At 47.2% G+C, this 122327-nt stretch overlaps 10 protein-coding genes across 25 annotated transcripts; 5 read left to right on the forward strand and 5 right to left on the reverse strand.

Annotated features, from left to right (window-relative positions):
* Positions 1–14883: 14883 nt before the first annotated feature.
* CENATAC (centrosomal AT-AC splicing factor) lies at positions 14884–28171 on the forward strand. 3 transcript variants are annotated; one of them, XM_066246275.1, is made up of 11 exons: positions 14884–15027; positions 15145–15329; positions 16051–16149; positions 22228–22294; positions 22368–22430; positions 22751–22812; positions 22960–23062; positions 23936–23966; positions 27262–27351; positions 27749–27881; positions 28038–28171. In XM_066246275.1, the coding sequence occupies exons 1-11, from the start codon at positions 14908–14910 to the stop codon at positions 28111–28113; spliced, it is 1029 nt and encodes a 342-aa protein (XP_066102372.1). In that variant the 5' UTR covers positions 14884–14907; the 3' UTR covers positions 28114–28171. The 3 variants fall into 3 exon arrangements, with proteins under 3 accessions (XP_066102372.1, XP_066102381.1, XP_066102391.1); XM_066246284.1 differs by having other exon boundaries at positions 15166–15329; XM_066246294.1 differs by lacking the exon at positions 16051–16149.
* Positions 18687–31554, reverse strand: RPS25 (ribosomal protein S25). Of its 2 annotated transcripts, XM_066246320.1 has the most exons (5): positions 31204–31554; positions 30900–30995; positions 29532–29715; positions 28303–28401; positions 28169–28217 (listed from the first exon to the last, which is right to left on the reverse strand). In XM_066246320.1, the coding sequence occupies exons 1-4, from the start codon at positions 31204–31206 to the stop codon at positions 28307–28309; spliced, it is 378 nt and encodes a 125-aa protein (XP_066102417.1). In that variant the 5' UTR covers positions 31207–31554; the 3' UTR covers positions 28169–28217; positions 28303–28306. The 2 variants fall into 2 exon arrangements, with proteins under 2 accessions (XP_066102428.1, XP_066102417.1); XM_066246331.1 differs by lacking the exons at positions 28169–28217; positions 28303–28401 and adding an exon at positions 18687–18947.
* Positions 31555–31637: 83 nt separating this feature from the next.
* TRAPPC4 (trafficking protein particle complex subunit 4) lies at positions 31638–35523 on the forward strand. The gene is made up of 5 exons (XM_066246308.1): positions 31638–31876; positions 32032–32206; positions 34062–34165; positions 34811–34937; positions 35186–35523. The coding sequence occupies exons 1-5, from the start codon at positions 31702–31704 to the stop codon at positions 35262–35264; spliced, it is 660 nt and encodes a 219-aa protein (XP_066102405.1). The 5' UTR covers positions 31638–31701; the 3' UTR covers positions 35265–35523.
* On the reverse strand, positions 35476–42627 carry SLC37A4 (solute carrier family 37 member 4). 5 transcript variants are annotated; one of them, XM_066246264.1, is made up of 10 exons: positions 42580–42627; positions 41015–41356; positions 39907–40139; positions 39349–39592; positions 38682–38840; positions 38350–38435; positions 37746–37859; positions 37464–37529; positions 36984–37122; positions 35476–35606 (listed from the first exon to the last, which is right to left on the reverse strand). In XM_066246264.1, the coding sequence occupies exons 2-10, from the start codon at positions 41160–41162 to the stop codon at positions 35536–35538; spliced, it is 1260 nt and encodes a 419-aa protein (XP_066102361.1). In that variant the 5' UTR covers positions 41163–41356; positions 42580–42627; the 3' UTR covers positions 35476–35535. The 5 variants fall into 5 exon arrangements, with proteins under 5 accessions (XP_066102361.1, XP_066102346.1, XP_066102349.1 ...); XM_066246249.1 differs by lacking the exon at positions 35476–35606 and adding an exon at positions 36182–36864; XM_066246252.1 differs by lacking the exons at positions 35476–35606; positions 42580–42627 and adding exons at positions 36182–36864; positions 42285–42438.
* Positions 42628–48520: 5893 nt separating this feature from the next.
* On the reverse strand, positions 48521–65970 carry HYOU1 (hypoxia up-regulated 1). 6 transcript variants are annotated; one of them, XM_066246386.1, is made up of 27 exons: positions 65904–65921; positions 65563–65638; positions 64906–64997; positions 64497–64590; positions 64243–64321; positions 63932–64086; positions 63779–63855; positions 62963–63144; positions 61960–62075; positions 58689–58881; positions 58342–58476; positions 58100–58182; positions 57858–57990; positions 57498–57685; positions 57229–57367; positions 55716–55776; positions 55449–55528; positions 54903–55088; positions 52599–52771; positions 52385–52472; positions 52157–52279; positions 51646–51779; positions 51428–51512; positions 50549–50789; positions 50410–50457; positions 50105–50155; positions 48521–49978 (listed from the first exon to the last, which is right to left on the reverse strand). In XM_066246386.1, exons 3-27 carry the CDS (start codon positions 64988–64990, stop codon positions 49917–49919), a joined length of 2991 nt encoding a protein of 996 aa, XP_066102483.1. In that variant the 5' UTR covers positions 64991–64997; positions 65563–65638; positions 65904–65921; the 3' UTR covers positions 48521–49916. The 6 variants fall into 6 exon arrangements, with proteins under 6 accessions (XP_066102483.1, XP_066102451.1, XP_066102473.1 ...); XM_066246354.1 differs by lacking the exon at positions 65904–65921 and adding an exon at positions 65767–65894; XM_066246376.1 differs by lacking the exon at positions 65904–65921 and adding an exon at positions 65758–65894.
* Positions 65971–66061: 91 nt separating this feature from the next.
* On the forward strand, positions 66062–73310 carry LOC136315127 (protein FAM200C-like). The gene is made up of 2 exons (XM_066246411.1): positions 66062–66341; positions 70522–73310. Exon 2 carries the CDS (start codon positions 70679–70681, stop codon positions 72503–72505), a length of 1827 nt encoding a protein of 608 aa, XP_066102508.1. The 5' UTR covers positions 66062–66341; positions 70522–70678; the 3' UTR covers positions 72506–73310.
* Positions 73311–77554: 4244 nt separating this feature from the next.
* On the forward strand, positions 77555–91388 carry VPS11 (VPS11 core subunit of CORVET and HOPS complexes). 2 transcript variants are annotated; one of them, XM_066246425.1, is made up of 16 exons: positions 77555–77782; positions 78676–78824; positions 78919–79054; positions 80165–80328; positions 80918–81165; positions 82406–82607; positions 83007–83158; positions 86111–86297; positions 87934–88080; positions 88201–88389; positions 88493–88654; positions 88890–89029; positions 89117–89319; positions 89624–89795; positions 90512–90734; positions 90868–91388. In XM_066246425.1, the coding sequence occupies exons 1-16, from the start codon at positions 77596–77598 to the stop codon at positions 91030–91032; spliced, it is 2826 nt and encodes a 941-aa protein (XP_066102522.1). In that variant the 5' UTR covers positions 77555–77595; the 3' UTR covers positions 91033–91388. The 2 variants fall into 2 exon arrangements, with proteins under 2 accessions (XP_066102522.1, XP_066102532.1); XM_066246435.1 differs by having other exon boundaries at positions 82406–82540; positions 82994–83158.
* A 2564-nt stretch (positions 91389–93952) lies between these two features.
* On the forward strand, positions 93953–101966 carry HMBS (hydroxymethylbilane synthase). Of its 2 annotated transcripts, none has more exons than XM_066246449.1 (14): positions 93953–94123; positions 96985–97038; positions 97398–97470; positions 97849–97898; positions 97985–98040; positions 98418–98495; positions 98733–98810; positions 98934–99009; positions 100265–100378; positions 100571–100609; positions 100834–100953; positions 101195–101248; positions 101391–101477; positions 101565–101966. In XM_066246449.1, the coding sequence occupies exons 1-14, from the start codon at positions 94091–94093 to the stop codon at positions 101736–101738; spliced, it is 1086 nt and encodes a 361-aa protein (XP_066102546.1). In that variant the 5' UTR covers positions 93953–94090; the 3' UTR covers positions 101739–101966. The 2 variants fall into 2 exon arrangements, with proteins under 2 accessions (XP_066102546.1, XP_066102555.1); XM_066246458.1 differs by lacking the exon at positions 93953–94123 and adding an exon at positions 96698–96808.
* Positions 101967–102276: 310 nt separating this feature from the next.
* H2AX (H2A.X variant histone) lies at positions 102277–103567 on the reverse strand. The gene has a single exon (XM_066253640.1). It carries the CDS (start codon positions 103473–103475, stop codon positions 103044–103046), a length of 432 nt encoding a protein of 143 aa, XP_066109737.1. The 5' UTR covers positions 103476–103567; the 3' UTR covers positions 102277–103043.
* A 1493-nt stretch (positions 103568–105060) lies between these two features.
* Positions 105061–110188, reverse strand: DPAGT1 (dolichyl-phosphate N-acetylglucosaminephosphotransferase 1). 2 transcript variants are annotated; one of them, XM_066246470.1, is made up of 9 exons: positions 109830–110188; positions 109388–109508; positions 108999–109212; positions 108595–108741; positions 107082–107166; positions 106527–106715; positions 105967–106054; positions 105644–105799; positions 105061–105565 (listed from the first exon to the last, which is right to left on the reverse strand). In XM_066246470.1, the coding sequence occupies exons 1-9, from the start codon at positions 109988–109990 to the stop codon at positions 105500–105502; spliced, it is 1227 nt and encodes a 408-aa protein (XP_066102567.1). In that variant the 5' UTR covers positions 109991–110188; the 3' UTR covers positions 105061–105499. The 2 variants fall into 2 exon arrangements, with proteins under 2 accessions (XP_066102567.1, XP_066102576.1); XM_066246479.1 differs by lacking the exon at positions 109388–109508 and having other exon boundaries at positions 109830–110009.
* Positions 110189–122327: the final 12139 nt, after the last annotated feature.

Here is a 122327-nt window from a genome sequence, read left to right on the forward strand (position 1 = left end):
GACTGGCTATCTGTTCTGAGCTGGCTGCTTGCCACTGCTCCTGCGCCTCTGTTCCAGAAGATCCTGACTCAGGCAGGCACTTCTTTTTGAGCTTGAGTGTCTTGATCAGAAAAATTAGTTAATGATGCCTCTTCCTCGTACCTGAGTGGAAAACAAATAGGACAGAGCAGAGTGCTTCATACTGAACCTGATTCATAGTGAAAGCTAAATAAATGGTACCTATTTCACTGTACATTAGGACATCTAGTTAGGAATGTCCTGTTTCAGCATGCTGGAGGGCTACTATGAGCACTTGAACTACTTTTAGCACTTGATAGTTCTTAGTGGTAGCCTGTACCTTACTGTGGCTAGCAACATTTTTTTTCATTGATTTTAGAGAGAGGAAGGGAGAGAAAGAAACGTTGATTTGTTTCACTTATTATGCATTCATTGGTTGATTCTTGTACATGCCCTGACTAGGAATTGAACCTGCAACCTTGGCATATGGAGATGATGCTCTAACCAACTGAGCTACCTGGCCAAGGCTAGCAACATGTTTTTCATCTGTAACTCCCAGCTCTGCTCCCTCTCACCAGATAAACTATCCTCCTGTACTGCATCCTCTTCAGCACAAGTTTTCTTAACATTTCTAAATTTTCCTTTGTTTGCAAAGGGGGATAATAAAAATATACAGATTTGCCTGACCAAGCAGTGGCACAGTGGATAGAGTGTCGGACTGGGATGCAGAGGACAGGACCCAGGTTCGAGACCCCAAGGGTCTTGAGTGCGGGCTCATCTGGTTTGAGCAAAAACCCACCAGCTTGAACCCAAGGTCGCTGGCTCCAGCAAGAGGTTACTCAGTCTGCTGAAGGCCCGCGGTCAAGGCACATATGAGAAAGCAATCAATGAACAACTAAGGTGTTGCAACACGCAATGAAAAACTAATGATTGATGCTCCTCATCTCTCTCCATCCCTGCCTATCCCTCTGACTCACTCTCTGTCTCTGTAAAAAATAAATAAAAATATAAAAAAAATGAAAATAAAAAAATGCAGATTTGATTTGAGATCCAAATAGGACAAGCAAAAGTACATAGTCCTGTGTCTGGTATACTGTATTTTTTTTTTGGTCTGGTGTACTGTATTAACATTAACTTACAACTTAGTTTTAAGGCTTACAACTGGACTACACATTATTCTATGTACATTTGCAGATCTAATCAACATAGCCACTTTAAGGAGTGAATACAGTGTTTCTCCTCATCTCTTTTCATGTGATGGTCATTATATTTGAGGAGTAGCCTTCATTTTCTGTCAGTTATTCACCACTTAATCTTTTGCAGTCTGTCTGACTATTAAATCTGACTGCTACCTCCCTGGTCTCTGAAACATGGTATTCCTGAAAAGCACAACCCATGCACTACAGACCAAAATCTCTACCTTTGAAGAAAGGACCCTGGCCTGACCAGGCGGTGGCTTAGTGGATAAAGTGTTGGCCTGGGATGCTGAGGACCCAGGTTCAAAACCCCGAGGTTGCTGGCTTGAGCATGGGATCATAGACATGACCCCATGGTCTCTGGCTTGAGCCCAAGGTCCCTGGCTTGAACAAGGGGTCATTTGCTCTGCTGTAGTCCTGGTCAAGGCACATATGAGAAAGCAATCAATGAACAACTAAGGAGCTGCAACGAAGAATTGATGTTCTCATCTCTCTCCCTTCCTGCCTATCTGTACCTCTCTCTATCTCTGTCTTTCTTGCTAAAAAAAAAAGGGAGAAAATGGACCCTGTTTGTTTGCTCAATTTGCACATTTTGGTAACAATAGACAGTCCCACCCTTGTCAGTTCCCCACACTACCACCTCTGCATTACAGCTTGTGCATTCATTAGCAGACAGGTACCAGAAATGTAGTGTGAAGCTAGTGGCTCTCACCATAGGGCGCTATGGTTACTGAAAGGATTTGGAGGTATTGTGAGCATTGGAAGTTAGACCCAGGAGTCCTCACTGCAGGAGGCAGTTTCTCACCCTGAAGAACTAACCCTCGTACCCAGGCCATTTATAATGACCCAAGCTAAGAACTTAACCAAGTTTTACAACTAAGCAGAAAGTATTTGTTGCATCATTTTAATATACACTGAATTTTCCAGGGATGCAGCTATTATGCAAAATGAAGAATGTACTCTTTGGTTTGGAATTTTACCAAGAGCTGAGTGCCATTTTGGAAAAATCACTTCACTGATAGCAAAGTCACCAATACCACAGGCCTGTATTGTTCTGTATTTGTATCTGTTGTACTCAAGGATTCTACATATCTAAACAAATATTTACTTATTATTTCAAGGTTTGCAATATAAAGAAGTTTCAACAGACATTTGACTATCATTTCTTAAATCTAAACCATTCACTATAACTATGTGCCAGTTTTCAACTAGCTCATGTGTTCAAATATAGTATATCCATTGAAATATCTTATTTAAGATTCTCTCCTTTTATTTTTATGTTATATTACAGTTAGAGCATTATATTGGTCTTTTAAAAATTAATTGTAGGGGCCCTGGCTGGTTGGCTCAGTGGTAGAGCATCAGCCTGGCGTGCAAGGGGTCCCGGGTTCAATTCCCGACCAGGGCACACAGGAGAAGTGCCCATCTGCTTCTCCACCCCTCCTCCTCTCCTTCCTCTCTGTCTCTCTCTTCCCCTCCCGCAGCGAGGCTCCATTGGAGCAAAGATGGCCTCGGCGCTGGGGATGGCTCCATGGCCTCTGCCCCAGGCGCTAGAGTGGCTCTGGTCGCAACAGAGGGTCGCCCCCTGGTGGGCGTGCCGGGTGGATCCCGGTTGGGCGCATGCGGGAGTCTGTCTGACTGTCTCTCCCCGTTTCCAGCTTTGGAAAAATACAAAAAAAAAAAAAAAATTAATTGTAGGGCCTGACCAGGCAGTGGTGCAGTGGATAGAGCGTCGAACTGGGATGTGGAGGACCCAGGTTCGAGACCTGAGGTCGCCAGCTGGAGTGCAGGCTCATCTGGTTTGAATAAAGCTCACCAGCTTGGACCCAAGGTCCCTGGCTTGAGCAAGGTTTACTTGGTCTGCTGTAGTCCCAAGGCACATATGAGAAAGCAATCAATGAACAACTAAAAAAGTGCCACAACTTGCTTGACCAGGTGGTGGCACAGTGGATAGAGTGTCGGACTGGGATGCAGAGGACCCAGGTTCAAGACCCCAAGGTCGCCAGCTTGAGCGCGGGCTCATCTGGTTTGAGCAAAAGATCACCAGCTTGAGCCCAAGGTCACTGGCTCCAGCAAGGGGTTACTCGGTCTGCTGAAGGCCCGTGGTCAAGGCACGTATGAGAAAGCAATCAATGAACAACTAAGGTATTGCAACGCGCAATGAAAAACGAATGATTGATGCTTCTCATCTTTGTTCCTGTTTGTCTGTCCTTGTCTATCCCTCTCTCTGATTCTGTCTCTGTAAAAAATAAATTAAAAAAAAAAAAAGTGCCACAATGAAAAATTGATGATTGATGCTTCTCATCTCTCTCTATTCCTGTCTGTCTGTCCCTATCTATCCCTCTCTCTGACTCTGTCTCTGTAATAAATAAATAAATAAATAAATAAATGAAATAAATAAGAATTAAAATTAATTGTAGGAAGGTTATTTTATTAGTCAGTTTCATTTCAAGGTAGTAAAGATAGTTTTACAAAATATTTGCTCATTTCCTAGGGTGTTAAAGCTAATGGAAGGGAGAAGCATAAAACCAAGCAATGTTTAACATATAGTTCCTGTCTCAGAGGCCCTTACCCACAGTGACACTGGCAATCAGTGAGAACAATACAATGTAATAAGTCACACTTGCCTGACCGGTGGTGGCACAGTGGATAGAGTTCCCACACCAGGAGTCACACACGAGCTGCCTGGGTGTAAACCAGGACTCCTCTAACTGCTAGACCATCTGATATACAATTTTTAATTTTTTTTTATTTATTCATTTTGCAGAGGAGAGGGAGAGATGGAGAGAGAGAGAGGAGAGACAGAGAGAGAGAAGGGGGGTAGGAGCTGGAAGCATCAACTCCCATGTGTGCCTTGACCAGGCAAGCCCAGGGTTTTGAACCGGCGACCTCAGCATTTCCAGGTCGACGCTTTATCCACTGCACCACCACAGGTCAGTGATATACAATTTTTAAATGAAACTACCTGTTAGCCTGTTTTGTGGCTTGATGCTGTTAGCTGCATCCTTCATTAGCTCTTTCCTTACTCAAATTTCCATCTTAAGGTGCCCAGAGGTTTTTTTTTATTTTTTTATTTATTTATTCATTTTAGAGAGGAGAGGGAGAGACAGAGAGAGAGAGAGAGAAGAGAGACAGAGAAGGGGGGAGGAGCTGGAAGCATCAACTCCCATATGTGCCTTGACCAGGCAAGCCCAGGGTTTCGAACCGGCAACCTCAGCATTTCCAGGTCGATGCTTTATCCACTGCACCACCACAGGTCAGGCTTTTTAAAAATTTTTATTTTTATTTATTTTTTAAAAATTTTATTTATTGATTTTACAGAGAGAGGAGGGGAGAGAACAAGAAGTATCAAGTCATAGTTGCTTCACTGTAGTTGTTTATTGATTGCTTGTTGTATGTACCTTGACTGGGCAAGCCCAGGATTTCGAACCAGCGACCTCAGCATTCCAAGTCAATGCTTTTTTTTTTTTTTTTTGTATTTTTCTGAAGCTGGAAACGGGGAGAGACAGTCAGACTCCCACATGCGCCCCACCGGGATTCACCCGGCACGCCCATCAGGGGCGATGCTCTGCCCCTCCAGGGCTTCGCTCTGCCGCGACCAGAGCCACTCTAGTGCCTGGGGCAGAGGCCAAGGAGCCATCCCCAGCGCCCGGGCCATCTTTGCTCCAATGGAGCCTTGGCTGCGGGAGGGGAAGAGAGAGACAGAGAGGAAGGAGGGGGGGTGGAGAAGCAAATGGGTGCTTCTCCTATGTGCCCTGGCCGGGAATCGAACCCGGGTCCCCGGCATGCCAGGCCGATGCTCTACCGCTGAGCCAACTGGCCAGGGCCTCAAGTTAATGCTTTATCCACCGCACCACCATAGGTCAGGCAAGGTGCCCAGAGTTTTGAAGATTTTAACTTACTATAATTTTTTTTTTTAATTTTAATTTTTTTTATTTATTCATTTTAGAAAGGAGGGGGGGGAGAGAGAGAGAGAGAAGAGAGAGAAGAGGGGGAGGAGCAGGAAGCATCAACTCCCATATGTGCCTTGAGCAGGCAAGCCCAGGGCTTCGAACCGGCGACCTCAGCATTTCCAGGTCGACACTTTATCCACTGCGCCACCACAGGTCAGGCCTAACTTACTATAATTTAACAAACATACCAGGGGACCCCTTTATGCTATTTCTAGGGATTCAGATATAAGAAAGGCAGTCCCAACACTTGAAGAGCTTTTCAACTATTGAGTTTTCAACTGACAACTCAATGAAAAATGATGGCAGGATGAGCAAAGGACATTGGAATTGAGAAATTAATTCTGCTGGGACAACTCTAAAAGTCTTCACAGAAAGAATGACATTTCATTCAATAATTAATTGATATGAGAGCTTATGAATGGATTGAGAGCTTACCATGAGCCAGGCAGTCACCAGCCTCATGGAAATTCCATCCTAGTTCACATTTCAGAACATTTTTTTAGCGAGAGCGTGATACAGGAAGGGAGAGAGATGAGAAGCATCAACTTGTTGTGGCACTTCAGTTGTTCATCGATTGCTTCTCATATGTGCCTTGACTGATGGGGGTGGGGAGCTCATGTCAATGATTCCAGGCTCAAGCGTGCGACCCCCTGCTCAAGCTGGCAAGCCTGTGCTCAAAGAGGTTACCTTGGGGTTTTGATCCTGGGACCTCAGCATTCTAGGTCGATGCTCTATACACTGTGCCACCAACAGTCAGGCTAGATGCTCCTCAACTTATAATAAAGAGTTGAAAATGTAAGTCGCTCTGCCAGGATGGCTCAGTTGGTTAGAGCATCGTCCAGAAGCATAGAGGTTGCTGGTTCAATCCCTGGCCAGGGCACATAAAGGTACAGATCAAAGTTTCTGTCTCTGTCTCTCTTGCTCTATTTTTATTTTATTTATTTATTTATTTTCCATTTTCCCGTAGCTGGAAACGGGGAGGCAGTCAGACAGACTCCCACATGCACCGGGATCCACCCAGCATGCCCACCAGGGGGTGGTGCTCTGCCCCTCTGGGGCGTCGCTCTGTTGCATCCAGAGCCATTCTAGCGCCTGAGGCAGAGGCCAAGGAGCCATCCCCAGCGCCCAGGCCATCTTTGCTCCAATGGAGCCTTGGCTGCGGGAGGGGAAGAGAGAGACAGAGATGAAGGAGAGGGGGAGGGGTGGAGAAGCAGATGGGCGCTTCTCCTGTGTGCCCTGGCTGGGAATTGAACCCAAGATGTCTCTCTTGCTCTAAAATCAATAAAATAAACATTAAAAAAAGAAGAAAACAGAGTACAATAAGTTGAAAATGCATTTAATTCTACCCTATAGATAGAGTATCAGTTGTTTACCCTCATGATTACATGGCTGTCTGGGAGCGTGGCTCCCCGCTGCCACCCAGGATCAGGAGAGAGGACTGTAGCAAATATTGCTTGCCCTGTAAAAGATTAACATTCAAAATTTGAAGTACACTACTATTGAATGCATGTCGCTTTCACACCATCATAAAATTATAAGTCAAATTTGTTAAATCGGGGACCATCTGTATTAACTAGAGGGGAAGATGGGGGGAGGGGGAAGGAGGAGTGGAGAGCAGGAGAGTAGACTGAAAAGGAACTTGGAAATCATTGTAAAAGATTTTCAAAGTCATACTGGGAAGTTTAGATTTTTTTTTCCTGAAGGCAACATTAATCAGGATAGTCATTTTACAGGTTTTCTTAAGACCAAAGGCTGAAGGATAAATGGAACTGAAATAGACCAAGCACTTGAAAACCAGTTAGAAAATTTTTACATTAATCCAAGCAAAAAACGAAGGGAATTAGAATAAAGTATGTTCTATGAGTGTAAAAAATGAAAAACTTTAAACATCACAGAAATCCTATATAACGTGTGCAAGGTAGATATGGGAACTTAGTAAAAAAAAGCATCAAAGATAACTCACCCCAAAACTCTAGGCTTTCTCTTGGTGGTATTCACTAGGAGGATGAAAACTAGGGATGTTCTGAGGAAGGTATTGAATTCTGTTTTACGCAAGTTCAGTTCAGATGGCAGCTGAATGAATGGTTGGTGTTAGAGAATGTTAGGGAAACAGTTTCAAAAGCAAAATTGCAGATGGCAATAAAGTTAGTATAAGTTGAAGCAGGTAGCATAGGCTACTCTAAGCAGCATTGGAACATATGTGGGAGACTGATGGCTGGTTTGATCAATGGTTATGATTTGACAGAATAAGAGATCTTGGAAAGTCCAGTGAAGTAATAAGTTGCTGCAAGAGTCTGATAGAAATAGTTCTAGTATTCAATGTGTAAAGCAAAGCCAAGAGGACCTAAGACCTAGGCCAGGGATTCTTTTTTTTTCATCTTATTTTACTTTTTTTACTTAATCTAGAGAGAGAGGGAGGGTGAGAGAGACAGAAACACCCATGTGTTTCTATATGTGCCCTAACTGGGGATTGAACCCACAACTGTTGCATACAGGGTCGATGCTCTCATCATCTGGCCAGGGCTAGACCAGTGATTTTTTTTTCTTCTTTAAGTGAGAAGAGGGAAGGTAGAGAGACAGACTCCTGCATGCACCCTACCCAACAACCCTCATCTGGGGCCAATGCTGGAATCAACTAAGCTATCCTCAGCTCCTGAGGCTGACATTTGAACCTATCAAGCCACTGGCTGTGAGAGACGGAGAGAGAGAAGAGAAGCAGATGGTCACTTCTCACATGTGCCCTGATCGGGGACTGAACCCAGGATATCCACACACTGTGTCAACACTCTATCCACTTAACCAGCTGACCAGGGCCTAGCCCAGTGATTCCTAGACTTGATTGAGCATCAGAATCGCATAAAGGGCTCATTAAGCCACAGATGAACCTGACCTGTGGTAGCGTAGTGGATAAAACATTGACCTGGAGTGCTGAGGTCGCCGGTTCAATACCCTGGGCTTGCCCAGTCAAGGCACATATGGAAGTTGATGCTTCCTACTCCTCCTTCCTTCTCTCTCTCTTCTCTCTCTAGAAATGAATAAATAAAATTTAAAAAAAGACATGTCTGGGGACATTTAAAAAAAAAAGCCACAGATGAGTAGGCCCCACACCAGAGTTTCTGATTCAGAAGTTCTAGGGTGGGACCCAAGATTTTTTTTTTTTTTTTTTTTTTTTTTGTGGCAGTGACAGTCAGAGAGAGGGACAGATAGGGACAGATAGACCGGAAGGAAGATGAGAAACATCAATTCTTAGTTGCGGCTCCTTAGTTGTTCATTGATTGCTTTCTCATATGTGCCTTGATGGGGGGGGGGGCGGGGGGGGGGGCTACAGCAGACCCAGTAACCCCTTGCTTGAGCCAGCAACCTTGGGCTCAACCTGGTGAGCCTTGCTCAAACCAGATGAGCCTGCACTGAAGCTGGTGACCTCAAGGTCTCGAACTTGGGTCCTCCACATCCCAGTACAACACTCTATCCACTGCGCCACTGCCTGGTCAGGCTCTTTTTCCTTTTTTTTTTTTTTTTTTTTTGTATTTTTCTGAAGCTGGAAACGGGGAGAGACAGTCAGACAGACTCCCGCATGCGCCGGACCGGGATCCACCCGGCACGCCCACCAGGGGGCGACGCTCTGCCCACCAGGGGGCGATGCTCTGCCCCTCCGGGGCGTCGCTCTGCCACGACCAGAGCCACTCTAGCGCCTGGGGCAGAGGCCAAGGAGCCATCCCCAGTGCCCGGGCCATCTTTGCTCCAATGGAGCCTTGGCTGTGGGAGGGGAAGAGAGAGACAGAGAGGAAGGAGGGGGTGGGGGAGGGAGAAGCAAATGGGCGCTTCTCCTATGTGCCCTGTTTGGGAATCGAACCCAGGTCCCCCGCACGCCAGGCCGACGCTCTACCGCTGAGCCAACCGGCCAGGGCCTCTTTTTTCCTTTTTTAAAAACGATTTTATTTATTGATTTTAGAAAGAAGAGAGAGAGAAAGGTGGAGCAGTAGGGAAAGGAACAGGAAGCATCAACTCGTAGTTGCTTCTCATATGTGCCTTGATCACACAAACCCAGGGCTTTGAACGTGTAACCTCAGCACTCCAGCTCAATGCTCTATCCAATGTGCCATCACAGGTCAGGCAAGAATTTGCATTTCTAACATGCTCCCAGATGCTGATGTTGCTGATTTGGAAGAATATCTTGAAAACCACTGACCTAGAGCAAAGCATCTGGTAGTTGGTAGATGCTAAACAATTCTCTGAGTAAATGGATAAAATAGTCATTTTTAGAAATGAAGATCTTCCTGTAGTTGAAAGATGAAAGGTAAGGTTACATGAGAAGATAGAAGATGATACTCAGTGTAGAACTTCAGAGTTTGGATTCAGAGAAGAAACAATTTTTTGAACAAGGTCTAGGATTCACCCTGCCAGGGGAATGATGGGAGGTCAAGGAATTGAATGTCACAAGGGTCATCAAAATGGATCAGATCTGCCTGACCAAGCGGTGGTGCAGTGGATGGAGCATCGGACTGGGATGTGGAAGGATCCAGGTTCGAGACCCCAAGGTTGCCAGCTTGAGCACAGGCTCATCTGGCTTAAGCAAAAAGCTCACTGGCTTGGACCCAAGGTCGCTGGCTACAGCAAGGGGTTACTCGGTCTGCTGAAGGCCCACGGTCAAGGCACATATGAGAAAGCAATCAATGAACAACTAAGAAGTCGCAATGAAAAACTAATGATTGATGCTTCTCATCTCTCTCCGTTCCTGTCTGTCTGTCCCTGTCTATCTTTGCCTCTGTAAAAAAAAAAAGAAAAAAAAAAGGATAAGATTTGGCAGAGGCTTGCATATAAAGAGAGGTTTCTTTTTTTTTTAATTTTTATTTATTTATTTATTCATTTTTTTAGAGAGGAGAGAGAGGGAGAGAGAGAGAGAGAGAGAAGGGGGAGGAGCTGGAAGTATCAACTCCCATATGTGCCTTGACCAGGCAAGCCCAGGGTTTCGAACCGGCGACCTCAGCATTTCCAGGTCGACGCTTTATCCACTGCGCCACCACAGGTCAGGCTAAAGAGAGGTTTCAACAAGAATTCAAGATCTGAAGGGAAGTCTGGCTACTTTCTGGGCCTGAATTATGTAAAGTTGACTGTGTATATACCTGCAGATATTGTTGCCAATCCAGGTTAATGGCGCCAGTACTGCTAACAAATCTAAAGGAAGTCTGTGACAGCCTGCTCTGTCTGGTCATCTTTTTTTTTTTCTTTATTATTTACTCATTTAAGAGAGGAGAGAGAGAGAAGGGAGGGGGGAGCAAAAAGCATCAACTCCCATATGTGCCTTGACCAGACAAGAGCAGGGCTTTGAACCGGCGACCTCAGCGTTCCAGGTCGATGCTTTATCCACTGTGCCACCACAGGTCAGGCCTGTCTGGTCATCTTTTTTTTTTTTTTTTTTTACAGGGACAGAGAGAGAGTCAGAGCAAGGGATAGACAGGGACAAACAGACAGGAACGGAGAGAGATGAGAAGCATCAATCATCAGTTTTTCGTTGCAACACCTTAATTGTTCATTGATTGCTTTCTCATATGTGCCTTGACTGGGGGCCTTCAGCAGACCGAGTAACTCCTTGCTGGAGCCATCGACCTTGAGTCCAAGCTGGTGAGCTTTGCTCAAACCAGATGAGCCCGCGCTCAAGCTGGCAACCTCGGGGTCTCGAACCTGGGTCCTTCCGCATCCCAGTCCAACGCTCTATCCACTGCACCACCGCCTGGTCAGGCCTGGTCATCTTTTAAGTAAGCTCTGGTCTAGGCTTCTGTAGATAAGATAACCAATCGTCCTCCTTTAGGGAGGACAGTCCTTCTTTTGTAAGTTCTGTCCTCCCTTGAAAAGTGTCCTACTTGTCCTCCTTTTTGATATTGGAAGACTAATCTATAAATGTCCATATTCTGTCAATGCACAGTCGATCCATTGCGTGTAATGTGACGTATTTGTATTTGACATGACAATTCGTCAAGGATCAGTACAGTGCCACAAGACGCGATTATGAGACGCATGCGCTCCCTACTCCCCACGGGAGACCTTGAGAGCGCGCGATATACCGAGTATGCAAATGGCTTTGTGTACTTCTTACTGAAACATGACATGGCACATACAACATTGTAGACTCATGATTATTTCTTTCTCAGTGAATATTTAATCATAGACAGGTAAGCACAATTCACATTTTATTAATTTATTATCTATTTAATAATTTTCAAATATTTATAATTTTATTTACAAGTATTTTCCTGAAATTTGAGTTTTTTGTTTTGTTTTGTTTTTTTACAGAGACAGGGAGTGAGTCAGAGAGAGCGATAGACAGGGACAGATAGACAGGAATGGAGAGAGATGAGAAGCATCAATCATTAGTTTTCCATTGCACGTTGCGACACCTTAGTTGTTCATTGATTGCTTTCTCATATGTGCCTTGACCGTGGGCCTTCAGCAGACCAAGTAACCCCTTCCTGGAGCCAGTGACCTTGGTTGGGTTCAAGCCGGTGGTCTTTTGCTCAAACCAGATGAGCCTGCACTCAAGCTCGCGACCTCGGGGTCTTGAACCTGGGTTCTCTGCATCCCAGTCCGACGCTCTATCCACTGCGCCACTGCCTGGTCAGGCTGAAATTTGAGTTTTAAATTGGAAATCTAACCTCAAACCATAACTATTAATGATGCATTTTGGTTAAATACATAGTTGCATAAAACAGACGTTTTTAATTAGAAAATGATAAAACCTGACCAGGCAATGGCGCAGTGGATAGAGCGTCGGACTGGGATGTGGAGGACCCAGGTTCGAGACCCTGAGGTTGCAAGCTTGAGTGAGGGCTTATCTGGTTTGAGCAAAAGCTCACCAGCTTGGATCCAAGGTTGCTGGCTCCAGTGAGGGGTTACTCGGTTTGTTGAAGGCCTGTGGTCAAGGCACATATGAGAAAGCAATCAATGAACAACTAAGGTGTCGCAATGCGCAATGAAAAACTAATGATTGATGCTTCTCATCTCTCTCCGTTCCTGTCTGTCTGTCCCTGTCTATCCCTCTCTCTGACTCTCTCTCTGTCTCTGTAAAAAAAAAAAAAAAGTGGTAGAGCATCGGCCTGGCGTGCTGGAGTCCCGGGTTTGATTCTCGGCCAGGGCACACAGGAGAGGTGCCCATTTGCTCCTCCACCCCTCCCCCTCTCCTTCCTCTCTGTCTCTCTCTTCCCCTCCTGCAGCCAAGGCTCCATTGGAGCAGGGTTGGCCCGGGCGCTGAGGATGGCTCCAGCCTCTGCTTCAGGCGCTAGAATGGCCCTGGTTGCAGCAGAGCAACGCCCCAGATAGGCAGAGCATCGCCCCCTGGTGGGCATGCCAGGTGGATCCCGGTCGGGTGCATGTGGGAGTCTGTCTGACTGCCTCCCCGTTTCCAACTTCAGGAAAAAAAAAAAGAAGAAGAAATACCAGACATCAAAATAGACAACAATTATCTCTTTGAAGAAATTAGAAGACTGAATGTATATTTAAATACTGAAAAATTAATGTAATGGGAAAATGAACACGTCAAAATTGATAAAACATGGGTGAAAATGTTCAGCCATTTCAAAGATGAATACATTCCATGTGAAAGTTTATTTATTCTTGTTCAATTTACATAGTGCTGCCCTGGAACTAATGCAGCAGTTGATTTTTTTCAATTGCTAATGATTTTTGGACAAGTGAGAAATCGAGATTAAATGTTGATACTCTAGCTGCAGCACTTGCTGTAAAATTCAATATGAAGGATATTTCTTGTTCAGATATTTCCAATATATTATTACAAGATGATACAGACAAAAAATATTCATTCAGTGGAAAAATACTCATTTAAATAATATTATCTAAAAATATATATATATATATATTATCTAGCCTGATCAGGCGGTGGCATAGTGGATAGAGCGTTAGACTGGGATTCAGAGGACCCAGGTTCAAGACCCCGAGGTCGCTAGCTTGAGTACAGGCTCATCTGGTTTGAGCAAAAAGCCCACCAAGCCTGACCAGGTGGTGGTGCAGTGGATAGAGCATCTGACTGGGATGCGGAGGACCCAAGTTCGAGACCCTGAGGTCGCCAGCTTGAGTGCGGGCTCATCTGGTTTGAGCAAAAAGCCCACCAGCTTGAACCCAAGGTCACTGGCTCCAGCAAGGGGTTACTCGGTCTGCTGAAGGCCCGCGGTCAAGGCACATATGAGAAAGCAATCAATGAACAACTAAGGTGTTGCAACGCGCAATGAAAAACTAATGATTGATGCTTCTCACCTCTCTCCGTTCCTGTCTGTCTGTCTCTGTCTATCCCTCTCTCTGACTCATTCTGTCTTTGTAAAAAGTAAATAAATAAATAAAATTTAAATAATATTATCTAAATGAGTACTTTTTTCTTATAATTATTATTAAAAATTAATAGGCATGTAAGCATAATTACAATATAAAATATTACAAATGTTTTTATTATGCATTTATCATATAATGTATTATTGTTGCAATGAATAAAATATTTATTTATGATATTGTTTTCCATTTATTTTTGTCCTCCTTTTCATTGTAAAAAGGTTGGTCACTTTACTGGAGAGGAACTCTAGGGTGGAGATTACAACCTGAGGATTTCAGCCCTGTAAAGAAACAATTCACCTTAGGCCAGCCCTACGGTTTGGGAGCAGGACAGACAGGATGACTGCTAATTCTAAGAAAGGTCACTTCCAAAGTATTAATAAAAATTCCAGTAGATTAGTACTTGTACAGATTAAAGATGTCTGCTATCCCTCAGCAATGGTTTTGTACCCTTTATAGTTTCCCCTTTACAGCTTTATAGTAGCAACGTTCACAACACCCCTCTGGGGTAGGACTGTGATGGTCTTAGATTATGGCCACCCTCTGTCCGCTGGTACTGAAGAGCACTAGGTGCTACCTCCACTGTGCAACCATCTACAAAGTTACTTCCCCGCCCATGCCTCAGTCTTCGCAGTTGTAAAATGCCGATAATAGCCTGACCAGGCGGTGGCGCAGTGGATAGAGCGTTGGACTGGGATGTGGAGGACCCAGGTTCGAGACCCCGAGGTCGCCAGCTTGAGCACGGGCTTACCTGGTTTGAGAAAAAAGCTCACCAGCTTGGACCCAAGGTCGCTGGCTCCAGCAAGGGGTTACTTGGTCTGCTGAAGGCCCGTGGTCAAGGCACATATGAGAACGCAATCAATGAACAACTAAGGTGTTGCAACGCGCAGTGAAAAACTAATGATTGATGCTTCTCATCTCTCTCTGTTCCTGTCTGTCTGTCCCTGTCTATCCCTCTCTCTGACTCTCTCTGTCTCTGTTAAAAAAAAAAAAAAAAAAGCCGATACCCCGTAGGGTTATTGTGAGGATTAAGTGAGGTTAGGTTGTTCATGTAAAGATCTGGACACACAGTGAGCACCCTATAAATTACTAGTTGTGATTTGTTATTTTGTCCATCACAGGTCCTTGTCAATGCTTCAATGTACGTGTGGTGTATGGTCCTGCAGTTTCACCTAACGGTTGCGTGCGCTCTTTCCGCGGAGCTGCACAACCGCTGACTACGTTTTCTGGTTAGACAGCATATTGCTGACGCTCTGCGTTTGAACGTAGAAGGGAGGGGAGCGGTGAAGGCCCCGCGCAGCCGCAGATGGGTTTGTAGTGACGTCTTCCCGTCACCGAGTGCAGCGACATGCCGCCGGGCTCGCCCCGCCCCCTAGAGGTGAAGGGTCAACGGATTGCGTAGAGGTTCCACTGCACGCCTAGGAGCCATGGCTCCGGCGCACTTCTGCCCTCTGTGCCGCCAGACCTTCTTCTGTGGTCGCGGACATGTATACAGTCGCAAGCACAAGAGGCAGCTGAAGGCGGCTTTGGATCGGCTCTTGCCACAGGTGTGAACGTAAGGGTGGAGAGGGCCGAGCCGGCCTCGGGGCGGGGAGGCAGTGCATTGAGAATCCGAGAGGGCGGCATTTGAGGTCTCGCTCGGGTTCTCACCTGGCCTCTTTCAGATTATACCATCTCCCCGGCAGGTGGAGGCCGCCCGCAAAGGCATCCGCGCAGCTCAGGTGGTGCGGTACGTGCCCGAGCACGAGCGGTGCTGCTGGTGCCTGTGCTGCAGCTGTGAGGTGCGGAAACACATAAGTCACGGAAACCTGACAGTGCTTCACGGGGGGCTGCTGGAGCATCTGGCCAGGTGAGATCCTGGCTAGGGGGATCTCATCGAGCACGTTCGCATTTATGCGTTGGAGGGGGTATTTAGGGTGAGGGAAGGAAAGGTTTTGCAATTTGATTAGGGTAGACGGATTGTCACCGTATAGGTGTTGCCTACCTTAAGGATAGAGAGCTTTTGGCTGTCATGGTCCCAGTGATGTTGGTCCTACTGGGAACCCATCAGGGCAACTAGCTCAAGGTTATTTCCCATCACCTTCTCTTAGATTCGCATTTAAAGTTTTTTTATTTTTGGTTTATTTTAGAGAGAAAAAGAGGAAGAGAGAGAGAAACATTGATTTATTGTTCCACTTATTTATGCATTTATTGGTTGATTCTTGTATGTGCCCTGATTGGGGATCAAACCCACATCCTTGGCATATCAGAATGATGCTCTAACCAACTGAACTACCTAGTCCAGGCTAGATTCTCACATTTTTTATTGGAAGAGGGAGACTAGAAATCTGGACAAGACTAGTAACAGTATTTCTTTCTCGGCCTTGCCCAGAAGAAATGTAGATGTCAGTTTGCATTACTTATCTAGCCTGACCCGTGGTGGCGCAGTGGATAAAACATCGACTTGTAAAAAAAAAACCCAAAAAACAAAAACAAAAAAACATCGACTTGTAACAAATTATCTAATGCCTAGATGTCTGAGTAATATTTTATAATCTATCATTGAGATTACTTATACTTTCCATTCTCAGCCCAGAGCACAAGAAAGCGACAAACCGATTCTGGTGGGAGAATAAGGCTGAGGTTCAGATGAAAGAGAAATTTCTCATCTCTCCTCAAGATTATGCACAGTAAGTTGTTTCTGAAAGATGAAGTAGCAGAGTGTGAATTCTCTTGATCTGTGTCAAGTACAGGAGCTTCTTCTATTAATTGGAGAGACTTCATAATTATCTATTGTCTCTTCATGGCACTCGTTATTCTATGCCGCAGACCAACAGCACAGCTAGTAATTGCCCAGGTCCTGAGTGAGAATGACGTGGAATGAAGAAATAAAGTCAGAGAAAGAAGTATGGGATCGAGAGGTCTCTGTAAACTGATGGCAAGCCAGAACAAAGCAAAACCCCCAGTTTGCTTTATTATATAGTGCAGAGCCATTATGCAAATAAGGAAGTCTTGATATCCGGAGCGTTCAGGGTGGTATGGCCTTAGATGCTTAAGAGGAAGTCTTTTTTTTCTGAAGTTGGAAATGGGGAGACAGATTCCCGCATGCTCCCAACGGGATCCACCTGGCATGCCCTTCAGGGGGCGATGCTCCGCCCATCTGGGGCGTTGCTCTGTTGTAACCAGAGCCACTCTAGTGCCTGGGCCAATTTTGCTCCGGTGGAGCCTTGGCCTGTGGGAGGGGAAGAGAGAGACATAGAGGAAGGAGAGGGGGAGGGGTGGAGAAGCAGATGGGCGCTTCTCCTGTGTGCCCTGGCCAGGAATCGAACCCCGGACTCCTGCACGCCAGGCCGACGCTCTACCACTGAGCCAAACGGCCAGGGCCAAGGAAGTCTTAATACAAAGTCACATATATGAGGCATAAACAGGAGTCCTCTTAAGGCATAAACAGGAATCCCCCCACCATGCATAACTAAAATCAACAGTTGAACAAACAAAAGGTGAGAGGAAGGGCCTGTAAATTGCCTCTGGCTACCTAAATAATCAGAGGTTGTGGGGAAGAGCTTAGCCTTTAGCAGTTTTTTTTGTTTGTTTGTTTTTTTTACAGAGAGAGGGATAGACAGGGACAGACAGACAGACATGGAGAGAGATGAGAAGCATCAATCATTAGTTTTTCATTGCGCGTTGCAACACCTTAGTTGTTCATTGATTACTTTCTCATATGTGCCTTGACCACGGGCGGGCCTTCAGCAGACCGAGTAACCCCTTGCTGGAGCCAGAGACCTTGAGTTCAAGCTGGTGGGCTTTTTTTGCTCAAACCAGATGAGCCCGCGCTCAAGCTGGCGACCTCGGAGTCTCGAACCTGGGTCCTCTGCATCCCAGTCCGACGCTTTATCCACTGCGCCACTGCCTGGTCAGGCTAGCCTTTAGCAGTTTAAGCTAGCAAGTGAGGTGGGGGGGATGGGCAGCAAGGACCCTGTCAGTTTACTGCCAGTCCCCCACACCTCTGTCCCCCAGAAATCTAAATTGCAAGGACCCTATCAGCTTGCAGTCTCCCACAAGTCTAGGCACTAATTGGACTCAAAAGAAGTATGACAGTCTTTGTTATTTATTTTAATTTATTTTCTTTTTTATTTTTTTACAGAGACAGAGAGAGAGTCAGAGTGAGGGATAGACAGGAACGGAGAGATGAGAAGCATCAATCATTAGTTTTTCGTTGCGCATTGCAACACCTTAGTTGTTCATTGATTGCTTTCTCATATGTGCCTTGACCATAGGCCTTCAGCAGACCGAGTAACCCCTTGCTTGAGCCAGTGACCTTGGGTCCAAGCTGGTGAATTTTTTTGCTCAAACCAGATGAGCCCACACTCAAGCTGGCGACCTCGGGGTCTCAAACCTGGGTCTTCCACATCCCAGTCCGACGCTCTATCCACTGCGCCACCGCCTGGTCAGGCAGTATGCTGGTCTTTGAAAGGTTTATAACCTAGTTGGGGATGGGATTTACAATGCATTTAGCAAATAGAAAACAATATATAGTAAAATTTGACTATAATCAACTATTTAAATATATGGCACAGTGAATACTAAGCCCCTTTAAGAATAGAGGTTGTTTATAGTGTATAAAAAACTGGTGCTCACCCAATACCCACACTTAATACAGTAGTTTTAGACAGTATTTTAACTGGCCTCTGGAGGACCCTTAGAAACAGGTGTAGCATGCTGGTCAGCACAGAGGGGGTTGAGCCCTGGCTGCCTCAAGAAGAGGACACAGGCAGCCTCATAACACCACTTTTATTGGTACCATATTGAGATTATGGGATGTGCAACCCAAGGGGATCTCAGGGCCAAAGTTACAGAGAAACTCTTGGTGTCTATGGTATTATTCCTTCCTACTCAATGTGGAAAATAAGGAGGGAATAATAAAAATGCCTAAATTCACTATCTTGCCTTCAAACCTGTGGTTCAAATAGGGAGGAGATGGGAATTTGAGGACAATAAGTGCTCACTTCTCATACTCTAACCCAGTTACATATGGTTTTTGGTAGGTGAATATATAGTTGAGCAGAAACGTTTACAATTGAGAATTCTGAGGATAGACTCTTGCAACTTTTTATTTAAATATAGTTTTGATTTTTAACCTTAGAATTTCAAGCACACACACAAGACCAGACAAGGCCAACCAAGCCTGACTGACTGGTAATAATTACATGAGCCACTTTTAGGTTTCAACAGTTTATTAATTATATGAACAGAAAGAGTAAGCCCTGCTGCCAGCTTCCCAGCCCCTTGTCCCACATGCCAAAAAGGACCACACTAAAACAAAAAGGGCTGGGTCACCTCAGGATGAACTGTGAGGAGTTTCTGGGGAGCCAGGTATAGACGGTAGCTACATGGTTTTAAAGTCTGCAGCTCCACTCTGAGGGGCAGGGCAGAAAGCTCTCTTCATCAGAACTGGGGAGTTGATGAGGAACTGTCCCATGACAGCCACCTAAGGAAGAAAGGAAAGGAAGTGAGAGATGGCCTTATAGCAGCTCCTTTCAAGCCTCCTGTCCTTTTGTGTTCTGGGAAGATCACACAAGCATTCACCCAAGACTGATTAGCTGTAGTTCAAGGTTTTGCCAGTATGGATATATGCAAGGTCGCCAGGGCACCATCAGAGAGCCATTCACCCACATGCATGTTTTAGATATTAAAATCTGGGCCTGACCTGTGGTGGCTCAGTGGATAAAGCGTCGACCTGGAATGCTGAGGTCGCCGGTTCAAAACCCTGGGCTTGCCTGGTCAAGGCACATATGGGAGTTGATGCTTCCTGTTCCTCCCTCCCCCTTCTCTCTCTCTCTCTCTCTTTCTCTCTCTCTCTCTCATCCTTTCTTCTCTCTAAAAATTAATAAAAGTTGGCCTGACCTGTGGTGGCGCAGTGGATAAAGCGTCGACCTGGAAATGCTGAGGTCGCCGGTTCGAAACCCTGGGCTTGCCTGGTCAAGGCACATATGGGAGTTGATGCTTCCAGCTCCTCCCCCCTATCTCTCTCTCCTCTCTGTCTCTCTCTGTCTCTCTCTCTCTCCTCTCTAAAATGAATAAATAAATAAAGAACAAATAGTTGTATTATACAATGTAACAAATAGATCATACAATTAATATTCTTAAAAAAAAAAAATTAATAAAAGTAAATATTAAAATCTGATTAGAAAACATCCAGAAATTGACAGTAAAGACAAATTTCCATAATTATAAATCAAATTGATAACAATTACAAACAAAAGAATTCAAGTAACTTATTAATTTCTTGTGTTGACATGGTTTCAAGTGTCCCACTCAATATAACACCCTGTACTCACTGCATCCTGCTCCCTCATGCCCCATGCAGTCTCTTTCCACCACCACAAGTAACTTTTTTTTTTTTGACAGAGACACAGAGTCAGAGAGAGGGACAGATAGAGAAAGACAGACAGGAAGGGAGAGATGAGAAGCATCAATTCTTTGTTGCAGCACCTTAGTTGTTCACTGATTGCTTTCTCATATGTGCCTTGACTAGGGGGCTACAGCAGAGCAAGTGACCCCTTGCTCAAGCCAGCAACCTTTGGGCTGCCTGGTCAGGCATGAAATTTTTTTTTTAGATTTTATTCATTTTAGAGAGGAGAGAGAGAGAGGAGAGAGAGAGAGAGAGAGAGAGAGAGAGAGAGAGAGAGAGAAAGGGGGGAGGAGCAGGAAGCATCAACTCCCATATGTGCCTTGACCAGGGAAACCAGGGTTTTGAACTGGTGACCTCAGAATTCCAGGTTGACACTTTAGCCACTGCGCCATCACAGGTCAGGCTGAATTTTTGATTTAATAAAATCCCAGAAACTTTTGGGCTCAAGCCAGCAACCATGGGTCCTGTCTGTAATCCCATGGTCAAGCTAAAGACCCCACACTCAAGCTAGCAACCTCGGGGTATGCCAGGCCAATGCTCTATCCACTGCTCACTGCCTGGTCAGGTGAGAAATATTTTTTTAATGCATTAAATTTTTTTTTTACTTACTGGTTTTTTTATACAGAGAAAAAAACCCATAAATTTGTTATTCCACCCATTCATCCATTGGGTAATTTGTGTGTGTGTGTGTGTGTGTGTGTGTGTGTGTGTGGCAGAGAGTCAGAGAGAGGGACAGACAGACAGGAAGGGAGAGAGATGAGAAACATCAATTCTTCATTGTGGTTCCTTAGTTGTTCATCGATTGATTTCTCATATGTGCCTTGACCAGGGGGCTACAGCAGACCGAGTAACCCCTTGCTCAAGCCAGCGACCTTGGGCTCAAGCTGGTGAGCCTTGCTCAAACCCAATGAGCCCGCGCTCAAGCTGGAGACCTTGGGGTCTCGAATCTTGGTCTTCCCCGTCCCAGTCTGACACTCTATCCACTGCACCACCGCCTGATCAGGCCATTGGGTAATCTTTTTTTTTTTTTTGTATTTTTCTGAAGCTGGAAACGGAGAGAGACAGTCAGACAGACTCCCGCATGCGCCCGACAGGGATCCACCCGGCATGCCCACCAGGGGGCGACGCTCTGCCCACCAGGGGGCGATACTCTGCCCCTCCAGGGTGTAGCTCTGTTGCGACCAGAGCCACTCTAACGCCTGGGGCAGAGGCCAAGGAGCCATCCCCAGCACCTGGACCATCTTTGCTCCAATAGAGCCTCGCTGCAGGAGGGGAAGAGAGAGACAGAGAGGAAGGAGAAGGGGAGGCATGGAGAAGCAGATGGGCGCTTCTGTGTGCCCTGGCCAGGAATCAAACCCAAGACTTCTGCACGCCAGGCCGACGCTCTACCACTGAGCCAACCGGCCAGTAAATAAAGTCTTTTTTTTTTTTAAAGACTTTATTCAAGAAGTGGGGAGGAGCAGGAAGCATCAATTCCCATATGTGCCTTGACCTGGCAAGCCCAGGATTTCGAACCGGCAACCTCAGTGTTCCAGGTCAACGCTTTATCCACTGTGCCACACTGGTCAGGCTATTAGGTAATTCTTGTATGTGCCCTAACCAGGGATCAAAACTCAAAACCCTAGCACATCTGGATGATACTCAGTAGTTTTTAACCACTAGTCTGCCAGAAATTTTGTGCCAGTCAGCAAGTTAACCAGCCTGATGTTATGTGAACGTTTTAGACTCGGTGGTTATAGACTCTATAATCTTCATATACTGTATCAGGATGGTTACCTCTTTCATGGACCAGCACCGGTCCATGGACACAGTTGAAAACCACTGCTCTAACCATGAGCTACACGGCTATTGGAAAATTGATTTCAGGTTCAGAGCAATGCAAGTACACTGCTCATAAAAATTATGGGATATTTTACCGCTATTTATTTTGAAATACCCCTAATTTTTGTGAGCAGTATACGTGGTTAGCTCATGGAGTGGACTCCAGAGGACAAAGGAGTTAGTTTGAAGGGGTTATCTCTAGCTGCATATGGGATAATTTGAATATTTTAAAAAGTAATTGATTTTCTTAAACATGGTAATGGTTTCATAGACTGTTCTCAGGTGATGCATGCTGAAATACTTAAAGTTAGGTCTCATGATGTTTAAAACCCATTTTTGTTTTGGCAAAAAGAAGTATGTGTATAAAAGAGAATTGAGAGCCAGTATGGCAAAATGTTAACAGTGTCTGGATGGGAGGTACACAGGTATTCATGATACTATTTCTTTCTGAGTTTGAAAAAACTTATCTACTGAGGATCTTTTCACAACTGACAGGGCCTGGGGTTCTGGGCTGACTTGCTCTTTTTCTTTTTAGATTCAAGAAATCCATGGTGAAAGGTTTGGATTCTTATGAAGAAAAAGAGGATGAGGTGATCAAAGAGGTAAGTTAAGGAAAGGCCTCTGCAGGACCCAGCCTTGATGGTCTTGTATCTTCTAAGCAGCTTCTCTCCACAGATGGCAGCTCGGATTCGTGAGGTGGAGCATAGCCGGCAGGAGGTGGTTCGGTCTGTTTTAGAGGTTGGTTTCCCTCGGAGAAGCCAGAGCAGTATCCAAATCCACTGATCCCTAATTGTCCCAGGTGCAGCATTTTACCTACCACATCTAAGAAAAGTCTTGGACAGTATCGTTTGCCTACCCCACTTGAATTCCCTTACCTGTCCCACCAGGGGGCAGGCCTTGCCAGTGGAGATGTGGGCAGGGTTAGGAGGCAGGGGAGAATTTGCAAGATGGGCAGTACCCTCCATATGCAAATTTGTTTCCTTCTGGAGGCTGAGATTGTGGCCTAGGCAGACTCTTAAGCATCCTAGACACATTTATTTTTCCTGAATCAAACTCAGCCTCAGGCACTGCCAGACCCAGAAGAGGGCTCTTCAGTACCTGGAAGCTGGAAAGAGAACAGGTAAGACTGTAAGGTAATCTCTCATTGAGAGTTTGACCTGTTAGAGCCGTGTAACTTTTTGGCTGGGATATGGGAACAAATCTTATCTTGGCTATCCTCATGACTCAAGGACCTCATCTGCCAGCCTTGCTCCTGTTTCTTTTTCAGCCAAGTAGCCTCCACCTCACAGCAGCCCTCATACTTGGACCTGCCAGCAGCTGCAGAGCCTAACTGGATAGTGACAGGACCTCTGACATTCATTGGCTATCAGGTACAATGGTGAAGCCAGCCAGGAAAGAGCCGTGCCCCTTCAGCTCCCAGAATACCTCTCCCGAGTTTCCTACCCATTCTTGTCTTTTCCCTCTTCTTGCACTGTTCCATGGTGTAGTATTTTCAGACATCTTTCCTCATTCTCCACCCACACCTGTTGCCCCATTGCCACTTAGGAGTGCCAATACCTAAATTCTATCTTCTGAAGAACCCACAGTTCCAACTTAAAACAGCTATAGATGTCCCACAGGCATTGGAAATTAATCCCCTTCCATATTTCCAGTAACTAGATGCAGATCCCTATCCCCTCCAGTTCCCACATCCTACTAGTATGTCTTTTACCTCAAAACAAATTGGCTTTCTGGGGACAATTCCTATTCCTTCCTGTAATCCTGTTTCCATCACAGGAAATCATTGCAGCACCTGTCTAATCTACTGCAGCTGTACTACTGTGCTTTTTTGCGCATGCAGCTGCCATTGCCTTAAATACTGTGCTTTCTTCCCCTCACCTAGTCATGTCACTTTTTCATGGAAGGCTTATCTGAGGTCATGTGTTATAAATGGTGGTACTACCATATAAAAAGCTGTGAATGTAACTTATACTTAATTCTCTTCCCCAATATGTATGCTGTGAGGAAACTGTCTTGTATACTTGGCACATAGTAGGCACATCTCCACTATTAAGATGAGTCCCTTGAGGACAGGACTTTCAGTGATTTACTGTGCTCTTAAGATGTAGCATCAACAAGGTGTGGAATTAGCATTGTGGCACTGGTTCTATCCACTTCCTATAAAGCTTGTCCTTTCTCTGTGAGTAGCCTATCGTCTCTTGACTTTCTATACCTAGATTTTTTTTTCCTGTTTCCAACTACAGGATACACCAGGAGTTGGTAACATCCACTCAGGTAAGGCCCAGAACAGTATTTCTCAATTTATTCGAGTTGAATTGCTTCTCAGCCTTTTTGTTAAGTTCAAGTGTATTATCTTCTGAACAGTTTGATGTTTGCCTGACCTGTGGTGGTACAGTGGGTAAAGAATTCAACCTGGAATGCTAGGGTGGCCGGTTTAAAACAATGGGCTTGTCCGGTCAAGGCACACGTGGGAAGCAACTACTACAAGTTGATACTCCCCCACTCTAACCACCTTCCCCTCACTTCTCTCCTCTCTCTAAAACTCAATAAAATCATTTAAAAGTGTTTTTATTTTTTTTTTTTATTTTATTATTATTTTTTACAGAGACAATGAGTCAGAGAGAGGGACAGACAGGGACAGACAGACAGGAACGGAGAGATGAGAAGCATCAATCATTAGTTTTTCATTGCGCGTTGCAACACCTTAGTTGTTCATTGATTGCTTTCTCATATGTGCCTTGACCGCGGGCCTTCAGCAGACAGAGCAACCCCTTGCTGGAGCCAGCGACCTTGGGTTCAAGCTGGTGGGCTTTTGCTCAAACCAGATGAGCCGTGCTCAAGCTGGAGACCTCGGGGTCTCGAACCTGAGTCCTCTGCATCCCAGTCCGAGGCTCTATCCACTGCGCCACCGCCTGGTCAGGCTAAAAGTGTTTTTATTGACTGGTTTTAGCAAGAGAGGAAGGGGTGAGAGATAGAAACATCAGTCCATTCCTGTATGTGCCCTGACCAGGGACTGAACTGGCAACCTCTGCACTTTGGGTGATGCTCTAACCTTCTAAGCTATCCGGCCAGGGCAATAAATCATTAAAAAAAAAGTTTCGGCCCTGGCAGGTTGGCTCAGTGGTAGAGCGTCGGCCTGGCGTGCAAGGGGTCCCGGGTTCGATTACCGGCCAGGGCACACAGGAGAAGCGCCCATCTGCTTCTCCACCCCTCCCCCTCTCCTTCCTCTCTGTCTCTCTCTCCCCCTCCCACAGCGAGGCTCCATTGGAGCAAAGGTGGCCCGGGTGCTGGGGATGGCTCCTTGGCCTCTGCCCCAGGCGCTAGAGTGGCTCTGGTCGCAACAGAGGGTCGCCCCCTGGTGGGCGTGCCCGGTGGATCCCGGTTGGGCGCATGCAGGAGTCTGTCTGACTCCCCATTTCCAGCTTTGGAAAAATACAAAAATAAATAAATAATAATAAAAAAAATAGTTTCATGTCTGATACACCCTCTGAGGACAATAAATTAAATGGATTTTTGAAGCAGGACAATTAACTAGGAGCTTACTCTGTCCACTCCACGCACAGACCCCACTACTGCTGTTTAGCAGTATATATGAATAAAGATGTGATATATACATATACACACAATGGGATATTATTCAGCAACAAAAAGAATAGAATAAAGTTTTGTCATTTGCAACAACATGGATAGACTTAATGGGCATTATGCTAAGTGAAATAAGACACTGTGCAATCTTACTCATGTGGAATCTAAAAAACAAACTGAATAAACAAAAATAGACACAGACCCATAAAGAACAAGCTAATTCCCAAAGTGTAGGGAATGGAGTATGGGAATGGAAAGAAAAACCACTATCTGATAAAGGACTTGGAACCTGAAATATAAAATCAAAACGTAATAGAAGCCTATAAAGTGATGCTTGTCTGGATGGCTAAAATTAAAGACTGAACATGGCCTGACCTATGGTGGCACAGTGAGTAAAAGCATTGACCTGGAGTGCTGAGATTGCTGGTTCAGGCACATACAGGAAACTACTACTAGGAGTTGATGCTTCCTGTTTCTCCCCAACCCCTTGCTCGCTCGCTCTCCCCCCCCCTCTCTAAAAATCAGTAAATAAAATCTTTAAAATAAATAAAATTACTGAACACGTGTTAAAGAACATTCATTGCTTGGTGAGATGTAAAATGGCACCACCACTGTGACTTAAAATTAAACCTCCATTATGGCCTGACCAGGCAGTGGTGCAGTGGATAGCGCGTTGGACTGGGATGTGGAAGACCCAGGTTCGAGATCCCCAAGCTTGCCAGCTTGAGCGCGGGCCCATCTGGTTTGAGCAAAAAGCTCACCCAAGGTCGCTGACTTGAGCAAGGGGTTACTCCATCTGCTGAAGGCCCACGGTCAAGGCACATGAGAAAGCAATCAATGAACTACTAAGGTGTTGCAAGGAAAAGCTGATGATTGATGCTTCTCATCTCTGTTCCTGCCTATCCCTATCTATCCCTCTCTGACTCGCACTCTGTTTCTGGAAAAAAAAAAAAAAAAAAAGACTGATGTTCACAAACTAGCAGAAGAGCATCATGTCACATCCCACTTTTAAGAACTAAAGTAAAGTCCATTTAAAAAAAACAAAAACCGCCTGACCTGTGGTGGCGCAGTGGATAAAGCATCGACCTGGAAATGCTGAGGTCGCTGGTTCGAAACCCTGGGCTTGCCCGGTCAAGGCACATATGGGAGTTGATGCTTCCAGCTCCTCCCCCCTTCTCTCTCTCTCTCCTCTCTAAAAAAAATGAATAAATAAAATTAAAAAAAAAAAAAAAAAAAAGAAAAAAAAAACAAAAACCCTCCATTATGCCCTAGCTCAATTGGTTAGAGCAGGGGTAGTCAAACTTTATACCTACCACCCACTTTTGTATCTGTTAGTAGTAAAATTTTCTAACTGCCCACCAGTTCCATAGTAATGGTGATTTATAAAGTAGAGAAGTAACTTTACTTTATAAAATTTATAAAGCAGAGTTACAGCAAGTTAAAGCATATAATTACTTACCAAGTACTTTATGTCGGATTTTCACTAAGTTTGGCAGAATAAATCTTTATAAAACAACTTACTATAGTTAAATCTATTTTTTTTTTATACTTTGGTTGTTTTGTTACCACCCACCACGAAAGCTAGAATGCCCCCTAGAGGGCAGTAGGGACCAGGTTGACTACCACTGGGTTAGAGCATCATCCCGAAGCATGGAGGTTGCCGGTTCAGTACTTGGTGAGGGCACATACAGGATCAGATTAATGTTCCTGTCTCCTCTCTCTCCCTTTCTCTCTTGCTAAAATTAGTAAATATTTAAAAACAAAAACTCCCTAAATTATGATCCAGCCATTCCAAGAGAAAAGCCTAAACACAAATTGCTACAGCAGGTTTGTTTTTAGGAACCCAAAACTGGAAATACAGATGTTCGATAAAATGAACAATGGAATAGTACTCAAAGGAGGAACTTTTGATATGTGTACCACAGATTAATTCCATAACTATGCAAGAGCCTTAATTTCTGTTTAACAGGTTGGTCTTTTCTAGGTGCCACCCCCCCCTGGATGGTCCAAGATGAGGAATTCAGCTCTGGGAACGAAGCAATAGGACCTTCGTATGAAGAATTTCTTAAAGAAAGTGAGTAAACCAATTCAGGAATGGCAGTGAGCCTGAACAGGCAGTGGCGCAGTGGACAGAGCATTGGACTGGGATGTGGAGGTTCAAGACCCCAAGGTTGCCAGTTTGAGCACGGGCTCATCTAGTTTGAGCAAAGTTCACCAGCTTGGACCCAAGGTCGCTGGCTTGAGCAAGGGGTCAACTTGGTCTGCTGAAGGCCCACGGTCAAGGCACATATGAGAAAGCAATCAGTGAACTAAGTAAGGTGTCGCAAGGAAAAACTGATGATTGATGCTTCTCATCTCTCTCCGTTCCTGCCTGCCTGTCCCTATCTATCCCTCTGACTCAAAAAAAAAAAAAGGCAGTGAGGTAGGTGTTCTTTTATCTTCCTACTCAAAGAAAAACCATTTATCATTAGAGGAGAAACAGAAATTGAAGAAACTCCCACCAGACAGAGTCGGGGCCAACTTTGATCACAGCTCCAGCACCAATGCAGGCTGGCTGCCCTCATTCGGCCGCGTCTGGAATAATGGACGCCGCTGGCAATCCAGGTATGGTCCAGTGCCACAACCCCAACCCACCACCCCTTTGGAGATCTAACCCTTTAGTCCTATTAACCCTATGAGTAGTGAGTTTTTTGTTAACCCTTTGAGTGAGGACATACATGAATATTTGTAATACTCAAAGGGTTAACCCTTTCCTTTCAGGCATCAATTCAAAACGGAAGCTGCCGCAAGGAACAAACAACAGTCACACAAAGAAAAAAAAACAATGGTTTCCTGATACTTTTCCAATCACCACAGGACTTAAAGCCAAGTCAGCAAACAGACATACCCACTTACTGGTTTAATAAAGCTTTATTTTTAAAAATGTACAGTTGGTGGGACCTGCAAAAAAATTAAAAAGAATCAGTAGAATCTTGTAAAGGGGACACATACTGCCTACACAACGAGCCCCTGGAGTCTTGCTCACCTGCTCATGCATCTTCACCAGCAGCTGGGGCATCCCCACCTTTGGTGTTTCTGGTGTAAATTACTTGAGCTCTGTGCTTTGAAACGAGTTTAATAAGTCCTAAGAAGAAAAAGGTTTCAAATAGTACTGAGATACTAATAACAGACATCAGAAAGTGAATTGTATATCCTTTCCCAAAACAAATGCTGGCCCTGGCGGGTTGGCTCAGTGGTAGAGCATGGGCCTGGCGCGCAGGAGTCCGGAGCTCGATTCCTGGCCAGGGCACACAGGAGAAGCGCCCATCTGCTTCTCCACCCCTCCCGCTCTCCTTCCTCTCTGTCTCTCTCTTCCCCTTGGCAGCCAAGGCTCCATTGGAGCAAAGTTGGCCCGGGCGCTTAGGATGGCTCCATGGCCTCTGTCTCAGGCGCTAGAATGGCTCTGGTCGCAACAGAGCAACGCCCCAGATGGGCAGAGCAACGCCCCAGATGGGCAGAGCATCGCCCCCTGGTGGGCATGCCGGGTGGATCTCAGTCAGGCACATGCAGGAGTCTGACTGCCTCCGTTTCCAACTTCAGAAAAATACAAACAAAACACAGAAATGCTGAATTAGATCATGAAAGTTTACTAACAGACATGCCTGTATTTCTTGGTGGTAATCTAATTTTACTTGTTCTTTCTAAATGAAGAACCCATTACCTGCTCTTCAGATGGCCACCCTCCCAGCACTTTGTTCATATTACTAACCACCACCAGTTAGCCTGAACCCATTTCTAAAAATTCTAGGGTCTTGGCCAGTTAGCTCAGTTAGTTAAAGCATCTTTCTGACACACCAAGGCTATGGGTTTGATTCCCAGTCAAGTCACACACAAGAAACCAACCAATGAATACATAAGCAGAAAAATAAATCAATCTTTCTCTTTCCCTTCCTCTCTGAAATCAATTTAAGATGGCTAACACGGCCGGACCTGTGGTGGTGCAGTGGATAAAGCGTCGACCTGGAAATGCTGAGGTCGCCGGTTCAAAACCCTGGGCTTGCCTGGTCAAGGCACATATGGGAGTTGATGCTTCTAGCTCCTCCCCCCTTCTCCCTCTCCCTCTCTCTCTCTGTGTCTCCCTCTCCTCTCTAAAATGAATAAATAAAAAATAAAAATATAAAAAAAAAAACTTTATTAAAAAAAAAAAAAAGATGGCTAACACGGTCAGGTCAATTTAATGCGCAAAACCACACCAATACTATATACCCTTCTTACCTTTACTAAGGAGCTCCTGTAGGGCGGCCCTGGCCAAGGAACCACGGATCTTCAGTCTCTCAGAGACAACAGCTGGGGTTATAAGCTTATAGTTGGGAACTTCCTTACAGAGTTTGTCATATGTTGCTTTGTCAAACAAGACCAGGTTATTGAGCTTGTCCCGAACTTTGCCTTTGGACCACTTCTGCTCACAAAAACAAAAGGGAAAGAAACTGCTGCTGAAAGCATTACCCATTTTCTTCCCAAACAACCTGTGTCAGAGAAATCTTTCCATATTTATAGGGCAGTACTGAGAGGGTTGCTCTGTTCCTTGGCCTGCAGAAACCTATGAAATTCAAGATTTGCAGAAACTCTACAAATTAAGATTCAAATAATTACAAAGGCAGGCAATAAAGAGACCCAGGTAAATTTTAATGGCATTACATACATTAAATTGACACGTTTGAGACTTTCCAATATGGGCTGAGCACCACCAAACTAATTAAAATAGTATTACACCTTGGTCAGGTGGCTTAGTGGGTAGAGTTGTCCCGGCATTCCCAGGTCATGGGTTAGGTCCCTGGTCAGGGCACATATAAGAAGCAACCAATGAGTGCACAACAAAATAGAATGGCTCAGTGGGACAAGTTGATGCTTCTCTTTCTCCCTCCCTCTTTTTTTTTTTTTTTTTTAAATTTTATTTTATTTATTCATTTTAGAAAGGGGAGAGAGAGAGAGAGAGAGAGAAGAGAGAGAGACAGAGAGAGAGAAGGGGGGAGAAGCTGGAAGCATCAACTCCCATATGTGCCTTGACCAGGCAAGCCCAGGGTTTCGAACCAGCGACCTCAGCATTCCAGGTTGACGCTTTATCCACTGCGCCACCACAGGTCAGGCTTTCTCCCTCCCTCTTAAAGCAATAAAAAATTTTTAGGAAAGAAAAATATGAATGCATTAAAAAAATGTAACAACAGATCGATGTTTTCTATTCTTTAGGATCATTAGAATCTGTAAAAAAAAAAATTTTTTTAATAAAGTATGGTAGGCATCAGAACAAATGCTTTATACATACTGAATTTCGAAGTAGTATGTACCACCTCATTCTTCGAGTGAGAATGGTGAGCCTGACCAGCATAGACCTGGAACTTAGATCGCCAGTTCGAAAGCCCTGGCTTGCTCATCAAGGCGCCTACGAATGCTCCTTGCTTCCTCTCCCCTCCCCCTCTAAAATCAATAGATAAAATCTTTATTTTAAAAAGTGAGAATGGTGATAAGAGAATAAGCTTTAATGCTTTGACTCTACACAACGTTAAAAACCATGTATTTGTTACATTACTACAGCTATATAAGACGGACACCCCCAATCTCCCTTATTCTTAGAGGAGCTCCTACCTTCTTTTTGGCCTTGCCCCCAGACTTGTTCACTGGGTCTTTGTCTTTCTTGGCCGATTTTCCAGCATCTTTCTTCTTCTTGTCGTCCTTGGGCGGCTGTTAAAGAAAAGCGGGAATACCCACATTCGCCTATTACTGCGCCTCGGGTCGAGCTCCACTGATGGAGCACGCGGGCGAACACCCCCGCCCGCTATTGGAGCGGCAGCCCGGCAGTTCAGGCCGTCCTCCTTCCAGTGGGACCTCCACTGCACTCGGGCATCGTCTGGCTCTCAGGCTCGCACCGGCTCCACAAAGCTACACTCACCATGGCGAAACTCCAACACAGGCCACTACCACTGCTGCCTCGACAAGATGTCGGACTAAAAGGAAACGCCGCTCACCAACAAGGCCAGAAACCTTCACCCACGGCGAGTGCTTCCGGGGCAAGGGGCGGGGCCCCGCGGAGGCCGTTTAAGCTGTAAGTGTGCCAGCGGTTGAACTCAGGATCATCAGCTGCACACCCGAGCGCTGTTTCGCTTTGTAGGGCTTTGCTGCTAGTTTTGAAGCCGTCACACGTTGCTTAGTCCTAGCGCTAAGAACCAGGACAGAGAAACGGAAAACAATGTATCAGGTTCCGGCAACTGATTTTCCAGCGTTACACCCAAGCGTGTTGTCTCAGTGCGCAAGCGCCGCAGCCGACCGCGAACTAGGGCTTCGAGGAAGATGTGGAGGGCGGGGCGGGTCCCGTGACTGCTGCTGGGGGTTGGGGGGGGGGGGGTGGTGAAGCCTGGCCGCCTCCCAGTCCGGCGCCGCGGCAGCAGCGATGGCGATTTTCAGTGTGTATGTGGTGAACAAAGCTGGCGGCCTTATTTATCAACTGGACAGCTACGCGCCACGCGCTGAGGCTGAGAAAACTTTCAGTTATCCGCTTGATCTGCTGCTCAAACTACACGACGAGCGAGTGCTGGTTGCCTTCGGACAGCGCGACGGCATCCGGGGTGGGCTAGACTCGGGGGAGGGGATCCGGGGTCAGGGGTCGGGGGGTGGACGGTGCTGCGAAAACTGCTTGGGGGTGAGGGACGCCGCCGAGTCCTTGTTCCTTCGGCTGAATCCGCTGGGTGGGGCTCTGTTGACCCTTGCCTTACCTCTGCAGTGGGCCATGCAGTGCTGGCTATTAATGGCATAGACGTGAACGGCAAGTACACGGCAGATGGGAAAGAGGTGCTGGAGTACCTAGGCAACCCTGCTAACTACCCGGTGTCCATTCGATTCGGCCGGCCCCGCCTCACCTCCAATGAGAAGCTCATGTTGGCCTCCATGTTCCACTCGTAAGTCCTCCAAGCCTGCCGAGTGCCTGCTGGCTTGCACTTGGCTCTTAGGCTGCCTGGGTTAGTGTGTTTCTATCGACGGGCAGCTTCCTGAGTGTCAGTGCTTACCTTTCTCTACTTCCTTTTAAATCATCAGTTCTTGTGTTATGAAAAAACAAAGTTGATTCAGGATTATTAGGTTTTAGGTAATACTGGCAGTCGTGTGATGTTGCTTAAGTCAGCTTCTTTTCTCTAAGCCTTAGTTTCTCCATTTTTGTAGTTGATGTTTAAGATCTTTTTCTGCTCTGAGCTACAGTGTGAGATGTGCTGGGTTTGCTAGCTTCAGGGTGAGTAACCATGGCACATAGTCCCAATGTTAATTTTACCCCAAGTTTTTAATGTAAAATGTTGTATAGCAAAGTATGGGTGTACAGTAAGCTCTCATTTCACTTCCTCAAAGGGTTCTGCAACTTTAAGCAGAAGGAAATACAGTTGACCCTTAAATAACCAGGGGGTTAAGGTTGTGATCCCCCACTTATAACGTTTGACTTCCCCAAAACAACTGCTGTCATTCTTTGGTGTCTGCAGCATATTGGTTCCAGGACCTGTGCAGGTACCAAAATGCATGGATGCTCAAGTTGCTTATGTAAAATGACATAGAACAATGCATACAGTCAGTCCTCTGCATCCAGTGATGCCCACATGCTGGTCAAAGATACTGTTTTAGACCCAGAGTTGGTTGAATACTTGTATTCAAAACCTGGAGATAGGAAGGGCTGACTATATATTTATTGGGGAAAAAAACTGTGTAAGTGGACCCACACAGTTCAAACCCCTGTTAAGTGTCAGCTGTATAATGAAACCAGTTTTACCATAGGCTAATTGATATGAACAAAAGTTAAGTTCCTATGGCATTTCATCAGTGTTAAAATATAATGAAGTAGCCTGACCAGGTGGTGGCACAGTGGATAGAGCATCGGACTGGGATGCGGAAGGACCCAGGTTCGAGACCCCGAGGTCGCCAGCTTGAGCGCCGGCTCATCTGGTTTACGCAAAAGCCCACCAGCTTGGACCCAAGGTCCCTGGCTCCAGCAGGGGGTTACTCGGTCTGCTGAAGGCCCACGGTCAAGGCACATGTGAGAAAACAATCAATGAACAACTAAGAAGTCTCAACTCGCAACGAGAAACTGATGATTGATGCTTCTCATCTCTCTCCGTTCCTATCTGTCCCTGTCTATCTCTGCCTCTGTAAAAAAAAAGGGGGGGGGAAATATAATGAAGTTACTTGAGGATCTATTGTAAGAGCCATTCAGAATTTAAATGAATTTTAAAGACATTTTGAATATATACTTTTATTTATTTATTTATTTACTATTTACAGAGACAGAGAGTGAGTCATAGAGAGGGATAGACAGGAACAGACAGACAGGAACGTAGAGAGATGAGAAGCATCAGTCATTAGTTTTTCATTGCGCGTTGCAACACCCCAGTTGTTCATTGATTGCTCTCTCATATGTACCTTGACCGCGGCCTTCAGCAGACCGAGCAACCCCTTGCTGGAGCCAGCGACCTTGGGTTCAAGCTGGTGGGCTTTTGCGTAAACCAGATGAGCCGGCGCTCAAGCTGGCGACCTCGGGGTCTCGAACCTGGGTCCTCTGCATCCCAGTCCGACGCTCTATCCACTGCGCCACCGCCTGGTCAGGCTTTTAAAGACATTTTGATACAGTGGCTAGGCAGTTCACATGCCTCTTCTGACTGACTCCAGCTGTAATGTGAACTTGTCAGCAGGTAAGGTCACTTCAGTGGAAATGTTTAGGAAGCACCCCTTCCTTTCAGCAGGGGGGTGCATTCCTAGCTTTGCCTCCTTTGCAAATAGGCTGTTCGCAATCGGCTCCCAGCTGTCTCCTGAACAGGGCAGCTCAGGCATTGAGATGCTGGAGACAGACACATTCAAACTTCACTGCTTCCAGACACTGACAGGTATGCATCTCCAGATAGGCCAAAGGGATGCAGTGGGACAGGTTGGGGGAAGGGATAAACCAGAGCTTTGTTAAGCACTGGGGGTGGGAGGGTAGCAAGTATCTTTTCCTGGGACAGTTGTACAGACATGTCTATTTGTTTTGTGAATCCAAAGGTAATATTTAATCCAACACCGATTTTTGTCCACACCACCCAGTGTGTTCAGCCCAGGTTATCCTGTGCATAAATAAAGCTCACCTTAATGTTCTCATGTTGCACATGTTTTGGAAAGTATATTTGAATACCAGATGAAAATGACCTTTGGATCATGAGAGTCATTGCTTCAGTCCCTTAATGCAGATAATTGAAAATTGCCTGAGTTTGTCCCTTGCCTGGCATTTTCTACTAAGGGAACTTCAAGACTAGAAGTGACAAAGGTAAAACTCAAAGACAGGTCTCAGTCAGCTGGGTGATGTGGTAAAGTCATTTCGGTTCTTTGGTCTCACCTTAAGGTTTAAAAGCTTTCCTGCTTTGTGGAGCAATAAGGATAAAATTAAAATGAGCTGATGAAAGTGCTTTGCAAAATTGAAAGTGTTGTTCAAACACAGGATGACATTACTTGCTGCGTTCTCTACTCTTTGGTAAACATTCCTGGCCCCTCTCCAGGGATCAAGTTTGTAGTTCTGGCAGACCCGAGGCAAGCTGGAATAGATTCTCTTCTCCGAAAGATTTATGAGATTTACTCAGATTTTGCCCTCAAGAATCCATTCTACTCCCTGGAAATGCCCATCAGGTAGGTGGTCCCACTCCCCAAATCACATCCTCCTTAACCCAACCTGTGTGCTCTTCTCCAAAGTCATTTTGAAGTGTAATAAGAGTTACTTTTAAATAAAACAAAAGTGAGTAGCCTTTTACTTATTTAAGAAACCAAAGATTTTCCTTGGAGTTTAGGTCATTCATTGCCTCTGCACCCAAAGTCAGAAGAGGGCCTTCAGCCTCACACTTCGTCCTCATTATTTGTGCCTCCTGGGTCTGTTGTAGGTGTGAGCTGTTTGACCAGAACCTGAAGTTAGCCCTGGAGGTGGCAGAGAAAGCTGGAACATTTGGACCGGGGTCATAGGCTGAGCCTGCAACAAATCACCCTGTCTCACCCCTTCCTCAATTCTAGTCGATCCTGTGATCCTGTCGTACAGGTCCTGCTGGTTCCATTTCAATGGGAATCCCAGCAGCCTTGTTAGTATACTTGAAAAGGGGAGGATGTTGAGTCATAATACTCTCTTCCTTCTTGTATCTATCATGGTCCTGCTTCCCAACTTGTACAGATTATTTATGGAGGAGGTAGGCCCATAAATGCGGTAATAAACATTCCTGGGATTTCAGTGTTTGCTATCCTAATTGACGGTTTTGGTGGAAAGGCCCAGGAGGGGAGACAGAAATGTTGAGGGAGTTCTGGAGAGATATTCTAGTAAAGAAAAAAATTTTTTCATTAAATGAATGAATGTGGAACTTTGAATCAGGGGCTTGGTTCTAATTTCATCATTGCTACTGACTTCCTAGGGTGGGGGTGGGGGTGATGATGATGGAACATTTTTCAAGTGTTTACAGCCAGGCTTTACTGCTTTATCTCACTGAATCCTCACCCAAACCTCAGAGGTACCTTCTATTATGGACAAGAGATTTAGCAAGGTACAATGTCTGTGTATGTACCTCCAAGTCTCAAAGCCCGTTACTGATGGCCTGAGTTTGAACCCAGGCTTTCTGACTACACCATCAGCCACTGTTAGGCTGCCTTCCTTCATCATGTTATTTAATCTGCCTGAAACCCCAGTGGCTTCATCTCTGAAATGATCGTTGAATTATACAACATTACGTTGAAGGCAGAGGAGCCATGAACTTAGAGGACTTCATGTCAGCTTTCCCATTCCAGGGAAATAAAGTCTCACTTTTGGGGAGGAACGAGCAGGCACCAAAGGAGTATTTTCCAAAGAAAGCTGTCTCTGGCTTATACTGCCTCTTTTGCAAAAATGACACACAGTGTTTAGTATCAAATCCAATTTTAATCCTCTATAGCAAGTCTTCCTACCCTCCCACCTATTCTCCTGTGTTGCACCTAGGATAATGAGAGTGATGTCCTCTCTTCCCCTGGAGTCTGAGGTATTGATAGTTGTAGTTTCCCCCCTAATGAGAGGCCTTAGGGCAAAGGGGGGGGCTATGGGTGCCCTGCAGCTGCAGGAGGAGCCTCACTTCTGGTGGCGATGGGATGGGGTCAGGCAGGGCAGGGCCTAGGGGAGAAGGGTATAGGAGACTTCCTGACTGCAGGGGTTTTCTGTTTGAAGGCAGCAAATAGGAGCTAATTGAGTTCAAGAACAAAAGTTGTCTTTTAAATAGAGCAAGAATGTCAAACTGGGACCTCATTAGCCACCAATAATTTCCAGTGCCACCTGAGCTAGGGAAAAGCAGAAGGAAGTCAAAAGTTCAGTGCTAGCGAGTGCAGAGCCCTCTTTCCTCCCAGCCCTGTACAGGTGGGAAAGGATGCTCTGGAGCCTGCACTCTTCACTCGGCCTTCTTGGGCACTCGGCCCATCTTGGTGCGGATGTTCCGTAGGAGGAAGAAGGCAACTGTGCTGGCTGCACAGATCACTTCAGCCACCCAGAAGGCTGTGCTCCAGCTGTAGTGCTTGGCAATGGTGCTGAAGGGTAACCCAGCCAGAAAGCCACCCACTGCCAAGGAGAAGGAGGGAAGAGCCAGAGTCATGTGTGAGACTAGAGCCAGTGGGGCCTGCCCCAGCCTCTAACTGGCTTATGATGGGGTGAGATAGAAACTAGAAAGTATCACTTACCATTTGCCATGAGTCCTACGATGGCATGGGAGGTACCACACAAGTTAGGAGGGGCACTCTCATTGGCTATAACTCCAAATAAGGCAATGGGACCATAAGAGGAGAAACCAAACAGAGCTCCCAACACCAGGATCCAGAGCTGCAAGGACAGTGCAGGGTAGCATTTAGAGTCTGAGAAAGCCTGCCTACCTTCCTTCCCTACCACAGGAGAGGAATGCTTGGCCCCTAGGAACAAATAGTTGTAGTAAGGAGACGGTGACCTCCCTTATCCCAGTTCACAATGCAATCGACAGTGCAGAGCTAGAGGAGCAGATGCCACACTAGAGCCAACCCAGTGGTCTGAGTGGGTAGGTGATGGAAGTATACAAGCCATCCCTCCAAATTAGATGCTGTCTCTTCTCATAGTGTATGCAAGCTGGATTGGCAAGGGGCAATGCAGAATGCTCAAGACAAAGGTGAGAGAAACCACAGAAAAGGCACCTCATGTTCCTTAAAGCCTGTGAGCTCAGCTAGAGGGTGAAGAGCCAGAGTCCAGGAAACAACATCCTAGAGGAACATAGGGAAGAGAAGAAAACCAGAACCACATGTGAGGAAGAGCAGCAAAGGACAGAGGAGAGGCACTAAGGTACAAACAGAACTGGAAAGGGAAATTGAGAGGTAGAGAAAATTGGGCCATGCTGCAGCTGAGGAGGAGACTGAGTCAGTGACCCTTGCTTCCTCATCATCCTTGTGCCTGCCCTGGGCCAGGCCCTCCTTATTTACCTTGGGGGAGTCACTGGTCACAGTTACCCGGAAGAGGTACATGGACACTGTCATGCCAGCCATCATGAACAGCAGCAGGCCATGGCGAGGGTTCCCGTAGACAGACAGCCCTGCCTGTAGAGACAGTTCCAGTAATGTCAAACCCTAAGAGCACCCCTGGACTGTGACACAGCAGGTCTCTCCTGACAAGTCTTTGGCAGTCCCACCACAGTTCTTGGCCTGGGAGGCCCTGGGACCTGCTCATTATGTTCTAAGGCCAAACTCCACAATATCCCTTCCTCCACATGGGGCGGGCTCAGGATACAGGATACATGCTGGCAAGTTGCACTGTCCCTCCCCAGCCTGTCTTCCTGGGGCTGTGGAGAAGCCCACTGCTTGGCTGAAAGAGATTCTGTCTTACCTTGACATCACTTAAGGCCCTTTTCCCCAAGACCCTTATCTCCACATCCCTAACAAAGATAACCTGAACTCATTCATTCCTAACTCACCCACCATAATCTCTAGCATATGCCAACCTGCCTGTGCCCCCAGGGCTGCCTGTCCCCTGTAGTGCTGGGAAGATTTCAAGGGATCCTCCCCCTTCCTATCCCTTCTGCCCACTCACCTTTGCCATGGCCCGGTCTGACAGGTAGCCAGCTGCAATACTGCCTACAAGGCCCCCAATCTCCAGGGCACTCATGTAGGAGCTACCTGTAGTGGGAGTTGTGGGAAGAGGGAAAGGAAAGGTGGAAAGGTGTTCTATATTGGGGTCGCCCCAGATTGGCTTAAACCCAGAGAGGTATAATGTCCCCAAGGGTGACTGGCCACAACTGCCGGAGTAGTGTCCAGCCTCAGGGAAAGAGGAAAAGAGGATAAAGGGAAGCTGGGCCTGCATTTCTCATCACCTGCATAGGCTCCTGCTCTCTATGCCCACCCCTGCCCCAACACTCATCTTACCCACGAGGGCTGACTGTCCTTTCTCCTGGATAAGTAAGAACTGGCCCCAGTCAGTACAGCAAGTCTTTACTCCAAACACCACAAGGTAGCCAGTGGAGAGCACCCACAGGTAGGGGGACAGCAGCAGCTCCTGTAAGGTACTCTCCTCCTTCAAGGAGCCTGGTGGAAGGAGGCCAGGCCTTAGGCTCTGCTTCTACTGCCTTAGCCCCCTTGAGCCCCCACCACTCATTAACCAGCCACAGGAACAGAGTCCATCCACATAGCCAAGAATCAGCAGGAAGGTACCCCCTCGCCCACTGTTCTGCCCTCTTCCTCACTGCATGCCTCAATGAATGAAAGAGATACTGAGGACCAGGGCAGATGGAGGAAAGCACCCAAACTACTAAGCTTAGGATGTTGTCCAGGACAGGGAAGTCTGCCTCTGTTGTGAACAAGGACCAGGATATAATATGAATCCTAGCATTTGTTGGCTCTGCCATTCATCTGGTACTTAAACTGCCTCATGGAATGGAGTTTTATTTACTCCCCACCCACTTTCTATCACTATTCCAATCCCTATATTCCAATCCCTGGCTAGCTCAGGGCCAGGTATACAGCTAGTCTTCAGTGAAAGTCTGCCAAATGAATGATGAAAGCTGCCAAGGGGTTAGCTTGGGTGGGTGCTCACCCTTCTTGCCCTTGGAAGGGGTGGGGTCCAGGTTGCAGAGTCCAACATCAGCAGGTTCATTGTGGATGAGCAGGAGACAGAGGAAGGAGACAACCACACACACCGCCCCAGACAGAGCCAGCGTGCTGCGCCAGCTATAGCTCTGGGCGAGAATGGTCGCCAGGATAGGGCCCAGCCCTCCAGCCAGGTTCATGCTGGTTGACAGGATGGCCCACCAAGTGCCAAACTGAGATGGCTCAAACCACTGTGGGGCAGAGGGGTACAGAGTAGGTGCCCAGCCTATAGCCCATGTTGAAGGAAGGAATCAAGTGGGACAGACCCAGAGCTCACATTACAGGGATGAGGGAGAGGGCACTTCTACTTGGCAGGGCCATTTCCCTCATCTGCCACCTGATCCCATGTTCAGGCTCCTAAAATACCTTGACAAGCAATAGGAGCTGGACTGAAACTCCTGAGGAAACTGCTCTGGGTTGGGGGTTAGAGGAGCCAGTCCCCCCACATACTCTTTGGATATCCTCTAGGCCAATTTAAATAGGTTCCTTGGAAGCAGACACTCACCTTCCTCAGGACCTTGCCACATGGGGGCCAGCCCAGCCCCTGTGCCAGGCCATTGAGGAACCAGAGAGCAGCAAACACAGGCACTGTGGAGCTCTTGGAAAAGACAATGTTGACCAGGCCAACCAGGAGCAGCCCAGAAGAGAAGAGCCAGCGAGCACTCATCTGGTCAGACAGCACCCCACTAACAAACTTGCTGATGGCATAGGCTGCCGACTGGCTGCTAGTGATGAGCCCTGCAGAGGACAGAAGCAGGAGACAGGAAACCTGGGGGATTAGGGGCCAGGGCAAAGGCACAGGAAGGGTGGAAGAAGCATGGGGTCAGGTGGGTAGAAATGCTGGGCAGAGTGAGACCTGGAATTTTGACACTGTTCCTGAGGCCCTGCTACCCCTGCCTCACCATCAGCACTAGCCCCAGGCTGACCCATGACTTTTTAGCCTCTTGGATAGTTCCAGCTACAGCTGTCAGGAAGCAAAGAGGGGGAAGGACAATGTAGCTATCTTCCTCGGGATATACATATTCTTGATTGCCCCCTCATCCTGGATGCCAACCCAGGGCCTCTGGTAGTTCTGTTGCCCCACCTTTGAACATGAGGCGAAGGGCTTAGTGGTAGTTCTGTTGCCCCACCTTTGAACATGAGGCGAAGGGCTTAGAATTGCAGTCAGGGTCCTTATTCCTCCGGAAAGGTAACCTGCTAGGCCACATTGTGCCAATTCCCTAGTTCCCAATTCCCACAATGTCAGTAGCCAGCAAGCACTCTGAGATCTTAGCATGTACCCACACAGATGTGGAAACCATACTCAAAACCCTCCCAAACACACTCAGCATAAACAGTGCCTCTGAGGGTACAGGTGCATAATAGGCACACAGGCATATCAGATAAGCAGCCCATCTCAGACATGTGTGAATCATACTCAGAATCCTTTACCTACATCTGAGTACCAAGATTTCAGAGCCTCCTCATCTGGTACATAGATAGATACTCCTTTAGCCTTAGCTGTGCATACTCCACACATTACATGGCTGTACACAACACACTGCCACAAACACTCATCTTGTCCTACTGGTCCTGTGTCCCTTGGCCCACCACCCTACTCTTTGAGGGCTCACCCAAGTCATCTTTGTCCAAAGGGATCTCCTTTACCAGCGATGGCATGACAAAGGAGAAGGTCTTGCGGTTGAAGTAGTACAGGCTGTAGCCTCCAAACATGGACGAGAAGATCACAGTGCGGTAATAACCGTAGCCTTGGGCCACCATGGTGGAAGTCAGCAAGCCCTACTGGCCAGGACACGGAGCCTCTGACTACAGCTCCTGCTTGCTGCTCTCTTGAGTGCAGATCTGCTGAGTTAGGCTTTTTCTGCTCCCTCCTCCACCTAGATTCCCAGGCTCCCTTTATAGCCACCTTCTGGACAATCATTAAGCCTGGGGCAGCTCTGAGAGAACCCAGTGTCCTGAGGGAGACAAGAAAACAGATTAATGAGGGCCAAGCTGTGGGGGCAGGACAGGGGCCCCAGAGGGAGGCAGTGCCTATGAACCAGGCCTGCACCCTGTGTCCCCATGATGTCTACTTTCCCTGCTCTTCCTTGTTCTTCTGCTTGTGTAATCAACTGTGATTAAAGGCTCGACCTAATTACTTTTGTCTGCATGAGCCCAGGGGAGGCAAGGGTGGGATGAATTAGAATGGCCCTCTCCAGTCCTGCTCCCTCAGTAACCACCTTCTCATTTATTCAACAAAAGGTTATTAAGGGTTTATTGGTTGCCAGGCACTGCACTAAGTGCTCGGTTCATTTCTACACACACACTCAATTGGACACCAAACCCCAACTTCCAAGTCTTCTAGAACTGACCTCAAGCCCTGTAACTCCCAATGCTTAGCATTGGGGTGTAACTTTTTATTGATAGTTCCAGAGTTGTAAGCAAGGAGGACCTTCCCAGTTCAGGACCCACAGAGTCACACCGAAAACTCCCATAGGGGCTGGGGTCGTGGTAGGATTACTCAGCTGCCTCTGCTCCTTTACCCTGTGGCGTTAGTGCGAGTTCCCGTCTGGCGGGCTGGGAGCTGCGAGGTAGGTGACTGAACGGCCCTTGAGTGAGAAGGCGCACCGGCAGATTTCAGGTAGCCATGCCCAACCGCCCGGCTTCCCAGTGCCCGGGCAGCCTGCCCTATACTCCCTACTCATCCACACGCCCCTCCCCCGGCTTTTCCTCTCGGCTGGAAAAGCAACTGAAGCAGAAACAGGCGCAAGCGGAGTAGAAAACCACACGTAGTCTCCCGAAGGCTCCGCTTGGGGAGCCGGGCGGCGAGAATGGGGAGGAGGGAGAGAGGCGGCGGGCTCTCGGCACCTGCCCAGCCCGGTGACCTCAAGCTACCCAGCACACCAGAAACTGTTTGGGAGTGGATCCGGGCGCGGGTGCGGGAGCTGGAGAGGCGCGGAGACACAGGACAGATTCGTCACAAAGGAGCAGGTGTGCTCTGGTCACGGGCAGCGCCTCGTCGGTTCCCAGACCCAAGAATTGCCGCTCTCCCCCCGCCCGCTAGCCGCAGGAACAGCTCGGAATTGTAACGGAAGCTGGACAACATCTGTTGGGGCTCCAGCAAAGGGGCCCCAGGCCGTGAGATTCCCCCTCTAGCCCCACCCCCAAAATACGCCCCTCCCCGCACACTGCCTCCTACCTGTACAGAGCCCGGGACCGCAATAGGACCGGCCGAGGCCGACGGGAGTCTGCGCCTGCGCCCCGGGTAGGGCGGGGCCTCCGCCGCCGTCTCCTGGTTTTGGAGAGCAGAGTCCACTCCCCAAGGGTTTAGAGACTTCGCACAACAGCTCACACTGGTGCTAGGGCGAGGACAGCGCTCTTTAGGGATTGGACACTTATGTTTTATTTTTTACTTGATGGCCTTCATCAAACCTTTTTTTTTTTTTTTTTGAGAGTACGGGCGATACAGAGACAGACTCCTACATGCACCCCCACCGGGATCCACTGGGCAATCCCGTCATGGGCCGATGCTCTGCCCATCTGGCGCTGCTCCCAACCGAGCTATTTTTAGCGCCTGAGGCAGAGGCTTCAGGGAGCCATACTCAGCGGCCCGGTCTGACATGCTGGAATCAATCGAGCCATGGCGGCCCAGACCGGTTGGCTCTGCGGTAGAGCCTCGGCCTGGTGTGCAGGAGTCCCGAGTTCGATTCCCTGCGAGGACACACAAGAGAAGCGGCCATGTGCTTCTCCACCCCTCCCCCTCTTCTTCCTCTCTGTCTCTCTCTTCCCCTCCCGCAGCCAAGGCTCCATTGGAGCAAAAGTTGGCCCGGATCGCTGAGGATGGCTCCATGGCCTCCCCTCAGGCGCTAGAATGGCTCTGGTCGCAACAGAGCGACGCCCCAGATGGGCAGAGCATCGCCCCCTGGTGGGCGTGCCGAGTGGATCCTGGTGGGCGCATGCAAGAGACTGACTGCCTCCTGGTTTCCAACATCAGAAAAATACAATAAATAAATAAATCGAGCCATGGCTGCAGGAGGGGAAGAGAGAGGGAGAGAGAATGAGAAGCAGGTGTTTTTCCCCTTTGTGTGCCGACAGGAATTCAACCAAGACTTCCACACTTGAGGTCAAAGCTCTATGGCTAAGCCAACCAGCCAGGGCTCACCAAACCATTTTTTAGTGCGTGACTCCACTACCAATCATTGTTGTACACAGTATGGGAAAGGTCTAGTAGAACACAGTATTTTCTGTAAGAAACTAATGCACTCTTCAATAAGCATAATTTGAACATTTTTGGAAAAAAAATTTCTTTGAGAGACAGAAAGGGAGAGATAAGAAGCATCAATTTATAGTTGTGGACTTTATTCATTGATTACTTGTCATGGATGCCTTGACCCCAGGACTCAAACCAACACAGAGACCCCTTGCTCAAGCCAGTGACCTTGGGCTTCAAGCCAGCGACCTTTGGGCTCAAGCCAGTGACCATGGGGTCATGTCTATGATCCCATGCTGAAGGCCGCAACTCCTCACTCAAGCTGGTGAACCTGAGCGCATACTGCACCTCTGGGTTTTGAACCTGGTACCTCATCATTCAAGGTCCACACTCTGTCCACTGCACCACCACCCATCAGGCACAATTTTTTTTTTTTTTTTTTTGGTATTTTTCTGAAGCTAGAAACGGGGAGAGACAGTCAGACAGACTCCCGCATGCGCCCGACCGGGATCCACCCGGCACGCCCACCAGGGGGCGACGCTCTGCCCACCAGGGGACGATGCTCTGCCGCTCCAGGGCGTTGCTCTGTTGCGACCAGAGCCACTCTAGCACCTGGGGCAGAGGCCAAGGAGCCACCCCCAGCGCCTGGGCCATCTTTGCTCCAATGGAGCCTCGGCTGCAGGAGGGGAAGAGAGAGACAGAGAGGAAGGAGAGGGGGAGGGGTGGAGAAGCAGATGGGCGCTTCTCCTGTGTGCCCTGGCCTGGAATCGAACCCGGGACTTCTACACACCAGGCCAACGCTCTACCACTGAGCCAACCAGCCAGGGCCATCAGGCACAATTTAAGGGTAAACTTTATTATTTTTTAAATTTTTATTTATTTATTCATTTTAGAGAGGAGTGAGAGTGAGAGTGAAAGGAGGAGGAGCAAGAGGCATCAACTCCCATATGTGCCTTGACCAGGCAAGCCCAGGGTTTTGAACTGGTGACCTCAGCGTTCCAGGTCAACACTTTATTCACTGCGCCACCACAGGTCAGGCAAGGGTAAACTTTAAATTCTAATCTCCAACCCACTACATTCTAAGAGTGTGATGGGTAATCTCTAGGAGCCCGTTTCTTATCAGACTCATAGATTTGTTGTCAGGACTCAATAGATTTTGATAAGAGTTCAGAAAATTGCCTGACCAAGCGGAGTCGCAGTGGATAGAGCATCAACCAGAGATGCTGAGGACCCAGGTTTGAAACTCCAAGGTTGCCATGCGCAGGCTCATCCAGCTTGAGTGCTGGGTTGCCAGCTTGAAAGTGAGATCCTAGACATGACCCCATTGGACGGGGTCATGAGCCCCAGGTTGCTGGCTTGAGCAAGAGGGGTCACTGGCTCAACTGGAGCCCCCCACCCAGTGAAGGCACAGATAAGAAAGCAATCAATGAACAACTAATGTGCTGCAACTATGAGCTCATGCTTCTCATCTCTCTTCCATCCTACTTCTCTTTCTCAAAAATAAATAAGATGCTCAACCTCAACCACAATTTTTTCTTTTTCTTTTTCTTTTTTTTTACAGACAGAGAGTCAGAGAGAGGGATAAATAGGGACAGACAGGAACAAAGAGAGATGAGAAGCATCAATCATCAGTTTTTCATGTGACACCTTAGTTGTTCATTGATTGCTTTCTCATATGTGCCTTGACCGTGGGCCTTCAGCAGACGGAGTAACCCCTTGCCAGCGACCTTGGGTCCAAGCTGGTGAGCTTTGCTCAAATCAGATGAGCCCACGCTCAAGCTGGCGACCTCGGGGTCTTGAACCTGGGTCCTCTGCATCCCAGTCCGACGCTCTAGCCACTGCACCACCGCCTGGTCAGGCTCAATCACAAATTGATGCCACTTTTTAGCTATTAGGTTGGCAAAATTAAAGTATTAATACTGTGTTGGTTTTGGTAATCATGCAAGATTGGATCTTATCTTCCTATAAAAAGATAACTTAGGCCCTGGCCGGTTGGCTCAGTGGTAGAGCATCGGCCTGGCTTGTGGGAGTACCGGGTTCAATTTCCGGCCAGGGCACACAGGAGAAGCGCCCATCTGCTTCTCCACCCCTTCCCCTCTCCTTCCTCTCTGTCTCTCTCTTCCCCTCCCGCAGCCAAGGCTCCATTGGAGCAGCGTTTGCCCGGGCGCTGAGGATGGCTCTGTGGCCTCTGCCTCAGGCACTAGAATGGCTCTGATTGCAGCAGAGCAATGCCCCAAGATGGGCAGAGCATCGCCCCCTGGTGGGCGTGCCGGGTGGATCCTGGTCGGGCGCATGCAGGAGTCTGTCTGCCTGCCTCCCTGATTCCAACTTCAGAGAAATACAAAAAATAAAAAAAAATAAAAGATAACTTAGCCCTGCCTTAAGTCACTGGCTTGAGCAAGGATCACTGGCTCTGCTGGAGCCCCCAATCAAAGGCACATATGAGAAAGCAATCAATGAACAACTAAAGTGCCACAACTATGAGTTAATGCTTCTCATCTCTCTCCCTCTCTCTTGATTAAAAAAAAAAAAAAAAAAAAAAAAAAGACATATAATGGTGAATACATGTCATTATATCCAAACCCTAAGAGTGAACCTTAATGGAAACTATGGACTGTGGGTTATAAGGACATGTAGGTTCATTGTTAACCAATGTCCCACCCTGGTGTAGGATGTTTATAGCAGGAGAGAGTAGTGGTGGTCGGGGGTAGAGGGTCCAAGGGTGGGCAAAAGTAGGTTGAATTACCAGGCATCATTACCTAAAAGATAAATCATAAGGATACAAAATAAAAACAATAAGACAAATAATACAATAATAATATACAAGAACTTTCATGTACTCATAACTGTAGACCTACTTTTGCCCACCCCCTGTATGTGAACTTTTGTTTTATCTGCTCAATTTAGCTGTGAACCTAAAACTGCTCTAAAAAGTCTATTAAATAAAAAACTTCCGGCCCTGGCCGGTTGGCTCAGCGGTAGAGCGTCGGCCTAGCTTGCGGAGGACTCGGGTTCGATTCCCGGCCAGGGCACACAGGAGAAGCATCCATTTGCTTCTCCACCCTTCCGCCGCGCTTTCCTCTCTGTCTCTCTCTTCCCCTCCTGCAGCCAAGGCTCCATTGGAGCAAAGATGGACGGGGCGCTGGGGATGGCTCCTTGGCCTCTGCCCCAGGCGCTAGAGTCCCTCTGGTCGCGACAGGGTGACGCCCCGGAGGGGCAGAGCGTCGCCCCCTGGTGGGCGTGCCGGGTGGATCCCGGTCGGGCGCATGTGGGAGTCTGTCTGTCTCTCCCCGTTTCCACCTTCAGGAAAATACAAAAAAACAAACAAACTAGAGAAAATTATAACCTTCATGTCATTATTCAACTGTTTAGACATACAAATGATTAACTAGAACCTTCCTTTAGTAAAATGTGGCTCCATCACAACTGTGCTGTGAATGGTGACTCTCTAGCAACATTCTTGTGTCAGAGTAGAACCAGCAAAAACTAATGGCTCAGAATTAGGTTCAAACCTAGCTGAGGCAACTAACACCTCTAATTCTTTTGACAAATTACTGAACCTTGATAAATTACTATTTGTTACTATTTGTAAAATAGGTTTATCTTAAAAATGGAAGTTACCCAAACATAAATTAGGAGTCCAAATAATGTCAGGAGGAAAATAAAACCACAATTTTGTCTTAAAAACAACAACAAATACTTGCATATACGCTCTCAACTAAGCCCAAAACGTTGATGTTTTGGTGATAGTATTATAGGTAATTTATTATTCAGACTTCAATCTTACAAATTTTCTACAATAAACACCCATTATTTATATTCAGGAAATAGTTTTTAAAACCACAGCACAAAAAAAACACACCACAGCCCAGCCTGACCAGGCAGTGGCGCAGTGGGATGCGGAAGGACACGAGATCACCAGCTTGAGCGCGGGCTCATCTGGTTTGAGCAAGGCTCACCAGCTTGAGCCCAAGGTCGCTGGCTTGAGCAAGGGGTTACTCGGTCTGCTGAAGGCCCGTGGTCAAGGCACATATGGGAAAGCAATCAATGAACAACTAAGGTGTTGCAACAAAAAACTGATTGATGCTTCTCATCTCTGTTCCTGTCTGTGTGTGCTTTTAATTTTTGTATTTTTCTGAAGTTGGAAATGGGGAGGCAGTCAGACTCCCGCATGCACCCACAACCGGGATGGGATCCACCCGGCATGCCCACCAGAGGCGATGCTCTGCCCATCTGGGGCATTGCTCTGTTGCAATCAGAGCCATTCTAGCGCCTGAGGCAGAGGCCATAGAGCCATCCTCAGTGCCCGGGCCAACTTTGCTCCAATGGAGCCAATGGCTGTGGGAAGGGAAGAGAGAGACAGAGAAGAAGGAGAGGGGGAGGGGTGGAGAAGCAGATGGGCGCTTCTCCTGTGTGCCCTGGTTGGGAATCAAACCCGAGACTCCTGCATGCCAGGCCGACGCTCTACCATTGAGCCAACTGGCCAGGGCCTCCTGTCTGTTTGTCTCTATCTATCCCTCTCTCTGACTCTCTCTCTCTGTGTAAAATAAAAAATTAAAATCACAGCACAGCCTGACCTGTGGTGGCGCAGTGGATAAAGCGTCAACCTGGAAATACTGAGGTTGCCGGTTCAAAACCCTGGGCTTACCTGGTCAAGGCACATATGGGAGTTGATGCTTCCTGCTCCTCCCCCCACTTCTCTATAATAAATAAATAAAATCTTAAAAAAAAAAAAATCACAGCACAGCCTGACCTGTGGTGGTACAGTGGATAAAGCATCGACCTGGAATGCTGAGGTTGCCAGTTCGAAGCCCTAGGATTCCCTGGTCAAGGCACATATGGGAGTTGACACTTTCTGCTCCCCCCCCCCTCTCCTCTCTAAAAAATGAATAAATAAAATCTTAAAAAAAAAAAAACACAGCACAAAAACTGTAGAAAATAATATTTTATTGAAAGTTTTTCAATTGACAATGGAGCAAAGTACAATTTGACTCAAGCCTGCCCAACCAGCCTCAACTGCTATTGAAAGAATTCAAACACACAGGACAGGGTGGGACCCTTAGGTTTCATATCTGCCAATGTGGCAAAAAAAAAAAAAAAAAAAAAAAGGTGGGGGGGACAGATACAATGAGGCTCCCCCTTGTGTTAGGAACCTGGGTGGCAACCCTGGCTCCTGCTACAGGCAGAACACTGGAGGACAGGCTCCCCAAATGGGCAAAGTGGATCAAGGGCACCACCCTAGCAGAGCAGTGCACAAAAGCAAGCCAGCCTTTTCCTTCACACACAAGGCCTGCCTCAAAGAGAGTGAGGTGGCATTTTTACATTCACACCATGTTCTCTCCCTCCCATAGGGTCCTGGGATAGGGGCTCACAGTAGAAAGCACACTTTGGTCAGCCCAGGGGTCAGAGGTCGGGGGTAAGGGAAAGGCTATGTCAGGGAGAACAGAACAGCAAGTGAGAAAGAGGGCAGGTGGTCAGAAACGCAGAGTACCAGGCTAGAGCAAAGAAGCAGAGGTCGACAATGCTTACAGGATGCTGGCATCCCCTGCCAGCCACTCCAAATGGCACTCCTGGACCACGAGTCCATAGGTGGAAACTATAGGGTTTTCACACAGCTCACGCCAGAGATGTGGCTGGATTCCCTTCACTTTCCCCGTCTACTCTGGCCACTAGGTGTTGTGTGTGGGGGTGTGAAATCGACTTAAGAGTTACTTCAGCTAGATGGAAGGGCTTTGGGCAACAAGCTGCCTAACTTGCAACAGCAAGCCAAGAAAACCCATAGGAAGAAGAGTCAATGAGGATGGGGTTTAGGAAAAGAACTTGGAGGAGAAAAAGAGTGTAAATAGGCACTCAGAAACCAAACCTGTTAACCAAGGCTCTGTGGATACTAGCTCCTGTGTGACACTGATTTTGTGTAGAAGAGGAAAGGAGGGAAGGGGTGATGACCAGAGAAGACTGGAACTCTCTAATAACCAAGGACACCCTTCCCAATACCACGTCTGTCAACCATTGATGGCCATTCTCTCACCTATCCACAAAGAATTAAGACATAATAGTGATTTTTCCCAATTTAGGGCCTGGATAGGTAAAGAACCAGGGGATGGGACTGGGGAACAGAACAATTTCAGTTTTAACCACATAACTACTTTGGGAGAAACTGGTGAGCTGTCCCTTCCTTCCCCCTTATCCACACTTCCAATCACAGGTGAAAAAGCAACTTAAGCTTCTGAGGGTGGGACTAACCCCTTCACCCAACCCTCAATGTTCAATAAATAGAGGTGGTAGGAGAAGGGGGTGGGAAGGAACGAGGAACTGGAAGGCAGGGGTTATAGTTCATCATTCTTTAAAGTTCGTTTCTGTCCTGTGGACTGCTCCTTCTGTTCAGATTCTGTGGGGAGGTGGGGAGACAAAGGAACGAGAGTGGGTGAAATGGAGGGAACCGGCCCCAGTCCTGTGCAGGTATTTCCCCCAGACCCTACCAGGCTTTCTGGCATACGTCCAGCTGCACCCTCACCTGCTTCACGGCCTTCTAACTCAAGAGGTTCAGCATCTGCTGGTTCAGATCCTGTTTTGGGGAAGGAATAGTTTAGTGTCTATAGAAGGGGCTAATAAAGGGGTTGGCAAAATGTTTCTGCAAAAAGCTAGAGTAAATATTTTAGGATTTGTGGGCCACACTCAGTTTCTGCATTTTTTTTTCCTTTTAAATAACCTCCTAAAAACACAAAGATCGCTCATGGGCTGTCCAGAAACAGGCTCCGCCTGCCAGTTTGGCAATCCCTAGGCTAAGCAATGTCCATGTTCCCAGTTTTCCCAACTCACCCATCTCTTTCTCAGGTTCTGAAATGGGCTTTGCATCTTCAGTCTGGTCTGGAGGGAAAGCAGAAGGAAAATGTAGTCCCAGATGGGAAAGGAGGCTTTCTTCCTGCCTAGCCCGTGGACTCAGGCACCATACCCTCACCTGCTGGGCGGATGACCTTCTCCTCATGGACACTGGCACTGGCGTTGAGTGGAGGTTCTGCATGGGTTTCATTCTTGTCTTTGGGCCTGGGCCGGGGCTTGGCAAACTTGGCCTTATTGAGCAGATACTGCACCTCACGGTCCAAGGCCATCATCTTGGCCTCGATGTCTCTTGACAGCAATACTGGCTTCACTGTGGTGGAAAGCTTAGCCTGCTCAGCCATCGTTGCATTCTTCCAGGCCTGTGGGTAAGGCCAGCACAGGCTCAGAGCTAACAATGGAGATAGCAGACATCTCTGTCCCAGATGAAATACACCCCCAACTGGCCTCAGGTTCTTCTCTCAGACTTCAAATCACCTCTCTGGTCCTCAGCTCAACAGCAGAAAGCAGACTCCTCAGAATGGTATGTAAGGTTCTCCATAGGAAGTCTCAAACGTTAAGTTTCTGGCTTACATCCTATTATTTTAGACTTACTAGAGCTGAATGTCTTGATGATTCCCTTCTTGTCTCTCCACTTTTGAGGTCTAGTTCAAAACATATCCCCACACATCCAAAAAAGTTTCCACTTCACATGACAAATCAGTCTCAATTATCCAAACCCTGGCCTCTTTCTGAGTCTACCTCACCTCCCAGCTCCTCACGGCACCTTTCTCTAACCTGACAGGGATGGGCTTTGTTGCTCCTCCAATCTGACCACTCATGGCTCTTACCCTTGTTTGGGACTAATCAAACATAGTTTGAAACGCAAACATCTTCTACCTTCCCAATGAGCTGCTAAACCAGGAGGCAGAGGCCTCCTGAGTCTCCACTTCTCCCATGCTGCCTAGGATGGCATACTTCGCCAAGTAAGTATCCAGTTAAGTATTTACACAGGGATTACCCAGGTCTCATTGATGACCTTCTCTAACGTTGTCATCTCCACTTCAGTGAAGAGCTGGTCCATCTCTGGAATAAGCCGGGCTCCCCTGGAAGGCAGAGGGAGGCAGTCAGCTCAGGAGGAAGTGGGGTGTGAGTAGGGAGAAAGGAAAGCTGATGGGAACAGAAGTAGGTGGACTTGGCAAGGCTGAATAAGGAAGGCAGGGTTAAGGGGCTGCTCACTTGAGGAACATGCTGGAATGGTTGAGGAGATTATCAAGGGCAGACAGCCGTTCAGGCCACTTCTTGCGCTCTTCCACCCGAAAAAACAACCCTTGACACAGTTTCTTCAGATCAGCCAGCTTCTCCTTTAACATCTGACGGATGTGGGGTGGGAGTGGGCTGAGGGGTGAAAGGAGGCCAGGACAGCCCTGCACCCTTCTTGTGAGACACGTTTTTTTTTTTTTCAAATTTAGAGAGGACAGAGAGAGGGAGAGAGAGACAGAGAAGGAGAGAGAGAGAAGGGGGGAGGAGCAGGAAGCATCAACTCCCATATGTGCCTTGACCAGGCAAGCCCAGGGTTTCGAACCAGCAACCTCAGCATTTCCAGGTCGATGCTTTATCCACTGCGCCACCACAGGTCAGGCGCCCTGCACCCTTCTTTATGGCCTCACATCCCAGCTCTTCTCACCTTCTCTGACCCCAGAAGGAGAGAGCTCCCATCCCACCCATCATATCTGAGGAGACCCCTCACCACTGTGGTGGCCTCAAAGCCTTCATCCTCCAGCCAAGTGGAAGCAGCGCTGAGCCTCCCAGAGATCTCTTCCCGCTGTTCCTCAGTGGACACTTCCTGGTACTCGGGCTGGTACAGCTTGTCCTAAGGAGGTAGACAGTGCAAACATGCGAGTCCAAGGGCAAGACTCACAGCCAGACCCTCCCCAGATACAGGCCCCAGGGCAAATGTGCCTCCCACCCTACCAACCTGGGTCTCGAAGATGAAAGCTTCCAAGCTGTTGGCAGCTTTCTCCCGTTCCTGCTTCTCTAGGTCTCGGACTGTTAAGTCTTGAAGTCTGAGACAAAAGGAGAGACAGGCATGAGGGAGGGGGCATGTGCACCCAGAGGCACCACCGTACATCCTACCTCCCTCCACATATACATGACTACAGCCACAAACATACAGTCCAGTCTTGACTCACTTCTGTGCTGACCGAGTCAGCTCATCCTCGGACAAGTCAGGCAGGTCCAGAACAACCAGCTCCACTCCAATCTCCTCTACCACTCTTTGCTTACGGGAGGGTTTCTGCTTCTTTTCCTCCTCTGGGCCTGGAGGGATACCCTCAGACCCTGTCTCCTCCTTGTCACTTGGCTTCTGTGGGAAGAGATGATGTCAGAAAAAGCTTAGGCCCTTCATTTCTTTTTTTCCTTTTTTTTTGTGTGTGTGTGTATTTTTCTGAAGTTGGAAACAGGGAGGCAGTCAGACAGACTCCTGCATGCGCCTGACCGGGATCCACCCAGCATGCCCACCAGAAGGCGATGCTCTGCCCATCTGGGGCGTCGCTCTGTTGCAACCAGAGCCATTCTAGCGCCTGAGGCAGAGGCCACAGAGCCATCCTCAGCGCCCGGGCAAACTTTGCTCCAATGGAGCCTTAGCTGCGGGAGGGAAAGAGAGAGACAGAGAAGAAGGAGAGGGGGAGGGGTGGAGAAGCAGATGGGCGCTTCTCCTGTGTGCCCTGGCTGGGAATCGAACCCGGGACTCCTGCACGCCAGGCCGACGCTCTACCACTGAGCCAATCGGCCAGGGCCTCTTCTTTTATATATAGAGAAAGAGGAGAAAGATGAGTAGCATCAACTAGTAGTTGCTTCACTTTGTTTATTTATTGACCCTAGCCAGTTGGCTCAGTGCACAGAGCATTGGCCTGACGTATGGACATCCCAGGTTCAATTCCTTCCTAGTCAGAGCACACAAGAGAAGCAACCATCTGCTTCTCTCCCCCCTCACCCTTCTCCTCCCATAGCCAGTGGTTTGATTGGTTCAAGCATTAGCCTGGGCACTGAGGATAGCTTGGTTAGTCTGAGCACATCAACCTCAGGTGTTAAAAATAGCTCAGGTGGTGGTGCAGTGGTTAGAGCATTGGACTGTGACATAGAGGACCCAGGTTCGAGGCCCCGAGATCACCAGCTTGAGCATGAGCTCATCGGGTTTGAGCAAGGCTCACTAGCTTGAGCCCCAGGTCGCTGGCTTGAGCAAGGGGTCACTCAGTCTGCTGTAGCCCCCCCCCCATCAAGGCACATATGAGAAAGCAATCAATGAACAACGAAGGTGCCACAAGTAAGAATTGATGCTTTTCATCTCTCCCCCTTCCTGTCTGTCTGTCCCCCTCTGTCTCTCTGTGTCTCTGTCACAAACAAAAAACAAAAAACAACAAAACAACCTCAGTTGATTGAGTATAGGCGGGGTTTGCTGGGTGGATCCTGGTCAGAGTGCATGCAGGAGTCTGTCTCACCATCTCCCCTCCTCTCACTTAAGAAAAAAAACTGTACCTAGATACAATGGAATACTACTCAGCCATAAGAAATGATGACATAGTGCCATTTACAACAACATGGATGGACCTTGATAACATTATACTAAGTGAAATAAGTAACCCAGAAAGAGCTAAAAACTATGATTTCATACATAGGTGGGATATAAAACCGAGACTCATGGGCATAGAAAAGTGAAGTGGTTACCAAGGGGAGGGGACTGCAGGGAGGAAGTGGGAGGAAGGGTGTAAAGAGATACAAATATAAGGTGACAGAAAATAACTTAACTTTGGGTGATGGCTATTCTGTACAACATAATCAACAGTTTAAATGCTATAGAAATGTTTTCTTGAAACCTATGTGTGTACTCTTATTGATCAATGTCACCCTGTTAAATTTAATTAAAATTAAAAAAAAAGAATTGTTTTTTTTTTAAAATTTTTTTTTTAAGATACATTTATTTATTTATTTATTCATTTTTAGAGAGGAGAGAGAGAGAGAGAGAGGAGAGAGAGACAGAGAGAGAGAGAAAGGGGAGGAGCTGGAAGCATCAACTCCCATATGTGCCTTGACCAGGCAAGCCCAGGGTTTCGAACCGGCGACCTCAGCATTTCCATGTTGACGCTTTATCCACTGCGCCACCACAGGTCAGGCAAAAAAAAGAATTGTTTTTTTAATAATTGCTTCTCATCCATGCCTTGACCAGGGGCTCAAGCTGAGCCAGTGACCTCATGCTCCAGCGAGCAACCTTGGGATCATGTAAATGATCCCACACTCAAGCCAGCAACCTCAGGGTTTCAAACCTGGGTCCTCAGCATCCCGGGCCAATGCTCAATCCACTGTGCCACCACCAGTCAGGCAAGCTTAAGCCCTTCTATCCTCCACAGGCGGGGCTTGAGGGGAAGAAAAACAAGGCAGGCATCTGCTGTCGTAGCCTCTGGGTTCAGCCTGGCCTTACTCTGCATGTAGCAGCTTACCTGGGCCTCAGACTTTTCTCCATTTTCTTTGTCTGTGGTCTTTTCTCCCTCAGGGGCTACATCTCCCTTAGACACAGGGGGTGGGGGCTGAGAGGTGTCCTCCACGGGGGCCTCAGCTTCCTCCTTGAGCTCTGCTTGCTCTCCAGGCTCATCCCTACTCCCCTCAGCAAGGCCTTCCTCTTCCTCCTGGGACACAATTACAGACAAACCACAGAGGACAGTCAGGACCCGTGGAACAAGACCAGCTTAGCAATGCCAGGCCCCACTGCTTTGCTTTGAAAGGGCTCACGACTAGGAGATAGAGGACAATTGTACAGAAATGGGCAAATGGGTTGTTTACACTGCAGTGGTCTCGTTAGACAAAGGAGAAGGGTCTGGAGATGAGGGGAATGGGCCTTGGACCTCGAGCACAGGGAGAAAGCAGAACGCAGAGGTTATGGTTACTCATCAGGGGTGGAGAAGAAAGGAAGATCTATTAAACTCCAGGCAGCTGGGACACCCACCCTAACCATTTTTCAGGCTCTCCTGGCTCCATTCTGGGCTTACCTGGATCATGTTAGTACCATTCTCTTTGGTATCTGCTGTGGTGCCACCTCCAAATAGGCTGGAGATAGTGTTGCCAAGTTCTAGGGGTAAGAAAGCCCAACAGCTCAAAGTGGGCCACAACAATCACCCCACCTCCTAATTCAAGGGCAATACTTTCCCACCTCCCCAATATGCGTACAAGTATATTCCCTCTCTTGCTCTGTCTTTCTCTCTCACACCCATACACACACACAATTGCATATACACTCATGTGCATGCACATCTTACTAGTCAGAGTTGATTCTTCTTCTGGGCTGTCTTCCACCAGTGTCTCAAAAACAGACTCCACCTGAAAACAGGGATTCAACATGAAGAAATGGCTGTGGCCAGGTTGCTCAGTTGGTTACAAGCATCATTCCAATATGCAAGGTTGCAGGTTTAGTCCCTGGTCAGGGCACATACAAGAATCAACCAATGAGGCCCTGGCCAGTTGGCTCAGTGGTAGAGCGTCGGCCTGGCGTGTAGGAGTCCCGGGTTCGATTCCCGGCCAGGGCACACAGGAGAAGCGCCCATCTGCTTCTCCACCTGTCCCCCTCTCCTTCCTCTCTGTCTTTCTCTTGTCCTCCCGCAGCCAAGGCTCCACTGGAGCAAAGTTTGCCCGGGTGCTGAGGATGGCTCTGTGGCCTCTGCACTATTCAGGCACTAGAATAGCTCTGATTGCGGCAGAGCATCGCCCCCTGGTGGGCATGCCGGGTGGATCCCGGTCGGGCGCATGCGGGAGTCTGTCTGACTGCCTCCCCGTTTCCAGCTTCGGAAAAGAACAAAACAAAACAAAAAAAGAATCAACAAATGAATACATAAATAAGTGGAAAACAAGTTGATATTTCTCTTTCTCCCTAAAATCAATAAATGAACTAAGGGAAAAAAAAAAAAAGAAATGCACACGTGAACCCATTTTTTTGCCACAAACCTCCTGCCATGGTGGGGGTCTGTTTATGCATACCCACATAACTCCCAGCTGTGCAGGCTATTCTCTCACCTCCCTTTTTCTAAAGGCTCTAGGATAAAGTCACCTTCCCACCTCTGATTATGAGCCCTCTGAGGACGGGATCACTTTTCTTGCCTCACAGTCCTGCACTTCACTCAACAACAGAATAGGCCATTATTTCCCATACTATGCTTTAAAAGATATTGGCCCTCAGCCCTGGCCAGTTGGCTCAGTGGTAGAGTGTCGGCCTGGCGTGTGGGAGTCCCGGGTTTGATTCCTGGCCAGGGCACACAAGAGAAGCGCCCATTTGCTTCTCCACCCCCTCCCCCTCTCCTTCCTCTCTGTCTCTCTTCCCCTCCCGCAGCCAAGGCTCCATTGGAGCAAAGTTTGCCCGGGCGCTGAGGATGGCTCTATGGCCTCTGCCTCAGGCGCTAGAATGGCTCTGATTGCGGCAGAGCGACGCCCCAAGATGGGCAGAGCATCGGGTGGATCCCAGTTGGGCACATGCAGGAGTCTGTCTGACTGCCTCCCCATTTCCAACCTCAGAAAAATTTAAGAAAAAAAAAAAAAAAAGATATTGGCCCTCAGAATTGTTCTTCAAAAATGGGTTCCTTGGTCATTGTAGAGTCCCTGATATTTACAATGCCCATAAGCATTTACAAGCTACAAGAAGGGCCATACCAAGTTCCTGGTTAACTTCATTTAGAGCCAAGATTTATTTAACCTCCAAACCCTTTTCATTTCTCGTGTTCTGGAAAAGGCTGATGGGGCCTGGGCCCTCGCCCTGTACACAGGGTGTTCCTCTGTGCTCACCCTGTCTAGGCTGAGCACACCACTCTCGTCCAGGTTGAAGTGAGCCTTGATGCCCTTGGACTCGTAGTTGGGATACTTCTTGAAGCTCTCACCCACACCTTTTAGCTTGACTGTGGTCAGATTCTGGGAGCCAAATACCCTGGTTGAGAGGAAAGAGCAGTTCAGGGGAACCTACCCACAGTCTGCCTCCAGCTCTTGACTACACAGCTTCCGGCAAGAGATGTTGAGGCCCTCACTTAGGACACACTCAGGAGGAGGGCAGCACTCACCGAAGATCCTCAGGCCCCAGGAAGCCCAGGTCACCATAGTTGATGTAGAAGTTGAAATCATGGCTGTAGCGGTTAAAGGTGATAACTTTGCGTTGAGGATAAGGCCCCATCCGAGAGAAGAGAACACGTTTATTGTGCTTCAGGCTTTGAACACCAGGCTCCTCCTCTACCTCCCTGGTGAACTCAACCTACAAAGCAGGCAAAGAAGGCACACTGAAAAACCAGACCAGGTTCCAGAATAAGGGTGGGTGAGAAATAGCAACTGACGAAAGAGACAGAAACAGACTAGAGAAGACAAAGGGGCAGTCACACTTGGAGACGTAAAGGGAGTTTGTCACCTGGTAAGACAGGCTAACTCACCAGGATGGGGTAGATCACTGCATCTCGAACTATAAATGGCTTCACCTTGAAGGCTTTGCTGAGAGCGGCTGCCTGGTATACAGCCCCCATAGCGGCTGCTTCATCTGCATTGATGTTCTTCCCCAGCTCCTCCCTGTCAAAGCCCCAAGTTTCAGCGTTGTCTATTCTGTAGCTCCCAGCCTGGCCGCCCTCCCCTTGGCCTTCCAGCTGCTCAGCCCTGGAGTCTTAGACTCCACACTCACTTGCCCACAGCCTTCAGAAGAACCTCCTGAACTTTGGGCACCCGAGTGGCTCCACCCACCAGGATCACCTGCTCAATCTCATCCTGCAGAGTGAGAAAGAATGTGAAATGGGACAGCATGTAATTGACTCTCCTCCTCAGCATGACTGTTCCTTTAATGATCCTGCTCCTTCCTCCCACCATCTAATCACTTTCTATCCCATCTGTCTCCTACCCCAGGCCCACTGCCAACTACCCACTCACCAAATTCATTCTGGCACTCTGGAGAGCCTGCTGCACAGGCCCAGGCACCCGCTCAAATAGGTCTGCACACAACTCTTCAAACTCCATTCGAGTCACTTTTGCCTTGAAATCCACATCATCCATGAGGCCTTCAATCTGGGGGGAGGATAAGTAGTGTTATAGTTCTCACCCAGGTCCTGCTTCCTGGATGGGCAGGCCAGAAACCAAGGGAACAGGATTTCAGAATGATGGCAGGAGACGTGGGAAGAGGGGATGGGCCACACTGTACAAGTAGCCTAGCTCAGGATAGTGAGGTCCTTCACCCTCTTGGTGAGGAATATTGCTCTCAACCAGCAACATGTGGGTACCTGTGCCATGTGGTCAGCATTGGCACTCAGGACAGTTTTGAGTCGATTAGCCTCACGTAGCAGCTTGGCCATGGCACGGGGGTTCTCCCTCACATCCTTCACTTTCTGGCCCTTGCGCTGCTCATTGAAAAGCCCAGCCAAGTGCTCACGTAGCCGGAGCTCCATCTCCAGGCCCCCCAGGGTACGGTCAAACCTGTTCAGAAAAGAGAACAGGGGCAAGAGTGAGGAACACATGAGGTCCCTTCATCTACATAGGAACTTGACTCTCATCCCACACAGTGACAATTCATCCACTGCTCATTCAAGTGTAATTCCTGAGCATCAACTATATATGGGGATGCAACTGTAAGAAGAAAAAAGACAGGGTCTCTGCTGTCAAGGAGCTTACAATCTAGTAGTCAAATAACCATATAAATGTGAAACTGTAGCCTGACCAGGCGGTGGTGCAGTGGGTAGAGTGTTGGACTGGAATGCGGAGGACCCAGGTTCGAGACCCCGAGGTCGCCAGCTTGAGCGCGGATTCATCTGGTTTGAGCAAAGGCTTGTCAGCTTAGACCCAAGGTTGCTGGCTCAAGCAAGGGGTTACTCGGTCTGCTGAAGGCCCACGGTCAAGGCACATATGAGAAAGCAATCAATGAACATCTAAGGTGTTGCAATGAAAAACTAATGATTGCCTGGCCTGTGGTGATGCAGTGGATAATCCTTTGGCCTGGAATGCCAAGGTTGCCGGTTCGAAACCCTGGGCTTCCCTGGTCAAGGCACATACAACAAGCAAGCAATGAACAACTAACATGAAGCAACTATACATGAAGCAACTATGAGTTGATACTTCCCATTCCATGCTCCCCTTTCTCTCCTGTCTCTGTAAAATCAATAAATAAAGTATTTAAAAAAAAAACAACTAATGATAGATGCTTCTCATCTCTCTCCGTTCCTGTCTGTTCCTATCTATCCCTCTGACTCTGTCTCTGTAAAAAAATAAATAAGTAAGTGAAACTGTAACCACTCATGTTATAAAGGAAAGTCAGACAATGCTACTAGAGCCAAACATTAAAAATTTCAGCTATTTAGAGATGTCATAGAAAGTTCTATGAAGTGCTGCCTAAGGTGAAACCTGAAGGATGAGTTGGAGTTAACTAGGTGAGGAGGACAAAACATTGCAGGCATAGGAAACAATATGTGTAAAGATCTTCAGGTAGAAAAGAACATTGTAAATTCCAAATGAGGGCAAGTATGGTTGAAGTTCAAAGAGCAAGAGGCTCAGGGTTAGAAACAAGCACACAGGCCCAGCATTAAAGGCCAAGGGACAGACTCAGAACCACTGGTGGATTTTTAAAGAAACTGGTTATAATCAAGTTGGCATTTCCAAAAGAACCCTCTAGCTGTAATGTAGAGAAAGAACTGGAGGGAGCCCACACTGGAAGCAAATCTTTGAAATTCTGCAGGAAGAGGTAATGGTAGTTTGAACTAGAATAGTGATTGGCAAACTCATTAGTCAACAGAGCCAAATATCAACAGTAAAACGACTGAATTTCTTTTGAGAGCCAATTTTTAAAAAAATTAATTTTAGCCTGACCAGGCGGTGGCACAGTGAATAGAACGTCGGACTGGGATGCAGAAGACCTAGGTTCGAGACCCCGAGGTCGCCAGCTTGAGCGTGGGCTCATCTGGTTTGAGCAAAAACTCACCAGCTTGGACCCAAGGTCGCTGGCTCGAGCAAGGGGATACTCGGTCTGCTGAAGGCCCATGGTCAAGGCACATATGAGAAAGCAATCAATGAACAACTAAGGTGTCGCAATGTGCAACGAAAAACTAATGATTGATGCTTCTCATCTCTCCGTTCCTGTCTGTCCCTGTCTATCCCTCACTCTGACTCTCTGTCTCTGTAAAAAAATAAAAAAATAAGTAAAAATTAAAATTAATTTTAATGGGGTGACATTGATAAATCAGGGTACATATGTTCAGAGAAAACATCTCTAGGTTATTGAGAGCCAAATTTTTTAAACTTAAACTATATAGGTAGGGACTTGGCCGGTTGGCTCAGCGGTAGAGTGTCAGCCTGGCGTGCGGGGGACCCGGGTTCGATTCCTGGCCAGGGCACATAGGAGAAGCGCCCATTTGCTTCTCCACTCCCTCCCCTCCTTCCTCTCTGTCTCTCTCTTCCCCTCCCGCAGCCAAGGCTCCATTGGAGCAAAGATGGCCCGGGCGCTGGGGATGGCTCCTTGGCCTCTGCCCCAGGTGCTAGAGTGGCTCTGGTCGCGGCAGAGCGACGCCCCGGAGGGGCAGAGCATCGCCCCCTGGTGGGCAGAGCGTGGCCCCTGGTGGGTGTGCCGGGTGGATCCCGGTCGGGTGCATGCGGGAGTCTGTCTAACTGTCTCTCCCCGTTTCCAGCTTCGGAAAAAAAAAAACAAAACTATATAGGTAGGTACATTCCTTATCGAATGTGGTGTTTTGTGGGGAGCCACACTCAAGGGGCCAAAGAGCCGCAGTTTGCCGACCAGGGAACTAGGATGACAGTAGTAGAGGTGGATGAAAAAGGATGGGTTTAAGAAGTAAGACAATGGCCCTGGACGGTTTGCTCAGCGGTAGAGTGTCAGGCCGGCGTGTAGAAGTCCCAGGTTCAATTCCCAGCCAGGGCACATAGGAGAAGCGCCCATCTGCTTCTCCACCCCTCCCCTTCTCCTTCCTCTCTGTCTCTCTCTTCCCCTCCTGCAGCCAAGACTCCATTGGAGCAAAGTTGGCCCGGGCGCTGAGGATGGCTCCATGGCCTCTGCCTCAGGCGCTAGAATGCTCTGGCTGCAACAGAACAATGCCCCAGATGGGCAGAGCATTGCCCCCTGGTGGGCAGGCCGGGTGGATCCCAGTCGGGTGCATGCAGGAGTCTATCTGACTGCCTCTCTGCTTCTAACTTCGGAAAAATACAAAAAAAAAGAAAGAAAAAGAAAAAGAATTAAGGCAATGTCAGTGATAAGTTATTTAAGTAAACTATAACTGGGAAGACAGCAAATGAAAAGAGTGGGTGTGATAACCTACATATGGCCTATAGCTCTATGAATTTTCTTAGTTCAGTAGGTTCCCTGATTTTCAATGTTACCACACTGTCCTCTTCTAAACCATTCTATTTTCCCCTTGCTTTTTGGCAGAAGGACCCTACAATGATCGATGCAGCATTCGTGTAGGGAGTAAGAAAGTGTGCCAGTAGTCCCTCCAAGAAGACACTCCCAACCTGAGGGTCTCTCAGCAAGCAGCCTTCATCCCAGCAACAACTTACCCCACTCCCTGGATTTGCAGCTGTGGCTGCATCCCTGCCTCCTTAGTCTTCACTGTCTGGTAGGTTACGATGGTACACACAGTGCTGCCTGAGCCCATGTCATAAAACATGACATTCTGTGGAGACATCAAATCAACTGTCACTGGAACCTTATCCATCTCCAGGGTGCTTGCCTGCTTCCAAGAGGCTGCACCAACTCTCATCTCAAAGCTCAATGGCTCCAACAAGAGCTGAGAGAAGGTGGTGTATGCCAACAAAATGCAAGAGTCTGACCAGTAGTGGCACAGTGGATAGAGCATTGACCTGGGATGCTGAGGTCTCAGGTTTGAAACCCCTAGGTCACCAGCTTGAGCACGGGCTCATCTGACTTGAATACAGGGTCACCAGCTCAAACTCAAAGTCGCTGGATTGAGCTGCCTGGTCAAGGCACGTATGAGAAGCAATCAAAGAACAAGTAAAAGTGACGCAATTACAAGTTGATGCTTCTCATATCTCTCCCTTCCTATCTCTCTCCTGTCTTGCTCTCTTTCTCTCTTTAAAAAAAGAAAAAATAAAGCCTGACCTTGGTGGTATAGCGGATGAAGTGTCAACCTGAAATGCTGAGTTCGCTGGTTCGAAATCCTGGGATTGCTGGATCAAGGCACATACGAGAAGCAACTACTACGTGCTGATGTTTGCCCCTTCTCCCCCGACCCTTTTTCTCTCTCCTCTTTTTTTAAAAGATTTATTTATTTATTCATTTTAGAGAGGAGAGGAGAGAGAGAGAGAAAATGGGGGAGGAGCAGGAAGCATCAACTCCTATATGACCAGGCAAGCCCACGGTTTCGAATCAGCAATCTCAGTGTTCCAGGTTGACGCTTTCTTTATACACTGCACCACCACAGGTCAGGGAATAAATAAAATCTTAAAATAAAAAAAAAAAGGATGCAAAATGAGCCAAATGGCCTCCATCCTGAGAACAAGTCACCCTGCAAGTCTTGTCAGAAGCTCCCCTCTGGCTCACCTGGGCAGTGGTGTTGATATCCTTCCGACGGAAGACGCCGTAGCTGAGGGCGGTGGCAGTGTTGTCGTTGATAAGCTGCAGCACTTTAAGGCCAGCCATGTGAGCAGCCTGCAGCACAGCTCGGCGCTCAGCCTGATTGAAGAAGGCTGGCACAGTGATCACTGCGTCCTTGATGGGCTGTTCTACAGAAGACAACAGTATGGGGTTCCCACCAGCTCTATACCTTAGACCAGGGGTCCCCAAACTTTTTACACAGGGGGCCAGTTCACTGTCCCTCAGACCGTTGGAGGGCTGGACTATAAAAAAAAACTATATACAAATCCCTATGCATACTGCACATATCTTATTTTAAAGTAAAAAAACAAAACAGGAACAAATACAATATTTAAGATAAAGAACAAGTAAATTTAAATCAACAAACTGACCAGTATTTCAGTGGGAACTATGCTCCTCTCACTGACCACCAATGAAAGAAGTGCCCCTTCTGGAAGTGCAGCGGGGGCCGGATAAATGGCCTCAGGGGGCTGCATGCAGCCCGCGGGCCGTAGTTTGGGGACCCCTTGCCTTAGACGAGCGTTTTCCAGCCTTTGCACTATTGATGTGACACTTCGGGCCAGATAATTCTTTGTTGTGGGGGCTGTCTCGTGCACTGTAGGATGTCTGGCAGAATACCTAGCTTCTATTCACTAAATGCCAGAGCAGCTCCCCAGATGAGACAACCAAAATGCCTTCAGACACAGCCAAATATTCTCTAAGAGGCAAAACGGTCTCTACCTGAGATCCTACAACACCTGGACACCAACCTTGGCCACTCACCTGCAAAATCTTCAGCCAGGGAACGGGAGTAATTGAGAACCATGCCCAGTACCTCCTCAGGTGAGAACTGCAGCTGCCTAGGGGAAGGGAGACAATTAGAGGCAAGGGAAGCCAGGCACTAAGGGAGGGGTACTTCTCCAGTGGAGCACTCACGGGCTGATTTGGAAGTACACAGTCTGCCTCTGAGGGTCGAAGCCTAACTCATGCTCTGGGAAACGGTCCCTGTAAAGGGCCACATGGGGATTATTCTCCTGCTTCCCCAGGAGATGCAGGAAGTAACGCAGTGTAGCCTTTGGATTCTTGATGGCCTGAGAGAAGGGAAAAAAAGAACAGAGCATTAGGTTCCCAAGCCCACCATCAGCTTCCTTTTACATCAGAGACTGATAAGGAAACAGACTCTGGGTCTGTAAGCTCCTCTTCCTCTGCTCAGTGCCTCTGGGATGAGGGGTGGGCTGCTAGCTTACCAGGCTTGCTGCACTGTCTCCAAAGAATCTTTCATTTTCTTTCAGAGTAACAGTCACTGGGGTTTTCCTCCGAGATTCCCTGAAGAAAAGATATTGGGCCCAGGTGCCTATAGCAAGGTGTGAACCCAGGAGCCTCAACGACCCATACAATCAATCACTCCAACACCAAAGTCTGTGTGGGCACTTTGAAGAACACAGCAGCTTGGAGCCCAGACTCCCTTTTTCCCCACCCCTGGCACTGGGGCTGCCCTCACTTGTTCAAGACAATTTCCATGGGCACTCCAGGCTTGACGATGGCCACCTTCATGGACTCACTGCCCAGGTCCACAGACATCACTGCCAGCATGTCTGAAGCGGAAACAGATTTGTCAATTAGCCCCTCTTTCCCCAACTTCCTGAGGCTCCTCTAATCTAAGCACACCATTTTCCATAGAGCAGCGGTTCTCAACCTGAGGGTTGCGACCCCGGCGGGGGTCGCAACCCACAGGTTGAGAACCGCTGCCATAGAGGTTAAGACAGCAACAGACAAAGAAAAAGGCCTGAGTCCAGAAACTCAAAGAGTCCGGAGGCTTTGAACCAAGAGTCCCACTGTCCCTTCCCACCATGCAGCATTCATCATTCACTCATTTATTCCTCCTTTCATCCTTCTGCTAGGGTACCCACCACTCAGTGCCAACAGGTCTGCTAAGAGCACAACCATCAAGGCCCAACAGGCTATCCTCCTCTGCCTCCTGACAGCGGCTACCATTGTGCCCCTGGGGAAGAGAAAAACAACACTTGTAACTAGATACCTTGAGTGAAGGAGACAGAACCTCATCCGAAACAGAGAAGATTCATACCTACTTCTTTGTCACCCAGGGCAGAGCAGCCTACATCTCTTCTTCCTCCCTCCTAAAGAGAACTAAGCCTCTCATCACTCACGGAAGTGCCCCCATAAAGGTGCAGGTGAAACAGCAAGGACGACAGAAGAGGACCAGACCCCTATTGCATAAGTAATAATTGCTGCACCAACGCACTGGTCCTGCTGTCAAATATCTGGGCTGCAGCCACAGATCCCAGCCCGGCTATCAACCACCTCCCCACACCTGAAGTTTCCCACACCTGAAGCTCCCCCGCCCTCACGGGAAGCCAGGCCGGGCCTGGAAAGCAACTGAGAGATAGTGACTTTAAGGGAAGCTAGGATGGAAGAAGGGGCTCTCCACTCTTCGGCATATCCGTTCGGGTTGTGTCCCCCACCGCTGCCTGCACAGACGCTGTGTCGGGAACTTAAGGTTCATTCCCCGGCGAGTACCGAGTGCCCGTAGTTCACCTAACCATCACCTGACAAAGGCGGCGGTTCCTACTTCCAGAAACGGGTCCCGGCCCACTATAGCGTTGGGGGCGCCCCGGGATCAAGCTGTGGGGAGCCAAGAGTACTGTGTCTGTGCGGCCCTCACCCTCACTACCAACCCATTCCCAGAGCTAGCACGTTGCCTCCCTCTAGGAGGGATGGCCGGCTTCCATCGCCATCCCTACCTCCTCTACCTTTTGCCTCCGCTTCTGTGGTCTGAGCTTTAAAGCAAACGCAGCGGCAGACGTAAGGACGAGGACGGTAGCGCGACCCCCAGCCCGCGCCCTTCACGACTCCCTTCGGTTTGCAAACTGTTACATTAGCTACCAACCTCGCAGCGGCGTCTCGCGCACCAACCGGTCCCGGACGCGGCGCACGTTCATTGGAGCTTCCGCCGCCCGGCCCTGCGCCGCACCGCTTGCCCCGCCCTCCCGCCCAGACGCGCTCTCCCATTGGGCCACGTCTTATGCCCGCCCCTCCTCCAGGGCACCTATCACTCTCGATCTCGGTGGTCAAGCATCTAGCGCCGCCGCCGGAAAAGTCCCGCAAACGCACCGGGGCGGGCGCTAGGCCCTCTGACTGAGCCCAGTCCTCGTCTTGCACCGGCGGTTTTCCCCCAACTGGTGGACTTGCGGCTGGAGTCCGAGGAGGTGCAGCAGCCGAGACGGAACGAGTGGGTGCTCTTCTAGTCATCTGGGGAGTGCCTATGGAGGAGTGGGTCTGATCGGCATCTGTTCTTTAGCTACGCAGAAGAGGCGCTCGCTTGCTGGTTGGTATTGAACTGTTTGGGGCTTTGGGTAGGAATCTGAAAATGGCTGCGCTTCAGGCTTAGTCCATCCCTACCCCCTTTGTTTCACCGAGGCGGTGAGGAAACACCAAAAAAGAGATGATCACTGATAAGTCGGAGATACCACTTGTATTAGTGGCAGAATTTGGTTTAAGCCCCATTTGTAAGAGAAAGAATATTCCAAACTGCAAGGCGCTACACACAAAAGACACATTTATTTGTGAGGCTGTAATTGGTTGAGTATATATGCAACACCTCATGTTTATGTTCCACCAAATTTTTAAGGCACGTTGGCAGGTATTTGGCGGTCCTTATATTCCCTTCTGTTCCCAACCTCATTAAAATGTGCAGTCTTGGCGAGCGCACATTTCTTTATTTTTTCGTTTTATTTGAGATGAGGACGCTTTTCTTAAATGTGGGAATGAGTCACCCCTTCTTTCCCAGTGTTGACACCTGGCCTTCCTTCATAGAGCCTCTCCTGAAGAACCTGGCTGTGAGGGCCAGGATTTGTTTAAGGAACTTTTGTTCCTTTCCCTACATTTTTCATGATGTTTAGGGTGAGAGTCTTTTGTGTGTGTGTGTGTGTGTGTGTGTGTGAGAGAGAGAGAGAGAGAGAGAGAGAGAGAGGACAGGAAGGGGAGAGAGATGAGAAGCATCAACTCTTTATTGCAGCTCTTTAGTTGTTCATCGATTGTCCTCTCATATGTGCCTTGACTCGGGAACTACAGCAGACCGAGTGACCCATTGCTCAAGCCAGTGACCTTGGGCTCAAGCCAATGAGCCTGTGCTCAAACCAGATGATCCTGTGCCCAAGCTGGAGACCTCGGGGATCTCGAACCTGGGTCCTTCTGCATCTCAGTTTGATGCTCTATCCACTGCGCCACTGCCTGGTCAGACGGAACAGAGTCTTAGAAGATAAACCTACTGGAAGTACCAGGGAGAGATCTATTTTTCTTCCCTTTAAAAATAGTGCAGCCTATGGCCCTGGCCGGTTGGTTCAGTGGTAGAGCGTCAGCCTGGCATGCAGGAGTCCCGGGTTTGATTCCCGGCCAGGGCACACAGGAGAAGCGCCCATCTGCTTCTCCACCCCTCCCCCTCTCCTTCCTCTCTGTCTCTCTCTTCCCCTCCCGCAGCCAAGGCTCCATTGGAACAAAGATGGCCCGGGCACTGAGGATGGCTCTGTGGTCTCTGCCTCAGGTGCTAGAATGGCTCTGGATGCAACAGAGCAATGCCCCAGAGGGGCAGAGCATCGCCCCCTGGTGGGCATGCCGGGTGGATCCCAGTCGGGCGCATGCAGGAGTCTGTCTGACTGCCTCCCTGTTTCCAGCTTCAGAAAAATGCAAAAAGAAAAGAAAAGAAAAAAAATAGTGCAGCCTGACCAGGCCGTGGCCCAGTGGATAGAGCATCTGCCTGGGACACTGAGGATCCAGGTTGGAAACCCCAAGGTCACTGGCTTGAGCGCAGGCTCACCAGCTTGAGCATGGGATCATAGACATGACACAGTGGTCCCTGGCTTGAGCAAGTGGTCACTGTCTTGGCTGGAGTCCCCTGGTCAAGGCACATATGAGAAAGCAATCAATGAACAACTAAGGTGCTGCATGTATGAGTTGATGTTTCTCATTTCTCTCCCTTCCTGTCTCTCTCTCCTCTCTAAAACGGTAAAAAAAAAAATCTTTAAAAAAAATTGCAATAATGATATACAATTAGATTGTAACTTGCCCTTGGGGGGGTAACTAACAATAAATCATGGAGCATTTTCCATATCTGTGTAAAGATTCATGGCATTGCTCTTTACTGCTGTAGAGCATTGTATAGTATAGCATGGGTGTTTATCAATAATGATGGATGTCTAAGTTGTCATTTCAGTACCAAAGAGAAAGACTTTGTTTCTCAATTAACTGACTCTACTTTGGTCTACTTTTGGCCACCTGTCCTGTAGGGTATGTTTTTTTTTTATTTTCCCATCCATTTCAAACAGAGGATGCATTTTAAGATTTATTGGGCCTCTGTCATATGCAATCACTGTGCTAGGTGCTGGGATTCCAGAGATGGGGATGATCTTGTCATTTCCTTCAGAGAAGTCAGTCTGTCAGAAAACAGATTTTGTATGTTATGGTTTCATGCTCATTTTTTTTTTCTACAGAGACAGAGAGAGAGTCAGAGAGAGGGATAGTGAGGGACAGACAGACAGGAACAGAGAGATGAGAAGCATCAATCATTAGTTTTTCATTGCGCGTTGCAACACCTTAGTTGTTCATTGACTGCTCTCATATGTGCCTTGACCGTGGGCCTTCAGCAGACCGAGTAACTCCTTGCTCAAGCCAGCGACCTTGGTCCAAGCTGGTGAGCTTTTCTCAAACTAGATGAGCCTGCGCCCAAGCTGGCACCTCGAGGATCTCAAACCTGGGTCCTCCGCATCCCAGTCCAATGCTCTATCCACTGCGCCACCACCTGGTCAGGCTGAATCCATTAGTTCTTGTCCAGAATAACATGTTAATAACACTTGAGGACTACATCCGTTCCCCCACGATGTGCAGAAATCCAAGGGAAGAAAGTTACTCTCTTATAAGGCATGTATCAAACTGACAAAATTAAAATGAGCTGTTATTGCCTGACCAGGTGGTGGCGCGGTGGATAGAGCGTCGGACTGGGATGTGTAGGACCCAGGTTCGAGACCCCAAGGTCGCCAGCTTGAGTGTGGGCTCATCTGGTTTGAGCAAAGCTCACCAGCTTAGACCCAAGGTCGCTGGCTTGAGCAAGGGGTTAGTCAGTCTGCTGAAGGCCCACGGTCAAGGCACATATGAGAAAGCAATCAATAAATAACTAAGGTGTCGCAACGAAAAACTGATGATTGATGCTTCTAATCTCTCTCCGTTCCTGTCTGTCCCTATTTATCCCTCTCTCTGACTCTGTCTCTGTAAAAAAATTAATAAATAAAATAAATAAATAAAATGAGCTGTTAGGAAGGGTATAGGCATATATTATTAATCCATGAACATTATGTAATTGGCTGAGGACAGTGTTCATCCGGGCCAATATCCTGGTCTGGAAGATTTTTAAGAATTGTCGCCTGACCTGTGGTGGCACAGTGGGATAAAGTGTCGGCCTGGAACACTGAGGTTGCCGGTTCGAAACCCTGGGCTTGCCTGGTCAAGGCACATATGGGAGTTGTTGCTTTCTGCTCCTTCCCCCTTCTCTCTCTCTCTCTCTCTAAAAATCAATAAATAAAATATTTTAAAAAAATGAAATGAAAGAGGCAAAAAATACCCTGGAAAAATGTAGACCTTAAAAATAAAAAAAAAATTAGTTGTCATCCAGCAGCCTCTTTCTTAGATTTATATCCAACAAATCTATGTTTACCAAGAGACTGTAACAGCTTTATTTATAGTGGTCAAAAATGAATACTGGCCCTGGCCGGTTGGCTCAGCGGTAGAGCGTCGGCCTGGCGTGCGGGGGACCCGGGTTCGATTCCCGGCCAGGGCACATAGGAGAAGCGCCCATTTGCTTCTCCACCTCCCCCCCTCCTTCCTCTCTGTCTCTCTCTTCCCCTCCCGCAGCCAAGGCTCCATTGGAGCAAAAGATGGCCCGGGCGCTGGGGATGGCTCCTTGGCCTCTGCCCCAGGCGCTAGAGTGGCTCTGGTCACGGCAGAGTGATGCCCCGGAAGGGCAGAGCATCGCCCCCTGGTGGGCAGAGCATCGACCCTGGTGGGCGTGCCAGGTGGATCCCGGTCGGGCGCATGCGGGGGTCTGTCTGACTGTCTCTCCCCGTTTCCAGCTTCAGAAAAATACAAAAAAAAAAAAAAATGAATACTAACCTAATGCCCACCAATAGTTGAATACTAACCCAACCCACTAATAGTTGAATGGATAAATAAGTTGCAGTAAATTCATACAATGGAATTCTATATAGCAATGAAAACAAATGCTCTTTATAATACTGGTTGCCAGGGCCAGGCAGGTTCATATTGGATTTGGGCAGATGGTAGAGCAGGGGTTGGGAACCTATGGCTCGTGAGCCAGATGTGGCTCTTTTGATGGCTGCACCTGGCTCGCAGACAAATCTTAAAAAAAAAAATATTGTAAAAAAAAATAATAATGTTAAAAATATAAAACATTGTATTACAATCCATTCATTTCCTACCGCTCATGTTCATGGTTGCAGGTGGCTGGAGCCAATCACAGCTGTCCTCCAAGACAACACCAAATGTTTATTGGATAATGCGTAAAGTACACGGGTCGTTGTGAGGTCAGGAAGTAAACTTCCTTCCTTTTAATCAAGTAGTCAGCTAGCTAATTCCAGAAACCCTTTTGAGAAGAAGATGGCTAAAAGAAGAAAAGATGAGGAGTATCGTTCTTTTCAGCAGGAATGGACAGAGGAATTCGGCTTTGTGGAGAGAGCAGGTTCTGCAGTGTGTCTAATATGCAATGGTAAAATTGCATCAATGAAACGGTCAAATATAAAGCGGCACTTCGACACACGCCATACTACATTTGCATTGAAATATCCAGCAGGGGACAGCAGGAAGAAAGCATGTCAAGAGCTACTTTGCAGAGTGCAAGCTAATCAGCAGCAACTCCATGTTTGGACCCAACAAGGTGACTGGAATTCAGCTAGCTTTGCTGATGCTTTAGCAACTGTGAGAAACAGAAAGCCATTCACAGATAGGGAGTATGCCAGAACATTCATGATTGATGTTGCCAGTGAACTTTTTGATGACTTTTCGGATAAAGAAAAGATAATGAAACGAATACAAGAGATACCTCTGTCGGCAAGGTCTGTTCACGATCATACCATCATGATGGCAAATCAAATTGAGGCAACACAAGTGAAGGACATAAATGCAGCACCATTCTTTTCTCTTGCTTTGGTTGAGTCAACGGACGTAAGCCATTTATCCCAGTTCAGCGTGATTGCAAGGTATGCTGTCGGTGACACACTACGTGAGGAAAGTCTTGGTGTTTTGCCTATGAAAGAGACAACAAGAGGGGAGGATTTATTCAAGTCTTTCACTGAGTTTGCTAAAGAAAAAAATCTACCGATGGATAAACTTATTTCAGTGTGTACTGATGGTGCTCCGTGCATGGTGGGGAAAAACAGAGGATTTGTAGCGCTTCTTTGTGAATATGAAAAGAGACCCATCCTAAGTTTTCAGTGCATCCTACATCAGGAGGTGCTTTATGCTCAGATGTGTGGCGAGCAGCTTGGTGAGGTGATGTCGCTGGTCATTCAGGTGGTCAACTTTATTGTTGCCCGAGCTTTAAATGATCGCCAGTTTAAAACACTACTGGATGAAGTTGGGAATAATTATCCTGGTCTGCTTCTGCACAGCAATGTGCGTTGGTTGTCAAGAGGGAAGGTGCTCAGCTGTTTCGCGGCTTGTCTGAGCGAAATCCGGACTTTTCTTGAAATGAAAAACGTCGAGCATCCTGAGCTAGCTAACACTGAGTGGCTCCTGAAGTTCTACTATCTCGTGGACATGACTGAACATCTGAACCAGCTCAATGTGAAAATGCAAGGCGTTGGAAATACAGTCTTATCCCTTCAACAAGCAGTGTTTGCATTTGAAAACAGGCTGGAACTCTTCATCGCCGACATTGAAACAGGTCGTTTACTACACTTTGAAAAACTGGGAGAGTTTAAAGATGCATGCACAGCAAGTGACCCTGCTCAACATCTTGATCTCCAGCAGCTAGCGGGCTTCACATCTAATCTCCTGCAGTCATTCAAAGCGCGCTTTGGAGAATTTCGTGAGCGCACTCGTCTTTTTAAGTTCATCACCCATCCACACGAGTGTGCAGTGGACAGCGCCGACCTGAGTTACATCCCCGGTGTCTCTGTCAGAGATTTTGAGCTACAAGTTGCTGACCTGAAGGCCTCAGACATGTGGGTGAATAAGTTCAAGTCACTGAATGAAGATTTGGAAAGACTTGCACGACAACAAGCAGAGTTGGTGAGCAAACACAAGTGGGGAGAAATGAAAAAACTTCAACCCGTGGACCAGCTGATTGTCAAAACTTGGAACACACTTCCCGTCACATACCACACACTGCAGCGTGTGAGTATTGCTGTACTGACAATGTTTGGCTCTATGTATGCATGTGAGCAGTCTTTCTCATATCTAAAGAATATTAAGACCAACCAATGATCTCATTTAATGGATGGAAGTCTCAACGCCTGCATGAAGCTTAAGCTCACCATGTATCAACCAACCTCACCACATATCAACCAGACTACAAAGCCATCAGCAAAACCATGCAGCATCAGAAGTCACATTAATGGTAAGAAGTACTTCATTCAGCATTGGTTAGTAACAGCGTAACAACATTATTAAAAAGAATTCAGAGACTTATTATACTTTAAAAGTGTTGGTCTAGCCTTGGCCAGTTGGCTCATGGTAGAGCATCGGCTTGGCATGCAGGAGTCCTGGGTTCGATTCCCGGTCAGGGCACACAGGAAAAGTGCCCATCTGCTTCTCCACCCCTCCCCCTCTCCTTCCTCTCTGTCTCTTTCTTCCCCTCCCACAGCCAAGGTTCCATTGGAGCAAAGTTGGCCTGGGTGCTGAGGATGACTCCATGGCCTCTGCCTCGGGCTTTAGAATGGCTCTGGTTGCAATGGAGCAACGCCCCAAATGGGCAGAGCATCGCCCTCTAGTGGGCATGCCGGGTGGATCCCAGTCGGGCGCATGCGATAATCTGTTTGACTGCCTCTCCATTTCCAACTTCAGAAAAATACAAAAAAAAAAAAAAAAGGTGTTGCCTGACCTGCGGTGGCGCAGTGGGTAAAAGCATCGACCTGGAACACTGAGGTCGCAAGTTTGAAACCCCGGGCTTCCCTGGTCAAGGCACATATGGGAGTTGATGCTTTCTGCTCCTCCTTCCCTTCTCTCTCTGTCTCTCTGTCTCTCCTCTCTCTAAAATGAATAAATAAAATGTAAAAAAAAAAAAAAAAAAGACCGTTGCACTCACAGCAACTGACAAAAAAAAAGGTGTTGGTCTTACATGAAATGCACACATATACTTGTATTTAGTGTTAAACATATTGTATGGCTCTCACAGAATTACATTTTAAAGTATGTGGTGTTCATGGCTCTCTCAGCCAGAAAGGTTTCTGACCCCTGCGGTAGAGGGACTGTGGAGCCAGAAAATGTTGGGCTATTCCTGTTTATTAGATTCTCACAGTGGTGGGTGAGCAAACAGGGGAAACCCGCTTCTAAGGGGCAGTGGGTGAGCAAAGGAAAATGGCCCCTTGCATTGGCGGACAAGAGATGCACACTGAGGGCAAGACCCTGTAGCCTCAAGTAGGCTACATATGTGGCTCTGCCACATGATCATGCACTAATCATGTTGAGTGCAAGTGAGCAAACTTAACAGCTGTTTTCCCAACAGTCTTCTATTACATTTGACAACCTTAATGAATCCCACAAACATAACATTGAATGAAAGAAGCTAGGAGCCAAAGAGTACATAATTTGTTTCATTTGTATAGAGTTTAAAACAGGCAAAACTAAGCTGTAGCGATCGAAATTGGGATATTGCTTACCTTTGTGGGTAGGTAGTGTTTAGAAAAGGGCATTAGACAGGCTTCTGGGGTGATGGCAATGTTATGTTTGCAGTGCTGGTTGCAGTGGCTTTGTGAAAATTCAATGGACTGTAGTATATAGACTTTCTGTATGTATGTGATACTTAAATTTTTTTTTAAATAAAAATTTTAAAAATTATTTGTGTATCTGGGATTATGACTGAACACCTCTAAGTCAGAATCCCGCCCAGGCGGAATGATACAGCAGTGCCGCGGGGCCTCAGTTGGCCTCTAATAGCCGGTCCCTTGCCGTCCCTGCCTGCGTGTGGCCGCACGTGGGGACCAGGGTCCGGTGAGGAGATCCTCTTGTCGGGGGAAACGGGGTGCGGCCAGAAAGGGGGCTGCCCTCTCGCCTGTCACGCATCACACATTCGTGGGGAACCTGGTGCTACACCATTCATAGATGACCTGCTTCTGTGTCGGGGTTCATACGTAGCAGAGCAGCTCCCTCACTTTGATCTATTTAAAGTCAGCCCTCAACAGAAGGGTTTGTCAGAAAAAAAAATTTGTGTGTGTGATTTTGCTGTAACCTTAACTTGAGAGAAAGCTCATTTTTAGTAGGAGAGAAGTTACACCAGGATAAATTTTTTCTACTTCCACAACGTATTTAGAATTACAAAAGAAATATGTAGTGTAATGCCAGTGGCTGAGGCCAGGCAGGTCCACACTGGGTGCCAGCAGACAACAGAAACTGCAGAGCCGGAAAGTGGTGGCCCATTCCATTTAATAGTCTCACAACGCCAGATGGCAGATGGGATGAGCACACAGGTGGAGAAACTGCATCTCACAGCAGCAGGCGAACAAACAGCAAAAAGGCTCCCTCCCAGTGGTGGACAAGCCATTTGCAATCCTCCCAGAGGCCAAGCACCTTGACCTTCTATAGCAGCAGTTCTCAACCTGTGGGTCGCGACCCCGGCAGGGGTCGAAGGACCAAAACACAGGGGTCGCCTAAAGCCATCGGAAAATACATATTTCCGATGGCTTTAGCCGCTGAGAAGCTGAGCTACCGTCTGCAGCAGCGCTATTCAGCTTGAACGCAGGTCGGTATGGACGTGCGTTCCAAACTGAATGCCTGCGGTCATGCGCAGACGTGATTGCATCATCCGTCAGGGGCCTAAGGGGTGGGGGAAGCTGGGAATGCTCCACAGTCCGTAGCAGCGCATTACGTGTGTCCGGCGCTTGCTGACATTATCAGTGGGCGGGTGAAGCACCGGAGGACAGAAGCCTAGGAGGCAGACAGGCAATGAGAATACATAATGCATATCAGGTATTTACATTCCGAATCGTAACTGTAGCAAAATTACAGTTATGAAGTAGCCACCAAAATTATTTTTTGGTTTGGGGTCACCACAACATGAGGAACTGTATTGCGGGGTCACGGCATTAGAAAGGTTGAGAACCACTGTTCTATAGGCTACACATGCGGCTTTGCCATGTGCTCACACACTAGTCATGCAAAGAGCAAGCTAACAAGCCTAACAGCTGTTTTCTCTACATGTGTTTATTGAAGAAAACTGGAAGAACATAGGGGAAAAAAAGAAGAGAATAAAAAAAACCCACAATTTCATTTTCTGGATTAAATCACTTTTAGCTTTCTGATGTACTATATATCTGCACATACTGAACTTTTATAAAGATCATATTTTGTGACTTTTTCATTTAACCTATTGACAAAATTTTCCTATATCATCTTTTTCTACAGCATTTTCAGTAGCAAAAAATAACAGCATAAAAGAAATAATCATCCCTGGCCAGTTGGCTCAGTGGTAGAGTGTTGGCCCTGTGTGTGGATGTCCTGAGTTCAATTCCCCACCAGGCACACAGGAGAAGCGCCCATCTGCTTCTGCACCCTTCCTCCTCTCCTTCCTGTCTGTCTCTCTCTTCCTCTTCTGCACCCATTGGAGCAAAGTTGGCCCAGGGCGCTAAGGATGGCTCCCTGGCCTCCACCTCAGGCGCTGGAATAGCTGGTTGCAAGGGAGCAATGCCTCAGATAGGCAGAGCATTGTCCCCTGGTGGCTTGCTGGGTGGATCTGGTGGGGCGCATGCGCTTCTCTGCCTCCCCGCTTCTCACTTCAGAAAAAATACAATAAACAAACAAATTTTCAGTGGCTATCTTTATGGAATTATAGCATGGAAAAGTACAATACCTGGCCAGATTGCACAGTGGATAGAGCGTCCTCCTTACATGTCCAGGTCATGGGTTCATCCCAGGTCAGTTCACATACAAGAGTCAACCAATGAATATATTAAAAAATGGAACAAATTGGTTTGGGGTCACCGCAACATGAAGAACTGTATTGCGGGGTCACGGCATTAGAAAGGTTGAGAACCACTGTTCTATAGGCTACACATGCGGCTTTGCCATGTGCTCACACACTAGTCATGCAAAGAGCAAGCTAACAAGCCTAACACAGCTGTTTTCTCTACATGTGTTTATTGAAGAAAACTGGAAGAACATAGGGGAAAAAAAGAGAATAAAACCCACAATTTCATTTTCTGGGTTAAATCACTTTTAGCTTTCTGATGTACTATATATCTGCACATACTGAACTTTTATAAAGATATTTTGTGACTTTTTCATTTAATCTATTGACAAAATTTTCCTATATCATCTCTCTTCTCTATCTATCTCTCTTACATGCTCTATCTATCTCTCTTATCTTCTCTATTTCCTCTCTATCTCTCTTCTCTCTAAAATCAATAAATAAAGAGAGGAGTTTTGTTACACTATGTGCCAGTTTGTAAACTCACTGGGTTTGCATAACTAGGAAAAAAGAGTGTCTATTACAAGCCACATACTCTAACAGGACACAAAAACAAATATAAGACTTGGTCACAGCCTGACCAGGCGGTGGCACAGTGGATAGAGCATCGGACTGGGATGCAAAGGACCCGGGTTCGAGACCCCAAGGTCGCCAGCTTGAGCGCAGGCTCATCTGGTTTGAGCAAAAAGCCCACCAGCTTGAACCCAAGATCACTGGCTCCAGCAAGGGGTTACTCGGTCTGCTGAAGGCCCGTGGTCAAGGCACATATGAGAAAGCAATCAATGAACAACTAAGGTGTAGCAACGGGCAATGAAAAACTGATTGATGCTTCTCATTTCTCTCCGTTCCTGTCTATCCCTTTCTCTGACTCACTCTCTGTCTCTGTAAAAAATAAATTAAAAAAAAAAAGACTCGTTCACAGACTGTACCTGGTTGCAGAGACAAACTTCTAATTTTATTTCTCCTCTCGTACAGCTGAAAAACCACTTTCAAACATACTGGTTCGTTTATGCCTCAAAAGAGCAGTGAGGTTGGAACATAATTCACTTAGGTACAGCAGGTTACAATTCACAAAGCGCCTGACAATCCTCATCTTGATTCCTCAATGTCCGCACATTTAATAAGGGACGAAACATGCTTAAAGAGGTAAAAGGTCCAGTTCTTCAAAGCATTTCAACCGGGCCAGTTCGAGACTGCAAATCAGCAAACTGCACTGGAAGCGGCAGGTAGGAAACCCCGCTTCCCGCTGCCCCGCCCACTCCCCCAGCAGCAGGAAGTAGTCACTAAACGCCAAAGCGCAAGTGCGTTCAGGCTCCCGGAAGCCGTGGGGTCACGTGATCCCGGGCTCCTCTCACGTGATCTTTGACTTAGAAGCTGTGGGCCTTCGGCCAAGATGGCGGCCTACTTGCAGTGGCGGCGTTTCGTTTTCTTCGACAAAGAGTTGGTTAAGGAACCGTTGGGCAATGATGGGCCTGCTTCCGGGGCTGCGCCGACTGGTGGACCCACTGCTTCCAAGTTCCTTTGCCTGCCTCCTGGCATCACTGTCTGCGACTCAGGCCGAGGGAGCCTAGTCTTTGGAGATATCCTTCTCTGGAGCTGTCTCTTTCCTCCCAGATCTCTGAAGAAATGTAGCTGGGATGGAGTCTGTTGTGCCACTTTAGATGGGCGGCCAGTGTTCCTTCTGTGGTCTGAGGGGAGAAAAAAGTCCATTCTCTAGCTTGTTGCCAACTGAGTAATACTGGGCAAATCATTTCCTCTCTGAGGGCCTCAATTTCCTTATCTGTAAAAGGGGTATGAAGTACCAAATTGCAGTAGGGTTATTTATTTATTTATTTATTTAACAGAGTCAGAGAGAGTGACAGATAGGAACAGACAAGAAGGGAGAGAAATGAGAAGCATCAGTTCTTTGTTGCAGCTCCTTGGTTGTTCAGTGAATGCTTTTTCATTTGTGCCTTGACCCGGGGGCTCCAGCAGAGCAAGTGACCCCCTGCTCAATCCAGCAACCTTGGGCTTCAAGCCAACAACCATGGGGTCATGTCTACAATCCATGTTCAAGCCAGCAACCCCTGACTCAAGCTGGTAAGCCCGTGCTCAAGCCGGCAACCCTTGGGAAGTCTGGGTCCTCCGCATCTCAGTCCACTCTATCCACTGCGCCACTGCCTGGTCAGGCTATGCAGTAGGATTATTTTAAGACCAATCAAAAGAAAGGATGTAAGTTGGTTTTAAAAGATTAACGTGTAAGATGTCATTATCTCCCCTGCCGAATACTGTGAGTGACTTGATAAATGAGACCAAGAGTTTGCTGCTTTGTTCATGTTGCTGCCTCTAAGCTCTGGCCTTCTTTTTAACCAGGAGTTAATATGTGGGAAAATCCGTGAAAAATTTAAGGAGCATTTATGTGTGTTAGTTGTTATCTGGGTTCTGGTAAATGTAAGTATCTCCTTGGAAAGGAGGCTTCTTGACTACTCTGCACATATGGAAGGCCAGATCTGGTTCTTGCCCCGGTCCCTACAGCTTACAGGCTTCCAAGCCTACAAACTACGGGTGACACACCTGTACCAACTGAAGCAGCACAACATTTTGGCATCTGTTGGTGAAGATGAACAGGGCATCAACCCCCTGGTAAGTTCAAGAAAGGTAACAGGAAAGCACAAGACTGGGAATGGTGGTTTGCTGGAAGATGACTAGCATTCACCCATCTGACATCTGCCCACAGGTAAAAGTCTGGAACCTGGAAAAGAGAGATGGTGGAAATCCACTCTGTACTCGAATCTTCCCTGCCATCCCAGGAACAGAGCCAACTGTTGTGTCTTGTTTGACTGTCCATGAAAATCTCAACTTTATGGCCATTGGTAAGCAGAAAGAAGGCAAAGCTAAAGCTCCAGGATTCTTTGTAGATTTTCTTCAGAGTTGTTACTGCAGCTCATCTTTATTGCTTTCATGAGACTATTTTGTTCTGAGATATTGAAGTTTGGAATGGGAAAGGATTTAGTTTTGAAAAGGATTTAGGACCTGTATTCATATTAATCATTGGAGAAGTTGGGTATGATGAAGATCTATCTTGTCACTGTTTTCTTTATTTTATTTTATTTTTTTAGTAGAGAAAGAGGAAGGAAGAGAGGGAGAGAAATATAAATTTATTGTTTCACCTATTCATGCATTCATTGGTTGATTCCTGTCGCACTGGGATACACTCCAACCAACTGAGCTTCCCTGCCAGGGCCTTGTCAGTACTTCTTTTTCTTTTTTTAAAATTTATTTTATTGATTTGAGAGAGAGAGAGAGCGAGAGAGAGAGAGATGAACATCAGTCTGTTCCTGTGTGTTCCCTGACTGGGATCGAACCGGCAACCTCTGCTCTGGGATGATGTTCTAAGCTATCCAGCCAAGGCAACTTTGTCACTTCTTTTTTTTTATTTTTTATTTATTTATTTTTTTATTTTATTTTTTTTTTTGCACCTTTCCGAAGCTGGAAACAGGGAGAGACAGTCAGACAGACTCCCGCATGCGCCCGACCGGGATCCACCCGGCACGCCTACCATGGGGCGACGCTCTGCCCACCAGGGGGCGACACTCTGCCCATCCTGGGCGTCGCCATGTTGCGACCATCCTGGGCGTCGCCATGTTGCGACCAGAGCCACTCCAGCGCCTGGGGCAGAGGCCACAGAGCCATCCCCAGCGCCCGGGCCATCCCCGCTCCAATGGAGCCCCGGCTGCGGGAGGGGAAGAGAGAGACAGAGAGGAAGGCGCAGCGGAGGGGTGGAGAAGCAAATGGGCGCCTCTCCTATGTGCCCTGGCCGGGAATCGAACCCGGGTCCTCCGCACGCCAGGCCGATGCTCCACCGCTGAGCCAACCGGCCAGGGCTTTGTCACTTCTAATGAGTACTTCAAATGGTCTTTCTCCCTCTCTGTGCTTCCTGTCCTTTCAGTTTCAATGAAGTGCTATTTCCTGCTCTTTTACAGGTTTCACAGATGGCAGTGTTACACTGAACAAAGGAGACATCACTCGGGACCGGCATAGCAAGACCCAGATTTTGCACAAGGGCAACTATCCCGTTACTGGACTGGCTTTTCGCCAAGCGGGAAAGACCACTCACTTATTTGTTGTGACAACAGAGAACGTTCAGGTATGACCAGAACCTCCACTGTTAGGAGCAAGCAAGAAAGGCTTCTTTCTCCTTTGTTTAGGGAGCTAGCATAAGGAACTGACAAAAGAATTAGGATTCTTACATTTTCCATTATATAGCTTTGAATTATTTGCTCAGCTTAGTATTTTATTTTTTCACTGAAGAGACTGAGAAGAGTTAGAATTAGGAAAAATGACTCTGGGCTTGAGTAAAAGACTTGCATGTTTTTCCTGTCTTGTTAAGTGACGTTGGACAAGTTGCTTTACTTTTCCTGTTTCTGTTGCTTCTAATTTATAACAGCCTACCCAAAGAAACAGTCTTTTGATAAAATGATAAGAGATTATTGCATTTTTCTTACTAGCAGAATACCTGTGGTAGGCAATGTTAGTACATACAGAGGAAGGAAATGCAGTCTCTTCTTATTTAGTAGATGAATGATGGTTAATGGAGAACACAAGCAGTCAGGGAAAGTCTTAGGGTGTTAAGAGTTAATAAGAGAGAGTTAGTATGGAGGTGGGAATACCTTTGAGAAGGTTTAGATGCCACCTTCTCAGAGGGAGCCTGATAACCCCTTTCTTACTTCTCACAGTCCTATATAGTTTCTGGGAAGGACTACCCTCGTGTGGAGTTGGATACCCATGGTTGCGGCCTGCACTGCTCAGCCCTAAGCGACCCTTCTCAGGACCTGCAGTTCATAGTGGCCGGGGATGAGTGTGTCTACTTGTACCAGCCTGATGAACGTGGGCCCTGCTTTGCCTTTGAAGGCCATAAACTCATTGCTCACTGGTTTAGAGGCTACCTTGTCATTGTTTCCCGTGAACAGAAGGTTTCTCCCAAGTAAGGACTCAAGGGGAAAGGGCAAGTTCCCTAGTATTAACCTGATTTTAAAACCCTAATGCCTGGCTCCTGTCAATTTCCTTATTTTGTTTTATGCAGCTTGTGTCTACACCTAGACTCATATAATGTTTTTACTGAAGAATGTGTTTTGCTGCAGACATTTGTTACAGTAGAACACTGTCTCTGGCGCACTAGCACACTCCAGGGAATTTTGGACCTGATACTGTTTTTTTGTACTCTTTAGTCAAAAATAAAGTGGGAAAGCCTGACAACCTGTAATGGCTCAGTGGATAAAGTGTCCACCTGGAATGCTGAGGTTGCTGGTTTGAAGCCCCGGGCTTGCCTGGTCAAGGCGCATATGGGAAGCAACTACAAGGAATTGATGCTTCCCTTTCCCTGATTCCCTGACCCCCACTTTTCTCTCTCTCTGTGCCCCCCCTCTAAAATCAATAAAAATAAAATCTTTTTTTCGGTGACAGAGACAGAGAGAGGGACAGATAGGGACAGACAGACCGGAAGGGAGAGAGATGAGAAGCATCAATTCTTCATTGCGGCACCTTAGTTTCTCATTGATTGATTTCTCATATGTGCCTTGACTGGGGGTCTCCAGCAGACCAAGTGACCCCTTGCTCGAGCCAGCGACCTTGGGTCCAAGCTGGTGGGCTTTGCTCCAACCAGATGAGCCCACGCTCACGCTGGCAACCTTGGGGTTTTGAACTTGGGTTCTCTGTGTTCCAGTCCGATGCTCTATCCACTGTGCCACTGCCTGGTTACACACAAAAAAATAAAATCTTAAAAAATTATAAAGTGGGGTAGAGTAACAGGGGATGAGTAATAGAGAAATTGGGAAGTGTAAGATCAGTATTTTTTCTCTGAGCCACCTGAAAGTGATCCCTTTCAGATGTTAGCTTGTTTAGATTCAGTACTAAATAAGCACAATGTTTTACATGTACCATGCACTAATTCTTTGTTAAACAAATAGGTATTTGAATATACTTAGTTGTTAAGTCTGTTGCCTGTGTTAGTTATAGGGTCTCACGGGGTAATATCAGATCTGTATGTTCTCTTCCTGCAACTGCCAGCATAATACTGCATGTTATGGGATGAACTGCTAGAGGGGCCAAGAGGCGATTTGATCTGGGTGGAATGAGTAGCTCCAGGGTTCTCATTGTAAAGGAAATAAAGCATAGGCTGAGGCAGAAGGGGTACAAATATCCAGTGCTTTTTCTTTCCCTCACAGGTCAGAGTTTACCAGCAGGGATTCACAGAGCTCCGACAAGCAGATCCTCAACATCTATGACCTGTGCAACAAGTTCATAGCCTACAGTGCTGTCTTTGAGGATGTAGTGGATGTGCTTGCTGAGTGGGGTTCCTTGTACGTGCTGACGCGGGATGGGCGGGTCCACGCACTGCAGGAGAAGGACACACAGACCAAACTGGAGGCAAGGCCACTAGATTCCCATAGCTGGCCATAAGCACCCAGATATAGCTGTAGGAACAGGCTTCCCAAGTCACCTTGGCCAGAGTGTATCGTTCCCTTTGAGTCACAGACTTACTCAGCACCCTTAGGGTAGAGTTACAAGGTAAATGGCCTGAGATGAGGCTTAAGAGGGAAGTAATGGCTGAGATCCTGAGCCCACTTTCAGGGTCCACTCTGTCTTCAGAGAACCTTGGGAGGTGAGGTAATTCTGGTCATGGGAGTATCAGAGAGGTCTCACCTTGTCTAGTTCTAGGCAGATTGGAACTTCAGGACTGTTTGGCACGTGTGTTGTGGGTTCATTCTGGGAAGGTATCTCCTCAGTACTGCATCTACCAATTTTCCAACCAGTCTTTCCTTCCAGATGCTGTTTAAGAAGAACCTATTTGAGATGGCGATTAACCTGGCCAAGAGCCAACACCTGGACAGTGATGGATTGGCCCAGATCTTTATGCAGTATGGGGACCATCTCTACAGCAAGGGCAACCATGATGGGGCTGTCCAGCAGTATATTCGGTCAGTTTGGAAGCACTTCAAGATGTAGCTCTGAATGTAGAGACAGGCAGCCAGATAGTCTAAAAACTGTGCTTGGGGGACAGGGGTAGATTCCACCTGGAACCTAACCTTCTACTTCCCTTTCCCCTTCATTTTCCCTTTCTGTTTCCCCTTCTCCTCCCCTTTCCCTTCCCCCTTCCCTTTCCCTTCCCCTTCCCCTTTCCTTCCCCTTCTTTTCTAGAGGTAGGAAGAGGAAGACAGAAACATCAAGGTATTCCTGTATGTGCCCTGACTAAGGAATCAAACTGACACCCTCCACATGCCAGGCAATGCTCCAACTGAGCTATCCAGACAGGGCTTAATTTTTTATTTTTAGAGAGACAGAGAGAGGAGGGGGAAGGGAAGCATTCATCTGTTGTCCCACTCAGTCATGCATTCATTGGCTGCTTCCCATGTGTGCCTTGGCTGGAAATTTAACCCACAACCTGTTTCAGGACAATGCTCTTAACCAACTGAACTAACCTGCCAGGGCCAGGAACTTCCCTTTTTTTCTGTAGAAGCTTGGATGCCACCTTACCTGTGGTGGTACAGTGGATAAAGCATTGATCTGGAATGCTGCGGTTGCTGGTTCAGGACCCTAGGCTTTTCTGGTCAAGGCACATACGAGAAGCAATTATGAATTGATGCTTCCTGCTCCTTCCTCCCTGCCCCTACCTTCCTGCCTTTCTCTCTCTCATCTCTCTAAAATCAATTAAGAAAAAAATCTTGCCTGGCCAGGCGGTGGCGCAATGGATAGAGCATTGGACTGGGATGTGGAGGACCCAGGTTCGAGCCCTGAGGTCGCTGGCTTGAGTGCGGGCTTATACGGCTTGAGCGTGGCTCACCAGCTTGAGTGCAGGGTCGCTGGCTTGAGTGTGGGATCATAGACATGACCCCATGGTCGCTTGAAGCCCAAGGTTGCTGGCTTGAGCCCAAGGTTGCTGGCTTGAGCAAGGGGTTACTTGCTCTGCTGGAGACCCCTTCTCTCCGTCAGGGTACATATGAGAAAGCAATCAATGAACAACTAAGGTGCCACAACGAAGATTTGGTGCTTCTCATCTCTCTCCCTTCCTGCCTGTCTGTCCCTCTCTCTGTATCTCTCTCTGTCTCTGTTCTCTTGCTATTGAAAAGAAAAGAAAATAATCTTAACTCTGATGCCTTGAGTGAGAAGACTATATACCTTACTGGAAAGAAAATGTTTAGGGTCAAATATTACATGACTCATATGCAATTTAGCTGATGAATACCTGCTATTTTAAACTTCAGTTTGGCCTTTGTAAATATGCATTTTGACTCAATTCTTCCACGCTTCCTTTTATTGGTATTAATTATGGACATTTTCTGCCCTAGTAAAGGGTTTTAGGAACCTTTCTAGCTTCTTTCCCAACCTCTTTAGAATTCCTGTTTTTAGCCAACTTTAAGAACCAGTGTTCTAGCCTGATCTGTGGTGGCGCAGTGGCTGGAGCGTCAGCCTGGAATACTGAGGTTGTGGGTGCAAGACCCTGGGCTTGCCCCATCAAGGCACATACGAGAAGCAAGTTAATGCTTCCCATTCCCTTCCCCAGTCCTTTCTCTTTCTCTCTCCTCTCTCTAAATCAATAAATAAAAAATCTTAAAAATAATTTTTTTTTTTTTTGTATTTTTCTGAAGCTGGAAACGGGGAGAGACAGTCAGACAGACTCCCGCATGCGGCCTACCGGGATCCACCCGGCACGCCCACCAGGGGGCGATGCTCTGCCCCTCTGGGGCATCGCTTTGCCGCGACCAGAGCCACTCTAGTGCCTGGGGCAGAGGCCAAGGAGCCATCCCCAGCACCTGGGCCATCCTTGCTCCAATGGAGCCTTGGCTGCGGGAGGGGAAGAGAGAGACAGAGAGGAAGGAGGGGGTGGGGGGTGGAGAAGCAAATGGGCGCTTCTCCTATGTGCCTTGGCCGGGAATCGAACCTGGGTCCCCCGCACGCCAGGCTGACACTCTACCACCGGCCAGGAAAAATAATCTTTTAAAAAAAACAAACCAGTGTTCTAGCCTGACTGATGGTGGCGCAGTAGGTGAAGCGTCAACCGGGAACAGTGAGGGCTGAGGTCACTGGTTTGAAGCCCTGTGGTTGCTGGCTCTGAGTGTGGTCTTATCATCACTGACTTGAGTTGGGGAATCATCCACATGATCACAAGGCTTGCCAGCTTGAGCTCAAAGGTCACTGGTTTGAACAAGAGGACACTGACTGATCCAGAGTCAGTGCACATATGCAAAGTAATCAATGCACAACTAAAGTGAAAGCAACTATGAGGTGATGCTTCTCACTGTCTCACTCCCTTTTTGTCTCTCTCTTTGTCATAAATAAGTATTAAATAAAATAGGCCCTAGCCGATTTGCTCAGTAGATAGAGCATCAGCCTGGCAAGTGGACATCCTAGGTTCAATCCCCAGTCAGGGCATGCATGAAAAGTTACCATTTGCTTATGTCACCCTCCCACCCCCCACTTATCTCTTCCCCTCTTGTAGTCAGTGGCTCATCTGGTTTGAGCATTGACCCCAGGCACTGAGGGTAGCTTAGTTGATTCAAGCATTGGCCCCAAACCAAGGTTGCTGGGTGAATCTTGGTGGGGGGGAGGGGGCGGGGCTTGCGGGAGTCTGTCTTTCCTCTCACTTAAAAATAAAAGTAATAATAATGACTTAAATAAATAAAATAATTTAAAAACTATAGTCCCTAAAAAAAAAAAAGAACCCGTGCTCTGGAGGCTTGCTACTCGTGGTTCACAGTCTATTAGCATCAGTATCATCTAGGACCTTGTTAGAAATGCAGGCTCTCAGGCCTCACTCCAGACTTGCTGAAACAGAATTTGTATTTTTAAAAGATCTGCAAGTGATTCCTATGCATGTGAAAGTTTGAAAAGTATGCTGATCCAGATGCTTCTTGATGCATGTGCCTCCCTAGGACCATTGGAAAATTGGAGCCATCATATGTGATCCGCAAGTTTCTGGATGCCCAACGTATTCACAACCTGACTGCCTACCTGCAGACCCTGCACCGGCAGTCCCTGGCCAATGCTGACCACACCACCCTGCTGCTCAATTGCTATACCAAACTTAAGGACAGCGTGAAGCTGGAAGAGTTCATCAAGGTGCAGGGTGGTGGTGGTCGTGGTGGTGGTGGTGGTGGTGGTGGTGGTGTGGTATTTCTTGAGGCCCCCACTGAGCATAAGGTAGCTCCACCAGGGCATGCCCTTCAGCAGGATGTAGGGAGAGGAAAGAACTGACTTTATTTAAAAATCAGGACCCTCTGGTCTATAAATTGGGAGGAGGAATAGCCTTTCCTGCTAGTTCTCTCCCGTCTCCCCTTTTATGATGCCAAAACTTCCCATGATATCTAAGCCCAGGGAAGTAGTAGCCTTTTGTCCCCAGAGGAATCCCTCTATGTAGTAGGGGCAGAGGAAGACTTTGGCTCATAGAAATTTATAAGAGGCAGAATAACATATATATATATACACACACACACACACACACACACACACATATATATATTTAAGATTTTATATATTGATTTTAAAATTTTTTATTTATTTACTTTTTGGATTTTATTTTATTTTATTTTATTTTTTTACAGAGGCAGAGATAGGGACAGACAGCAGGAACGGAGAGAGATGAGAAGCATCAATCATCAGTTTCTCGTTGCACGTTGCGACTTCTTAGGTGTTCATTGATTGCTTTCTCACATGTGCCATGGGCCTTCAGCAGACCGAGTAACACCGTGCTGGAGCCAGCGACCTTGGGCCCAAGCTGGTGAGCTCTTTGCTCAAGCCAGATGAGCCCGCGCTCAAGCTGGCGACCTCGGGGACTCGAACCTGGGTCCTTCCGCATCCCAGTCCGACGTTCTATCCATTGCGCCACCACCTGGTCAGGCGATTTTATTCATTTTTATTAGAGAGAGAGGGGAGAGAGGAAAGAAATAGAGAAAACTGGGGGAGGAGCAGGAAGCATCAACTCCCATATGTGCCTTGATCAGGCAAGCCCAGGGTTTTGAACCAGCGACCTCAGCCTTCCAGGTCGACACTTTATCCACTGCACCACCACAGGTCAGGCCTATATATTGATTTTAGAGAGAGGAGGGGGGGGGAGTGGAGCAAGAAGTGTCAGCTCATAGTAGGTGCTTCTCCTGTGTCCCTTTACTGGTCAAACCTGAATTTGAACCAACTTCAGCATTCCAGGCCAACACTTTATACCCTACTCCACTACAGGGGAGGCCAGGTTAACATAATATTTTTAAGGCATGGACTTTAGCTTGACTAGTGATGGTGCAGTGGATGGAGCATCAAACCTGGGATGCTGAAGTCCCAGGTTTGAAACCCCGAGATCGCTCACTTGACTGTGGGCTCATTTAGCTTGAGCTCAGGTTCACCAACTTGAGCACGAGGTCTCTGGCTTCAATGTGGGATCATCCACATGATCCCATGGTTGCTGGCTTGAGCCCAAAGGTTACTGGCTTGAGCAAGGGCTTACTGGCTTGTCTGGAGCACCCTGGTCAAGGCACACGTGAGAAGCAATCAATGAACAACTAAAGTGCCTCAGGTATAAGTTGATGCTTCTCATCTCTTTCCCTTCCTATTGATATGTTTGTCTCCTTCTCTCTCCACCACCCCCTCTTGCTTAAAAAAAAAACATGGTCTTTTAAGAATCTGGTCTTAGAATCAGATGCATGTTTCTCTCTCCCTTCTCTTAACCATACCTCTCTGAATGAGTTTCTCTAATGTTCCTTGGCAGACAAAGAGTGAGAGTGAAGTCCACTTTGATGTAGAGACAGCCATCAAGGTCCTCCGGCAAGCTGGCTACTACTCCCATGCCCTTAATTTGGCTGAGAACCATGCACATCATGAGTGGTACTTGAAGATCCAGCTAGAGGACATCAAGGTAGGAGAGACCCTTGACTTAGGGTTCTGTTCTTTTTCTAGGACATCCTGAAATGATGACAGTGCTTCCTGGTGGGTAACACAGGAGCATGCACTTACTCTGCCCTTTCTCTCTCCACAGAATTATCAGGAAGCCCTTAGGTACATTGGCAAGCTGCCTTTTGAGCAGGCAGAGAGCAACATGAAACGCTATGGCAAGATCCTCATGCACCATATACCAGAGCAGATGACCCAGTTGCTAAAGGGACTTTGTACTGACTACCGGCCCAGCCTTGAAGGCCGAGGTGACAGGGAGACTCCAGGCTGCAGGGTGAGGCCTTTGGGAGAATAGCTGTTAACAGGGATCACGTTATGGATTTCATGGGTACCAAGCTTATTCACTCAGCCCACTCTCTCCTCCCTTGCCATCTTAGGCCAACTCAGAGGAGTTCATCCCTATCTTTGCCAACAATCCACAAGAGTTGAAAGCTTTCCTAGAGCACATGAGTGCAGTACAGCCCGACTCACCACAGGGCATATACGACACACTTCTTGAGCTACGACTACAGAACTGGGCCCATGAAAAGGATCCACAGGTGAGGCCTGGCAGGAGCTGCAGGAGGTGCTGGAGAAAAGACAGTTCTCCCATATTTTGTGGTTGCTTTTTGCTGCCTTCTGTAGACCAGTAACACCTTGCTGTTAGTGGCTAAATGGTCCTCAATGAAAAGGAAATTGGACTGAGGGGAAAAAGATAGTTGACTTTCCTTGTCCCCAGAGGCCTTGTTATTTTTTCCCCTTATGTCCAGCAGCTCTACTCTCCTCCTTCCCTAGGTTAAAGAGAAGCTTCATGCAGAGGCTATCTCCCTCCTGAAGAGTGGCCGCTTTTGTGACGTCTTTGACAAGGCCCTGGTACTCTGCCAGATGCACGACTTTCAGGATGGGGTTCTTTACCTCTATGAGCAGGGGAAGCTGTAAGAGTGTGGGAAATTTCAGGGAAGGGGGAAGGATCCAATAATTTTCCAGGGACAACCACTGAGGTGTGCCTTCCTCTATATTAGGTATCAGCAGATTATGCACTACTACATGCAGCATGAGCAGTACCGGCAGGTGATCGCTGTGTGCGAGCGCCATGGGGAACAGGAGCCCTCACTGTGGGAACAGGCTCTCAGCTACTTTGCCCGCAAAGAGGAGGACTGCAAAGAGTATGTGGCCGCTGTGCTCAAGCACATTGAGAACAAGAACCTCATGCCACCCCTTCTAGGTACTTGGGAAGACAGGGTGTGTGGGTAGGTGCCAGCTGCTGAAAATCAGGCTCTGCCCTGGCCAGTTAGCTCGGTTGGGCAAGCATTGCTCCAAAGCACAGAGGTTGTCAGTTTGATCCCTGGTCGGGGAAAATACAGGAGCAGATCTAGGTTCCTTTTTGTCTGTCTCTCCCTTTCTCTAAAATCAATAAAAATAAACATTTTAAAAAAAGAAAGGGGCTCTGGGACAGGAGGCTTTCAACCAAGTGTCCAGGGGGTACTGCTTGGTTCATTGTTTTGTTTCCTCCTGGACCCCAATCTTAGTGGTACAGACCCTGGCCCACAACTCCACAGCCACCCTGTCTGTCATACGGGACTACCTGGTCCAAAAACTGCAGAAACAGAGCCAGCAGATTGCACATGATGAACTCCGCGTGCGGCAGTACCGAGAGGAGACCACCCGTATCCGCCAGGAGATCAAGGAGCTCAAGGCGAGGTACTGGATGTATGGCGAGGTCCAGGGAAGACCCTTATTCTTTACAGGATGTTGTTAAGTACTTTACAAAGACAAAAGATTACAAAAGTGTGTTTGAGCATTTTGTGCTTGAAGATCTGTTTTAATGGAGGAATTCTAAAGAAGGGTGTATTAATTACATAGATCACTATTTACTGAATTTTGGAAGATATTAACTAAGTACAGGTACTTTTTTTTCTGTATATGCTTATATTTTACATTTTCTAAACACACATCGAAGTTGTGTGGTTAGAAGTCATTCAGAAGTAAAAGCTGATCTGAAAAAAGCCATCCCAACATGATAGAGCGACCTTGGGTTTTCAAACCTGGGTCCTCCACATCCCAGTCTGATGCTCTGTCCACTGCACCACCACCTGGTCAGGCTGTGAGATCATTTATAAAGTGTACAGGATATGACCCTCTGAAAGGGACACATCTGAGTAACGACCGGAGAGACAACTTTGTGGCAGTTGTGAAAACTGAAAGAGAAAAGTATCACCTTGGGTTAGTTGGACTTTATGGGGCCATACTGAGACTCACTGCAGGCCCAGCATGGTTGTCCTCTTCTGACCTTTTAGGTGGTCAGAGTAGGATCTTGGATCTCTCTCCCTATTGACTCCAGCTGCCTTCTTTCTCCACTTGGCTATTGGCCTTGCCCTCACTGTTTGCCACTTCTTTTTGGTCTCCTTTCCCTATAGTCCAAAGATTTTTCAGAAGACCAAGTGCAGCATCTGTAATAGTGCCTTGGAATTGCCCTCAGTCCACTTTCTCTGTGGACACTCTTTCCACCAACACTGCTTTGAGAGTTACTCAGAAAGTGATGCCGACTGCCCCACCTGCCTCCCTGAAAACCGGAAGGTCATGGATATGATCCGGGCCCAAGAACAGAAACGAGATCTCCATGATCAGTTCCAGCACCAGGTGGGAAAGAGTGGGGTAGATGAGCACCTATTCACTGAGAATCAGGGATGTACTGTAGAGGTTTTCTGTTCTCCCCATTTGAGGAAACAAGCACTTCAGTTCTGATTCCTATTTCTCGCCTCTTTCCCTGCAGCTCAAGTGCTCCAATGACAGCTTCTCTGTGATTGCTGACTACTTTGGCCGAGGTGTTTTCAACAAATTGACTCTGCTGACTGACCCTCCCACGGCCAGGCTGACTGGAAGCCTGGAGTCTGGGCTGCAGCGGGACCTGCTCATGCACTCCAGGAGGGGCACTTAAGCAGCTTGTGGCAGGGATGTGACAGAGGAGGCACTGCAGTAGGACCACAGGACAGAAGGAAGGCTGTTGCACAGGAGTCAGGCAGATGTGTCCAGGACGCCACTCTGATCCGATGCCATAGCCTTCAGTACTAATGGGGATTTTTTTTTCCAACTTCTCTTTGGCCAGTCCATCATTCCTCCTGTTGATTTTTTGAGCAGTGTAGATTATTCAAGACCAGTGGGGAGGTCACCTCAACAACCTCTGAGTGTGAACAATAGCTGCTTTATTCTCTATCCAAGAGCAGCCAACCTGTGTTTGGGTCCTTGCTCCCAGAGTCTATGAATAAAATAATGATTTCAGGGTTAAAAAATTTACTCTGGAGACTTGCTGATGATTCTTAACTGGGCTGAATGTACTTCTCTCCCTTTGCATTCCTAGAGCTCCACTTCCCTTACAGGGCTCCTTGAAGGTCATGTCGATTTGACTTTCAGTAATGGGGGGGAGGGCGGCTGTGGCATCTAGTAGAGTTCAGTTTACTGAAGAACCTCTGCAAAAAGGTCTAATGCCTGAGCTCTGAGAGCATCTTGGATTGAGGCCTGGAACAGCTTATGCTCCAGTCTGGCTGGCCTCTGGCTCTTTTTTGGAGACAGTATTTAGGCAGAAGGCAGATTCTGACAGGGATGCCTTGGGCTTAAGTGTTCTGCCTTCATAATGGGTAGGTAGACTGGTGTCTTGAAGGATTCAGTGTCAAATGATAAGCAGGATAAAACAAACTTTTTTTTTTTATTGCATACAGAGAGAGGAAGGGAGTACGGGGGAGACAGAAGCATTAATCTGTTTCTGTATATGCCCAAGCCAAGGACTGAACCAGTCACCTCTGCATTGCAAGACAATGCTCCAGCCAAGTGAGCCATCCAGCCAGGACAAAACAACCTTTATTGAAACATTTTTTTCCCTCTTTCAAGTTGTCAGCTGAAGTTTATGTTGCTGGTGTCTGGGTGTAATTTGGGTTACATTGCCTGTCAGAAATTGATCCTATGGAGTTGTTTAATTGAAGGAGGCAACTTGGACATTGTGGTTTAGAAAGTATTTAGAAGAGGCAGAGTATGCTACATTTGTAGTAGCTAAGAGTAGCTAAGACTGGATCAGCTGACCTGAGTTTGAATCTCAGTTTGAGAACTCTGAACTTCTCTGAACCTTAATTTCCTTCTCTGTACATTAGGAATTATAACATTTTTATTTTATGGCTATTAGGAAGACTTATTAATATGACACAAATGTATATGTCTAGTTCTTTGTAGAATGATTAGCACATGGGTGCTTTTTTTATTTTATTTTTTTAGAGTGAGAGAGGGACAGACAGAGATGAGAAGTATGAACTCATAGTTATGACACCTTAGTTCATTTTTTATTATTTTTCATATGTGCCTTGACTGGGGGCTTCAGTCGAGACAATGACCCCTTGCTCAATACAGTGACCTCGGGCTTCAAGCCAACCGAATTATTCGGCCAGTCCTCACGTTGATTCTTGTGTGTCCTGAATTCATTCATTTTAGAGAGGGGAGAGAGAAAAAGGGGAGGAGAAGGAAGCATCAACTCCCATATGTGCCTTGACCAGGCAAGCCCAGGGTTTCAAATGGTCGACCTCAGCATTTCAGGTCTACACCTTATCCATTGCACACCACAAGTCAAGCTGAAGCAATTTTTCTAACAAGCCCTTTTCCCATATAGTTATGTCTTTTTTTTTTTAATTTTTTTTTTATTTATTCATTTTAGAGAGGAGAGGGAGAGACAGAGAGGAGAGACAGAGAGAGAGAAGTGGGGGAGGAGCTGGAAGCATCAACTCCCATATGTGCCTTGACCAGGCAAGCCCAGGGTTTCGAACCGGCGACCTCAGCATTTCCAGGTCGACGCTTTATCCACTGCGCCACCACAGGTCAGGCCCATATAGTTATGTCTTTAGGCATGACCTATAACCTCTGACCTTCCCTTTAAAAATGGAAATGTTAACTACATAAGGGTTGTAGCAAAGCTAAGTTTGAACAGCAAAGGAAGTGCCGCATAAGCTGCACTTAATTGCTTGTGCCATAGCTAGAGATAAAGCTGTACAATTCTGTGAGTAGCGGCTCTGGCCAGTTGGCTCAGTGGTAGAGCGTTGGCCTGGCATGCAGGGGTCCTGGGTTTGATTTCCGGCCAGGGCACATAGGAGAAGTGCCCATCTGCTTCTCCACCCCTCCCCTTCTCCTTCCTCTCTGTCTCTCTTCCCCTCCTGCAGCCAAGGCTCCATTGGAGCAAAGTTGGCTCGGGCGCTGGGGGTGGCTCTATGGGTTCTACCTCAGGCTCTAGAATGGCTCTGGTTGCAACAGAGCTACGCAACCAGATGGGCAGAGCATCGCCCCCTAGTGGGCATGCCGGGTGGATCCCGGTCGGGCGCATGCAGGAGTCTGACTCCCTCACTGTTTTCAACATCAGAAAAATACAAAAAAAAAAATTCTGTGACTAGCTTTCTGGACCACTCTTATTTATAGATGTTGAATCTAGCCTATGGGGTAAGTTGTTCAAGTATCCTTTACTTCCAACAGCATTTTTAAGGGTTAATATGGTCTCCTTTTCCTTTTGGGGCTAACTTGAGTTTAACTGACCATCTGTTTGAGTGGTGGTAGGAGGGGACTGCAAAAGGGAGCAACCGGATCAATCTGGGGAGCTGTCTTAGCCACTGACCATCGGTATTGATGACTTAAAGCAGGGTGAAGGTGAAAATAGAAATGAGTAGGTGGTGGACTGGTTCTCAAACCAGGAAGACGGGGGACATGGAAATCCTCTCTCGTCAGTCTGGCAGAATAGGAGCGGGTACCGAAGGGTTAAGTCGCTGTCGCAATCGTTCTTCCCGCCCAGAGGGAGTGACCTCCGCTCTGAGGGCGGCACCGGAAGTGGCGTAGGCCCCCCCCTCCCCCAGAGCCGGTAGGCTGCAGGGGCAGCCGAGATCTTTTGTGGCTCCGGTGCCCGCCAGCCGGTACCTCCGGCTCCTCCAAATCGGGGAGTCTCGCGGCAGGCCCGCTACTCCCCGAGAACAGTCATGTCTGGTAACGGCAACGTGGTCGCAACGGTGGTGAGTTCTGAACCCCGGTGACCCTTGGAACTTGGGTTTTCCGGCCTAGTGGTGCAATGATTGGTCCCAAGTTGCCAGTCCTTATTGTCTATTGGTTGGAACTACTGTCCTCTTACCCCATACTCATTGCGCAATAGCTTTTAAAGGGCCAGTAGCTGAATCGCCCTGTGGCAGTGGAACGTTAGTGAGCGGTGGGGATATAGTTAAAAGTGGAGGGATTGTTTCGAACGCAGGCCCCATTCTTGCGGGGATCTTGGTGGGACTCCTTCAGGGCGGGGATCACGGCTCTAGATTTAGTGACCCAGGTTAGGAAGGTTCGTCTACAGAAGACAGGGCTCTGTTCCCCAGGATCCTTTCACACGAGACAGGGTCGAGATGGGGTTCCGCCATTTTGCAAGATGTTCCACTTGTCATCTAGAGAGGAGAGCATACCCCCCAAGTCTGAACTGCATACAAACATCTTGGAAGTGCACTTTCTGCCCTTTTTCCGTTTTAGCAATCACCCAGCCCCACCCTACTCTCTTAATCCCCAGCCGAAACAAACCACTGAGTTACTACTTTAGAGGGGAGCACTCTTGGGTCTATCTAGTCTGCTGCACAGGAGTTCTGGCCTTGAGCAAATGCAAACTAGAGTCAGTGGAAGCCACTGCCAGCCTGAGATAAGAAAGAGATGGGGCAGCTGCTTATCTTCCCCATCCAGGCAGCTAGTGAGAAGATGGATTCTTTGCCATTGCAGGCATTCCTGAGCACTGAACTAGGACTAGAAAGATCTGGATTCCAGCTCCAGTTCTCTGTCCATTATTAGCGGTGTGACCCTGGACAAGTCACTTTACCCCTTAGAGCAGGAGTCTCAAACTCAACTCAGCATGTGGGCCGCAGAGCAAGGTCACAGCCTTTAGGCGGGCCGCACTAGGTCTACAAAAGGCAACTGTTACGCAACACTTTTCTCACTGCAGTTGAAAACAAAAAAAAAAATCAGTACAACAAGCACAATCATACATGCAGTTTACTCAGTGTCACAAAACAACCAGAAACTGTAGTTCGCATCACAACTGCTGTTAACTAAGCTAATATCTAGCTAGGATGCTAGAGAAATGAAAAATACAAGTAGGCCCCTAGGCTTACTTAATTTTATCCAAAATATTTTGAACTTCGTGGATTAGTCTGCGGGCCGCACAAAATTGTTCGGCCCGCGGGCCGTGAGTTTGAGACCCCTGCCTTAGAGCTAGTCTTTGCTTCTGTAATATGATCTCAAAGATGCCTGCCTTGTCTACTTGATATATGGTTATTAAGATTAAAAGCAACAGCTCTATATATGCTAAATAAATAATTTTTTTTTTTTTTTATTCATTTTAGAGAGGAGAGAGAGAGAGACAGAGAGAGATAGGGGGGAGGAGCTGGAAGCATCAACTCCCATATGTGCCTTGACCAGGCAAGCCCAGGGTTTCGAACCGGCGACCTCAGCATTTCCAGGTCGACGCTTTATCCACTGCGCCACCACAGGTCAGGCTAAATAAATAATTTTTAATGGAAGATTGTTTTTTATTTTTTTTTTACAGAGAGAGAGAGAGAGTCAGATAGATAGGGACAGACAGACAGGAACAGAGAGAGATGAGAAGCATCAATCATCAGTTTTTCGTTGCGACACCCTAGTTGTTCACTGATTGCTTTCTCATATGTGCCTTGACCGTGGGCCTTCAGCAGACCGAGTAACCCCTTGCTCAAGCCAGCGACCTTGGGTCCAAGCTGGTGAGATTTTCTTCAAACCAGATGAACCTGCGCTCAAGCTGGTGACCTCGGGGTCTCAAACCTGGGTCCTCCGCATCCCAGTCCGACGCTATACCCACTGCGCCACCACCTGGTCAGGCTTTAATGGAAGAATTTGACTTGAATATGCTATGCAGAATCAATGAAATTAAGGGATTGTTTCAACCTAGCATGTTCCGGGACCTTGGATTCAGGCAGACATCTTTATTTATTTATTTATTTATTTTTATTCATTTTTATAGAAGGAGAGGAAGAGTAGGAAGCATAAACTCCCATATCTGCCTTGACCAGGCAAGCCCAGGGTTTTGAATCGGCAAACTCAGCATTCCAGGTCAATGCTTTATCCCACTGCGCCACCACACGTTAGGCCTGCTTTATTTATTTATTTATTTATTTATTTAAAATGGTACATCCATGGCAATAGATAATTGGGTCCACACCTCTTCATATTATAGGTGAACAAGTAAGGACTGATGAAATAATGTGCTCAAGGTCATCCAGCCAAGAGGCTGAGCAGGCTATACATCAGATCTGTTGACCTCAGTCCTTTATGTATCGTTCCTATCAGATTAGGGTATTCATAATGTTGCAGTTGTTGGGTAGCTCTTGGATGTAGGTAGCACTGAAGCATCCATAAGTGCCTGATCTGTTGTGGATGCTGAACTTGCCCTTAGTGACTCAGCGTAAGTTCCCCTGTGTGGCCCCAGCTGCCCTGCCTCTGCCTGCTGCAGGCCCCACCCTCTCTGTGGCCAGACTGATGGTCCTTATCTCTTTACTCACCTGTCTATGTGCAGCACTCCCACTGCCTTGGCCAGGATGGGCTTAAGAACTCACTGTCCTGGTTATTACAGCAATAGCAGATCCTACTATCGTTTCTCTCTGGTCTCTGCTTCTCTGGGTCTGTGAGGAAGGCAGAAGGTACTGAGGAAAGTAAAGCAACCAGTCTTGGGATATTTCCTTACTCCAAGGCTCAAGTGGCCACAGGCCAGGCGCTGAGGTTCCTTTCTTCTAAGCCAGGGATTCTGTTTCTTGGACAAGGTGTTGAGGAACACAAGGAAAAGAGGGGACCAGGAGAATTTTTTTTTTTTTTGCAGGAAGAAAACAGCCCAAAGATGAGAGTGATTCGTGTGGGTACCCGCAAGAGCCAGGTGAGTGCAAGTGGTGGGTGGAGAAGATTTGATGGAAGAGTTCTGTGTTCACAGTATTAAGGCGGGCGGGGGCAGGGGGCTGAGGATTAGTTTACAGAAGCTTGGGGATGGCTGAAATGGGGTGGCTGGGTGTTAAATTTTATGCAGAATAGCATTGCATTGTGTGGAGAGATAGTCCCTGGGCTGGGGAAGTTGTTAGGGTGCAGAAGACTCCCAGACCAGAACTCTCTCCTTCCTAAGTGGGCATTCAACTCCCTCTCTGAATTCCAGTCCTTTCAGGGTTGTCCTGACCCTTTGAGTGTCTAAGCTCAGGGCAGCAGCCAGGGAAAGACAGCACTAATCCAGATTTCTGCCCCTAGCTGGCTCGCATCCAGACGGACAGTGTGGTGGCAACGCTGAAAGCCTTAAACCCAGGCCTGCAGTTTGAAATCAGTGAGTTTTCCAGACAGGAATGAAAGCTAATAAGAAGCTCTTACCCACCTGGAGAGGAGAGCACAGCATTTCTGGCTTTGCCTAGGACCGAAGCCTGGTTCCATTGCCTTCAAAAATTCTTGGCTGTTTCCAGTTTGGAAGGCCCTATCCTCCTCTACCTGGGCTAGCCTGGCATTTAACATTTTCTGCTTCAGGTCTTTTCATGAGAGTATCTGGTCTTCCTGCTTGGTCCTGGTCTTCTTACTAGATCATACATTCCCAAAGGGTCGGGACTGGGGTTTATTTGCCTGTGTTGACCTTGAATCTTAGCACAGTGCTGGGTTCAGTAGGGACTCAGTAAATGCTGATCAATGAGTAATTGATTGACTCTCTCCTCAGTTGCTATGTCCACCACAGGGGACAAGATTCTTGATACTGCACTCTCTAAGGTAACATCCCCCTCCCCCCAATCCTTGTCTCCCTCCTCTTTCCTTCCCCCAAGAGATTCATTCTAACACACTTTCTTGCGTGTCAGATTGGAGAGAAGAGCCTGTTTACCAAGGAGCTGGAACATGCCTTAGAGAAGAATGAGTAAGCGAAAGACAAGAGTGTGGGCCCTCCCAGCCTCTTGTTGGGATCCACTGAGCATCAGACCTGGGTATCAGCTAGGCTCCTGGGCTTAAAATCTTGGATAGGCTTGAGGGGGTGTCAAAAGTGTGTTTTTTAGACGTCAGAAAAGGAGAATATCCTGGTTCTGAGCCATCTGGCTGCCTGGAGTGCAAGATTTATTGGAGGAGGGTAGGGAGGTAGGGAAAGGGGGAGCAGGTCTCAGGGTCCTGAGGTCTCAGAGAAGCCTGCTTCTGAAACTGCTCCTGGCTCTGCCACTGAAGTAGAGGCAGGGTAGGTGGAGAAGAAGTAGAGGCCTGCTGCTTGGACCCCTTCTCCTTGTTCCTATCCCATTTCTCTAGAGTGGACCTGGTCGTTCACTCCCTGAAGGACCTGCCCACTGTGCTTCCTCCAGGCTTCACCATTGGAGCCATCTGCAAGTAAATGTCCTTTGAATCTAGGCCTGGGCTGGGTGGGTAGGCAGCATGTTTACCTTGGCTTTTCCCTTTGGGAGTTGGCCTTCTGCCTCTAGGGCTGTCTCTCCTGCCCTGAAGTGTATTAAGTATGTATTAAGTATGGCAGAAAAACTGAGAAAATGCTAATTGGTTATCAAGAGAAACTGGAAGTGATGTGAACTGAGTTCTCTCTCTTTCTATGACCTTACCTCCACCCCCTAGACGAGAAAACCCCTATGATGCTGTTGTCTTTCACCCAAAATTTGTTGGAAAGACCCTAGAAACCTTGCCAGAGAAAAGGTGAGTGAGGCCTGGATAGGCATCATGGTGAAATGTGCACAAAAGATGGAGGGTTGGAAGGAGGAAGAAAGGAATAGTATCTGCCAAAGGTTAAATCTCCTTTTAAACCCTCTCTCTGAGCAGTGTAGTGGGAACCAGCTCCCTGCGCAGAGCGGCCCAGCTGCAGAGAAAGTTCCCACATCTGGAGTTCAAGAGTATTGTATCCTTTTAGAGGAGAGAGGGACAGCAGCAAGGTCCAGAGGGTTCTGAGAGTCCTGAACGTGGAAGGGGCTTCTAGAGGAAGTGGATCCTGGGGGCCATGGGCTGTCTGTCCTCCCATCTATCCACCCATCCATCCATCCACTCAATCCTTTCATATTTTCTCAGCCACAGCCGAGTGCTTGGCACTGGGAATAATGGTGAGCAAGATCACCATTGTCCCTGCTCATAGAGTTTACATTTTGGTTTGGGAGACAAACAGGCATTGATAATAGAGTTATACTGAATAGTGCTTACTCTCAGGGTGGGGTGAAGAGGAGAATGGAGGGTACTTCCATTTTTATTTTATGTTCTACATTGTTTCAATTTTTACAATGAACATATAGTATTTTTTATAAAACTAACATAGTATGTGCTAGGTGCTCCAATGTGCCAAGTAGGGAATTCTCTTGAAGCTTCTAATTGGAACATCTAAATACAGACTTTGGGGGCAAGGAAGACTTCTAAGAGATCTTTTTAACCTTGGGCAAGTCATTTAACCTCTCTGTATCATTTTCCTCATTCATAAAATGTAGATAATAATAAAAACTACCTCATAATAGTTTCTGTGTAAATTAAATGAGTTGACATATAAACACTTGAGCAGGGGTCCCCAAACTGCGGCCCTCTGAGGCCATTTATCCGGCCCCACCACACTTCCGGAAGGGGCACCTCTTTCATTGGCGGATGCATCCTGTGCTCCTGGAGTACTGTATGTGGTGGCGCCACAAAGTGCGGCATCGCTCACATACAGTACTACTTCCAGTGACGTGGGATGCACGCATCACAGCTCCAGAAGCGTGTCATATCACTTGTTATGACTAGCAGTGACAAATATGGAACCGGACATTGACCATCTCATTAGCCAAAAGCAGGCTCATAGTTCCCATTGAAACACTGGTTAGTTTGATTTAAATTTACTTGTTCTTTATTTTAAATATTGTATTTGTTCCCGTTTTGTTTTTTTACTTTAAAATAAAATAGGTGCAGTGTGCATAGGGATTTGTTCATAGTTTTTTTATAGTCCAGCCCTCCAACGGTCTGAAGGACAGTGAACTGGCCCCCTGTGCAAAAATTTTGGGGACCCCTGCACTTGAGTATCTGGCATGTAGTATGAGGTAAATGTTAGCTGTTTCTGTTAAGCCGAGAACCAAAAGCCAGCTAGAGGCTCAGGTAGAGGGAACAATTTGCTCATGGTCCTTAGCACCTCTTCACAGAGGGGAAATCTCAACACACGTCTTCGGAAGCTGGACGAGCTGCATGAATTCAGTGCCATCATCTTGGCTGCAGCTGGCCTGCAGCGCATGGGGTGGCAGAACCGAATCGGGCAGGTAGGCGCTGCCCCTGTTCTCTCCCCAGTTAATCTTTATCCCTTTCCTTGTATATGCTCTTCTTGAACACCTCACCTTTAACACTAGACTCCCTCTTTTGCCTGTCCAGGCTTTCTGTATGATAGGGAAGCCCCATCTCACTGCTGTGTACCTTTAGCCCCATCTCCACACTTCTGCCTGTTGCCTCCACAGATCTTGCACCCTGAGGAATGCATGTATGCTGTGGGTCAGGTATGCTTGACCAAGGAAGCCATATATTGATAAACCCAAGAAGCTGATTGCGCAATTTCCCGCATATGTTTCCCCTAGCATAAGCACTCTAGGGAGGGGCAGGCCTTGGGGAGGCTACTGTACTAAAAGGCCTTGGGTAGCAGGTGGAGGTGCATTGGTTCCCATCCTTAGCTCCATTGCTTAGGGAAAATTGGGCCTGATGTCTTAGGCTGTTCTTCCATCAGGGGGCCCTGGGCGTGGAAGTCCGAGCCAATGACCAGGACATCTTGGATCTGGTGGGTGTGTTGCATGATCCTGAGACTCTGCTTTGTTGCATCGCTGAACGGGCCTTCCTGAAGCACCTGGTAGGGCCTTTGTTCACCAGTGGAGGGGTTGAAAGTTGGAAAAGGTAGTGGGGAGATATCTCAAATTAATGCTCTGTATTTAGTGGTAACTCATTTTTGAATTTTGTATCTGAAGAGGACCTAAGTGTGGGCCCCTAGCTACTTTTCAGTTATGTCCTCACAGGCCTATGGATCTTTGAAGACTCTGGTCACAGGGTAGTTAAGGGTCTTTGGAGCTCACAGGGAGAATTTTTTATTGCAGGAAGGAGGCTGCAGTGTACCAGTAGCAGTGCATACAACTATTAAGGATGGACAGGTAATAAGAGGAAAAGGGTGGAAGGGTGAGGAAGAAAGGACTATATGGCATTTCTCCCTGTGCATCCCAAGTTGCCAGCAAGAAGAGCCCAGGTCACTAAACAGTTTCCTCTCAGAATAGAGGCAATTATTTTCTTTCACAGCTGTACCTGACTGGAGGAGTTTGGAGTCTGGATGGCTCAGATAGCATGCAAGAAACCATGCAGGCCACCATCCATGTCCCTGCTCAGGTGTGAAGGCAAGGGTGGGGGAAAGGGTAAGAAGTCTGTCTCACCTCCCCTTTCCTGCTCACCAAGTCCTGTTATTCCCTCACCCAGCATGAAGATGGCCCTGATGATGATCCACAGCTGGTGGGTATCACTTCCCAGAACATTCCACGAGTAGCCCAGCAGGCTGCTGAGAACCTGGGCATCAGTCTGGCCAGCCTGTTACTGAACAAAGGAGCCAAGAACATCTTGGATGTTGCACGGCAGCTTAACGATGCCCACTAACTGGCTTGTGGGGCACAGGGGTCTAGGTTGCTACTGTGCGGTGCCTGCATCCCAGCCCTCGTGCCCCATTCTCATTGCTAACTGGGGAGCTACTGCCCCAGGGGATTGAACTGCAGGATCAGACTTCCAGGGACTGCCTTGTCTGCTGGGAAGATGGGGGCTTCATCTCTACAGAGTCCAAGCCTTTAAATGTAACCAACTCTGCTAAATAAACCAGTTCTGAAAGTGTTTGGGTTTTTTTTGTTTTTTTTTTTTTTAAAGGATAAACACAAAACCCTTGACTCCTTCGAGGCTGGGAACTCTGTTCAAACCTCTTCTGGAACACTCGTTTCTGCCTCAGTAGTTCTCAATTCATTTCAAAACAACTTTCTCATAGACACCAAGAACAAGCCATAATCATAAGTTCCTCTAGTTTGATCTCTCCAGTAAACCAGTCTTACATCTGATAGTGCCTCCACTACACTACCTCAGAAGAGGAAGCTAAGTCATCAGTCCTACAACAGTGGGGCAAAATGAAAACAGGACATGTTTGTTGTTGTTTGTTTTTTTTTAAAAAACCTTTAATAGACAAAATTAGTCCACCTGGAACTCCCCAATACTAAGGTACTACTCTTAAGTGGGTTAGCTGCTAAGTTCCAGTTCGGAAGCCCACGGAGGCTGTGTCCAGCAGGGGACCGGGGTGTGCTGGTACCGCCGGCTGCAGGGCAACGGTGGCGGGAAGCCTGGTGCCCACCGCTCCAGGAGCCCGCGCGAGCCCCGCGTCCACATGGCCCTTCAGGCCCCGAGCCTCGACCCGGGGCGCCCCTCCGCGGGTAGAGGGTGCAAATCCAGGGTCCGTCCGGGCCGAGCCGCACAGGCAGGCCTGGAATGAGGACGGAGGGAGCGGATGGGAAAAGCCTGGAGAGCCGGCAGGTAAGGGGATGCCCGAATACATTTAGAGACCAAAGTTCCTCCGCCAAAACCAGGAAGAAAGTCAACAGCCATGTCTAAAGTCGCAGCCTAAGAACCAAGCTGGAAAAGCTGAGGGGCCGGGGCCGCTCATCTCCACCCTGCACCGGAGCAAGCCCGGCCTTCCAGAAAGTGCCGCCGCTCCTGCTGCTCGCAGGGCAGGGAGGCTGAGTCACAGTTGCGGGGACAACCCGGGGCCGAGCTATTGCAGCCCCGAAGCGGGGCCCGCGAGCCCGCGCGGCGGCCACAGGCTGGGGGCGGCGTGGCAGCCGACCACCGTGGCTCAGCTCTTTCCGTGACGGTTGTGGTGGCCCTTAAAAGGGCCTTTGTGGTGGCACAGGGCGGCGCAGGCGCCCTTCAGTATTCCTGAGAGGCCTGGGTGGCCTTCTTGCCGCCCGCCGGCGCCTTCGGCCCCACGGTGGCACTGGTCTTCTTGGGCAGCAGCACGGCCTGGATGTTGGGCAGGACGCCTCCCTGGGCGATCGTCACGCCGCCCAGCAGCTTGTTGAGTTCCTCGTCATTGCGGATGGCCAGCTGCAGGTGGCGGGGGATGATGCGTGTCTTCTTGTTGTCGCGGGCCGCGTTGCCCGCCAGCTCCAGGATCTCCGCGGTGAGGTACTCGAGCACCGCCGCCAGGTATACTGGCGCTCCGGCGCCCACCCTCTCGGCGTAGTGGCCCTTCCGCAGCAACCGGTGAACGCGGCCCACAGGGAACTGGAGGCCAGCGCGCGAGGAGCGCGACTTGGCTTTCGCGCGGGCCTTGCCTCCAGTCTTACCACGGCCCGACATACTGCGCGAGGTAGGAGAGCAGCGAGGAGCACCTCCAACGAATCAGTACAGTCGCCCACTGCAGTTTAACTGCTGCTGTGAACACCCAAGGGTCTTCCTTATAACACCTGGGGCACACCTCCGCGCCCTCCTGATTGGTTCTCTCCTCTAAAGGCGCTCCTGGTTGGGCGCCGTCAACCCTCCGTTGACGCGCCTCGGCTAAAGAAGCGCCACAACCGATTGGTTGAATTTGAAAACCTTTTGCCCGGGGAAAACGGCCAAGAGCGATGGCAAGCGGACAACCAACCACTCCCTCACGTAGCCAATCATTGGAAAGCGCGCGAGATTTAAACGCCACAGTCCGCGGCCAGAACCGGAAGAGAGAGGGGGTGGAGTTTGAAGCCATCTCCAGACCCTTTGGGAAATGCGTGGTGCCTGAGATTTTTAAAGAAAAACGGTGAACACTGGAACTGCCTCTGCCTCCCCTTCCAAGTCTGGTCGCACCCTACTCCTTCCTCTTACCCAATAAAGGAAGAGTAAGAGAAAGAAATGAAAGCCCCTGAGAGTTAAGATCCCATACTAGAGTACAAGTCCACTCTCGTGGCTTTTTTTTTTTCTTTTTATTTATTCATTTTAGAGAAGAGAGAGAGAGGGAGAGAGAGACGGGGGGAGGAGCTGGAAGCATCAACTCCCATATGTGCCTTGACCAGGCAAGCCCAGGGTTTCGAACCGGCGACCTCAGCATTTCCAGGTTGACGCTTTATTCACTGCGCCACCACAGGTCAGGCTCTCATGGCCTTTCATGCTACCTGAAGTATCAGGATTTCAATATAGCGTGTCCGTAAAGTCATGGTGCACTTTTGACAGGTCACAGGAAAGCAACAAAAGACGATAGAAATGTGAAATCGGCACCAAATAAAAGGAAAACCCTCCCAGTTTCATACCTATTCAGTGCAGTTCGATGTGGGCTCACGCACAGATTTTTTAGGGCTCCTTAGGTAGCTATCCCGTATAGCCTCTACAGACTCGTCACTGACTGATGGCCTACCAGAACGGGGTTTCTCCACCAAACTGCCGGTTTCCTTCAACTGCTTATCCCACCGAGTAATGTTATTCCCAAGTGGTGGTGCTTCATTATAAACGCGCAGATATTCATGTTGCACTTTGGTCACGGATTCAAATTTAGCGAGCCACAGAACACACTGAACTTTCCTCTGTACCCTCCATGTCTTGACTGGCATGGCCGTGGGCTGCTCCGCTGTATACATGGTGTTACGTCATCATCTGTGCATGCGCACATGCTGCCACATCATCCTACAGAAACTGGGAGGGTTTTCCTTTTATTTGGTGCAGATTTCACATTTCTATCATCTTTTGTTGCTTTCCTGTGACTGTTCAAAAGTGCACCATGACTTTACGGACACAGTTGTATATTCAACATGTTCTGTCCGGCCTCAGTTCTTTTTACTCACATCTTGCTAGAAGGGGCCTGGTGTACTTACAAAAAGGGGGGGGTAGAGAAATAGGCATCTTCTTGTAGAAAGTGCCTCCATCAACCCTTCCAATGTACCCTAAAATGCCCATATAGGAAACACACCTATAGGAATAAGAAAATTATAACACTTTATTGTTACCACTGGGAGCACCTGCACCCCCAACCCACGACCCCCTACTTTTATTAATTAGAATACTTAATTTATAACCTAATATGAAGTCATCTTCGAATCTGTGTTCCTATCACTGGCCAAGGTTCTATCTCCAGGCCTCACATATTCCTTAAAAGTCAGAGTTGTGAAAAACTTCGTAACAGCTGCAGTTTCTCACCTTAGAGGAGAGTGGCAAGTTGGAGAAAACTACAGGCAAAGTCTGATCAATAGTCACTGCAGGGCAAGAAAGGCCCAGTATGTCAATAATCACTGGGGAAAGGAAATGCTAAGGAAATGAGGGGTGGAGGCCTGGGCTGAGAGGCAATCTTGGTCTCAAATGAGGTTGGCCTGATTCAGGAACCCTGAAGACTGTAAAATAAAGGGCAATGATCAGGGGACTCAAACATCATAGAAGAGTCGCACTAGCTGATATCGAATGGAGAAGGTGGCAGCACTGCCCAGGATCTGTGAGGAAAAATGGACTACAGTAAGAATCATGAAAAAATGGAGATAAGGAGGCGTAAACCCCATCCCCAACCACACCTGTAGCAGCAGCAGTAGCATTGTGAGGTTTCTCTCATGCATAGGCCCAAAGACTTTAAGTAGCAAGTTGATGAGGGTCATGTTGTTACACTCAGTGAAAGCACCATCCTCATTCTCAGTCTGGTGAACTGTCACAAGTTGGAGACTCTCTGCTATCTGGAAGGGTTGGACGTGGAGAGAACTTAAGCTAATACCTATGCTTATTGGATGAATATCTGCTTAATGCTTCCAAACTCCCCTTGGATCTAATGCAAGCCTAGGTTTCCCATTCCCTGAATTCAGGATGGTGGCCTAGAGCCATTATCTCCTTGTTCCCCTATTACCTTTAGAATAAAGGTGCCCAAGAAAGAAAGGCTCTTGGTCTTGAACTTGGAATAGCTCATCTCCAGTTTGCCTGTGTTGGTATTAAGTCTGCAGTGGGAAGAGAGCTTTATGTAACCAGGCCACTACTTAAAGAACTCTCCTCAGTGTGGTTATTTAATTGGAAGAGAACTGAATGTGGAGTCAAACAACTTGAGATCTATTTCTGGCTCTGCTGCTTACTATTGTGTTCAGAGTCGCTATGAACATTAAATGAGCTTATGTAAGTAAATGTGCTCTGTAATTTATAAAATACTAACCACATGGAGCCCTAGCCAGATAGCTTGGTTGGTGAGAACATTGTCCTGATATGCAAAGATTGTGGGTTTGATTCCTGGTCAGGATATATACAATAGATCAATGTTTCTGTCTCTCTCTCTTCCTTCTTCTCTCTCTAAAATCAATATATAAATCTTTTTTAAAAATGCTAACCACTCCCTTTGAATAGCAAATGTGTAAGGCTGGCTTTATGCATCCCAGCTGAAAAAGCTATTATGTCCCTTTCAAGCCCCAAAGCAGCTACCTGGGCACACGGTGGCGAGGGCAGGGGATGATATGCAGGAGTTGAGGCAGTGAGTAGAGAAAGTTGAACACCTGGGGCATGAAGAAGAGGAGCATAGTCTTGCTGAAGTGTCCCAAGATGCCCACCACGGCAAAGGTCATGCCAGCAAAGTAACAGAAAGTATCTCCCACGAACACCTGTGATGGGTACCTGTGTAGGGGGGAGGTTCTTGAGGAGCCAGTGGCAATCTTTTCTCTCATATCACACACCCTGGGCACTGGGCTCGCCTTGACCCTAGTTCTGACTAGAACTCCCTCTAGCTCTCCTAGCAACTTTGCAGGACTCAAGGCCCTGAATTCATCTATTCCTGGGGCTCCACAGCACTTGTCCCCAACCACTGTTGGGCAGAGAGCAATTTAAGACTACTACCAATTGAAGACCCAGAAAACACTCAATACAAGTGTGCACAGGTTTAGCCTATCAGGACCATATTTGCCACATATTCAAATAGTCCCCCGCGCTCGCTTTGGCAGCATATATACAAATAGTTGTCTCCCTACCTATAGGCCTACTTACCAGTTATGATAGAGCAATCCCAAAGTGGTGAAAAAAAAGGGTATCATGAAGTAGAGGGAAAAGACATGATCATCTCGACAATCACCTTTGGAAGCAGAGGGAAAAGAAAGAAAAAACTGGTACCCACTTCCTCTGCATATCCTGTTTTTGTTTATCTTTAAGTTATGTCCCAAGCTGTATTGTCCACCTCTCCCAAGTCATATTTAAGAATTAACTACCCATTTTATGTCACCCAGTCAATTCTCAACATACCACCTTTTTCATGAGTGCTTCCTGAACTAGTTATTGTCTTAAATTGGTTTAGACCGTTCAGACCTTGATTTGAACATAAGCTTTACTTTCTAACTGTGTAACTTTGGTTATGACACATTCAACTTCTCTAATCCTGTTTACTCATCTGTGAACCAGCCACACACAGCTGTTACAAAGTGTAAATGAGATGTTTTAAAAGTGCTTAGTTTTAACAAACACATAATTTACTGACTTCTTGTAACAAGAAGACGTTTTGGAAAACATGGGGGTGGGGAACCACGGGATGCCTCAGTAAGGGGGGTGTTAGGAGGAATTTTAATGTTGAGGAGGATGCAAGGGGGCAGTTTTGCCCTGGTCTGGATGCTGTCAACAAGAGTGATTCTATCTTAATTTGGGAGGGTGGGGGTGGAGGAGAGGTAGGAAGGGAGTGGGAGAGAGAAACATCAATTCATTGTTCCACTTAGTTGTGCCATTGAATGCTTCTCATATGTGCCCTGACCAAGGCTCAAACCGCTGACCTTGGGATTGAGCCAGTGACCCCAGTGCTCCAAGAGGAGGTTCTATCCACTGTGCCACCAGCCAGGGAACTCAGCATCTTAATTTTTATCAAAGTGGGAAGAACTGAATTATAAGAAAGCAGCAATCACTCATGTTAGCCAGAAGAGGGAGATCTTGCTCATTTTTGTGTGATTCACAATGTTCTTGTGGTTTTATCTATGCTCATAGTTATGGAGGAGTCTGGTTTTTGTCTTTATCTATCCTGGTCACAGTGATCTGGGGGTTCTGTGAAATTGTTTATATATTTTTTTATTTTAATTTTATTTTATTTATTCATTTTAGAGAGGAGAGAGGGAGGGAGAGAGAGAGAGACAGAGAGACAGAGAGACAGACAGGGGGGAGGAGCTGGAAGCATCAACTCCCATATGTGCCTTGACCAGGCAAGCCCAGGGTTTCAAACCGGCGACCTCAGCATTTCCAGGTTGATGCTTTATCCACTACAGCACCACAGGTCAGGCCAAATTGTTTATATTTAATAAGAGAAGATCATCGCATACCTATTAGTGCCAAACTAGATATAAATGACAGGACTGCTATTTTTCTCACATTTAATAAATCTTAGTTATTATTTGGAAAGTAAATACCTTCCCTTATCTTCTATAATTACTAACACATTGCTTTTTTTCCAAATTCCCCAATGCCAGATATCAGACAACTTCCTTAACACTCCGGCTTCTCTCTCCCTACCCTCAGTCCCACCTACCTTGCAGCTCCACCAGGTTGAAGATGATGATGGAAGCAGAAATGACTAGTGACTGGCCTGCCTCTAGGCCATTAATTCCTGCTAGGATATTGATGGCATTGGTACAGAACACTGCCAACAGCCCCATGTAGACATAGTACAGGATCCCTGTGGGGAGAGAATAGCAAGAAAATATGTAGTGCCATGTCCAGAATGAGTATTTAAGAATATTCTTCTGAAACAAATAGTGAGGACAGAAGATAGGATGAAGAACCAAGAGAAAGGATCTGAGAAGACACAAAAACAAAGCAGAGAGACTTGGAAGAGAATGTGGATCACCAGGAAGGATGTTCTGCTGGATATCTTACGGGGTAAGGGTGCTCTGAAGTAGGGGACAGAGGAACAGTAGCAGTGGGGCTACTCACCCAAGTCCAAATGCAGGCCAAGAATTGGTCGAAAGGGCTTGGGTACCACAATGGTTGTGTTGCCAAAGTTGGTGAAATAGACCATGAGGAGAGGTAGTGAGGCAGCTGTGGGCAGCAGCAGCTTATGGCGCCAGCGCAGATTCAGGACATCATCCGCAAAGCCCAGGAAAATCATGCAGCAGATGGCAAGGAGTGCACCTATCAGGGCCACAAACTGGGGGAGGCTCGGGCAAGTCACTGCTCAACCCTACTTCTACTTCACCATTCCTTTCAAGAACTCTTCTTTTCGTTTGTTCCTCAGTCCCTCCCCCAAGCTCAAATAAACCCAACTCTCAGGTAACTCCCAGCCCCCAGCAGCCAGAGGCAACAGCCCTCACTAACCCACTTACTTCGTGGTGGGGAAAGGCTTTACACTGTTCCTCCACAAAGCAGTTCAGGAAAGGGAAAGGGATGAAGCAGAAGAGAATGATAAGGAAAACAGCACCGCTGATGACTCCCTGGGATTCTGGGCTGTGGACCAGCAGGAAAGGGTGGGGAGGAAGGGAAAGAGGAAAGGGGGGCGTGGTCACTCACTAGTGCAAGCATTATAGTAACCAAATTGGGGATGCGGGGGGGGGGGGGGCACCACTGCTGGAGGCTCCGGTACCAGATAGTTCCCCCTTTCCCTAGCTAATCCCTTTCCCAAAGCTAACCCATTCACCTTCCACGGTCTGTCTGCTGGGTTGGCGCTGCATCTCCGCAAGCGGTCAAACACCCCAGTCCCAGCCCCTGCCTTGCCCACCCCGTCCCAGCCCTTGTCCTCTTCCCGGGACCCCGTGTGGCTCTGCTCACATCTGCTTCTGGCCGGGTTTGTTGAGGTCCTGGCCACATAGGCGCGCGGCGATAAAGTGACCACGGAAAGCTGGTATGAGGGTGAGTGTGGCCAAAAACCCCAGCAGCGAACCGATCAAATTCACCAGCAGCGGCATTGGCAACTCCGGGAAGGCCCACATGGTGACCAACCAGAGGGCCCGCTCCGCCGCCTCCTCAGCTAACGTACAGGAAGGGGAGAAGCCTTCAGCACCCAGCAGTAAGATTCCGCTCCCCCCAGAATAGGTCCCACACCAGCCTGAGAAAAGCCGACAACTGTGACTTAAGCTGTTCTTGCGACTCCTGAAAGCGTCTATATAGCAACCTCAACTCCACCCCACTGTATTTACTTAACCACTGTTTCCGCCCGGATCTTGTTCACAGAGCAACTGTCGTCGCTGAAGCCGGAGGCGGGCGCGGCCATTTTTAGTATGGGCAAAAGAGTGGGGGACAAAATTTTAAATCACATCCTTTATTCGAAAATGGAGTCGTCACGTGAATATGGGAAAACCAATTGCAGACAAAAGCAGACATTTTCCTATCATATTTAAGATATACAACCCAAAGCGGAAAAACAATTCTCCAGGTTCCAAGATGAACGACCCCTCCACCACGTGTCTGACGCCGCTTTTAGTTCCACGTCAGTTTTAGCTCTGTGGGCCTCCGCAGGTCACGTTTAAAGGGCCAGTAGCCTGAGGTTACCCCGGGATACCTATAGAGTGGGGAAGACGGCTACTGGAAGCAAGGGAGAAGGCAGAAGGAACAAGGAGGTGGAGCAGCACCTGTTCCTGTAGAAAACCTGTTCCGAATGGGATGAGAAGCCAAAGAAAATACAATTCACTTTCCAGAAACACAGTTACAACTTGGAAGATTGTGTAAATTCTTAAAGTTTAGACACTTAAAAAGCCCCATAATAAAATATATTATGCTCACTTTGTTAACGATGGTGCTGCCCAAGTGGAAACCTGTCTCCCAGGTAATGATATTAGTTGCCCTTATCCTTGGAATGGGTGTAATTATATTAATGTGTGTTGGGGGAGGGCTGTGGGCAGGCAGGATCCTTGTAACCTGGGGCTTGGTTTTAGGACTAAGCCTTTCCCACCCTTTTTGATGTGGGGTGGTGCACTCTCATGAGGAATCCCATTATGCCTCAGATAAGTGACTTTGTATCAAAGATTTCCTTGATTGTATATTGGATTAAAGGGTTTAAATAAAGTGGGGCAGACGGGGGAGCTTGCTCTCTCTTGGTTCTTGAGATTAACATTAGAGGGGAGAGCAGAGAGAGGCCACGTGGAGGAGGCCAGGAGAAGCAGCCAAGATGGCAGAGTGCTGAAAGAGAAGCCAGTTAGTGCAGAGTTTGTGTAGAGAGGAGATGGGGAACAAAGGAGAATGAGGCTAGTGAGCTAGAAACCTTTGCTTCTAGGAAACTTGGATAAGTCAGTAGCTTTGTGAGCACTGTATGAGTGGGTTTTGGAGCCCAGTGTGTGTTTTTACTTGCCCGCTGTGTACAAGCTAGGATTAAAGATGATGGCTCACCAGCTTTTGGCTCCGTTGTTTCTTTCCAACTGTCCGAATCCAATGCAAACCTGCACGGGCTGGGTGGCTGTGATGGTGACCGTGGATACTGGCTTTACACCCCTCCTACTCTGTTTTTGTGGGTCTTTTTGTCCTTGATCTTGGTACTTTTCCTTAAGCATCCCACCCTCCATATGCCCCCCCCCCCCCCAGTGGCAATTGCTGGGCAACACAAAACTTAACCACTGTAGGGGCTGGGAGTACTCTCAGGTCTTGAATTTAACTCTATTCTTTTTTTCTTTTTTTTTTAATTTTTTTTTTAAAATTTTATTCATTTTAGAGAGGAGAGAAAGGGAGAGAGAGAGACAGAGAGGGAGAGAGAGAGGAGAGAGAGACAGAGAGAGAAGGTGGGAAGGAGCTGGAAGCATCAACTCCCATATGTGCATTGACCAGGCAAGCCCAGGTTTTCGAACCAGCGACCTCAGCATTTCCAGGTCAACGCTTTATCCACTGCGCCACCACAGGTCAGGCCTAACTCTATTCTTGACTTTACTTGGTTCTGGATCACTGAATTGTACCAAGCTACCAAACCTAGGAGGTGAGGCTGAGGAGTTGGAAAGAGCTAAGGAAGCAGGAGATCCATATATATCCACAAGTGACTTCCTGTGAGCCTGAGGAACTCCTGGTTTGCTTTCTTCCTTCAGGCTACGGGACCTTTGCTTGGAGTCTGTTTTCTTGCAAAAGACAATTCTCCAGCATCTTCATTCTCTTCCATTCACTGACAGGCTCTTAGGTGATAAGTCATTTATATTCCTCAGGAAATCAAGACTAGGGAGTTCAGAAAATGACTCAAGTATTCTGACACTTTGTCCACTCCTTGGAATATGACATGTCGGAGGACTAAGGGTCGGTGGACTTTTTTTAGCCAAAGGTAGTCCCCCCCCCCCTCAAAATCAAGTGTGAAATGTCTCTTCTACTTGAAGTCAGCTCTACTTGACAAGGAAATAACAGTCCTGGCCAGGTATCTTAGTTGGTTAGAGCATCATCCTGATATGCTGTTGGGCAAACAAGTGTATTAGGCTTGCTCGCTCTTTGCCTGATTGGTGCATAAGCACGGGACAGCACCTCATTCATGCTTATAGTCTATGCAAGGCTGCAGGTGCTTGCCCTTAGGGCAGCATATTGTAGATTGCAGATTGCCTGTGGTCATTGGGAAGGGCCATTTTTTTGCTATTGTTTCCAAGAGAAGGGATCCCCCCCCCTGCGATTCTGTCAGCCCTGAGACAAAAAAGAGGTTTTCCCTTTCTGCTTGCTTGTCTGCCTTTGTGAGACTCTACTAAATGGAATGGCTCACATTTTCGGGTTCCACAGTTCTTTACCATCTGCCTGAATCCAATGTGAACCTGCATGGCCATGGCCACCGGCCTTACTGTTAGGGTTAAATTAGCCTCTGTAAAACTCAAAATCCCCTTACCCAACTTCTTCTCTGGGCTCAAAACAGGACATTCCCATCCCCTACTGTAAGGTTGTAGTTAATTTACTTGCTATTTTCTTGTGTAATGGCTTCCTGACCTTCACTTTGAAATGTAGCAAAAAGTTTACCTCCCCAAGAATGTCTGGGAAAGCTTTATTGGAGACAGACCTGACCATTAGGGGAGTTTAAATCTCAAGAGTTGTTTGTAAAAGTCTAGTCACAGATTCGGGTCCCAGCTATTCCTGGGAGACTGACCTCTTGGCTGTTTTCAGAATTTACCAAGGACACCAAGCCTGTGCTATAGAAAAGAAATTGTGTCTCTGCAGCAAGATTTCCCCTCCTCCTGTTCATCATCAAGTTAGTGATCAAGGCCACCAACCCCGATATACTAATCTGAGTATGTCCAGGTGCAAGTGACCCCATGTCAGCAATGCTTGCAACAACCCTTATATCAAATGCTCACTTCTGTAGCTTGGGGATGATACCCTTTTGCTGGTCTCAGCCCGCTTACATCAAAGCACTTTTAAAATAAACTTTTAGAACACACCAGCCTCATATTTTCAATTCGTACTATGGTTACTGCCTTTCACTTACATATACCAAAGTTGCAGGTTCAATCCCTGGTCAGGGCATATACAAGAATCAACCAATGGCCTGACCTGTGGTGGTGCAGTGGATAAAGCATCGACCTAGAACACTGAGGTCACCTGTTCAGAACCCTGGGCTTGTCTGGTCAAGGCACAAATGACAAGCAATGAACAACTAAAGTTAAACAACTATGAGTTGACTTCTCGCTCCACTCCCTCTGTAAAATCATAAATAAAATCTTAAAAAAAATGAATCTACCAATGAACACATAAATAAGTGGAACAACATAGAAGAATCAACTAATGAATGCAATAATCAACCAATGAATGCATAAGTATCACAAGTTGATGTTTCTCTCTCTTCATTTCTCTCTTTAAAAAATCAATCAATATTTTAAATTTAAAAATACACAAATAAAAACCATATATGTATAAGATATACTTTATATATATGAAGTAATCCCAGTAACTTACTTGTTAGTATTCCATCAAATTTTTAGCACAAATATCGATCGACTTACGACCTATGCAACTACGACCATTCAACTTTACGACTGCAATCGCTAGCCACGACTGCTCCGCATCTGGCAGCACAAGTGTTGCCCAGCTGGGCATAGGACAGTGCGGACCAGCTTCTGGCAGCACTACCATCTCCATGTGCACCATTTCAACTGTTATCCCAGACTCGATACAGCAATTTGTGTTTTATGTCTTGGATATTTTCATCAAACCCCTCCCAAGATGTCTACCAAGAGGAAACTGTCTTTGCAAATATTAAACCAGTTGTACTGGTAATGCAGTGTTTTACTTAAACCTGACGAATGTAAAAATAAGAAACAAAATGGTGGACGCGCTTGCTTGCGCTTCTGTGCCTCAGACTGGAAATTCCCCAGAGCAAGTGTTTTCTGTTCCACAGGGTGTCCCCATTGGACTAAGGACACACAGGCATCTGTATACAAGGCATTCTCACACATAGTGAGCCTGAGTTGGAAAAAGGTGCAGGGCAATAGGAGCACACGTATAGAGCATTTAGTTATGATCAAGGGAGGGGATAGGACATTGAGGAAGAATAGCATCTCCAAAGATTTCACTAAGTGGCAAGAGTGTAAGGGCCTTCCAAACAGGGAAAGTAAGAGGCTAGGAACAGGTGGGAAGCAAGTACTTCTAAAGGAGGTACTGTTCAGTTATCTTGTTATGAGAAACAGGCTGAGGCTCCCTGGTCCTCCCTACTGGAAAAGGGTGGGTAGTACTTGTTAAAAGACAAGACACGCCTGACCAGGCAGTAGCACAGTGGATAGAGCGTCGAACTGGGATGCCGAGGACCCAGGTTCAAGACCCTGAGGTCGCCAGCTTGAGTACGGGCTCATCTGGTTTGAGCAAAAGCTCACCATCTTGGACCCAAGATCGCTGGCTCAAGCAAGGGGTTACTTGGTCTGCTGAAGGTACACAGTCAAGGCACATATGAGAAAGCAATCAATGAACAACTAAGGTGTCGCAACAAAAAACTGATGATTGATGCTCTCACCTCTCTCCGTTTCTGTCTGTCTATCCCTCCCTCTGACTCTCTCTCTCTGTCTCTGTAAAAAGAAAAGACAAAAAAAAAAAAAAGACAAGACACTAGGGATTCATCATCCAGTGTACATGTGACCATCAGAACATAATTACCTGGATACTTGTCATAAAATCTGAATATTTTTGTTCCCAAGATGGTAAATGCCCAGTTGATTATCAGACTAATGAGGAAAAAAACCACATGACTTGGCCACACTTGAAATTTTGTGCCTTTTCTGGTAAGAGTTCAAAGCATTTGCCTGAAAGCTGAAGCTGGTCCTAGAACTCACAGATTAGATGAGTTGTCAATGGCTTTGGCTGGTTTCTTGAGCTGAGCAGGCAGTGTCTGAGATGTATGTCTCCTACGAGGGAGCTCTGAATGCCTCCCAGTGAGCAAGGCCAATTCACTACTAAGTCTGATTGCCTGACAAAGCCTGTTCCAAAATATTTCACAGTAACTATAAAGTCCATGAGACAGCTTTAGATAATCTGGGGGTTATGACACTTGTAGAACCAGATCTATGGCTCTTTCTAGGCAGCTGATTGCTCTTCTTACTTTTCTTCCTGCCCCCCCATTAGTTTTTTATTTTTTTAAAAAATGATTGTATTTATTGATTTTTAGAGAGAGAGGAAGGGGAAGAGAGAGACAGGAACATCAATCTGTTCCTGTATGTACCCTGAGCAGGGATTGAACTGGCAACCTCTGTGCTTTGAGATGAAGCTCTAATCAACTGAGCTATATTCCCACCAGGGATCTTCCCCATCAGTTTTTCAAAAGCTGTTAGCTAAAAGCAAACCCCAGGCAAAAATTAAAAGCAATCCCCTTAAGATCAGAAACAAGACTGAGGTGTCCCTTTCACTGCTGTTATTCAACATAGTATTGAAAGTCCTAGCCACAGCAATCGACAAGAAGAAGAAATAAAAGGCATCCAGATTGGAAAGGAAGTAAAGCTCTCATTATTTACTGAAAATATGATACTGTACATAGAAAACCCTAAAGTCTCAACTAAAATACTAGTAGACCTAATAAATGAATTCAGCAAAATGGTAGAATATAAAATTAATATTCAGTGGCATTTTTATACATCAATAATGAAATGTCAGAAAAAAATTAAGGAAACAATCCTATTTACTCTTGCAACAACAAAAAAAATGAAGTGCCCAGGAATAAATTTAACCAAGGACATAAAAAACTTGTACCCAGAAAATTATAAAACACTGAAAAAAAATTAAGGAAGATACAAACAAGTGGAAGCTTATACCATGTTCAGGGATAGGAAGAATTAACATTATTAAAATGTCTATACTGTCCTGACTGGTGGTGGCACAATGACAGAGTGTAACCTGGGACGCTGAGTTCCCAAGTTCAAAACCCTGATAGCTGGCTTGAGCATGGACTCACCTACTTGAGCGTGGGGTCATCAAAATGGTCCCGTGATATCTGGCTTGAACCCAAAGGTAGCTGTCTTAAAGCCCAAGGTTGCTGGCTTGAGCAAAAGGTCACTGGCTCGCCTGGAGCTTCCTGGTCAAGACACATACAAGAAGCAATCAGTGAACAATTAAAGTGCTGCAACTACAAGTTGATGCTTCTCATCACTCTCCCTTCCCTCCACCTCCAGTTAAAAAAAGAAAACAAAAATGTCCATACTGCCCAAAGCAATCTATAGATTCAATGAAATTCCTATTAAAATATTAATAGCATACTTCACAGATCTAGAACAAATATTCCAAAATTTTACATGAAACCAAAAAAGAACTCAAATAGCCTTAGCAATCTTTTTTTAATCTTATTTTTATTAATTTTAATGCAATGACATTGATAAATCAGGGTACATATGTTCTGAAAAAACATCTCCAGATTATTTTGACCTTTTTTTTTTTTTTTTTTGCATTTTTCTGAAGCTGGAAACAGGGAGAAACAGTCAGACAGACTCCCGCATGCGCCCGACCGGGATCCACCCGGCACGCCCACCATGGGGCGATACTCTGCCCACCAGGGGGCGATGCTCTGCCCATCCTGGGCGTCGCCATGTTGCGACCAGAGCCATGGGGCAGAGGCCACAGAGCCATCCCCAGCGCCCGGGCCATCTTTGCTCCAATGGAGCCTTGGCTGCGGGAGGGGAAGAGAGAGACAGAGAGGAAGGCGCGGCAGAGGGGTGGAGAAGCAAATGGGCGCTTCTCCTGTGTGCCCTGGCCGGGAATCGAACCCGGGTCCTCCGCACGCTAGGCCGACGCTCTACCGCTGAGCCAACCGGCCAGGGCTTATTTTGACCTTTGATTATGCTGTATACCCCTCACTCAAAGTCAAATAATCCTCCGTCACTTTCTATCTGGTTTTCTTTGTGCCCCTACCCTCCCCCCACTACCTCCCTCTCCTTCCTCGCCCCCTCCCCACCCCCCACCCCACTCCCTGTTACCATCACATTCTTGTCCATGTCTCTGAGTCTCATTTTTTTTAAATTTTTTATTATTTATTTGTTTGTTTGTTTGTTTATTTATTTATTTATGTTAGAGAAGATAGAGAGAGAGAGAAGAGGAGGAGCTGGAAGCATCCAGTCTTATATGTGCCTTGACCAGGCAAGCCCAGGGTTTTGAACCGGCAACCTCAGCATTCCAGGTCGACACTTGATCCACTGCGCCACCACAGGTCTGGCCTGAGTCTCATTTTTATGTCCCATCTATGTATGGGTTCATATAGTTCTTAGTTTTTTTCTGATTTACTTATTTCACTCCGTATAATGTTATCAAGGTCCATCCATGTTATTATAAATGATCCGATGTCATCATTTCCTATGGCTGAGTAGTATTCCATAGTATATATGTACCAAAGCTTTTTAATCCACTCATCCTCTGATGGACACTTGGGCTGTTTCCAGATCTTCGCTATTGTGAACAATGCTGCTATAAACATGGGGGTGCATTTCTCCTTCTGGAATCGTTCTATGGTGTCCTTGGGGTATAGTCCTAAAAGTGGGATGGCTGGGTCAAAAGGCAGTTCGATTTTCAATTTTTTGAGGAATCTCCATACTGTTTTCCACAGAGGCTGCACCAGTCTGCATTGCCACCAGCATGGGTTCCATGAAAAAGGAGGGTTCCCTTTTCTCCACATCCTCGCCAGCACTTATTCTGTGTTGTTTTGTTGATGAGCGCCATTCTAACCAGTGTGAGGTGATATCTCATTGTGGTAGCCTTAGCAATCTTGAAAATGAAGAACAAAATGGGAGGTATCACACTTCTTGATAGAATGCTATACTACAAGGCCATTGTAATAAACAGCCTGGAACTGGCATAAGAACAGGCATATAGATCAATTAAACTGAACAGAGAACTCAGAAATAAACTCACACCTTTATGGTCAAGTAATATTTGGCAAAGTAGGCAAGAGTATACAATGGAGTAAAAACAGTCTCTTTAATAAATGGTGAAATGGTGTTGGGTAAAAAATAAATGATGTTGGGAAAATTGTACAGGTACATACAAAAAAAATGGAACTAGACTATCAACTTTCACTATTCACAAAAATAAACTCAAAATGGATAAAAGACTTAAATGTAAGTCATTAAACCATAAAAATCCTGGAAGAAAACATAGGCAGTAGACTCTCAGCCATCTCTTGTAGCAACATTTTTTAATTTAAAATTTTTTAGTTATGTAGGGGGCAGACAGGGACAGACAAACAGGAAGAAAGAGAGATGATTCCAGTCTACCTGAATCATTACCAGCTAGAAGCAGTGGTCATTGGGACTTGGACATGAGCTGCAAAGTATAGAATGGTGACAACAATTCCAGTGCCATGCGGACTTTTCCTGGATGTGGACTTTTCCTGGACTCCTGCTCCCTGTGACAGCTCCTAACTGACTGAACTGTGGTTGGGTTGCATTTTTCAGGGATTTGGCATGGTGATGGGGCCAACTTGGACTTGGTGAACATGTTAAGGACACTACTCATTTATGGATTCTTGCTGTATTGGCCAAGAGTTTGCTTAAAGGCTTTTTTTTTTTTTTTAATTTTATTTATTCATTTTTTTTAGAGAGGAGAGAGAGAGGGAGAAAGAGAGACAGAGAGGGAGAGAGAGACAGAGAGAGAGGAGGGGGGAGGAGCTGGAAGCATCAACTCCCATATGTGCCTTGACCAGGCAAGCCCAGGGTTTCGAACCAGCGACCTCAGCATTTCCAGGTCGACGCTTTATCCACTGCACCACCACAGGTCAGGCCTGCTTAAAGGCTTTTAATCACTGTAAAAGAAATAGAAGACCGGATAAAGAAGATGGGGCACATATACACCATGGTATACTATTCAGCTAGAAAAAATGATGACATCGGATCACTTACAGCAGAATGGTGGAATCTTGATAACATTATGCGGAGTGAAATAAGTGAATCAGAAAAAAACAAGAACTGCAGGATTCCATACATTGGTGGGACATAAAAGCGAGACTAAGAGACATGCACAGGAGTGTGGTGATTACGGGGGGTGGGGGGAGGGAATAAGGGAGGGGGAGGGGGAGGGGTACAAAGAAAACTGGATAGAGGGTGACAGAGGATAATCTCTCTTGGGGTGATGGGTATGCAACAGAACTAAATGACAAGATAACCTGGAAATGTTTTCTTTGAATATATGTACCCTGATTTATTGATGTCACCCCATTAAAATAAAAATTTATTTATAAAAAAAAAGAAAGAGAGATGAGAAGCATCAACTTATAGTTGCAACACCTTAGTTGTCCAGTGATTGATTTCTGACATGTGCCTTGATGGTGGGTGAGAGGGGCTACAGCTGAGTCACCCCTTGCTTAAGCCAGCAAACCCGCACTCAAGCTGGTGAGCCTGCACTCAAGACAGCAACCTCATGATTTTGAACCTGAGTCCTCAGGGTCCCAGGTTGATGCTCTATCCACTGCACCACTGCCTGGTCAGGCAGCAATATTTTTGCTGATATACCTTCCAGGGCATATGAAATAAAAAACAAAATAAACAAATGGAATTGTATCAAGCTAAAAAGCTTTTGTGCAGCAAGACACCATTAACAAAATAAAGGAAAACCTACTCTATGGGAAAACATATTCCCTGATACATTTGATAAGGGGTCAATAATCATAATTTAGAAAGAATTTATAAAACTCAACACCAGGAAGACAAATAATCCAATTAAAAAATGGGCATAGGAACTGAATAGACAATTCTCCAAAGAGGATATACAGGCATACGAAAAAATGCTCAATGTCACTAATCATTAGAAAAATACTAATTAAAACCACAATCTCACCTCACACCTGCCAGAATGGTTTTCATTAACAAATCAACAAACAAGTGCTGGAGAGGGTGTGGAGAAAAGGAAACCCTCCTGCACTGCTGGTGGGAATGCAGACTCATACAACTACTGTGGGAAACAGTATGGTATTTTCTCAAAAATTAAAAATGGAACTGCCTTATGACCCAGCTATTCCATTTCTAGGAATTCATCTTAAGAATCCCAAAACACTAATTCAAAAGAAGATATGCACCTTCATGTTCATTGCAGCATTGTTTGCAACAACCAAGATTTGAAAAGAGCCCAAGTGTCCATCAGTGGACAAATGGATAAAGAAACTGTGGTACACTTACCCAACGGAATACTATGCAGCTGTGGAAAAGGAAATATTATCTTTTACAATGGCATGGATGGATCTGGAGATTATTTTGCTAAGTGAAATAAGCCAGGCAGAGGCCTGACCTGTGGTGGCGGAGTGGATAAAGCGTCAACCTGGAATGTTGAGATTGCCAGTTCGAAACACTGGCTTGCCTGGTCAAGGCACATATAGGAGTTAATGCTTCCTGTTCCTCTCCCTCTTCTCTCTCTCTCTCTCTCTCTCTCTCTCTCTCTCACACACACACACACACACACACACTCCTAAAATGAATAAAGTCTCAAAAAAAGAAAAAAAAAAGAAAACAAATAAGCCAGGCAGAGAAAGACAAATACTATAGGATCTCACTTCTATGTGGAATCTAAAGAACACAATAAACTGAGGAACAAAATAAAAACAGAGGCAGAGTCACAGGGAACCAATGGTCAGCTGTCAGAGGGAATGGGGAAGAGGAAACAGGATCTAAGAAGGTAAAAGGATTAGTCAAATTATATATACATAACACATAGATACAGAAAACAGGGTAGCAGTAGCCAGAGAGAAAGGGGGGTGGAGGGAGACGGATGAGGGAACAAAGGGTGTGAAACGGGGGTGGAAAGAGACTTTTCATGGGACATGGGGGACACAATGTGGTGGGTAGAGGGTGTTATATTGAGTGGGACACTTGAAATCATGTCAACATAGTTAATTTTAAATTTTAAAAAATTGAAAAAGAAAAACAAGTCCCAGATCTCCCATTCCACTGGGATGACATGAATAAATTTTCAAAAGATGGAGATAATATAGAAATTATTAATGTTTACATGTATATTGGTTTTTTGTTTGTTTGCTTGTTTTAGTGAGAAAGAGACAGAGAAAGAGACAAACAGGAAGGGAGAGAGATGAGAAGCATCAGCTCATAGTTGTGGCACTTTAGTTGTTCATTCATTGCTTCTCATATTTGCCTCCACGGGCGAGGGGGGGGCTCCAGATGAGCCAGCGACCCCTTGCTCAAGCCATCAACCTTAGGCTTCAAGCCAGAGACCATGGGGTCATGTTTATGATCCCGTGCTCAAGTCAGCTACCCCACGCTCAAGTTGGTAATCTTGGCGTTTCAAACCTGGGTCTTCAGCATCCCCAGTCAATGCTCTATCCATTTCATCACCACCTGGTCAGGCGTATACTAGAATATTTTCTTTAAAAAAAATATTTTTTTTCCAGAGACAGAGAGAGAGAGTCAGAGAGAGGGATAGATAGGGACAGACGGGAACGGAGAGAGATGAGAAGCATCACTCATCAGTTTTTTGTTGTGATACCTTAGTTGTTCATTGATTGCTTTCTCATATGTGCCTTGACCGCAGGCCTTCAGCAGACCGAGTAACCCCTTGCTCGAGCCAGCGACCTTGGGCTCAAGTTGGTGAGCTTTTGCTCAAACCAGATGAGTCCGTGCTCAAGCTGGCGACCTCCAGGTCTTGAACCTGAGTCTTCTGCATCCCAGTCCAACGCTCTATCCACTGCACCACTGCCTGGTCAGGCTACTAGAATATTTTCTGTTAGACTTCTAAGAATTAAAAAGAATTTGCTAATCCCTACTCTGTGAATAGAAACTCTTAAGTACTGTGGGCCAGAAAGTGATATAAATGCAGAAAGTAATATACAGTTGTTTCCCTCAAGGAGTCTACTTCAGTACATTAATGCACCTTGGTTATGAGGGAAGAAAAATAAGTAAGACAGAGCCCCACTCTTTT

This window comes from Saccopteryx bilineata, chromosome 1 (genome assembly GCF_036850765.1).
Source record: "Saccopteryx bilineata isolate mSacBil1 chromosome 1, mSacBil1_pri_phased_curated, whole genome shotgun sequence".
In the NCBI taxonomy this organism is placed as follows: Eukaryota; Metazoa; Chordata; class Mammalia; order Chiroptera; family Emballonuridae; genus Saccopteryx; species Saccopteryx bilineata.

Coding starts and splice junctions, on each gene's coding strand:
- CENATAC (XM_066246275.1), top strand. CDS start 14,908: ATGGCTCCGGCGCACTTCTGCCCTCTGTGCCGCCAGACCTTCTTCTGT. Junction 23,967..27,261: donor AGTTGGTAACATCCACTCAG/GTAAGGCCCAGA, acceptor GGTCTTTTCTAG/GTGCCACCCCCCCCTGGATG. Junction 27,882..28,037: donor GGACGCCGCTGGCAATCCAG/GTATGGTCCAGT, acceptor CTTTCCTTTCAG/GCATCAATTCAAAACGGAAG.
- RPS25 (XM_066246320.1), bottom strand. Junction 29,716..30,899: donor GGGGCAAGGCCAAAAAGAAG/GTAGGAGCTCCT, acceptor TTTTGTGAGCAG/AAGTGGTCCAAAGGCAAAGT. Junction 28,402..29,531: donor ACAGGAGCTCCTTAGTAAAG/GTAAGAAGGGTA, acceptor TTTTCTTCTTAG/GACTTATTAAACTCGTTTCA.
- TRAPPC4 (XM_066246308.1), top strand. CDS start 31,702: ATGGCGATTTTCAGTGTGTATGTGGTGAACAAAGCTGGCGGCCTTATT. Junction 31,877..32,031: donor ACAGCGCGACGGCATCCGGG/GTGGGCTAGACT, acceptor TTACCTCTGCAG/TGGGCCATGCAGTGCTGGCT. Junction 32,207..34,061: donor TTGGCCTCCATGTTCCACTC/GTAAGTCCTCCA, acceptor CTTTGCAAATAG/GCTGTTCGCAATCGGCTCCC.
- SLC37A4 (XM_066246249.1), bottom strand. CDS start 41,162: ATGGTGGCCCAAGGCTACGGTTATTACCGCACTGTGATCTTCTCGTCC. Junction 40,140..41,014: donor TTTGGACAAAGATGACTTGG/GTGAGCCCTCAA, acceptor TGTCCTCTGCAG/GGCTCATCACTAGCAGCCAG. Junction 39,593..39,906: donor GTGGCAAGGTCCTGAGGAAG/GTGAGTGTCTGC, acceptor TCTGCCCCACAG/TGGTTTGAGCCATCTCAGTT.
- HYOU1 (XM_066246397.1), bottom strand. CDS start 64,990: ATGGTAGCCGCTGTCAGGAGGCAGAGGAGGATAGCCTGTTGGGCCTTG. Junction 58,477..58,688: donor ATGCTGACCACATGGCACAG/GTACCCACATGT, acceptor TCCTCCCCCCAG/ATTGAAGGCCTCATGGATGA. Junction 58,183..58,341: donor AGAGTGCCAGAATGAATTTG/GTGAGTGGGTAG, acceptor CTCACTCTGCAG/GATGAGATTGAGCAGGTGAT.
- LOC136315127 (XM_066246411.1), top strand. CDS start 70,679: ATGGCTAAAAGAAGAAAAGATGAGGAGTATCGTTCTTTTCAGCAGGAA.
- VPS11 (XM_066246425.1), top strand. CDS start 77,596: ATGGCGGCCTACTTGCAGTGGCGGCGTTTCGTTTTCTTCGACAAAGAG. Junction 80,329..80,917: donor TGACAACAGAGAACGTTCAG/GTATGACCAGAA, acceptor TACTTCTCACAG/TCCTATATAGTTTCTGGGAA. Junction 82,608..83,006: donor ACACACAGACCAAACTGGAG/GCAAGGCCACTA, acceptor CTTTCCTTCCAG/ATGCTGTTTAAGAAGAACCT.
- HMBS (XM_066246449.1), top strand. CDS start 94,091: ATGTCTGGTAACGGCAACGTGGTCGCAACGGTG. Junction 97,039..97,397: donor TGGGTACCCGCAAGAGCCAG/GTGAGTGCAAGT, acceptor TTCTGCCCCTAG/CTGGCTCGCATCCAGACGGA. Junction 98,041..98,417: donor CATGCCTTAGAGAAGAATGA/GTAAGCGAAAGA, acceptor CCATTTCTCTAG/AGTGGACCTGGTCGTTCACT.
- H2AX (XM_066253640.1), bottom strand. CDS start 103,475: ATGTCGGGCCGTGGTAAGACTGGAGGCAAGGCCCGCGCGAAAGCCAAG.
- DPAGT1 (XM_066246470.1), bottom strand. CDS start 109,990: ATGTGGGCCTTCCCGGAGTTGCCAATGCCGCTGCTGGTGAATTTGATC. Junction 107,167..108,594: donor CAACCTGGTGGAGCTGCAAG/GTAGGTGGGACT, acceptor CTGCTTCCAAAG/GTGATTGTCGAGATGATCAT. Junction 105,566..105,643: donor TGCTACTGCTGCTGCTACAG/GTGTGGTTGGGG, acceptor TTTTCCTCACAG/ATCCTGGGCAGTGCTGCCAC.